This window comes from Ictidomys tridecemlineatus, chromosome 1 (assembly GCF_052094955.1).
Source record: "Ictidomys tridecemlineatus isolate mIctTri1 chromosome 1, mIctTri1.hap1, whole genome shotgun sequence".
Classification (NCBI taxonomy): domain Eukaryota; kingdom Metazoa; phylum Chordata; class Mammalia; order Rodentia; family Sciuridae; genus Ictidomys; species Ictidomys tridecemlineatus.
The window spans coordinates 16719698-16863876 of record NC_135477.1 but is presented as its reverse complement, the minus strand read 5'-3'; the positions used below and the strand labels follow the sequence as shown (position 1 = coordinate 16863876).

Sequence of the window (144179 nt, the reverse complement as noted above, 5' to 3'; positions counted from 1 at the left end):
GGGGGGAGGGGGTTCTTTTCTCCCCTTTGATCTACTTCATCCCTCTAACTCTACATCCTTCCACTCTCCCACTGTTCACCCCACCATGGCTGCATTGGTCTCTTTGCAGTTCCTTGAAAATGACAAGCACCTCTGGCCTCAGGACATTTGCATTCATGGTTTCCCTTCTGCAGAGTACCCTTTCCTCAGGAGTCCATATAGCTTAATCCCATAATTGTCTTAAGTGACTGATCAAATATGACCTCATTAGGGTGATGTGTTCCATCACCCTTTAGCCACTTGTGTGGTCTTTTTTTGTTTTTTTTCCATTGCAGTGCTTACTACTATTTAATCTATTATATATGCGTTGGTTTATTTGTCAATCATCTCTCCCACCAGCATACATGCCTCATGGGCAGGGATTCTATTGTACTCACTATTGGATCCTTATCAGCCACTGATGAGCATGAAGTATGAGCTCAATACATATGGGAGGGAGGAAGGGAGGGAGAGGGGGAGGTAAGGAGAGAAGGAGGAAGGAAGAAAGGGAGGGAGGGAGGAGATACATCTTTGAATGAGACACTACCACCTGAGTATCCCCATCAATCAATTCCATGTATTTCGACCGACTTGGTACAGAAATGTTGCAATTCCCCCCACGTCCCCCAACCTCTTTCATGGCAGGATTCTTCTGATACTTTTACAGATGTCCCCTTTGTTGTATTGCAAATTTGATTTCACTTAGACCCTAGGCTGGCTTGCAAGAACTGAATGTATTCTTAAAAGCTACTCTGTGCCAGTTTCACCAAATGCAGTGTTTCAAAAAGTACTTCTGGCCACTTCTGTCTTGTTTTCCCTTTTCTGTGATTAGTTATGGTCAAGATGAAAGCAATCTGCCAATAAATCTTTTCAAGGGCACTTTAATCGAGATGCTCATGTTCAGATTTTTTAGCCACAAAACAAAATGCTCAAGGGAAGTCATGGTAGATGAGCAGAAATAAGACCTAGGGCTTTGTTATTTGTTTTTAACAGACACACTGTTCAAGTTCAGGCAGTAGGAAAAAAGGAGACTTTCTGAACAAAGCAGGTGGTGAGTGAGGAGGCTCAGAGTACAGATTTGGGGTCTAGCAGAACTGGAACTCTGGCTCCAGTATTTATAAGGCCTGTACCCTCGGAAATGCCACTTATGCTCAATTTGCTCATACATGACATTGGGATCATCATGATTTATTGCATAGCATCGTTTTGAGAAATAAAATGAGTTGATGAATACAAAGTATATAACACAATGGCTGTTGGTTTTATGAGTCGTTAGTGTAACTGCTCATCACTATGAAGACAGGAACATCTGAAACCTCCAAGTGGTCACATTCCATGTGACGTGTTTAAGATAAAAGAGTTGGTTTCCAGCTGATGGATGAAAGCAAAATAAGTATGGGAACATCCTCGGGGCTGGCTGTAACCTGGGTGCTGCACGTGTGGGAATGAAATTCCTGTGAAAAGACCAGCTCCTCAGGCAGCTGAGCACCCAGCCGCTACCACCCGACAAAGTGTCAGTCCAGAGTCAAGCTTCGATGTAGGAGAAGGCTCCTGACAGAGGACACAGCAGAGGTCCCTAGAGGCTGAGAACTGCCAAAACCCAGGCCATTCCCAACCTCCCCAGGAACCGTGACACCGTCATCCCAGGCACTTTGAAGAGACGACAAGCAGGCAAAGCTAAATCAGGCAAGCACGGTCCTCTGTGACACAGGCCAAGTTATGACTTTCAAACAGAGTCTCGGCTCTAGGCTGATCCAAAATTGTAGGTCAGTGACTTGCTCTTCAGAAGCTGGCCAGAGATGAGAGGAGACACACAGTCCTCTCATTCTCAAAACCAAAACAACCCTCTTGAAACTTTAAAACAAGACCTTGATGGCCAAGTTGATGGCCAAGGAGGCAGGCATCAGTACACAAAGCCTCTTTTCCACTGGTAGCTCAGAGTCTAGTGAAGGGTACCATCTCTGCAAAAAAAAAAAAAAAAATTTATAAAAATGCATCACGGAAAGCTCCATTTTCTTTGAATTTGAGTATTAAGTAAAGCTGTGGAGTCAGAGTTTCCCTCCTCCTTTAAGCAATTGGATCACTTTAATGGTGAGCTCAGGCACCCTAGGGCAAACAGGAAATGCGTAAATATTGTCAGGGTTTTCAATTGCTCTGTTCTCTCTGAAGCAAAGTATATTCCCAGTGGAGGCAAGAACTTAGGAAAGCACTCCAAAGCCAGAGTCAAAAAATACCTTTCATTCTCTGCAACATACTAACAATTGTACCTTAGAAAGTACACAGCCCTGAATCTTTTAGTGCAATCCTCCTTCATATTTCATCCTTTTTAATAAGGACTCCAGCAAATAACTGCTAAATATAGTATTGTATGGCTTTCATATACATAGAAATATAAAAAGGGATCTTTTATCTAAAAACTCCATGACCAAATTTTTTTTGTTGTCATATTTAATTCAAATTCATTTAAGTTACCTCCCAGGGCCCTATTTTCTTCTCACTTTTCAGATTCCCCTTGAGGAATGTCACCCATTTCCTCCACCCCCGAACCCCCAGTCTATACAATAGACTCGAATCTTATGCAGGAGAACAAGGTCCCAACATCAAAGATCAAGGCAAACTATATATTACCAAAATCATTCTTGAACTTCTATACTGAGCTGGGTAAAAGGCTCCCTCCCCAAGAGGCACATAAGTAGTGAGGATGACCAAGAACCAGAGACCCTTCCTCCCATCACCTGGGAGCAGACACTCAATGTATAGAATAATATTTGAATGTATAGAATAATAGACTCCACCCATGCTCTTCCAGTTTTGTTTTTTTTTCTTTCTTAAGGTGAGTGGATCAATGAGGGTTCAGCCAGGCCCTGTGGTTCAAGATAAATAAAGAGAAGTGCTAATCTATTCCTTCTGCATTCCAGTGGATGACTTTGTGGGGAGCAGAGGAAGAATCAGAGGTCCTTCTGTTTCCTCTCTCCTAGAGAACATTAGGAAAGAGACAACTTTCCAAATAGATAATGGGAGTCCTTCTAATATGTATATTTATACCTTAATGTGGAAGATCAAATGTCCCTCTTGGGAATGAGAGAGGCTATGGACAAAGACAAAATGGAGGTGGGCTTTTATTAGGGAGGGTTAAGGGAAAGCCCACACTAGACTGCTCACAGTGGGAACTGTAGAGCTCCTTGTCTCCCAGACCATTTTTAAAATTCATTCTAGGTACTGTCCATCATAATGTAAGCTCTCATCTTCAGGGACTTTATTTTGAAACAGAGTAAATGAACATGCCTAGGTGTAGCAAAAGATGTGGATCATTAAAATGCACGAAACACTGAAGGGATAGAGGCTAGCAACAGCTCACTTCCCCTGGTAAGAGGAGGAGAGAGGATCAGAAAGAGTTTCCAGAGGAAATGATGGAGCTAGGCCTGGAACCCTGGTGCAGGTGACTATCCAGGCTGAAAACCAGGGGCTGCATCCAGGGAGTGGTGTATAGCCCAGTATGGTTGCAGCCCCAATAGATGAGACTGGAAAGCAGAGCTCAGGCTAGATCACAAATGGTGGAAGATCTGGAGTCTCGGGCCAAGGAGACTGGGCTGGTGAGCAGTGGGCGTCTGTGAAGGACTTGAGGAAGAGGGTTGGTAGCAAGAGCATTGTTGATTGCCATGCTGATTGCTAACATCTGTGAGCCTTTACCATTTACCAGAACCTGGGCCGGTTCCTCCACCTACATCATGACACAGAACTCTTAGGGCAACCCTGTGAGTTGGATACTCTCATTGGCCTTATGGAAAAAGAAAAATGGTGAGGTAAATTATTTAGGTAACTTACCCGTGGTCACCACAAGCAATCAGAAGCCAGGCTGCAGTTTGAACCCACATCTTTCTAACTTGAAGCTCAGTACTTAACCACAGGCCCATCAGAGGGTGCCGGAGCAAGTCTATCAGGAGGAAGTGTAGAGTGGGCTGGGGTGGAGACACTGAGGGTGGAGGACATCCTATTCCACTCCAGGAGTGCTCTGGATGGCTTAAATTGGGGTGGGAAACAACAGAATCAGGAGCCAGGTTGCAGTTGGAACTGATAGAATCCAGGATCAATAACCCCTGGATTAGGATGGGGAGCAGAGGACGAATCGGAGCTGCTTCAGTAGCATGTGGGAAGAAGAGGAGGCCACTGAGGAAGGAGAGTAGGTAGGAGTCCATAGATTCGGCCTCTGTGGCCAGTTTCTCTGTTTACAGGCAAGAAGAGTAATGAGAGACACAGAGCATCCAGAATCCAAGAATTGGACTTGGGCTCACAGTGTGCCATTCCTCAGTTTATGTGATCGTGAGCATCTCTGCACTCCTGATGCTATTTGTCCCCATCACTATACCAGGATGATGACCCCCACTCCACAGGACTTTCTCAGAGTAAAATAAGTTGATGCATAAAAATCACTAGCCCATGATCTGGTTTTCATAAGTCCTCAAAAACCATCCAATCCTTCTCTGCCTCCTCCTTAAATTAAGAAATCAGCCTTGAATAGTGACTTCTAGAACTGAGTTACTTAGAAATTAAATTGGATAGATCTCTACATGGAGAAGTAATTTGCATGTATAATATAGAAGGTATTCTTTCAGTTTATTACAGGCTCACTTTAAATCATTTGCTTATGCTCCACAGTAACCATAATTTAATGTGATAATATAGCATGTTATGATGAACAGCTTTAACTGAATATTTTAAAGTCATCATATGTTCACATGTTTAAAACAATATCAAAAATTTAAACAATTTCTGAAATGTAGAGATATCTCCTCAATACACTGATTACAAAGAAAAAAAAAGAAATTGAAATGTTTTCATGAAGTAAAATAGCTATTAGTCTGTTTTGTTCTACTGCAACAAAATACCTGGGGCAGGTCAACTTTTAAAGAAAAGAGATTTTATTTGCACTCACAGTGAGACAGAAGAAAAGGTTAAAATGGAAAGGCAGGAAACTTGGGCTCCTTCAAGGTCAGGTTTAGGTCAGGCTGACTTCTAGAAGCTGAAAATACTGATTGTGAGGCATCTGCTGTCTGATACCTGGAATACCATCATAAAGGGGGCCCTATACCCTGATTGGACCAAAGAACCCATGAAGACTTCATGGACACTGAGAGCCTGGCCCAAGAGCACACAGAGCCTGTGCCTGGTCTCTGTCTCTGTTGCTCTTCTTACAAAGCCACCAGGATTCAAGCACGGAGGCTCCACCCTAATGACATTATCTAGTGCTCATTGCTTCCCAGAGTGCCCACCAAGTCACCTAAAGTTCCACCCTTTCAATATCTCATAGTGGGAATTAAATTTCAGCATCAGTTCAGCAGGAGATACACCATATGCAAACCATAGCAGGGTAAGGGTGTGTTATCTTAAAATCTGGTGGCAAAATTCCTCTCTGGGAAAAATACTGTTTTCCATAGAACCATCTTGAAAGGCTACTCTGGTTATGAAAGGATGGGGTCTAGGCAGGATATGAAAGATGGAGGAGACAAAAGGGAGGTAGATGATCAGCAGAGTAAAATGAATTCATTTAACATTCCAGGAGAAGGAAGATGGGGAAGGGCGTCCAGAAACAGAAATGGAAAGACATGAATTGGTCCGCAAGAAAAGGAAGAAAGCCCAGTCAAGTGGAGCAGAACTAGAGCCTGGGAAGAGAAAAGCCAGATAGAAGGTCCTGAGTATGGGGAAAGGCCAGGGGGGCCGTGTAGACAGGAAAGCCTCGGGATCCCAGGTGCCCGTGAGGGCTGTGGGCAATTCCTGCTCTGCTGTGTCCGTGGCCTTGAGCAGGAGATGCTTCTGGGAAAGTTTTAAAAAGGGTTTGAGGCACATTTGAGGGAAAAGGGGATAAAATAGAAGGAACAGCAAAAGAACAGCAAAAGAAGGTGAACCTAGGTCAAGAGCCAGAATTGTTCCAGGACAAGGGTAAATGGGAGACAGGTGAGAATGAGGTGGTACACCTCCAGGTGCTCATGAAGATATGAACTGATCATCTGCCATGTGGGAGACCAGGAATTCAAGCTGTCTTTTGTTTCTAAGCAGTAAGAGAGAAGATGACCCCATAACCCCTCAAGACAGATTCCTAGACAGCTAGTAGTGGAATTATTTATGTAATACAGATATCAAGCACAGCTCCTTGGTCCTTAATGACCAAAGTGAACTTGGCTTGAACCCCACCGTCTCAGCGTGAGTCCTAATAGCAGTATCACCAATGTCCTCCCTATCTATTCCCATAAAAATGTCCCTTGGAGCTAAGCACCTCTGGATATGACAATTTCACTGCATAGTCCTCTGCCATAGGCTGCAGGGATGCTCCAAGGCTTCCCCGCCCTGCTGTGTGCAGCTGCCCACTGCCCCTCCCTGGAAGCAGAATACAGAGGCAGATTTCACCCTTTTGCAACCTCAATGATATGGATCTCAGGGTTTCAATCATTTTACTTTAAAAGTGTCTCCAAAGTCACTGCAGTTTTAAGAAAGCATTTAGATTTTTGGAGTCATCTGTATAAATTTATTTTAAGAGTACAGTTTTAGCCGGATATGGTGGTGCATGCCTATAATCCCAGTGGCTCAGGAAGCTAAGGCAGGAGGATCACAAGATCAAAGCCAGCCTCAGCAAAAGTGAGGCACTAAGCAACTCATGAGACCCTGTCTCTAAATAAAATACAAAATAGGGTTGAGGATGTGGGTCAGTGGTCAAGTGCCCAAGTTCAATTCCTGGTACCAAAAAAAAAGTACAGTTCTCTTTAGATGTTGTTCTTGGTTTGGAGATTACTTAGGGTTTTGGTTTTTTTCTTCTGGCAGGGGTGGGGGTGGGGTGGTGGTAGTCAACTTGACCCAGAGATTGGATCAGTCTAGTAAAAAGTGCTAATAACAAGCAGAGTGATGAGAACAATTCCTGTGGTTCCAAGAATACCTTTCCAAGCTGACCCGAGACTCTCCATGATTGACAGAGGTGCTCTGAGCTGATTTGATCTCCTTGTCTCCTGTTTTGCCTGTTGAATGTGGTATTTTTCTGGTAAAGGGAGGTGGGCAGGGTGGGGGAAGGTAGGGCTCTGCATTCTGACAGCCAGCTGCTTCCCGCACTGCCCCTTGATGGCCTTTGCCTCCAAGTGGCCTCAGGCAGCCCAGTCCTCTTTCCTTCTAAATGCACAAGTACCTTCCCCCAAATCCATTTGTCCTCTGGGTACATATGATTCAGTTGCAAGGGTTGAGAGCAGGGCTCAGGTGACCGCAAACAGAAAGCTGAATCTCTTGGGCCCTTCTAGCAAAAAACCCACAGAGTTCACTGCTGAGATCAGATGCAGAGGTTGGGAGAAACGAAAGTAATAAAACTGCCATTTAAAATCTCCACTTACTTCCCAAACAATGGCTCTTTCCATTCCTTTTCTTTATAAGGTTATTAAATATTTTATCTGTTTCCACTGCCTTGGATTCTTTTCATCTCGCCTGTTCCATCCCCCAAACTTTCCACAAGAAAGAAGTGTACCCTCCTTGTTTTTCTTAGAATGAATAAATCCTTCCCATCTAGGTGACTCATTGCATACTGCTAGAAGTATTTTTTAAGTGCCTGGTTATTCGCAGCCAGGGTTAAGAATTCTAGGACCCAGACTGCTGTCAGAGAGAGAGAGGGAGAGGGAGAGAGAGAGAGAGAGAGAGAGAGAGAGAGAGAGAGAGAGAGAGAGAGAGAGAGAGAGAGAGAGAGAGAGAGAAAAAGAGGGAGAGATTCCTATCACTTTGTAAGGATGGCGATCATGTTTATTCCATAAAACAAAGAAAACGAAAGAACACATAAAACATCCTCTCTAGGATGCTTTCTTCAAATTTCCCTCTCATTTTCCCAGGAACTGCTTTTCTCTGCTGTCCATAACCCACTAGACCAATTATTTCATATCATGCATTTGTTAGCATCTCCCCTCTAGCCAGAGTTTTCAGGAGCAGGGTTTATTTCCAAGATACATCTTTAATTTCCAAAGCTCTACCACAGTTCTTGGCACCTAGAAGGTACTCAGTGAAAGCTTCTGAGGGATGAATGAGCCAATTAATGTCTCTTCTTTGCATAATCCGGGAAAGACATCTTCTTGCTACAATCTACAAACAGATTCTGCTGTTCCAGCTGACATGTGTGTCTAGTCCCATCTCCTGGGTTCATGGAGCTTTATTTTTCTTATCAAATCATGTTTTAGGAACAATGTCTTTATTTTCTTTCATGATTGTCAATGGCTTTTTTTTTTTTTTGAGACAGTTCTTGCATTGCTGGTAAGTGATGTCGTCACTGCCTTCCTAGTATAGTTTTAGAAATGGCAAAGCTATGCTGTCGCCAAAGCAGCCCCGCTTCCCAACTTGAGCTTGCCAAACACCAAAACACCTCTCTAATCAGCCTGTAACTGACATGGGAAAAATTTCCACCATAAGCATTCCAGAAGGCCACTCTAATATTTGCATGGTTAAGGCCAGAGGTTATTTGCATGAAAGAACATTTGCTGCTTAGCATGGATTAAACGGGTCTGGAGACCCTTGGACAAATGGCGAGTCCACAGAGCCTTGTGTAGAGAGGGAAAATAACCTGACAGGATACCTGTCCTGAAGGTGACCCTGACCCAGGAGCGTTCGGTCAGATCATGGGTCCCATATTACGCTTTGCCAAATAGTTCTCTCTGTCTGAGGCTCCCTCCCTTCCTGTAGAAATCGAGTTTTGTCACGTCCTTGTTCCTCATTGTGTATAACACCCACGTGGAACAATCTCTGCTGAATTGATTTTAAAGACATCAAAGTCTGCTATTCCTTCTACCATTTATAATGAACAAGATTTCTTTATTCTGTGTGTGATCCAGGCTTTGTGTCCCCAAGGTGAAGCAAATCTCACCGAAATAATATTCAGCCAAGGTCCCATCCAAGCTCATGAGAGGCAGAAAGCAAGGAAACTAAAAGCAAGCCCTCCCGCTTGCTCTCTGCCCCATCTTCTATCCCTTCCCATCCCCACTTTCTGCATTTCCACATTTTCTCATAGTTTCTCTGTGTGTCTCCCAGGGTTTCTTCATTTGCCTCCAGAGTTTGCAGTCACATCTGCCTGCCACACAAGAAGCATACAGCTACCTCACCCTCTGCTGTATGCAGCAAATCACATCACAATCTCTTCCAAATGGAGATGCCAGCCTTCTCGGAATACAGCACAGCACAGAATCTTCCTGTTGTAAAAAAAGCAACTCAATTGGAAGCAGATGCTGAGCCTAAAGATCAGAATGATTTCACATGGTGAAAAGCAGCCTTCCTCTCACCAAATACAAGTTCAATGCCCAGCTCAGGGGCCTTTCTCTGCTTGCAAGGGCAGCCTCCTGTGGGCCAAGCTCCTCAACATTATGGGTCACGTGTCCTCCCATGCAGATGCCCTTCACATCACACAAGGGCCCTTTCCCAACAGATAGACACGTTGCATTCACCAGGTGAGGTACACAAGGAACACCCTGTATTTTTAATTATTCATACACTTAATTCTCAAAGTGCCTAATAAGGTAAATACTGTGTTCAGTTGAAGAAACTAAGGCTTTCTTATCCTCCCTGCACTTCCACAAGTCCTGCAGGTAGCTGAGGGCGGAACCTAGTCACTCACAACCCAGCACCAGAGGCTTGATACCTCAGCCTTCCTGCAGAGCATGGCTGGGTCCTGGTATTGATATTCTCTGTCCTCAACAGACAATACAACAGAAACTAGGATATCAGGTCACTTCCAATACATGTTATGTCTCTTAAGAACATCAAACTTCCAGGACCCAGGATCCACCAAGTGTTTACAAGTGCCAGCCATTGTTCTAGGATCTGGGCATCCAACAAAAAGATAAATTTTCCTTCTGAATTGAGCTTACATTCTAGGGAACAAGTAAGAAAACAACCCCGCTTTTGGATAAACCTAGTAGAGGGAAAGCTTCATAATGTCAGCATACCAGTTTTATTTATTTAATATAAACTGACATATAGCAATTTCTCTGTGCTCCATGATGGAATAAGCATTTTATAAATAATAGTTTAATTGTCCTAACAAACCTATTAAATAGATGCTGTTGCTATATTCATTTATACTCATTTTAGAAACAAGAAAACTGGAGTACAGAGAGGTGAAGTTCCTTGCCTCAAATAGCACAGCGCTCAGGTTCTAACGTGGGCAGTGTGGCTCTAGAAGCCATGCTCTACCCACTCTGCAGTGTTGCCTGAAGACTTGGGGCCTGACCAGAAAGCATTCTGCACAGCATGGCTTCACAGTGCCATCCTGCCAGTCATCACTCTGACTACCATCATTTGAATACCTAGAACACTTCACATCATTTGACAAGTGGGAGTCACAGCCATGGGTGACATTGCACTGTATCTCCCAGCTCTTCTTAGCACATGCTAAACCTCAGGGGCAATGCCATGAACTCTCTGTAAAAACCCCAGCTTAATATACAGAACTACTGCCCCGTGAGGGCATTATCCATATTTGAAATATGAGGAATCTAAGATTTAAGGAAATGGGGCAGAGAAAGCCAGCTGCCTTTCTATCATCCCTCCCCGCAATACAGACACACAGATGTCTTTCTTTTCCTCTTCTCTGGGAATATCTGTTCTCTAGGCCTCCCTTTGTAATAATTCATGAACATGTGAGTAGACTGTAGTTGATGAGGTGACTTTCAGCTCATGAAATAAAGGAGGTATGAGCTGGAGATGTAGCTCAGTGGTAAAGCGCTTGCCTGCCATGTGTGAGGCTCTGAGTTCGATCCTGCCATATCTGTGCCTGAATTTGCAAATAGGTTGACTGGCCCCTCTGGCCAGGCATGTGAAGTCAGGGTTGGCCAAGGACCAAGATGGAAAGGGCCTGGTGTCCAATGCTGTCAAGTCCTCGTACCAACCCTGCCCTCCCCATCAAAATTGTTATTCAATTATAGCATCCACCTTGTCAAAGTCACTGTATGTGGGACCTCTGGGCTCAGCAGCCTAGCCCATGTTTCCTAAGCTGCATCTGAGGCCATTTAGCTGAGCAATAAAGCCAGGGTTTCAACTCAGGCCATCTCATATGTACTCTGATCTAGGAAATGTTTCTGTCTCTTAGAGTCACACCACATTGGACAGGTAGTTGCAATGGCAGAGTCAAAGTCAGAGTTGTGCATAGCTCCTATCTTGGAGGGCAGGGCCACACAGGTAACATGATGCACTATCTTACTTCCTAGCTCAACTGCATCCTCTTCTTCTGCCGCTTCCAGTGCCATTGGGCTGTTCCAGAATAGGAGCAGTCCTCTAAGCCAAGCTGTTCCTAGCTAAAGACACCAGTATCAAAGGAGAATTGAAAGTCTCCAGGAGGCTTAATTTAAAACACTATAATAAAATCTTCTGCAAAAACCTGAAACATTGCAAACTTTTGTTGAGACCTTTCAGACTTATCTTCATGGAAATTGCAGGTCTTGATTTTGAGTTTAAAAAGTCCTTCTTGGTCATATGAAAGGATTACAAATTGCAAATAATAGGATGCCCATGACCACCCTTAAAATATGATTCAAATGTTAACTTAAAAATTGAGCAAGAATAAAGATTGATAAACAAATGATAACAATGTTTGTGATACAAAAGGACACTGTAGCAATGGCAAGGAGAACCCAATAGAACTAAATTCACGTGGAGGGCCATGATTTATGTTCAGCCAAAACTTTTTCAATATCTGAAATATACAGAAATCTACAAAAAAAAAAAAGTTTCAAATAAAGAGCAATGCTTTCACGTGTAAATGTGATGAGGTTTGGTAGCTGCCTAGGAGCTATCGAAGCATTCGATTTGCACATATTTCAGTAACTTTGCTATGAAAATTAATCAGCACTGGAGCTCAGGCAGTTTAAGACACTTAGTATTTCAAGTAAACCAGAAAATGCAGCAACTGAGAATAATTTCCAGGAAAGGTTTAAGCTTATACTCAATGTTGCCTAGGAATCGTCTATATCATATGTCCTTACCTTGGCCTTGAAGTATCAATAGCCTACTTTCTGGGAAACTAAGCTGATAATTATATTTGCTTTATTGTTAAATGACATTATTACAGTCATAGTGGCTGGACCCCTTTTTCAGATTTTCCCATATCCATGTAATTGGCCCTGAAAATTCCCATATGGTTTTGTTCTTTTCAGTTGGGTAAAAAATTGTTTCCTCTGATCATGAACATCTGGGACATAAAGGAAATTAAAATGACTCTAAAACATCAATTCACCTCATTAAATCAATCTCCTCTGCACAAAGCAAGCCACCGACATTATTTTGGGACTCATTTTTGCCAATCCTCGACTACTACCGTTGAATGGATTCAAGGTCCACTCTTCTATCATGCCCAAAGATGGATAGAATTGGAACCACAGATTGGTTTTCTTGGTCTGGTACAAACAGGAAAGAAGGTGAAGCGAACACTAAAAATTATACCAAAGTGTCAAGAACCACAGATGAATCTGAAAGAGAATTTCTCAGAGAATTTTTGTCTCCTACACACCCAGAATGCACTTCCTCAAACAACAACGACTTCTATTTCCAGGTTTTCTTCTACCGACACTGCCTCCGATTCCCTTGCGCTTCCATTCCTCAGAATCCTTCTCCCTTTCCTGGGAGCCTCCCTGGGGTTAGTATTGCCAATGAAGGCTGATGCCAGCACAGGACCCCGGTTCTGCCCTCTTCCCTCTGATGCCAGACTCCTCGGCCCACCTGCGCAGCCCCACGAGGATCTTGTAGGGTTCACTTTTACCATCTCTCCAATACTCCTGTTGCCCTCATCCTCCAGGGAACTGCACGTTCACATGGGACCAGTCTCCACGTGGTTGGCCACCATCTAGTGCACAACAGTGGGCACTAAATGGTGGCTGAGTCAATGTTCTATCTTTGCACCTTGGAACCTGCTGCTGAAAGCGACACCTGCAGGCAGCAGGAAGAACTGCCTCCGCACTTGCCCGCCTGGAGTGTGCAAGGCACAGCTGCCCTGCTAGCTGGCAGCCAGCGCTCTCCCGGAGAAGACTGCTTTAAATGAAGCTTAAGTGTATAGTGCTGTGTTTCAACTAGATTAGCCACTAAATATTTCTGAAGGCTATATCTGCAATCTAATTGCTCTTTATACTATTCATTCTAGGGGGAAATAAATTCCAAAAGGTGATCAGGTACATACATTTGTTTCTAAGGGCTGCCATAACCAAGTACCACAAACTGGGCGGCTAGACAAACAGGAATTTATGCTCTCGCATTCTGGAGGCTAAAATTCTGAAATTGAGGAATTGAGGTGTCAGCATGGCCATACTCCTTGTGAATTTCCTTGGCTTGTGACATCCAGCATAATGTCAATTTCCATCTTTTTTTTTTTTTTTTTTTTGGTAACAGGGATTAAATTAACCACTGGGCCACATTCTCCAGCCTTTTTTTTTTTTTTTTTAACTTTTTGAGGCAGTGAGACTATAAGCAACCTAGTGAGTGAGACCCTAAGTTGCTGAGACTCTCTTTGAACCCATGATCCTCCTATCTCAGCCTCCAAGACGCTGAGATTACAGGTGGGCACCACTGCTCCTGGTTTCTAACTTATCTTAACACAGCCTTTTTCCCTGTCTCCAAATCTCATATGAAAGCAACAGTCACTGATTACATCTGCAAAGACATTTTTTTCAAAAAAGGGTCATGCTCATGTGCACTGGGGTTTAGGACTTGAACATATTGGGGGGGGGGTGTTGTAGGGAACATGGTTGAACCCACTGCAATACAATAGTACCAAAATCCTAGTTTAACTGCATTATGCATGAAATTAACTGTTGTGAGCTAATCTGAGAACTTAAGCACCCTTCACAATACTGAAACTTAGGATACATTTTACCTTTAACAGGCACTTACTACCTGACTGGTTTTTTTTCAATATTTTTCAGTTGTCAATGAACCTTTATTTTATTTATTTATATGTGGTTCTAAGAATAGAACCCAGTTCCTCATTCATGGTAGGCAAGCACTCTACCACTGAGCCACAACCTCAGCCGCTACTACTTGGCTTTTAAGATACATATCAAATAATTAAGGGTAAATAAAAGAATACCAATAGAATATCATTTCTAGTAGTAAAATCATGAGAAAAACCCAAATAAATACCTGACAATGTAGAGATCATAATAATATAGATTACTGTGCAACCAATAAAAATAATGTGGCAAAATATACTTGATATGAAGATGTATTCATGATAAATTGCTACAAAATATATATATATATATATATATATACATGTTCATTCATATATATTATAGAGATTTTAAAACGTACATATATACAAATGTATATCTGAATATATGATATGTGTGCCCATGATGATTATATTTCTAGTATAGATGGGACACAATTTACAAGTAGATCTTAATTCCTTTTTATATATTCTTCCTTAAAAAAGAAATACACATTTATTACAAATGAACAAAACTGAAATTTTTAAGCATTCATGGTTTTAACTACCAGAGTAAGAAACTATTATCACTGTGGCACAGAAACAAGAGAAAGACCTGGAAAAATACACCCTAAACCAAGATATACTTTTTTGTTTTTAATCTCCTGGTTCAGAAAACCATAGAATTATCCATAGAGTTGCCCCAGTTATACTCAAGGATCTGGAAGAGGGGAATATTAATCATTTAAATTAAAGCATGATGTTTATATTGGGAAAAAATCATAGGTTTATAATAAGAACTAGAACTAATTTCTAAGGAAATAAAATCATTCGGTAAGAACGGAAAGTTTGAAAAATCACACACTGTCTTAATGTGGGTGGGAAAAATATGAGTATTTTTATTTTCTTCTTTTGGCTTCTTTGTGTTTGCTGGTTTCTTTTTCTAAATATGAGTCAGTACTGCATTTATACAGAAAAATGATAAAATGACAATTCTGTCAAAAAAGTAAAATGGACTCCCTTCCCCTGCCTCTCTTACCCATTCACAGATTGGGGCTGGCTCATAATGAGGACAGTCATCTGCTCAGGGTTGCTCCCTCCAGCTCCCAGGTAGGATTTCTGGTACCTGTGACCTCCCTGTACAGGGAACCTGGTAGGGATGGGATATCCTTTGAGGTTCATTCATTCATCTGCCAAAAGGTCATCAGAATTGGCCCACAGAATCTCATCAAATGTGGCAGGAAATACTATCCATATTAGGCTATGGGCCGCATATGCCACAGTTGTGCCTATATCTTGGCTCAGAGCCCCAGGGAAGGGAAAGACATTGTATTGAACATGTGCTATGTATATGTTCTATTGCTTTCTCACTTAATTCTCCCACAACCTAAGTGCCCTTGTCCCATTGTTCAGATGGGGGAATAGAAATAGAGAGGCAAAGAGCTTATATCATATAGTCAAGGTGTAGCAAGGACAAGATGCATACCCAGGTATGTCTAAGTCCAGAGCTGGGGTCCCCAAGCTGTACCCCTAGGAACCCTGTTCTAGACAGGAACATTTCCTCACCTGTCTTCTTTCCCATTTTCCTTCTTGCTCACTCTTGATTGTCTATTCCAAATGGGAGCTTGCCCCTGCCTTTCTTCCCAAGACGTTCTTGGTTAACATCTTTAGGCAGCTGTGGTTATCAGCAAAGACTCTCTACATGAGTAAAATGATAACCCTTGACTTTCTGATGTCTAGGAAATGCTTCCTATCTATGTCAGATGGAACAGAAATAACAGTCACTCATCCCCAGGCCAGCAGTGCCACTCAGGCGATCATCTCACCTGTCTGTGGGGGCTTTTCTGCTCAACAGTGACAAATTAACATGCTTTTTAATTCTCAAAACCCATTCTATTTCAGTTCCTTATATTTTTTTTGCTTCCTTCTACCCACCTAATTGTTTTTAAAGAACATTCATTTTTTTTAATCTGCCCTGTAACTGTCCACTGAAGGTAGCAACCAATAATTGCACTCTTTAGTCACATGGAATTTTCTATTTAAAATAAGCTTCTGATCAGACAGGATCCGCAGAACATGATGACAAATCTACAGGCAAGGTAATAGCCAAGCCAGCTCTGCTCTGCTTCCTCAATGCTGGCTCATTAATAGGATTCAGATCTGGAGCCTGTAATATTCTCAGTTCTACTTTACAGCCTGAACAAACACAATTCTAAATCGTATTGCGAAAAGGAGTCGCTTTAAAAATCAGAGTCTATTGGAAAGAGAAGACCCTCTTCAGGCAGCCCTGAGAACCAGGTGCATGACATTTCACTTCTTAATGTACTTGAGAAGGAATGGATTTGAGTGTGAGGAAAAGCCCACAAGGTTTTGTTTTTCTTTGTGGGGGGGGGGAGTCAACTTCTTCTTTCTAACTTGATGCATTATGGGAATAACAGAGAAATCAATAACAAGCCAGGAAAAAAATCTGGTGTTTAAACAAAAGACAAGATTTTGTTCAAGCTCTTAATTTTTTTTTTTTAATTAGAGGTAAAAGGGGGGAAAATCTGCCAAGGAGGAGAGTAGGAAAAGAGGAGATGACTAAAAATAAATCTCTTTTTCAAAGGTAGAGAAGGGAAACAGGAGGGCCAAGGGAAGCATCCAGTTCACGCTGTCCCCACCCCCAGAACCACCCAAGGCCCTCACACTCTCCCTTCCGGATGTTAGGGAGCTGAGGACCTATGGTGGCCCAGTGTGTTGGAGCCAAGGTATACCACAGTCACCTCTTACCAGCTCCCAAGAGCCCACTGTTAAATTTTAACAATTATGGAAATTGATTGGCATCACACTGTTAGCCTGAAGTCCGTCATGCTGAGAGCATACACACCACAGAAACTAGGAAAGGCAACAAACCAAGAATTCCGCCTCACTCCCCGGAAGGCAGCGGGTTGTTACGGGTTCACAAAAGCACACTGTTTTCCTTCTGGGTCTTCCCGTGGGTTTCCCTTAGGAAATGTTATGGTCTGGACGTGAGGTGTCCCTCAAAAGCTCTTGAGGGACAATGCAAGAAGGTTAAGAGGAAAACTGGGTTGTGAGAGCCTTAACCCAATCAGTGAATTAATTCCCCAGTGGGATTAACTGAGTGGTAACTAAAGGTGGTCATGGTGTGGCTGGAGGAGGTGGGTCATTGGGAGGGTGCCTTTGGGTATATATTTTGTATCAGGCGAGTGGACCCTATTTCCTGATTATCATTCTTCTGCCATAATGTTCTGCCTCACCTCGAGCCCTGAGGAATGGAGCCTGCGGTGTATGAACTGAGACTTCTGAAACAGTGAGCCCCTAAATAAAACTTTCCCCCTCTAAAATTGTTCTTTGTCAAGTCTTGTAATTACAGCAGTGAAAAAGCAACTGAAACAGATGTCTGAGCCTATTAAATTTTGCCACAGGACATTTACAATGAAGGAAGAAAAACAGTGGCCTTTTCCCAAAATTTCCCATGAATTGAGACACAGAGTAATCTAAACACTAGGGCCACATCCAGAGGGGTCAAGATAAAATGGACTAATTCAATAGACTCCTCAAGTTTGACTGTTTTAACTTTGGCAGCCCTTGTCCTTCCCCAATGTGCCTCCAAACAAAACACTGGGTCTCTACAGAGGCATCATGTCCTGAGATCCTAAGAATTACCTTCACACATTGGGGAATGACCCCCAGGCCCCAGGGATCAGAGGCCTGGTTTTTCTACCACGTCCTTCCCTTCTCTGCAACCCTAAGAAGTATATTCTGACCTCCTGTAACCTTTTCATCATCTGGCTTAGTCCCAACCATGACACCCCAGAAGACTAGCCCCAACCAAGTGAGCAACTGGGACCACCACTTTTGCTTATTACTGAAATACCCAATGTCTCACATCACACTGGTTATATAATAGGTGCATAATAATCCTTAATGAATGAATGGGCAAACTTAACATGAGCTACTCTGTTTATCTATTCATGGCTGGCATCAGAGAATCTTGGCTCTAGCTTAGGCAATTGAAGAAATTCAAGACAAGGCATTTAAAAACCTGGATCCTAGATCCATCTTGGTATTCAATTTGCTTGTATAACTCCCTGAACTTTCTTGAACTTTCTTCTCTTAAACTAGAAAATAGAAATTGGATTCTAGCATGTTTTATACTGGATCTACCACTTAACAACAGAAGAGTTTGGCCAACTGTTTAACTTTTCTGAGACCCCATTTCCTCATCTTCACATGCAGTTAACACAACCTTATATCCTTTTAAACCCCTATCAGAAGGACTGAAATACAGGAGAGCACGCTGGCATAGATTGGGTGCTCCATCAACTATCCATAGCTTCCCCTTTTATAGTTGAACAGCACACGATTCCTCCAGACCCAGACAGACACCTCTCTATTTATAGGAGCAAGACAGGTACTAATTTCTAAAAAGTTTCCCCAGAGGGTAGCTTAGGACAGGCTGACATGGGAACCTTTTTTTTTTTATTCCACTTCAGATAAAGCTGCACCAGTAAAAAGCAATATAAAGATCATCCCCTAAACTTAAAGAAAAATTAAACTCAGAATAAAACTCTAGATCTCTCCCCGATAGTCTCTTGTGTGAATTAGGATGCCTTCAAGCTACAAATAGAAAACCCAAATCGCATTGCTAAAACAATAAATTGATGTGCACACTCCCATAATAAATATTTAATGGTGGGCCACCAGAGTCAGCAAATTTAGCAGGTAACACCAACATTAAATCCCAGATTCTAAATCCCATGCTTATTTTACTTGTGGCCCCAAGATGGCAGCTGCAATTCCACATAGCCCATGTAGACACGTTAACATCAGCACTAAAAACCTGGATCACTTCTGTATGCATCTCCTTTGAAGGGCAAAGGAACTTCTCCAAAAGTCTCCCAATAAATTTTTTCTTTTGTCAGATTGACCTGTGGAAAGTCATAATGCCCACTCTTAAACAGGTCATTGCCAAGAAGATGGGACCATTATGGACTTAAACCAACCCAGATCTGTCCAAGTCACTCAGGGGAAGATGGCATAAAATAGGAATTAGAACTCTGCATCTTGAGAGAAAGGAACAACAGATGTTAGAGACAGCAATCTGTACCACCTGGTGAACTTCCCCCCTACACACACACACACACACACACACACACACACACACACACACACTACAACCGGAAAGATCTAAACCATAGGATCAGCTAACCTGACACCTTTTGTTACCAACAAAAGTAGAGACGAAAGTGCCATTTGCCTAGCACGTACTGTGTGCTGAGCAGTTCAAAGCAATTTGCAAACCTAATTCTCATGATAACTCTGTGAGATGGGTTTTGTATCATTTCACAGATAAATAAACAGAGTCACACAATAGACAAAGTGGACAGCCAGTGAATGGCACAACTGGATTTTAACTCAGATTTGGTTGACTCGTAATATCACAATCTTTCCATCTACCCCACTCTCTTATGACTAAGCAACTAGAGATGATGAACACAGTTTCCATGGGCTACATGCTCTAGAAAGGGCAAACGCTCAGCCCCTCGGCTCACTCACCCTAGGCTCAGCTCACGTGGAATCCCACCATCAAGTAGAGCTATTTTCACAGTAAAAGATTAAAAGCTTCAAGGGCCACATCCTACTTCTGCATTCTCTTCTCTGGTTGCTATTTGAGGGTTTTCTTTAATCCATACCATTTTTAATATATTCTTCTGTCTTGCTAATGAGAGGAAACTTGCTGCTTCATGGTTCCATAAAGCATTATCTCATTATCTCCATTTGCCTCTCACTGTAAAGTGCTTTGCAGCATAGAAAGTAGTGTATGGAAAAAAAATTAATTTCATTAAATTAATGGAGAGTGTCGTGAATGCTCAGTTCAGACTCGGGTGCATTTGTAGGAGGGACTGTGTATGCATCAAAGCTTGTCCTTTATTTTTCCATTTTTCCTCCCACATGCACCCACCAGTTTCCTTAGGAAGGAAGAAATAATTCTAAATAACATGCTCTCCAGAAGTATTGTTGCCACCAGCAACCTGGAATATACCAAATTCAAAACATGACTTTATATGGCCAAAGAACAAAGTGCAGGAACAATCCAGTTATCTCCACCATCTTCTTAGGAGATGTCAAAGCCATTGCTGAATACATCCAAAGCAATTCATAAAATTCATCAGTTCTTTAATTGGTACAACAAAATGTTTCTGAAGCTTTGTAAACCATTCCAAGTACTTTTTCCCCCTCACCTTTAAAGTCCACTTATTCTTTAAGGACTTTCTCAAGTGCCACCTTTTACAAGTCTTCTTCATTGACTTCAGCTCCCACATCCTCCTGAGAGTTCCCTTAGTCACTTGTTTCCCTACTGTTTCTTGAGCAGTGAGAAATGCTCAGCTCTGGTCTAAACACTAGAAATAACATGGAGATAAAAACCACCTGGTCACTCTCTTCTTGGAACACATCGTGTCTATATCACACAGTTCCCCACTCAAATAATGGTCTCCTAATAAAACCAGAGTCTCTCCTGAGAAAGAAGCTTCTGTTCAGTGAGTCTAACACAATCTAAGACTTTTAACATTCGTCTCAATTTAGCTTCTATGAATGAAGGCAGCACTCCCACCCAATCATGCCAGTGTCCCCATGAGACTTAGACTGCCCCAGATATCGATACTCCATTTTGGAATTCCTCCACACAACCTTCCATTGACTCAGCCAGTTACTCCATGGTCTCAACTTGGATGGATTCTTGATTTTCTAGTTTGGCTTCATATATCAATTTCAAATCCAGTCAAATGGTCATTGAATGGCTCCCGGGCACAAGACATTGTGCTTAATGTTCTCTGTATACAATGTCTAGAGCTAAGTGGATATCAGATAATATTCAGCAAAGCCATCATTGATAACAAGGATTTATTAATAGAGTCATTATACAAATGTTGCTTGTACCCAAGGCCAGAATGTGACCTTCTTACCAATGTCCCTTCCAAAATCTAAATGTTGTCTGCCTTTGGTAAACTCTGCATCCATACTCTTGAGTACATGCTGAAACCAAATCATATTGCCTCTCTATAGAATGAGAACCCAGGAGAGTTAGAGATGGGCCTTTGTCCCCTCCTCAATGCAGCGACTGCACACATTGCAGGGGAAATGAGGCCCACTGCAAATCAAGCTCTACACGATTGATGGAATTCTTACTTCCTCTTCCTGAAAGTAAGTAGGATGGGGAGAAAATGTATCCCTCTCCCAACATGTTCCAAATATTTGGAGCAAAGTAGAAATCTCTGAGGTGGGGGAATATCTCAATTGCTCACATAAATATTTTACAATAAAAGGTACAGAGTATGTTCCCAATCTAAGTTGTCCCTTTCTGATAATTTTTTTCCATTGCCTTCCTAGAGCATTCTGCACTCTTACATTATTTTGCTAGACATTTAGTTATTTTTTATCTCACTCTCCTATCCGACAATCTTTCAGAGAAAGAACTCAGTTTTTTCAATTCTTAAATACTCATGTCTAATATTTCCACCTGGTAGAAATGAAACAAATATTTGCCCAATCGATAAATACATGGATTCTATTCAGGTATAAACCCCAAGACTCCATGAAACAGCTCATCTTCCCATGGTAGAGCTTTTTCCTCTTTCTGCATTATTTTGCATTCTTTATCTCCTGCCTACCTAACTGCTAACAGATTGAGCCAGATCCATAATTGTTTCTTTAAATTATTTTGCAATTCCCTATTGGTGCGATGAGTTTCTGTTTCCACAAAATCAGGTTCATAAATTTACTACTCATTTACTTTTGCCCTCATTAAAAAGAGACAAAGACAGCATACAATATAGTAAAATAAAAATCTATTAAAAAATAAGTAAGAAAAATGAGACTTAAGTCACCAATAAATTTTTGTTTTCTTACAAATCTCCCTTTGGGCATGCTCATCTATCTACCTTAGTATCACAAGACGGTGTGGTGAACAACTCTTCAAGAATAATATTTCACAGTTTGCTCATAAACAACTCAATAACTTTCCCCAAATAAATTCGGAGGATAGAGAGAGAGGCTGGTAGGTAGTAAGGTAACAGGATTCAGCCTTGGCAGCTATAAGCCAGAGGAGGCTTTTGGCTCCAAGGCCTGGGTGAGCAAGGGGCGGGTGTTGGCTGCAGGAACAGGGGCAAAAAGAATCCAACCCAATGAAATATTTTTAACTTTTCTTTTTGAAATTCCCAAGGGTTGACTAAGATATTATTAGGGCATTAGAACAAAGTGAGGAAAATGTTTGGCTCGGTAGTAGCAGTATGGTTTTGGAAAACAAGAAAGGGCAATGAACTTCAGTCAAGACAGTGACATCAGCGTTGTGAATTGTCTTGTGAATCGTGGTGTGGCATCTTCCTGTGCAAGTGAGCAAGGGGGAGAATATTGCACAAGACCCTGCCCACCAGACATGCTGCCTACCCAGCTATAATGCTTGCTTGACAACCAGGCTTCCTCTAAAGCAGAGGTCCAATCAACCCAAAACAAAGAAATTTTGCAATGGAAAGTTCTCTGAACCCAGAGCCAAAGTCCTGAGTTCCCATCCCAGTTCCCTCACTCGCTAACATCGCAACACCAACCATGTCACTTCATGTTTTCAAGTGTCAGTTTCCTCCTCTTTTAAATCAAACACGTCTACCTACCTCCAAAAGCATGAAGCAGATCAAATGAGACTATATGGCAATGGCTTTAAGTAGAGCAATTTGTCCCCCAGGGGACATTTAGCAGTGTGTGAAGACATTTTTTTTGTTGTCACAACTGGTGGGAAGACAGACAAGAGATGCCATTGAAATTCCTACAAGGCACAAAACCGCCCAACCAGAAAGAATCATTCAGCCCAAAGTGTCAATGTCACAATAGAAAGACCCTGTGTACGTCAGGTGTCATAAAGGCCTTACTGATTAAGATTTTTTTTAAGATGCAAGAAATCAATGTGATTAAATAGTAAATGACTTATTTTATCATATAAAAATAAGTTAGGATGTAGGTGAGCCAAGTTCCACGGTCATCAAAGGCTTGAGTTAGTTCGGTGTTCTTTCTCCACTTTGTTAGCATCCAACTTTTGCCCACATGGTTGCAAAATGGCTATTATCCCTCAAGTCATTTTATCCAAGTTCAAGACAGAAATAGGAGTGAGGAATTTGCTGGAAGGATCCGAGTCCGTACTAGGAAATCAGTGAGAACCATTAGCTTATGCCTCATTGACCAGAATTACATCACATGGCCATCCTGTGGCTCAAGGGGGTCCGAGTAAGGATTCTGGCTGGGTACGTTGCCTTCCCAGATGAAAGTTATCTGTAGTAAGTGACTAAAAGTGTTTGCCACAGAAATCCCAGTCTCCATCTTCATCATCAGAATAGAGAATCAAGATAGAGAGACGATAAACAAATAGAACCTGGTCAGCAAGATACAGATTCACATCCCGAGTCCCAACATTTCCTAGCTTGGTGTTAGTGGCCTATACCTACCTATAGAGGTGACAGAAGTGCGTACATCAATGCATTGGTTTTTAGGATTCGGTGAGATAAGGAATATAAATTGTTTTCATTCACTGAATGCTTAGCATTTGATAAAGGGCCTATTTCATCATTGTTACGATTTACACACAGTGACTGATAATTGCGAAACACCAAATTCCACTTAATTTCCACCCCCTATCTAGACTTTGATCTGAAGGACTCAGCCTTTTCTTCCTTCTAAATTGTGGAGATCCAGCCTGTAGGTCATAAAATAAATTTGGAGAGAAAACCTCCATGGCCGAGTCACAGAAATCAATATGTAAGTGACATCACCACGACAGAGGTAAGCCTTGGTATTTGCCTAATATGACAGCTGGATCTATTGAATTTGCTTCCTGTGTTTGCAAAACATCAATGCAACGTTGTTGAAGGAACCTACGTTATCTAATAGTTATCTCAATGAGGCATCTCCGTGCGTCATTGTTACCACATTATTAATTCTACCGGTTTACCAAATTACTGTTCATAAGAGCATTTGGGTTAACATTTACAATTTTTTTTGAAGTTGCTCTTAAATAAAAAGAATTTTATAAAAACAACTCCACATTAGATCATCATCATGAGCTTGTGCTATGGTCTGACACCTGTCCCCCGAATTTACACAGGTGGTTAATCCCCAAAGTTCTATATCAATGGTATTACAATCAGGGCAACAATCCAAGGCCTTTGGGAAGTGATTAGGATTAGATAAGGTCATTAGGGCAGAGCCCCCATAATTAGATCCTGGTGGCTTTATAAGAAGTTGCAAGAGACCCCACACAGACATTAGAACTGTCTCTTATCATGTGATGCACAGCACTGCACTGCCTCAGGTCTCTCTGCCAGATGGGACCCCTAGCCCTTGCACCTACAAAACCATGAGCCAAAATAAATCTCTTTTCTTTATAAAGTAGCCTGCTTCTGCTATTTCATTATAGTAATGAAAATCTGACTAACAGCTAGCAAGCGTCAGAAGGCTCAACTTTGGGACATTTGCAAAGGGGAAATAACATCCCTTCAATCTCTCAAAAGCATGCTGAAGAGTAATCTTTCCAAAATATGACTCCTTCCCCTAGGACCCTATAATGGCTCCCTATTACCCATAATATCAAGCAGTAGCTCCTCTGTCTGGCTTCTACCGCATTTACTCTGAAATTCACAGGACCTGGGCAAATCACTAGAGCCATGATTCCTTTTGCTCTTTTGCATGCGTGTCATTGGGTCCTGCACTGAGGGGTGTATCCTACTGGCTAATCGCCCACTGATCCCTCAGTGTCATCTCATTGCCCCACTCCCAACATGTTCTCCTGTACTCAATTCCCCTCCTTCTTCCCCTCTGCAGAACCATGTTGATACCTGCCTCATGTCTTCCCTTCTCCAACTGTCTTGGCCTTGAACCCTTTCTCTCAGACTCTAATTCCTACCAATTTATCGAGATTCAGCAAGAGGGGCCACTTGGCTTCACAGTTAACCCCCATGATTCCATTTCCCTCCCGTTAATCTTTCTTCTCTGACCTCTGAAAGCACCAGTGGTTACAGTACACGGTTTAGCCCTTGATTACTTTCCATCTTAGAGGATTGCCTAATTGTTTCAGCACACATGTTCTGCCTTCAATTGGATTGTAACGTCTTCAGGGGCAGAGCCCAGACTGACCACATCTCTGCTATGTCCCAGAGGGAGAAGCATGGTCTGTATTATAGGCACTCAAATATTTCCTCCCCTGAGGCCAACCTAGGAAATCAAATCAACAAATACTTAGTGCGCACCTGCTGGGAGCCAGGTGTACCTCCCTGACCATTTCAGCCTCCTTGTTTACAGAGGAGCGTCACGGGTGAAAACTCCAAATGAGCCTGAGATTAAGATTTGGCCAGTATGAACGCTCATGAATATTTAGCAGGGGTTGCTCATTAACTGGGTTTAGAGAGGTCTCCCTTACAGTCACAGAGCTATAATAACTGCTGGCATTTAATTGTGCTCATCCAGTGGGAACTAAGCTGCAGGGGTTTGTGAGCTGAGAAGTACAATGTGGTGTGGAGTCCTGAATTGAAAACCAAGCTGCGCACAATTCTCATGTCCTTCCAAGGTAATTTAGAGGCTCCCTGAGGGCCAAGAGGGGGACAAGCCGTTGGAGGACCGATCCTCCATCCCAGCTCAATCTGGGCAGCTCTCTTTTGACAGCTTTATATATTGGGATAATTGCAAGGAAAAAAAAGTTGTTACTAAAAATATTGAAAAAGAAAGAAAAATCATTGTAGATAGAAGACTGCTTGAATCAGGGGACATTTTCCCAACTCGGCCAATTATTACCCGTGGGAAACTAGGCACACAGTAATTTTTATGAAGTTCGATTTTCTTACTTTAAATGTAGGTTTGGCTTACACCAAACATACTGGGTTGCAGCGAGAACTGAATGAAGCAACATGTATGCAGTAGGTGCCTAAAACATGCTCATGAGAATACAGCCAACCTTAACTATCAGGAAATCAAACCTTGCCTTGAACACTGGTCTTCCGGATATAGAGACTGGTTAGGTAGCAAGAGCCCCTGTAGATACAGTTCAGTGTGGTCAGGCCTCCAAAAATCACCTGAGCCCAAATATTCTGCCATTATTAGGTCCTAATTTTACATTTCATGCCACTCTTTTTCCTTCTGTGTCAATCAATACTAATTAAGTCTTGGTGCAATTTCTTGTTGAACTTGTGCCTTATTCAGGGCTGCATCCCAGCACCTGGCCCATACCTGGTATTGACTCTCCATGAAAATTCAAACCAATCTCTCTGTGCTGAGCATTGGGAACATTAAAAAAGTCTCAAACAGGATTGCTTGGCATTGAGGGCCTCTCCTGGTCCTGAGAATGACACAGATGAATGCAAATATTGCTGTCATCTATCTCAACCAGAGGAATAACATTAAGTTTCTACCAAGATCTGTTACTGCACAGAACAAAAAAAATAAATAAATAAAAAACCTGTGGAGACAGAGTTTTCTACAAAATTGAAAGATGTGTTTGGAATTGTCTGTCTTAAAACGCAGACTAGACCTGTATATGACAGTCCCTTTGAATTTCCACAGCAAAACTGAGGTGTAATAAAAGAACTGTCCATCGAGAAATAAAAGCCATAGGTATTAAATTGCTCTGGGAAGAGAAAGACCCTAAACAGAGGTTGCATAGGTAGATACCCCAAATTACAGAGGACGTAATTTGATATAATCGAGCTGCTTCTCACCAGAGCAACTCTCTATGTTCATCAGGTTGAGTTCTATCCGAACAGGGCAGTTAATGATGGTTGATGATTCTTGAGCAAGGCCAGCTCCGAGTCAGTTGTTAGCATTCTTACCACAGTGACGATTGCGTGCCTCCATCTCTAATTCTCACAGCACCCTTCCGGGCTTAGAATTGTTGTGCTTCGTGTACAAATGAGTTAAATCAGGATCCAAGAATTACAAGCCCAAAATGACAACTTGAGAAGTAGCCCAACTGGAAATTCAGCCCCAGACTCTCTGACTCCAAAGCTCTTGGTCTTGGCCTACTGACAGCCTTGCTTCTGGGAGAAGGGACTAGAACCTGAGGCTGCACAACGATGCTCCACAGCAGCCCCAGGAGTATAGCTGTGAGCTCCAGGGTTGGAGACCCGAGATTCCAGACCCGACTCTAGAGCTTTCCTGACTGTATCGAGGCTAGATGGACAAAGCCCGAGCACCTGTCGTGAGCAAGCACATCAGGGGTCCATCCACAGAAACCTTAGGGAACTCAAGTCACTTTCTCCAGAAGACGACAACACATCTCCTCCCGAAATGGAGAGTTGCCAAAGAGGTGTGGAAGCATCTCTCTGAAGCTCAACTCTCTGCCCCATACACACTCCCCCCTGCCAGAAGGAACCACCATTGTGAATCAAGTGTTAGTCATTACTTGTGTTTGCCAGGAAACCTCCACGTCACCCTGAATGTGGGCCTGATCTAAGCCTCGGCAAAGTCTATAAAAGGAAAAATAGTCGCTCGGGAAGAAGATTCAGAAGAGCAGCCACCGACGCCACAGTCACCACAGTTAAGCTACTTAAAGAATCAACCAGCCCCATCAAGGAGGTGGGGACAGGGATGGGGACAGGTGAGGCCTCACTTTATCCTCTTCTAGCAAGTTCCTTCTGATCCTTTACTGACTCATTTATTTCTCCATCTAGGGAAATTCAGGGAGAAGGCACCTATCTCTTCCAGGGTAATTTGTTTACATTTTATATTTCAAAGATATTTCCGTGTTTACATATTCATAATTCTTTCCCTAACCAGAAACATCTCTACAAATTTAAAATTCTTTATGTCTCCATGTCTTGCAGACAAAACAGAGCCCAGAAGTACATTCTTTTCCCTCTCCTCTGTCCGGTCCCTCCTTTTGCAGGATGCCCGTGATTTCATTCTTCTGATGCCCTGATTTCACTCTGCTTCTCCCCCAAGATCCTGACTTCTCCTCTTGGCCTTTCCTGTGATGCACGACCACGGCTGGCTCACTCTCTCAAGGTCTTACTTGAGAGCCTCAGTTTTGTTTCCCTTGTGGTAGACTCAGAAATCAGCTCCTTTCCTTCTGCTAATTGATATACCTTCTCCCCTCCTGCCTCCAAACAGTTCAGATACTTTACCCAGAAGCTTGAACAAGGGAAAACATTGCACCCAACATCTCCATGCACCGCCTTTCCTTTTCCTGAAGTCTCCATTTTTCTTCTAACAGCCACATTGCTCAAACCCATAAAATTTCATTATGTGGTTCTACACCTCTTTTGACATTGCACAATTTCTCACGATCAGAGACACTGCTCCATTCCCAAATTCAAATAGAAACCAATAAGTTCTCTGATAAATCACAATTCAGATAACCATGAAATCAAGTATAGTTGCTGTCTGTTGGAAAATTTTATGCTGGGGTCCTTTTTAAACATTTGACTGTGTGCTCTCAGTAAATGGTAGGTTCATAAGCACAGTGGGTGAGGCCCAGACTAGGGCAGTCTGTCTGCATTCACACACATTCTCCACACACACACACAGGTACCCCTTATAATCTCTCATAACTCTATTCATTTACCTTTCACAGCTGGTAATAATGAAAAAAATAGCTCTGTAACCAAAAACTTTGGCGTGGGTCATTTACTGTGCTAAGCCCTTTCCGTGCACCATCTCATTTATCCCTACACGTTATTAATAGTGTTTCACAGATGATGAACTCAAGCTTGGAGAGGTTAAATCACGTGCATGTGGCCACTTAGCTTGCAGATGAAATTTCACTGTGATCATTTGATAGACATCTGTCTTTCCCACTAGAGGGCAAATCCCGTGAGGTGTTCAAAAAAGGCTGGTTAAGTGGATGAAATCAAGAAATATTTGGGGGGGAGCTGCAGGTGTAGCTCAATGGTACAGCATCTGCTTAGTATGTATGAGGCCCTGGGTTCAATCCTCGACATCCAAAAAATAAAATTAAATTTAAATTAAAAATAAATATTTTATTGATAATGATGGGAGTAAGGACTCCTATAGTTACAGTACGACTTAAGCTAAACTTACCAGGAACATAGGAGGTAAACTAAAATAGTCCTGGATAATGCTGAGAGATATGCGGTGAGAATCCTTCCTCTGAATGTACACAAGACCTTGAGCAAACTCTTTGCTCTCTCTCAGGTGTTTTCTTAGTAATAAAGAGAATGAGAATGAGGAGAGCCTATTAAACCTGGAAGACCGAACACACTGACGTACCTGTGTTTATCAAATGAAAGAAAAAAAAATCCTTAAAGTTTCAATAAATGAATTTGAAAGACAGTTTGTACATCCAACAAGACAAAGAGAAGGAGGATAATGACAGAATTTAGAAATAGAAAAGGAGAATCATGAATCTCTCTCTACCCCAGACCATGCTGCAAGCGAATACCTCTATTCCACTAGAACAGATAACTGGAGTTTTAGGTGTTTTTAACCAAAGAAATCCTGGACACAGGGATGTCAGGTGCCCTCTATGGGTGCCCCAAGGAACACAGAGGGCCCATGAGGTAGTCACTATGGTCAATGGAGTCTCTCAGCCCCATTTCCACTTTCCTACTTTTCTTCATAAATGCTCAGTCAAGTTTATACCCACCTGACTGAAATTTAGAAATTTTTTTCTGGGGAAAATCAAAACTTAAAAAAAAAAAAAAATGACCTCCAGATATTGAAACAGTTGCAACAGCTTCCCACAGTCCCCCAACGTGAAACCCACATTAGATGCATCAGTTAAAAAGAAAACGGAGCAGAAAGCCAAGGATCCTCAAACATTTGAGAAAAGTGTCTAATATGAAAGACAGAACTCAAAATAACAAAGAGGAAAAAGAAACCGGAGTACATAGGGAGCAGAGGAAACACATCCAAAGGAAGCTATAATTAATATCCTCAGTGTGGTGAGCCACGACATGACAACAGGGTACAAGAACATCATGCTATTTTTTAAAAGGAACATGCAAATGTGAAAAAAATATCAGGAATTTTTTTTTTAAAGATCGCAGAAGTGAAAACTTCAACAAGAGTCTGGAAAACAAAATTGAGGAAATCTCCCATAAAGTAAAAAACAAACAAAAGAAGTAGGAAAATTAAAGGGGGAAAAAAAAAAGACAAGAAAATCAACTGATAGAAGCAGGAGGAGCTAGAAACAGGATCATGGGAAGGGAGGAAATGACCAAAACCATTACTTTAAGAAAATGTCCTGGAACCAGAGATTCTTGAGGTCCAACTACAGCCTAAAGAAAGAGGGAAGACATACCACGGTGATGCTTCAGGACGTTGGGAATGAAGCATGGGCCCTAACGGCTTCCAGAGAAGACAAGGATCAGGAATCGGAATCGCATCACATTTCTCAGCAGTGATAAGGGAAGGGGTGACAGGGAGAGAGGAAGCGCCTTCGACATCCTGAGGGAAAATCAACTGCTACGTGGAGTTCTACACCCAATCAAACTACTGATCAAATGGGAAGGGCAAAATAACACTTCAGCCACAACTTTTCAAAGGTATATTTATGTACCTTGTATTAGTTTTTCTTCACTGTGACCAAAATACCCAGTAACAACAACTGAGAGGAGGAAAAGTTTATTTTGGCTCATGGCTTCTGAGGTTTCAGTCCGTGGTCATCGACTCCATTGCTCTGAGCCCAAGACAGGGGAAAAGGTCACGGCAGAAGGGCCTGGGAAAGGAAAGCTGCTTAGCTCGTGGCAGCTGGGAGGCAGAGAGAGGAGCCAGGGACAAGATGCGTAACTCCCAGAGGCAGGTACCCAGTGACCCATTTCCTCCTGTTTGTGCCTCACCTGCCTACAGACACCACCCGGTAAACCAGTCAAATTATGAATCCACCAAATGGAGTAATCCACTGAGTAGGTTTTGACTCCCATAATTTGATTATTTACCTCTGAATATTCCTACATTATCTATCACATGAGTTTATTGGAGGACACCTTATATCCAAACCATAACACACCTTTTCTCAGGATAATATTCAGAAAAAAAAGAAAAGAAAAGAAACCACAAATGGGCAAACATGGGGACAAAGAAAAGAAGATCCAACACAGCAACAGGCAAAGGGAACAGTTCAAATGATGATGAAGGAGGTTCCAGGACAGAATCCCCACACACTCACACCATGTGCACAAACAGATGTGTATGCATATATTTATGCATGCACAGATGTAAGCTATCAGCTGTAACTCTGCATATCCACAATAAAGTCAACACCAGATGTTGGAGTTTTTAAATTCGACTACTGAGATGAAGTGGAAGGTAAACGGCTGAATGGAATCATCTTCTACAGTAGGAAGTCAACAGATTATACCTGGCACTGAAAAATCAAAATAGAGAGATATACTTGTAGACATGTGATGGGAAATGGGGGAGAAAAACCCAAGATAACTGATCACCTCTGAGAAGGAGCATTGGAAGTGGAATGAAAGGCAAGAAGAGATAGTCCCTTTTGTTATAAATTTCATAGAGAAGATTAGATTAGCCAATCTGTAGTTCCCTGCATTTCTGATTGGACTTTGGGAAATCTATTTTGTAAAATGCATTCAATTTGAATTCTGAAAACTTTACATGAATCCCCCTGCTAGGATGCCTCATCCTTAATGAAAAAAAAAGTCCCTCTTCCCCACTCAGGCCAATGCCAGGATTACACTTCCCCGTGTTTGCTGGAGGCCGACCAGGCTCCTGTACAATTAAGCACTTCACCTAGTTTTTAGGACTCCTATTTGAACAGAGGTTTGGAGCAAGTTTGTGTCATGAAAGCAAGATTGTGTCAAGCAAGATGGTGAGGTGAATTAGTGCGGCAGAGCTGGCCTAGAACAAATAAGAGAGTTAACCTACCCACTGAAGAGGAGAAATCAGGCTTCCTTTGCCATTTCGCTCAGTCCTCCATGCCCAAAGTGACCTTATGCAAGTGACCTTGTGCAAGTGACTCTACCATCACTAACCAGGGAGCATTTGCAGGACCAAAATAGGTCATATCCTGGCTGATCTTATTCCAAATGGAAATTTTTCTGCGGTGCATTGTTTAATGATGGAAAACAGAAACAAGCATCTCTTGAAGCTCTTGGCCTTTGGCTACTCCAAGTTATATTTTTAACATTCTCATCAGAAAAGAATGATAAATTTAATGAAGTGACGGCTATGCTAATTAGCTTGACTGAATCTCTTTATAATAGATACATAGATCAAAACATCATTTTATACCCATTAAATTAGTATCTGTCAATTAAAAATTTTGGAAGCAGGAAGATCTGACTTTCCATTTTAGCCCACGGCCCCGGCCCCTGACACTGCCTAGTTCTTCCTCTTCCTCGTTCCCTCCCTGCAAGTTTGCAGACCCCAGATGAAGTCATGCATCTAGCAGCACACCTCTCTTAGCTGCCTTTCACTTGCCAGCTCAGGCCACCCTCCGGAGCCTCAACATGGAGCTCAGACACAGATTCTCCCCTCCCCTGAAAATCCCCACCCTTAGGGAGAAGGTGGCTTGATGAGGATATGGAGCTGGCTTTGTAAGGAAGACAAAGTGACAGGTGTGACGAGCAGGCATGTGCACACAGCTTTCATCCTTGTAATGAAGATATACAGGGAAATGTCTGCCTCACTCATGTTCCCTTTTGCTGTGACAAGGTGTGTTCCAGATGCCAATCTCAAAGGACAAGGGTCTAGAATAACAGAGCGTGGGCTGCCCCAGACAGGGAGTGCTCAGCGCAGCCTTGATGACTGAGACATGCTGTCCACGCTGACCCTCTTGCAAAACCAAGGAATACTTACTATGCCACAATCTTTAAGAAAGACTGACCTTTCGTTTCAAGCAATCTCAGGGCCAAATTTCAAAGCAAAATACTTTTTGGCACAATCCTGGCTAACATGGAAGAAAATACACAGTAAACCAACACCTTGAGGGCTGTCACTGTTCACTAGTGTTTATAATATGACCTTGTGGCATACAGAGGTTTCTGATACTTCATCCCTCACCCCACTCCAACTGCTATCCAGTCACCTCCCCCGAAGATAAACTGGGTCCTCAGAATACATTTTGTGAGTCTTTAAAGTCTAATTAAATCACCTAATTTCAACACATTGAACTTTCCAAGGTTTGATAGATTTCACAAATGTCACTGACCTGCACCAAATGAGACAAAATATTAGCATTCTTAGGAGGCTTCAAAGAAGACTCCTGGGGCAGATGAGCTCAGTGTGAGGACTGGGGTGTCCTGACAGGGCCCTGCTTGGAACACCCCCACCACATCCTGGGGATTCCACCCAGCGACTGTTTGAGTGGGTCACTGTGCTGACCTCAGAAGGTTTACAGATGGCGAAACCAGCTTCTCTCTCAAGAGAGCTCCCTGTGCTACCAAAAGATAATAATAATAAAATAAAACCTATTCCTTTTCCTTTCTTTTTGCTTCCTGGCAACTCTGAAGAGAAGAGTTCTGTTCTACCATGTGCTCCCTGCCATGGTGTTCTGTCTTGCCATAGGCCCAAAGTGATGGGGCCAAATGACTGTGGACTAAACCTCTGAAACTGAGACAGGATAAACCTTTTCTTCTTTTAAGTTCATTCTTTCAGGTATTTTGCCATAAGTGATGGAAAGCTGAACCTATAACCCAAAGAAAAATGCTATAAAGACTCCTGGAATGGCACAGAGCACTCTGGGAGTAACAAGAAGACAGCAGTTTATCCTGATGGAGGGAGCCTGTGACATGGATCCCTACCCTGACTCAACAGCTGTATTTAAAAAAATAGAATGTGACAGCTATGACACCAAGTCTACATCCCATTCCCTAAACCCAGCTTGCCCATCGCATTGGTGAAGGCTGAAAGGACAGGAAATACCTGTGGCCAAATGATAACATTATAGGTACGTTATAGTTTCCCACTAAGCTTACAAGATAAACTAACATGACTCCAATGAATGGAGTCTCGGTAGAAAAATATGCAGCCATCTTGTTACGCCCCCCACCATAAGCAATGAAGGAGTGTTGAACCATTTGTGATGTCCATGAAATCGCTTCTGGGGGCGATCCAAGGAGAATAGGCTATAATCTATCTTCAGAGTTCATTCAGGTACTGAATGAAACTGAAAGCACTGAACTCCTGATGAGGTGGACTCATAAGCCCACACTCATCTGACAGCCCGTGTCCTAAGAGCTGAGAACAGTGTGGCTTCTGGAATAGTGGCGGCAGCAGCAGCTCCTAGGAACTTGTTAGGACTCCATATTCCCAGGCACTACCTACCCTGAAGATGGTGGATCAGAAACTCGGAGTAGGGCCCCTCTCTCTCTTCTTCCAACAGATGGGACACTAATGCTCATTTTGGTGACTGTACTAAGAGTGTTAGGGAAAAAAAATGGAATTGTGGGCTGTGGCTTAGTGGTAGAGCACTTGCCTAGCATGTGTGTGAGGCACTGGATTCAATCCTCAGCACCACATGATAAACAAACAAGCAATTGCACCCATTGACAACTAAAACAAAAAATTAAATTGGAATATTGAGCTGGAGATATAATTCAGTTGGTAGAGTGCCTGCCTCATATGCATAAGGCCCCGGGTTCAATCTCCAACGCCACAAACATACAAAAAGATTGGAATGCTCATGCCAGACTCCTAAGGTATTCTTTTGTCTTCTTTTTTATTGGTGCATTATAAGTGTGGATAACAGTGGGGTACATTATTCTGTATTCTACACACAACATAATTTGATCAATGACATTCCCCAGTGCCTTTCCTTTTCTTCTTCTCCCTCCCCTTGATCTTTCCACCCTGCTGTAGCTACTATCGAGATTTTGATTGGGTCTCCTCGAGGAGGGGTCTAGGTATGGTATTTAAGAAATCCCCACGTGATCCTAATAGTCAGCACTATGGAGAAGCCCTGCTTGAGAAGTGCAGAATCCTGCAGGCTTGCTCCAACTCAAAGCTAGATTCACCTTCTCCTCCCCGACTCTCTTGCTTCCCTAAAAACAGGTGGCTCCATCTGCTCTTAATCTGCATATTCGGCCCCTGCGGAATGGACTGGGCAGCCTTGGCACAGACACCGTCTCATTTTCAAAGGCCTCATAAATGTCAAGCTTCTTGTTATTCACATTATTTTCATGTTAGTTATGGTTGTTGGTACCATCGTCAAATCAAATCAGAAGATTTCACGGGCTTGCTGTGAAGTTGTAGCTGAATGTCTGCAGCTCTGAACTCCTAGTTAGGTGAAGTCACACACGCTGTCAAGAAGGACTGCAGTCTGCAGGCAGAGGAAATGCCAGACCTGACCAAGATAATGAGAGGCAGGAGGAATCAAAGGAGCATGACATTGAACCTCATTAAAGCCACCCACCATGTTCCTGTTCTTCATAGAAGTCCACTTGAAACCACTCATTTTGGTTGGATCCAAAGCCATGCCCAGGTGATTCGTCAGGGCCAGGTGACATCATATGGGCCTGAGACTCTGTGGTAGCATGTTTCCCTGCTAAATAATGCTTCTCGATTTTTAAGTATCGAGGATATTTTTATGAGAAAATACTTTTCAGTGCCCCTATCTGATGGTACTGATTTTAATGTTATTGAGAAAATCCAAGGCAAACAACTCTGCATTCATTACACTTAGAAATGATGACTTATCACATGCATTTGAAAATTCCTACCTTCTCACTGAACATTTGTTTACTTGGCCTACAGGCAGTGCTTGGGGCACAAATGGATTCCAGGGCCCATGGCAGTCATCCAACATCCCTAGATGAAACCCTTCCTGACAGGCTGTGGCCCCAACCCCAGAGCAGGAGCAACGGGAACACAGGAGCTGTCTTAGGCCGATTTTTCTGTAAGTAAATGTCATAACTCTCCTGCATCTACCTCCATCCCAGGCCTTGGGGCTGTTCCACCATCACCAGGGGTCCTGTGGCATCTAGAGAAGGTGCTTTGGTTCCTGTCCATATCTCTCTGAGTCACTCACTCTTAAAAAATTAATCCAGTCTATTTCAATTCATTGCACTTCCTTAGGAAAAAAAAAAGAGCAGATACATGAACTTTGGCTTTTTTAAAATGACTTGAACCTCCATCTCCAAGGATTGGCCACATCATTACTCTCCCAATCTGTCCCCAGCCTTCCTGCCTGCCGCCTGCAGTCTCTTCTCCTCCTGCGACAGAATGAGATTCTGAAATATAAGTCTGATTGTGCCCTTTCCAGATCCCCAACAGCCTTGGGAGAATACAAACTCCTGAATGTAACATAAGAGGAGCTTTCGGAGTCAGCCCCTCTTTGCCTTCTCTGCTTCTGCTCAATACACCCCAACTCATGGCACACGCTATGCCCTACCCAACCCCTCTCCATTCCTTCCACAGCCTTTCCCCATCCCCCTGTACCTGGCTAAGTGTCAGTCACCCTTCATGCCTCATTGTAGCCAACTGCTTCCCAGAAAGTTGACGTAGGTTAGCTTTTCCTCCTTGAACTCCTGTGCCACCTTATAATCCCACCGACTACCATCCTTAAACCATGCCATACTGTAGTTGCTCATATTTGAAGTATCCTAGAGCTTATCAGGATACAGAAAAGTTTAATTCAAATGAGTTGTGCTCATGAGATAAAGAAACAGTAGTCCCCAAATAACATTCTCCTTCCTGGCCAGTTCTTTCGGATGAGTCCATAGCGACAATCATGATTTGAGGACATATAAAGGCACCTTCTCCCAGTTTCCTTGGCTCACCCTATTTCCCACCCTCACCTTCATGTTGGTACGATAGGACCAGCCTTGCCTGTCTTTAGCAATGGAAGAACCGGAGCTCTTCCTGCCATCAGAAAGAAGTTAAAGAGACATTGGATAACTTTTCTCCCTTCAGGGCTTGGGACTGAAAAGCCTCCATGAATTCCTAGACCTGGTCTTCCCCCATGATCTTTGCAGAACAGTGTTTTCCTGAAAGGATCAAGGGCAGAATGGATCTATGCAGTTGGTCCCTCCTCATGGCCTTTAAAATAACACTCATCGCAGAGAACTACCTTCCTTTGGTGACCTAAAACCTGGGGTGATTTCCTAATTTCTCAATGTATTTGGTTCATAGTGCATCCGTGATATTTACCTGACATTTTTGGAACTCAGCTCCAAACCCCCTAACCAAGTGTTTCAGGCAGCAAAACCTGTCCTTCTTTGTTTTTTAGAACAAATATAAATACACAGTATTTTCCCCTATGCAGTATTTCCACTTGAAATATGTATATATTACTGATATACATAAATTTAAAAAGCAAATAAAACTCAAAATTTCAGTACGTACACATACTAGTGTTCCTTTTTCAAGAGACCACAAGACAGACTGAGCTTTGTTCAGATACTGAAGTCACAGCCTCTCTTCAGATCTCCCATAAGCAGATCCTTTTATCTAAGAGTTTTCTTCTCCTTCCATCTACCTTCCTTGGTTCTGGCTTGGACATTATTACACTTATGATGGAATTGTGTATATTTATAAACATAATATTTGCATGTTATATTATGAATATTATGTAGTTAATGATATCACATGATTTGATATGAAGATGTGATGTGTTTACAACACAGAAAATTACACTGTGGTGCAATTCGATATCATAGAATGAATGTCCTCCATGGTTAACCCCTCATTGACTGCTTAGGGCTGGATACCTGCTCCTCCCAAGTGCTCCCATCAGTCAATCACAGTACTGGCCCCCTGTGAGGCAGCTGCTATTGGTTCTTCTTTCTTCCACACGACGGCAAGTTCCACGGAGGCAGGAGCGAGTTCTAATTCACCACTGAAATAAACACTCAGCACGCATCTCCCCGCCCCCCCTCCCCTGCCCCTCCTCCTCGTCTCCTAGGGACAACACTCCATACAGATCTCTAAACGGCCTTTTCTTCCGCAGAGCTAGATCGTTCATTTTAAATGACTGCTTCCACTTTGTGGAAATCACCCTTCTATTCTGACAGCTGTGATGACATGTCATGAGACCAGGTGATCATTTCTTTTGGAACCCTTGGTGCCATAAGAGTCCCTGGGCTGTGCGTGAGAACCGAGGGCATTCTGACAGGAGAAGATGGAATGCAAGTGTTTGCTTTGGCCCTCTACCCACTACAGAAAATGGTCTTTGGTTGTTTCCTTCCCGAGTTTCAGCAGCATCATGTGTGATGCTAGGGATGGAACCCGGGGCTGTGTGCACGCTAGACATGGCGCTCTACCGCTGAGCCGCATCCTCAGCCCTCCCAGCACATTCTGCCCACTTTCATGGCCTTCAGTAAAGGAATGCAACATTGCTCTAAAACCAGTTAATAGTTTCTGGAAACCTGTACTTAGGGATGCTAGCCATCCTAAGATAATTACCGTCTGAAAAGACCATGAAACAGGTAACCTACACGTTGACACAGTGGAGTTGACTTTATTTCTACATTAACAAATGTGCCCTAGGACTGAGCACCTTTCCTGCCCTGGAGTGGACACAGTCCCCATATTTCCCATAGCACTGAATTTACAGAGCTCTGATGATTGTCAATCCAGGACCACGTTGGGTACCACGGAGAGGATAAGTCATACTTTTTGCCCTGGGAGAATTTATAGTTTTTTAATGTAGGATGCTTATACCAAAACCTCTGGACCCCAAAATTCCATTAACAGCCCCCCTGATGGACGACACACTTGCACTCATCAACAAACCTGACCTGTCTTCCTCCGGAAAAGACAAGTGAGTCAGTATGAAGGCTTCTGAAAAGGACGTGGAGGAAGTGACTAATTGGGTTGAAAGAGCATCCCTAGGGCCACTGATCCAGGCCAAGAGGGGGCCAGGAAAGGCTGTCATGCGTCATTTTTCTCTCCAAATAAAGGTATCATCACTTCAGGACCCAACCGCACAGCTGAGCAATGCCTGGAATGTGGGGGCCAAACAGCACAACAATGACCCCAAATATTTACATATTCTCTGCCCCTGGGATATGCAGAGGATCTTTAAATGGTGTTTTTTTTTTTTTTAATCTGTAAACAAAAATCTTTCTAATGCATCAGTGAGAAGCCACCAACATTCCTATCTCTGGAATGTGTCACTTCTGACTTGAGGCAGTAAAACTAAATGTCTCCACGGTTGCTAGGGCACCTTAGTGGGCCACATAGTGAAGTGGGGAACCTCACAAGATTCAGGAACATGGGCACATGAGTCCAAGTCACCAGGTGCTTGACAGACTCCAACTTACCTGCATCAGACTTTATGAGCATGAGGCCAACCTGTGTCGCACTAAGCCACAGAAAGGCCAGGGCTTACTTGTCACCACAGCATAGCCTAACCTATCCTGCTAGATACAATTCATCAGCCATTCCCACCCTATCAGTCCTTGCTGGCAAAATCCCAATATTGTTCATGGTTCACTCTCTGCTTGGCCACTTGATGAGTCAGTGACCGTTTCTCCCACCCCAGGAATTAAGTCACAAATTGATCTTGGCCAATCACAATCCTTGCCATAGATTGGTTTAAGCTTCGGAAAGTGATACCATTTCTGGACAAGGGGTGATAAATCTGGAGCACTTTAGAAAAGGCTTTATTTACTCCTAAAAGGAAATAAAGAGAGAGAAATCATCCCTCTTCTGTCTCCTGATGCCACTGATGAGGAATTGATGCCTGGTACTACACTGTAGCTATCTTGTGACTATGAAGCTAAGGTTAAAAAACCAACATGGAGAAAATGGCAATGAATAGAAAAAAATATGGTCATAAATTAACCAAATCTGGAACACCACCCTGCCTTTTTAATTATTTGATATGGAAAAGTATTTACCATTCAAGTCATCAATCCTCAACCCCAGCTGCACATTAGAAACTTCTGGGGAACATTTCAAATACATCAATACTACAGTCTCTACCCACCCTCGGAGATACTGATTTAATCAAATCGCTATGGATGATAAACATCACTTTTTCTAAAGTACCAGGTGACCGTAATAATACATTCAGGGGACAGAACCCTGCAGAAAAATAAGCTTCCCTAGTACAGCAAGGATGTTTTCTGGTATTGATGCTCCTGTAAGTCCCAACCATGGTCCTCCTGTGCGAGCAGCTGTCCCATGCTTGGCAAACAATAGCTCTGTAGAGCAGATACATGGGCCCATCTCTAGATGTGTCTGGGAAATTCTGAGGGTCTGAGCAGATGTTTTTCTGTGCCTGGATTTGCTGAATCCTGATAGAGTGAGATTTTCCATTATTGCCATCATCTCTTGCAGAGTAAACACCAATCTGATGTTCCTCTACTTTGATGTATCCAATTCCATAAAATAAATTATTGCTTTACTTTATACTGAGAGCTCAGATTCTACAGAGGCAGGAGAAAGCCGAGCCTGAGCTGCAGACAGATGGAGCACCTCCCTGCCCATGACTCAAGGGTCCTCCCCATCTGGGAACTGGGTGCAGACACCCCCCCAGAAAAGTAATAGCTGCCTCTCTACCTCTTCCTATTTCCCTAGAACTGGAAGGAAAAACCCCGACTTTCAGACTTCCCCTCCTTCCTTTCCCTTGGGAAGCATCAGTCAGAGGCTAATGCTCTAGTTCTCCGCCCCTCCCCAGCCCCCTCTACCCTCAGCCCCAGCTGCATCTTCCTGTGAATCTTTCCCGAAGTCTCACGGATGTTTGTTAATCACCTTCTCCGCACAAAGTGCTAGATCAGAGCTTTGAAAGCTCAGCTCTGATGACCCCCACTGCACAGTGCAGGAAGTGTCACAGCTGTATGGGAGCACATCACTGAGGGCGTGGCCCGCTGCCACCAGGCTAAAAGTACCTGCAACCACTTGAAAACTGAGCTAAGCTCAACTGCACACTTTTTCAGGTCCTGTGTGGTTCCTTCTGCTTTTGCCACCAACTACAGATTGGCAAGGCCTCTCTGCTTCTGGACATTGGCTCCTGGTAGCTGAGGGGCCTCACTAACATCGGCATGGTCTTTCCAAAGGGCAAGCTCTGGCCTGTTCACAGGACAGAAGCAATATTCCAAGAAAAAGCCAAAGTACACGAGACCTCTTGAGGTCTAGCCCTGGAATTGACATAGATTCTTCTCTAGCCCTTTTTTATTTATTTTGAGACAGAGTCTCAGTAAGTAGTTACCCAGGCTGACCTCAAACCTACAATCCTCCCGCCTCCACCTCCTGAGTACAGACATGCACAAATGTGCCCAGAGGACATACCACTTTCTTTGCATTCTCTTGAGTAGAGCATGTTAAAAGGTTAGCTCAGATTCATATTCACTAGGTGGCAAATAGACTATCCCTTGTCAGAGGAGCAAAGATGCAGTTCAAAAGGCCAAAGATTTAGGAATGCTGTTCATCTAACAGAGCTGGTAACTGGTGGAACTACTTTGGAAGCCAGGCTGAGTGTATTCTGGCCCTAACTCCAACCACGGCACACTTCTGTGGCTTCTCACACTCCCAGCTACCCAGATGCTATGACTCTAGCTTGATCAGGCTCTTTTCTCACAATTGAAATATCCTAGGTACTACGTAAACACGTTCAATGCCACATCAACAGATAAAAATTGACACCTGAGTCAACTATCCCCAGAACTGGAGCTATCAGAAGAAGCTAATATCTAAATGTTTTTAAAAACGAATTTCAGCCTTTTAATATCACCCAGCTAAATATTATCATTGCTGAAACCCTAAGCACCAAAAAGATCCTAAACAAACTCTACAGGATTGTGTGTTGTGTAAAGTGTTAGGAAATAAAGCATCCTTTACAATAAACTGAGAAGAAATGCTTGAATGGTGAAGGGCTTTTAGAATAGCTGCTCTCCCCTTGAGGAACGGAGTTCACCCAGAATGAAAAACCCAGACTTCGACTGACAGTTCAAAACTCAGACTGTCATTTCCAAGAGCGTTTTCTCCCCCAACTCCATCTCAGTAAAGACTGTTTGATGTCCTTGAACTCCCAGCACACGCGCACTTCATTTTTCTTCAAATTACCTGCAAACAATTACATTTGTATTGCACTCATGTCCAGTAATCCAAATCCCATTCCTTCAAATTGTCTGCAATATGAAACATGACTAACCCCTTTCCTGCGAGAATATTTTTTTTTCCCCAACGTGTGTGGTGACATCTTTTAAACAGATTCTTGCAAATTGAACTTGTTCCACAGCGTGTAAGTGCTACTTGGGATGTGTGAAGAAGCTTTGCTGCATCCGCCCGACAGTTCACCTCTAAGATCAATTCTTACTCCACCCTGTGTCCACCCTCTTTGGTCCACATTGACCTTCGTGGACAAAGCAGGACTCCCCGGAACCCCTGTGTATGCCCCTGCCCCCAACACCAGCCCCGAGGAGTCCAAATGCCAGTGGGATGCTATGGGTGAGTGTTTTCTTGATTTCTCACTTTTTTCAAAGCAGAGAGAGAAATTCTGCCTGTAGGAAAACAGCTCACTCACCTTTTTCACATCAGCTTTCTCTTTCCCCAAAATAAAAATATGAAGAAAATATTGGATTTATTATTTCCTTTGGACAGAGCAAGAGAAGGAGAGAGAGACGGAGAGTGAGGACTCCACTCAGCAGCCAAAATAATTCAAGGGGATTTGGGTGACAAGGGACTGGAGTCCTCTGATGCGGCAGGCATGGTCCTCATCCTAAATACTCTGCATTTCTTCCCTGCATCGGGCAGGTCCACACACCTGCCACTCATTTCTCCCCCATGCTGCTTCTTCTCATCTCCACCATCAATCACTTTCTCCCTGAGTGCAGCAACCCCCACACACACCCCCAAACCTGCCTCTTTATCATAGAGCCTGATGCCCAAGTTCTTTTTTTTCAGTTGACAAATAATATGTGTATTTATTTATAGGATCCAAAGTGATGTTTTGATAAGTTTGCAACGTGTATTGATTAAATCAAGCTAATTAGCAAATCTATCTCCTCAGATATGTGCTCTTCTGTGAAGATGACACTTAAAATCTACAAGAATTTTGAAATATAGAGTGCGATGTTTTTTTTTTTTTTTATTGTCGTCAGCTTTCTGTACAATGGTCACTGAAGCTCTTTCCTCCTATCCAGCTGCAACTTTGCATTTTTGGTCCACATTGCTTTTTCTCCATGTACCGTCCTTTCCTGCTGCCACTTGGGGTCAAGGGTGGCTTGCATTTCTGTGGCTCAGGTGAACCTAGCATCAGCTCCACTGAGGGAGGCCCTTCAAGTTTGGATTCCTGTCCTGACCACCACCCCACGGCCAGAATCTCCGTAGGAGAGGTGCTGGGCATCTAGCTCCTCTTTTTAAAGGCTCTCCTTGTCATCTTGATGATGGGTCAAGTTTAATAGTAAATTAAGCAGAAAATCTTCAAAGAGCAAGATACTACCAAAAAGACACGGAGAGAGCCTCTGGCGTGGGAGGCTCTGCAGCTCACAGGAAGCCACTCTCCTCGGGTACCACCCACTGCCGGTAGCTTACATTCTGAGGACTGTGCTCACCCAGGACACCAAGTCATTTTCAACTGCCACCAACCGTACTTTTATTTAATCTTAAATCTGGAATCGTCAGGTACTAGAAGAAAGCCCTCCAGATAGAACTCATTTTCAAAAAATATATATATTTTTTGTGAATATTAGTCTATGATGAGCAATGACCAAGCTCCTTGATGTCCTTCAGTTTAGACGTAAAGAAACAGATGACTGCTATGAAATCCCACTACCAAAGTACAAGCCCCTGCAGGTGGTCATAGTAATACATCAGGTAGTCATAGTAACACCTCCTGGACTATTCCTTAAGTCGCCTACAACAGCCAATGTTGGTTATGACCCCTCTCCCACAACAGAACATCAGCAGCGCCAAGGATGAGAAGCTCTGGCTTAGAACAATGTTCTGCACAGTATTTAATTAGTAATTAACAAATTCAATTGAGCTCTGACTCAGCAGAAATCCCACTCAGAGTAGCCAACATGACACAGAAACCTTTTATTCACTCATTCAATGACTGTCTTAAGTACTGACTGGATTTGAGCATCATGCTGGCAAGAGGGGTTTTTTGGTGGGGGGAGGTACTAGGGATTGAACTCCGGGGCACTCGGCCACTGAGCCACATCCCCAGCCCTATTTTGTGTTTTATTTAGAGACAGGGTCTCACTTGAGGCTGGTTTTGAACTTGCAATCCTCCTGTCTCAGCCTCCTGAGCCACTGGGATTACAGGCATGTGCCACCACACCTGGCACAGCAAGAGGGTTTTGAAGCAAAGGAATATGGTCTTCGCCCTCATGGAGCTTACAGGGTTGCTGGGGAGACGGGCAGTAGAAAAAGAATCACTTAGATCAGGGTGACACAAGGTGAGATCTCTAAGGAAGGGTAAGGGTGAGTAGTAGTGGAATTTCACCTAGTCAGGGCTTAAGGGAGCCTTTCCTGAGGAAACCTTGGTTGGGAGGAGTTCTGAGGCATTGCACAGGAGTTCACTAGATGAAGAAGAGGTTACAAAGAACTTTCCAGGCAATGAAAACAGCACATCTGAGGGTCGTGGAAGGAAGGAGCGAAGTATATACAAAAGACTGAGATATAGGCAAAGAAAATTTAAGTGGCACCAGAAGAAGCTTTGGTTTAGGAAACATTAAATGATTGGTTGTTATCTTGGTAACAATGGTAAATCACTCAAGGTCTTTAAGTTGAGGGTTTGTGAAGGATGTAAGAATGTCCTTGACCATTGACCCACCACCACCACCACCACCACCACCATCACCAACCCTGGTAGCACATGAAAATTGCCTGGGCAGGGTTCAAAAATACACATGTTCAGGCCCCACCCCAGAACAAATGCATCAGAATCTCTAGGAGTGTCATCCAAGTATCAGTAATTTTTTTTTAAAGGTAGAAAAACGGCACCCAAACTCATCACAAACCCCAACTTCACATACAGCTCTGTAATGTTATCATTTTGTCCATAAAATGTGCTTGCAAATGAGCAAAGATTGAGAAAGGTGCCTCTAGGACCAATGGTTCAAGGGTTGGGTGCCTATGTTAGCCAAAGTCCCCTCTCTCCAGCATATCAGCTAGACGTGGACAAGAAGTAAGATTCTAATCCTTGTCTTTGCAAGACTACAAATAACTTCAGGGCCTCTAGAAAATAGTATATCCCATGAATCTGGAAATCTGCAAAAACCAAAGATCTACTGTGTTAAGAAGATGGCAATGAGGAGGCAGAAATCAGAATTGCATGATGCAGCCTAACAATGATAAAAGTGAGAAAGAAAAATTGAACCAAACTCATCTGGGCATATAGAAAGATGTCAGGTTGTTAAATAGTTTGGGGAGAATAGGGATGGAATTGTTTCTGAAGTTGGTAGTTTCAGTATTGTCTGGAATTACGGATAATTTATAAAAAGTGTGCAAGATACCTGGATATAGTCCTCTTCGGCAAGAGGACATTGTCTTCTGCTAACTTGGCCCATTATGATACGGAATAGGCGATTAAGCCAAAGTGAACATGACAGAGAGATAATTGCATATCGCATTAAAACCTTTTCTAAGCACCTACAGCAATAAAAAAGACCCAAATTTCAAACTAATAAAGGCAGGCACAGAAGTGGGACATATTTCAACACAACTTATTATGCCAAACAGCACGGATAACTCAATAAAACAAAACTAGCTCCATGTCATCAGCTTTATATCAGGAGAGAATTCATTTGCTCCAGTTCACCACACACAACAGAGCACTGCTTATTACAGACACCTGGGAAATGCAGCCTGTATCCGCAGGATTCATGAGCGTGGCTCCCGGTCAAGGCTCACTGGCAAAATGCAGTGGGAGATGAGCAATAATTCCTGTGGTCCTGCTCTCATAAGGGAAGTGGGGAGAGACCAGGAAGGAAAGAAGCAAGCATTTGCCTTCTTGGACACAAGGCAGTCAGCTAGGCCCAAGTGCCTCCAACTCTGAACATAAAGACCAGAGTTGGCTGTGAATCTTTCCAGAAGATTCCATTTGACAAGACTCTCAAAGTTCTAGGCTGAGCTAACATTTTATGATTCTGAAGATATCAGATATAGAAGATAAAGGGAAAGAGGGCAAAACCCCAGAAACTGGAAACATTTTGACCAAAAGAGACCGATCCTTATTTTTCTAATTTCTATTCACAATAAAATCAAAACAGTAGAAACTCTTGATTAATCAAGTATTCTATGTTCTTTCATAAGCCAAACTGCACCAGTGAAATAAATGCCATTCAAATGGCACACACCTAAGAGCTAAAAAGGGGACGGATCCTGTAAGAGTGATAGCTTACCATAAAAAAAAAAAAAAATTCCAGACAAAACAAAACAATCAATATTTCATAAAGATTGCTTGTTTTTTTTTTAACCAATCATTTGATCAATAGTGAATGCTATACCACCATTTTGGATTTTTACAACAAATTGTGACTTAGAGCATTAGTCAGGGAAATCTCATTTAATTATGGCCACATACAGGGTGGCATTCACATTCCTCCAAACTCAAAGGCAGATGCCAAGGCATTTACAGAAGGTGTGCACTACAATTTCCAGATGATAACATAGATTTTTTCTGATTTAATGTGCGGCTCTATTTGAAAATAAATAGATGGTGGGGTCATTCTCTTTACATTTTATTCACAACTAGTAAAGCAGACAACTGGTAATGTTCCTGGCAGGGGATTCTTCCCCACACAAGAGGTCGATCTCTACTACATTTAGAAAAGTTTATGTCATGAAGCAAATGATCACCCTGATCGAAGGTGAACTGAACGATGACCTTTTAATAAAACAATGGTCTGCATACTTTGTATTGCGTATGTTTCTTTTTCTTTTCTTTTTTTTTAAGTTGTAAATGGACATAATACCTTTATTTTGTTCGTTTAGATTTTTTTGGGTTTTTTTGTTTTTGTTTGTTTGTTTGTTTGTTTGTTTGTTTGTTTTTATGTGGTGCTGGGGATCGAACCTAATACCTCATGCATGCTAGGCAAGTGCTCTACTACTGAGCCACAACCCTAGCCCTGCATAGATTCCTGCATATGTTTCTTGAATAATCAATTCTTAAAACGTTTGGCTTTTTAAAATTCCATGTCATTATTTGAGATATTTTCCTGTAAGTCAGGAAAATCAAGGTTGCTTCCGGCCTGCAGGATGCCTTCATTTTCCTTTGACAGAGGCCCAGGGCAGCTCCTGGAAGATCATCCCTCGTTTGTGCCACTAATGGACGCAATTTAACTGGTTTCCTGAGATGGATTCACGCAGACACCACAGGAAGCTGTGTCTACTCTATTAAGAATCTACTATTTTTCCAGCTCTGTTCTGGAAACTGAAGTTTAGAAAGATCACGCCGTCTTCAGCAGGCATCATCTATTGCACCAACAGGAGGAAGGATACACTGGGGTATCACCTGTCTAGGGTGGAACCTTGTTCAGAACATCTTGGGGGTTCAATAAGCATTTACGAGGGCTTCCTATCTACCAGGAGCTTTTCATGAGCTATCTCATTTAATCCCAAGAAGAATCCTGCAAACAAGGTGCTATCACCTTTCAAAGCAAGTGAGAGACTGGGGCCTGCCGAGGTCAGTGACTGCCCTGCATCTCACAGAGGATAAACAGTGATTCCAAGGTGTGGACTGGGGTTTTCCATCTCCAAGCCCTTTGCTCTTCACCATACTGCAATAGAATCCCCCAGAGAGGAAGGGGCCAGTTTCATCTTGGATGGGGACTGGACAAAAGAAGCAAGAAGGGCCTCATAGAGGAGGTGACCCTTGAGCCAAGTCTAAGGAAGAGCAGAGTACACAGGTGGGCAGGCAGGAGAGGTAGGACTAGCCTGTGAGGGGGCTTAAGAGCAAGGGCTGGAGGGGTGTCGAGTAGCATGGGGAGGGTCCACAGGGCCAGGCACTTACAGTGCCATAAATTCATGTTGGATCTATGAGCCAGAGGAAGCCGCCAAAGGGTTTTTTTTTTTTTTTTTGGTTGGGGCGGGGTTACCAGGGATTGAACTCCTGGGCACTCGACCACTGAGCCACATCCACAGGCCTACTGTGCATTTTATTTAGAGACAGGGTCTCACCGAGTTGCTTAGCACCTCGATTTTTGCTGAGGCTGGCTTTGAATTTGTGATCCTTGAGGCTCAGCCTCCCAAGTCACTGGGATTACAGATGTGTGCCCCAACACCTGGCCACCAAAGGGTTTTGTGGGTGCATTAACATGGTTATGTAGACATTTTAGAATGGTCTGGTGATGAGATGGAAGAGAAGGAGCATGTGAGGGGAAAAAGACCAAGTAGGAAATAAATGAATTAATACAGATAAAATCACTGTCTTAGCATTGGAGATAGAAAAAGAGGATAAAGTCAGTAAAATCTACTCTGCAATGGTGACTGTGATTGAGTAGCCCTGGGAAGGGAGGGGACACAGAAGACAACCAAAATTCCAATCTAGGGGATCAAACGATGCCAAGTTCTAGGTCAAAAAGCACAGAGGGAGACACAGCTGGGGAAATCTCAGGGTCCCACGGAGTATCTAAGTGGAGACACGCAGAGTAGGCTGACACACAGCAGAGCATCTTACAACAAGCATGTATGAAAAGCAATAGAAAGAAAAGCAGTGGAAAGGACCCCCTAGGCTCCACCAGGTGGACACATGGATGTCCTTTCCCTGAGGAACATTTTGAAGGCCCAGTCAAGAGAAGGTGCATGCTCCCGTTTCACCACATGGAGGCAGCACAGAGTCCCCTCCTCCCTGCTGTCCAGCTTCCCCAGGACATTCAGTCTCTAATTGGGGCCACGTAACAGTGTTCTACCTGTAAGATGGTCCCAGAGGAGGTCTGTCCAGCTGCCCTGACCTCCTTCAATTAGGAGGCAGCCTGGAATAAGCACTTTTCCCTTCGGTGTATTTATTAGTCCTGGACATCTGAGCCTGGGCAAGAGCTAGGGTGACCCAATTCTCCATCTAAATAGATCTACAGGTGCCAGAGGTAAGGATTACAGGGGTTTCATGTCAATAATTCCACATGCCCCTCCATATTTTTTCTTAAGGTATTTTGTATTTTAACTACATTTGTATGCAGCTATTTGAATAACATTTCCCTTGCTATTATGTAACGGTCTGGGCCTGTCTGTGCAACTCACTGCCTCCTAATTGACATTTAGCATTCACAAAAATGATATTCAGTGTCCACCAGGTGTCAAACGTGGTGTTGGGGCCTGATCCCAAACATCAAATTATTTGATGGCTCAGACATTAACTTTCTGGTTAGCTAAGGGCACGGATTCTGATTCTGTTTAAAAGAAGCTCCCTCTGGTCTCCCTGTACCAAAATCTGAAGGGCCCCACAGTAAAGCTAAAGACAGCTCCAGGAGTGCAGAGTACCCGTAAGCCATCCCACCAGGAAAGAATAACGAAGAATAACGAAGCACTTTGAATTGCGCTTATAAACGATAACATTTTAGTTCTTAAACAGGGGAGAATTTGTCCTTCCTTTATAGCCTCATTTGTTCCCACCTCCATTTTGAGCTGTGAGATGCTTCCCCAGAACCTCAGCATCAAAAAGCCCTGCCCGTTTTCCACAGCAAGCAGGGTCTCATGGAACAGCACTGCCAAAGTCAAGGTTTCCGTATTTGTCCTTGAAATTGAGAATGTTATATCTTTCAGCTCAATAGCAGAACTTCTCATGAATTAGTACAGAATTAGAGACCTAAGTTATGATCAAAAGTGATTAGCTCAGGGAGATAAAAGGAATGTTTTACCATTATTATTTGTTAAGTAACTTTAGTACTGATTTCCTTTCCCATTTTGGTTATATTCTACAATCATGAGAGTATTCTCCACATTGAGCACTCTCATCCCAAGATTCAACTAGCCATCTCTCTCCCTCCACACACACAAATACACACCAATTCTAATAAGATTCTATTTAGGTACTGTACAATTCACCCATTTGAAGTACACAATTTGATGTTCTTAGTCTATTCTCTAACCATTATCACCAACTTCAGAACATTTGCATCACCTCAAAAAGGAGCCCTACACCCAAAGCAGTCACTGTCCTTTATCCTTTCTCCCCAGACACAGGAAATGGCTAATCCATTTCCTGTTTCTATGGATTTTCCTGTGCTGGATATTTCATGGAAGTGGAATATTCTAATATGTGGTCTTTTGTGACCAGCTTCTTTGACTTAGTATCTTTAAAAGTTCATTCATGTTGTAGCACATATTAGTACTTCATTCCTTTTTATTGATAAATAGTATTCTATTGTACCAATGGACCATAGTTTGTTTGTCATCTCACCTTGATGGATGTGTGAGCCATTTCCACTTTTTCACTATTATGAATAATGTTGCTATAAACACTCATCTACATGTTTGGGTGCACATCTATTTCTCTTGGATATATACCAAGAAGTGGAATTGCTGGGTCACATGGAAACTCTACGCTCAATCTTGTTTTGCTTAGATATTAACCCCATAATCAGACATATGGTTTGCAAATTTTCTCCCATACTCAGGCTGCCTTGCCACTCCATTGTTTCCTTTATGTGCAGACTTTTTAGGTTAATGTAACTTCATGCATCTAATTTTACTTTTGATCTCTGTTTTTGGTATCATACTCCCCTTCCCCAAAATTGCCCAGAATAATGTCAAGATTTTTCCTACGTTTTTTTAAAAAAACGTTTTTATTACTTATTGATGGACCTTTTTTTATTTGTTTATATGAGGTGCTGAGAATCGAACCCAGTGCCTCAAACATACTAGGCAAGTGATCTACCACTGGGCCACAACCCCAACACCATGTGTCTTCTTTTAAGGAAAACCTGAAACCATAAAACTCTTGAGTCTAGTCCATTTGACATGGATTTTTGTAAGTGGGGTAAAGATCTAATTCTATTCTGCTGCAGATGAATATGCAGTGCTGAATTTTCTCAGCATCATCTACTGAAGAGACTGTCTTTTCCCCAAGCATGTTCTGGGTAGCCTAAAGATCAATTGATCATAAATGCATGAATTTATTGCAGGTCTCTATTGGCCTACATGCTTGTTCTTAATGCCAGTATCATGCTGTTTTTTGATTATTGTTGTTTAACCTTTTGAGGAACTGCACCAATTATTTTCCAAAGCACTGAACTTTTTAATTCCTCCCAGAAATGTATGAGGTTTCCATTTCCCCAGACTGTCATCAACACTTGTGACCATTCATCTCTTTTATTATAAGCACAAAGTAGTATCTCACTGTGGTTTAGATTTTGATTTCCTTGATAGCTAACGATGTTCATGACTTTTTGAAGACTAAAGTTGTCCAATATGGGTCACATCTTTGGTTTTTTCCCCCCTCCATTGAAATGAAAATCTGTCTTCTGAAAAATTGAACCACCATATAAAGACATCTAATGCCTCTTTAATATCAAAAGAACTTGGATGTGTCACCAATCATTTTAGGGGAAACACTGAATGATGCAATAATAAGTTGTGGATAGAAAATGTTTATGTTCTTGGGCTTCTAGAAAGAGGAGTTCCGTGAAAGTTCTACCAAGCAGGGAGGGTCAGTCCAAGACTTCACTAAGTAGCTAACACTTTCAATTGCCCAAATTCCTCTTGGGAATGACTTTTTGAATAAAAAATATCACAACCCAATTAGAAAAGGGGGAATTTAGGAAGAGCAAAATGTGGTCTTATTGAATCGCCTTAGGGGGAAACCCGAGTTAGAGTTCAGGAGGAGCTTGTGACCTAGACCCAAGATAAGAAAACATCTAAGGTTGTAAAACGGAAAGCAAGTGGGTTTGTGGAGTCTATTCAACCTGTAGCTTTCAGGATTGCAAGTCCCTGGTCCCCAGATGTGATCCTAGCCTCTGTTAAGTAAATGTGACATTTGCATGCCTACCTCCCATCATCTTTTCTAGCTGGTGGCCTCACCCCAGGAAGGAAGCACAGCAGGAGGTGATGGAGAAGCACTTGTCCCTGGGTTTGTGTGTATAACTACTTCGGGTTACAAGAAATGGTGGGAGTCACCTGTTGGGTGGTGGAAAACTTAGACACTGAAACCTGGCTTTCCATTAAGAAATTTACATTTTAAAAAAATACTGCTTTATGTTCCTCTCTATAACATACACTGTATTTATCAGTATTCCCAACTTATTAAAAAAAAATCCAAAAATCACCAGTTAGAATGAGACTGCCAGGGAACTGAATGGCCAATCCAAGCTTATTACAGAGCAGAGGGGAAATGTGACATCCAGAAGACTGTGGGTGACCACAGTGTGATCCATAAGCTCTTGATCAACAGAACAGAAAGTTGCCCATCTGAAGCCATCGTGATCCCATGAAATTGCCCCCACTCTGAGTGGACCCTCCCTTATTCTCAGGCTATGGACTTGGGTGGGCCTGACCTGAACCCCAGTTTGGGGGAAGCACAGAACCCAGGACTGCCAGTAAAGTCTAATTCAAGATTCCAACTTGGACCATTGAAAAAGCAAAGGCCTTTCTCCCTACAGGATGGAATCTGAGCACACTTGGGAACCATTATGTGGGGAAAACCTGCCCCTGGGAGCAACCAGCACAAGAAAGTGCTGTCCAAAGACTAAGAAAAAAAGTCCTTTTGACCTCATATAATTTTTCATAACATTAATAAATGACCCCTTTCACGCACTCGCACTCATTTTTATTTTGTTGTTTTGTTTTGTTTTTTATTTTCCTTAAATCAATTTAAGCTGCAAGCACCAGTCCCAACTGACACACACGTGGAACTGTTTCTTTCCACAATCCCCTCCCCCGATGGGCGCCTTCATCCAGGCCCGCTGCTGGACCACACTCTCCAAGGCACATCACTCCCGTGCACCATGGAGCGTGCAGGCCCTCTTTGCCACCAGCTTGCCCTGGATGCCACCCTCCCCTCCTGCCCCACAGCACTACCAGCACCTGCTCAGCTCACTGCTTTCTCTAGTGCTACCTGCAAAAGAACATCTTCAGCCACAGAAAAATAAAAGTGGCACATGGGTCCTTGTGCTGGTGCTCAGGCCTTCCTGCCGTTTCCTGCCTCCAGTCGATTGTCATGTGCTCAGTAACAGAAGCAAAAGCCACTCCACAAGGGCTCGGGTTTCCCCTATAAACTCGGGGCACTCGACCACTGAGCCACATCCCCAGCCCTATTTTGTATTTTATTTAGAGACAGAGTCTCACTGAGTTGCTTAGCACCTCCCCTTTTGCTGAGGCTAGCTTTGAACTCAGCAATCCTCCTGTCTCAGCCTTACGGATCACTACAGATGTGGGCTACCATGCCCAGCACGATGCGAATCTTCACAGCACCAATCCAACCCAAAGTTCCTATTATCCCATAGGGGGTTCCAAAGGCATTAGCGAAAATTTACAGAAAAGCTTCTAAAACCTCCCAGTAGGACTAGCAGTTTATGCAGAGGTCCTGAGCCCTACTCCACCTCTTTGACCCTGACACACCAAACTTTTCAAACAGGGTGGAACATGGTCAAAATGCAGCCCCTTGTCCTTGCACTGGGTTGGACTTTATTCCTATGCCATCCAGGCTGATGGGTCCTGGGTCCTGGGTCCTAGTCAAGAAGTTGCAGTTCAAAGAGCATGCTTTTGGGCTGGGGTTGTGGCTCAGGGGTAGAGGCACTTGCCTGGCAAGTATGAGGCACTGGGTTTGATCCTCAGCACCACATAAAAATAAATCAAATAAAGGTATTGTGTCCATCTACAACTAAAAATATATTTTTTAAAAAAGGATGATTTATTTTTATCCCATCGTTTCACCTGAAATCATTTTTCCCTATGTTTGGGCAAGACTAAGGTGGCATTTTCGGGAACCGGGAAGAGACACACACCTGTACAGCACCATGGTTTACAGGGTGGCCTTTGGAGCCAGGTTGTCAGAGTTTAAATCCCAGGTCAATGATTTGGAAACTTTATGTAACTGTTTCTCACTTGTTTAATAGGAATGGTAATAGAAGCCACGTCACAAGTTTTCTGGAACAATAATGACCCTCAGCACCAACCTTGCCATGAAGCGAGTACTCTGTGAGCACTCACTAATGGGATGACCACTTGCCCATGTGACCAAGGAGTGCATGGTCCAAATGGCCTCTTAGAGTAGGAGGAAGATGGCGGACCTCCCTGCCCCACAGGTGTGACAATTTACTAGTGCTGTGATGGGTCCCACCAGAGAGCCTCCAAAGGGCAACCCCTCCCCCTGCAGTCAGACACACACACAGGCTGTCCCCAGGACCCACCTTCTGGGGTGGCCATGTCCAGCAGAGCTGCTTAAGGTCACAGAGGGCCTTTCCCTCACCTTTCGTGAGCTCACACAGTCCAACCCTCATGCCTGGTGAAGTTCCTGTCAATCACTTTTGTCTCTTCATTACCTCTTTTCCATCTTATTTGAAAGCAAATAAAAAGGAGAGTCCAGGAGGGAACGCCATGTGGAAGAAGGTGGAAAGGAGAGGGGTCCTCCGGCAGGACAGGGGAGACTGATGCATGTCTTTTGATCACTGGGGAGGAAATAGCAGGAAAGGTTTCCAACACGAGCTTCCAGCCTAGAGCCCCTTCCTTGCTCATCTCTGAGCAGCTGTGGCTCCAGGTCACAGGCCTGAGGTGGATACAGCTGGCAGGCGGCCAGCTATGAACAACCAGGACAAGTCCATTGACCATATTCGTATCTTCCTCTCCTCCTTTTTAACAAGGAAAGCAAAAGTGGGATGAGCTTGGATTATCACGTGGAAGGGCAGGTATCTCTCACATACCTTTAGTTCCTAAAGACCACCATCCAGACCAGAAAATCAGCATGCTCCCACACTTACACACAGAAAGACATACATACGCACAGACACACAGACAGATACACACTCATATACACACACTACATAGACACAAAAATACATAGAGAACACAAACACATACACATACAACGTGCAGTCCTGGTGGAGCTGGCCACGGAGAGGCCCCAGAGCATCCCAACCTGAACCATGGGAGGGAGGGGCTGGTGCAACCTCAGGACATCAGGAAGGGTCCCTGCATCCGGGGTCTTCCTCCCACCAATGGCTGTAATTAAGGGGATTCCTTCCCTGCAAGTTATGGCTGGAGCCAGGGTTAGACAGTGCCATCCTTGGAAAAGGAACCTTTGGCCTGAAATTTGCTCTTCTTAAAAGGAAAAGGGCACATTTCACTCCAATGAGCACTCTGCAAAAGGAGACCAGGCCGATGGGATGTGGGGGACTGTCCTTGTCACTGGATGGACTTCAGTTCCAGTAGACTGACCACAGGCCCGGGACGACATGTGGCAGAGTGTTCACACATTGCCAGAGCAGCAACCAAAGAACTGCTCTGGGTTTTGGAGTCAAACAGAATCTGGTTCCAATTCTGTCCCTGCCACTTAATGGCTATAAAAACTCTGCAAATTATTTAAACTTACTGAAGTGGCTGCCTGCGGTCTTGGTTTCTTTGCTTATGCAACATCTAATTTGTCCTCTTTGGGTAACAAAGCCATGATTTTCCTTCAAGCTAAATGAACCTAACTAACCTATCTCCAATTCTAGAGGTGAGCATGTCGCCCATGAGGTCAGTCAGCCCATTACAACCCCTCCATCTGAGCAGATGATTCAGCATGGCCCAGAACTCACAATTAGAAACAACAGATTCAACCCTAGGATTTGAATTGAGAGCCCTGATCAGGAAAATATCTTTCTACTTTACAAAGTATAAACCTAAAACTGCTGGGGCTGCCACATCAAAAGAGTGAAAAGTAGAACCAAGGAATAAAATTGAGTCTTGATGACATCATTAAGGCTCTAGATCCAGCTGCACCTGAAACCCTAGAATTACTACTTATACAAATAAATCCTTTGTCTTAGCCAATTAGACCTGAAGCTTTAACACTTGCAATCACAAGTCCAGAATAAAACATTTTCTCTCCACTTCTTTAGAGTAAATGGAGAGAACACTATGACTTGCCTCAGAGAATTAAGATGAAGTGTAACCAGGATATAGTGACAAGCTCAGGTGCTGACTTTGGATGCCAATTTCTCTTAAGAGACTGAACTAGATCTCAGGACTAATTAATAGCAGGTGTTGAGACACAAATGCTCACACATATCAAATGGACCATGAACAACACTTAAAAGTGACATTTCATCCTCCATCTCTCTTAGCTCTTGCCACAGGGACCCAGGAGCCTCGGGAAGTCATGGTGACACCACAAAAATCAAAGCAGCCAGATTTGCTGAGTTACTACATGAATGACAGCTGCCAGACCCACATCAGCTAGAGGAAACCCCTGAAATTTGGAGTCCCTAAGAACGGCTTCTGCAGCCAGGTGGACAGAGTGGGCATTTGAGCCTTCCATGAAGGAGGTGGAAACTCCACCCTCAAGCTGAGCTTCACCCAGGTCCTAGTTTTTCAGAGCAGCTGCTCATCCCATCCCAAAGCACCACCTGAAATTCCAGAAGTACAGGGCAGGTCCCAGTTAGATGTCCACCCCAGAGAATCTTCAGCTGGGAGGAGGCTGGCGTGGGAGAGGCTTATCCAGGACCAAAAGCTCTTAGTTCCAAAACCCCCAATGCTTCTTCCTTACCAGGGCCCAGAGCACCCACTGTGACTTGGTTTCCGCAGGCTCGTGCTGCGGCCCTGCCCAGTCCCCTCAGCCACCACGTCCCTTCTCCACCGACTTTGGGACGATCTCCATAATACACCAACCCCATCACTGCCTCTGGGATTCCTCCATGCGGTTTCCCCTCAGCCGGCTCCACCTGGCTGGCTTCTTCCCAGTTTCACATCTCGACTTTTATGGTACACCTTAGAGGGGCCTTTCTGACCACTCGATTGAATACAAATCCCCTGAACCTTGTCCAGCTCAGCTTCCTTGCTCTCTCTACCCTCCCTACCATACACTCCTCCTCTTCCTCCTATCATTTCTCTCTACCTCCACTTCCTTTTTCTCCTCCCTCTCTTCTTCTTCATGGTCATGAACACAGCTCACATGGATGGATTGTTTCCTGTGTGGGGTGTGGAACTCTAGGCTTTCTACATGAGTTCTTTCATGTAATGACAGCCCGTGTGCCTGTCAAATTCTTGACTTCACACAGCACAAATCAAGGCTGTAAGCACAAAGTACTTCCATTGGAAGGGTATCGAGTAGCCCACAAAAATCACTGAAACACCTGAAACCAATCATGCCCTGATGTCCAGAATCCCAGCCCAGTCAAACCAAAACAGAGACTCCTAATAGTGATTTCCACCACTGCTGGACACAGGTCACCACTGGTGTCACCACCATTACTGGGCCTAGACATACTCACTGCTGCCTGAATCATCTCTAACTGTCCACGCACCTTTGGACGATTGATGATTCAAGTCAAAATGTTAGGCAAAAGCATCCCATTGACCCAGCTAAAGTCAAAAATCCTTCCTTCGTCAGACATAGGGGCAAAGATACTATCTGGCCACCTTTAGGCTCCAAGAATGACAGTGGCCTGGAGAAAATGGTCAGAGTGGGTAATTCCCAGAGCATAATGAAGAGCTCCAGATGCTGTCCAACTAAGAAATGTCCCCTCCCCCCTGAGATAGAACATTCAAGTCAGGATTTTTAAAAATCCTTTCCATAACCAACGCTCTCTCCACCAATGAGCTGTTGGAACAAGCACGTAAGGGTTACTCCTTCCCTAGCCAAGGCACCCACACTTCCCAGGCCCATTCTGCTGGTGAGGGTTGGTGGAGACGTTTCCCAGATGGCTCTCTGCAGCCTCAGGGTCCTATGGTCTTGTAGGTTCTGACAGCGACGCCAGGTGGCTGAGCCCCCGATCCGAGCCTCTGCAGTGTGGTCTGGGATGCTTCCCATAGAAGAACCCATAGCCATGCCCCACTACAGCCCGAGTCAAAATCTTTACTCTCACCAGGTCCCCCAGTGACTCCTGTGCCCACGGAAGTCTGAGATGGGCTGGTCTAGAGCTCTGCTTCTCCACCTCACCCACGCATTGGCATCACGAGGGCAATTTTTACGAAGTACGGATGTCTCACACCCCTCCCAGAAATTCCTTCATCATGATTCTGAGGTGTGATCCGGGCATCAAAATTTTTCAAAAGCTCCCCAGAAACTCTAATGAGAAGCCCAGGCTGAGGGCCATTTAGAAAGACGCCAGGACAACCAATCCAGAACATCTCTGGAATGAAGATGAATTATGAGAAAAGAGTCACTTCTCAGCCCTCTCCTTCCTAGAGGCCCACAGAGCCACGTCTCTTGCTAATGGTTCTTTCCCAGGGAAGTCATTTCAAAAACCAACCAGCTCTGATGGGTCACCACCACCCGGAGTTGCGTACTCTCCATCTTGATGATTCCATTTTTTTCTCCTACCAGCATTCAAGTTGAGTAAAGTAGTAGCACAGTAATCCCAGAGGTCCCAGGTTCTAACTCCCTTATTTCACAGATAAGAAACAGGCACAGAGTGTTGGCTTTTCAGGCATAATGGAGGACTCCTACCTTCATGCCACATGCTGCCTTCCAGGGAGTGACAAGCCTCCTGGGAGAGGGTGCTGGGCGAGAGTGTGGTGAAAAGCTCATCCCCAAAATGTTCACTGTGAGCAACAAGGTTCACACCTTCCAAGCCCTGAGACCCAGCAGTCTCAGCGGCCCCCCTTCTTTCCATTTGCCCTCACTTAAGTACCGGTAGGTACAGTAATTGGTAACAGGCTGGCTCTGATGGGCAGGGCTTCAGGAAATGTGGAATCCTCTAATGGGATTCTGCCTGGGAAGAGTCACTTCCACCACCACCTACCTCTGGGACTCTCACAAGGCCAGCCCTGGGAGGAGGAAAGAGCACAAACCCAGGGGGTGAAAAGCAGGGAAAGATGACATCACCCAGGACTCACAGAGCTTCGACCCCACCGGGAAGAGAAGCATGGGCCCCTGTGTCCCCCCGTGCTGGGCCGTTATTTGACAAGGGTTGTGCAAGACCCACGTGGTGTTGAAGTTGGCCTTGCTGAGTAGCACTGGGTACCAGGTGTACCCTGTTCACATGATATCACCTGTGTGATCCTCGAAGGCCGTCTGAGATGGAAACTCCCACTTTGCAGTGTAGGAAACCGAGATGTAAACCATGGTTCAAATGACTTGCTCACAGTCACACAGAGAAAAGTGGAGCCGGAGCTCAAGTCCACATCCATCTGAACCCAGAATCTTACACCCGCTATGCCATGCCTCTCACCTCCTTCCATGGCACCAGCCTCAGTTCCTTGTGGACCAGCCTCGTGCTGGCCAGCGGGAGTGGGTGGGCAGAATAGACGCAGGTTCCATCAGAATAGACTCAGGTTAGAGCAAGGTGGACACTGGAAGGAAGGAGGTGGCACAGCGTGAACAGAGGCCCCTGTTGACATCTCGGGCATCCCAGCAGCATGTGTTCTACCATCCCAGGAGCTGCAGACCCAGGCATCTGCCGCAACATGTGTTCACTGTGAAGGGACCCTGGGTCCACCACCACTATTGGCCCCATCTGGCCTTCCATTTGCTGATTGAACCACCAGTGCAGCTGAGCCCGAGCTGAGCAGGCCTCCAGCAGACATCATTTAGCAAGTTCATGGCTCAGTGGTTCCCGAGATAGATTACTCGAAGCCTCATGCTCTGGTGCCAGATTTTCCGCAAAGCCAGCTGCAGGTGGCTTCTCCTAGTTGCCATCAGCCTTGTTAACAGGACCTGATCTGTAGATCATCGCTTTCCCATCTGCTGCCCATCAGCTGGGCTGCTGAGGGCTGGGGAGTTGGTCCCTTAATCTCTATTTCTCTCTTATTCACTCTTTCCCTTTCTCACTCCTTTTCTACTTCTGCATTTTTATTCCAAACCCACTTTCTCATCTGTTCAAAACCCCATGCCCTTTGACCCAACCTCAGGCCCAACCTCAAGTTTGCTCTGCCGCCATCAAACAAAATCAGCATCGTCCAAGAGGAAAGACTCCGTTTCGTCTGATCAGGGTGGTGGGATTGCATCAGCTGGTTCAAGTCCACCCTCCTTTTCCCCTGAGGTCTTCCAGGGGGTTCAGGAAGTCCAGTATAATGCTGAGCTCTGGGGGGGGGGCAAGGAGAAGAAAGGGTCTCCCAATGTGAATGCCCCTGTACCCATACAGGTCACGCTGAGGAAGCCCCACTCCTCCCTCTGGGCCCCTTTTGACCTCATGGACCCCTGGAATCAGCTGCTGCACTTTTCATCTGGGGTTGAGGGTAAACCAAGGCTGTCCGGGGCTTTCCTTATAGAGACCCACGAAGAAGCCATTTCTTCTCAGAGGCCCTGGTGTCTCCCTGGAAAACAGAATAAGTCTCCTCCCACCTCACAGATCTCAGCCTGGGGAGCAGGAAACCAGCCCCTCCCTGGGTCTCTGTGTACACAGCCTCCCTGTCTGCAGCCCTGAGAACCTTTTTCTAGTAGGAATAGAAGGACAGTCTTGCTCTCAGAAGTCTTGTGTTTTACAAAATAATTCTCATCTTATAGGAGTCCTTTGTGTCCCCCAAGGGCCCAGGCTATTGAAATTCAAAAGCCATCTGCAGAGCTCCTTCTCTGTCTCTTTCCTGCTAGCACAGAAATGGAGACGAAAGGACAGGAGAGAAAAAGAAATGACAATAACAAAAATCAGTGAGCATTTTAAAAATATGATCCTATAACAGGAACTTAGAGGCTGCTTTTGCTGAAAGCAATATCTTCCCCTGGGCCAGGGACTAGCTCCTTTGCTACCTTAAGCTTTGGGTCAGATACTTGCTCAACTCTACACATAGTCATAGATCATTTCAGGAGTATTTGTCGAAAAACAGGTTGTAATAAAAGGTTGATTAGTACTAAATTTCGCTTCTCCTAGCTTACGCATCCTCAAGGCTGAAAACAGCAAGATAAGAATAACTAAGGTATTTTCAAGATTGTGGAAATATTGAACCTTGCAGGCAGATCTCCCCACAGTGGGAACCAAGGCTGCCCCTGTTAAGCAGGAATAATCATCCCAAGATGGGGACCAAATTGCAACCATAGCAAGAGCAATCTGCCCTGGAGCCAGTAGGACCTCAGAGGATGGGACCTGAGGTGATGATCCTCAAGACTGTGGTTTGGGCCATTCTGCTTGGCTGTGCCCACTGTCCTGCCTTCTGTCCTACCCTGTATAATCCAGAAGCTCTGGGCAGCACTCTGAAGACAGGACTTAGGATGCGGGTTCCCCTGCTCCTTCCCGGCAGGACCACACTGCACACAGGAATCTGTTCCAGCTCAGCAAGAGGCTGAGCCACTCTCAAGGTGGCAGGTGACAGACCCTGGCCCGTCTGGACCTCACCAGAGTCAGGCTCCCCACCAGAGTCAGGCTCCCGACAGAAGTTGGAGACAGGGCCTCAGAGATGTGACACATCCTGCCAAAGACACTAAGCAAATGTTTGTGGAAGAACTTGAATCAGAACTGAGGACCAGGAGTTGGAGACACAGGAGAGAATGTTCTTCAGCAGGTCCTGCTGGGATGCAGAATCAGCTGGTCTCACGCAGGAAATCTGACTTGAGCCAGAGCCCCAGGAATGGCATGGTGCAGCACTCCTTCTGTCCTCGAAACCATTTCCAGACCAAGAAGCTAAATCCCAGAGAACACACCATAAATCCCTGTTAGCTAACTAGAGCCCATAACCTACCTACCTCTAAGACTAGTGGGTGGCATCTGGACTAGACGGTGATGCCCGGTGCAGGGATCATCTCTCCTCCACTTGTTCACCATCAAGGGAAAAGTTTATGCGTTTCTTCTCAGGTGTAACCGATTCATTCATGCTCCAAAACTTACCCGGGAGGCCCGTATGATGGGAGAGAGACAGAAGATGAGCCTGGGCCCAGCTGGGCCTTCCTTAAGGAAGATGTGACATAAACAAATACACAGTAACCTCTACCCTTCGGGTCCAGGGCTGGGGTCCATCTATGTGTTTGGAACAAACAGACCAAACAGAGAGGATCCAAAGACCTGATCTGACCCGCAATTCCTCTACCAGTCCTAAGGAGAGTATGGGAAATAATCGTGCATTTATTTATTTTTTTCTCTTTTTGGTCAACAAATAATAACCGAGTGCCTCCTATGTGCGCCCCCCCCCCAGGCATGGACCGAGAGACAGATGGGAATGCGGCCTATGGAGGCCCTCGGGGAATTTACATTTTTATAGAAAGAGAGACAAAAAAGTAAATATGGAAATAAATAAATTTATTAAATGCGAAAAAAAAAATTCCATGAAGAGAGCAAGCAGGAGGCTGAGCTGGGAGCAGCCGCAGACGTTTTTCAAAAAGGGACCAAAAATGGAAGACGTTAGGCCGGTCGGCTCACACGGCGCATGCGCCGCAGTCAGCTCCGCCTGAACCCCGTTCCAAGGGTGATCAAGGAGGACAACCCGGAGGAGTTGTCCCTGAGGCCCAGAGACAGCCTCCCGGTGGGGCAAGCAGGAGGGCAGGGACTGCGGGCAGGGCCGAGCAGCTGGCAGCAGAACACGGGGCAGAGGCTGGTGAGGGAACGGGGCAGGCTCTGAAGGACCCTGCGAGTTGTCAGGGACCCACACGTGTGGGCTCTATCTATGGCCCTGAGAGGCATCGGAACCCTACTCAAGTGCAAGGCAAACAAGTGTCGAGACAAGAACAGGCGACATTTGGGTGATTTTCAGCTGAAAAGTTGCTTGGCAAACCCTGGTCCATGGCATGGGGGACAAGGAGGACAGCACCATGTGGTCAGGCCTCACCGGGGTGGAGGACAGGGCCATTGGAGATGCAGAGAGAGATGAAGCCCGAGCTCCTGTCCAAGGACAGTGACCAGGGAGGAAAGGAGAGACTCGAGGGTGCTACAGCTGGGCAGGTGGGTGGGACAGGCACTCCCAGTCCTCCTGACCCTGGTACAGCAGATGCAGCGAGTCACAAAAAGGACCAGCTGACCCGTGCCCTAAGCCACCCCTGGCTTCAGTCAGCCTTGATGAAGCCCCAACTGCATGCCCAACTCAGGTCGGGTTTCAAGGCCCATCATGGATGGCTTAGACAGTCTAAATAGGCATCGGTACAGGTAACTGAGGTCACACGGCTCCTCCCTGCCTGAATGTCCTTTCCCCCTGCACCCCCTAGTCTGTCTCAAGCTCCCAGACATCAAAGATCCCAAAGGGCAGCAGAGACTGCAGAGGGACAGCAGTGACCTATTCAGCATTGCCTAAGTTGCTGAAAAAGCTAGAAAGCTTTAAAACGGATAACTTTTATATAAAATGGACCTGTCACCTTTATGATCTTTAAGCACAAGCTGGAACAGATCAGCTTCCTTAAATGCCAGGCTGCTGGCTGTGGGTCTCTGCTTGGGCACCAGAGGGACCATTCAAGGAGAGCTGGGTTCTGTCCTGCACTGCCACCGAGAGGAGGCCAACAGTGGGTACCGGGCAAGTCGCCTCACATCAGCCTGGGTGGACCCTCTGTGCACTGGCAGCTGGAGCAGATGCTTCCCCAGTTCCTTCTCGGCTGACACCTGGTGTCCCGCCGGTGGTGAAATTTCTGCTGTTAGGTGATGTCCTTTACCGCAGTCCCTGGCCCAAAGGGGCTGAGGCTCTTGTCAAACACAATCCTGTGCCTCTGTTGGAGAAATGTCCATCACAGCCCAGAGAGCTGAGCACCTTTCCTGCTCAGACTCAGGACCCTCCTCATTGCCAAGCAGAGCCAGCCTCTGTCACCTGGCACACGGTGCTAAGCAGTCAGCACCTCCAAATTAACAAGGAAACACAGGCCTGGGGTGCTCTCGCTCATCAGCCCGTCCTACCCTATCCACTCACTGTTGATCTCCCCCAGCACCATGCCCCTTCTCCTGCCCCCACCCTACTGACCCTGTGTTTGACCCTCTGCACAGCCTCCTCCCACGGAATGTGTTCCCTTGTATGGATGTGGAGTTCATGTACTCAGGGTTTATTAAGCACCTACTCTGTGCCAGACATTGGTATTAAGAGCCTGATGTGTGTGTCCATAAAGAGCTCATGATTGGGTAAGAGAACAGGCCCTGTGATTTATTCAAAATTGTAACTTGCAATAAATGCTACGAAATAAGATAAACATAGAACAGCAGAAGAGAGAATACCAGGGGGGCCCTATTTCTGATCCAAGCAGGATGGGGAAGGGGGCTGTCTAGGGAAACTGATGTCTAAAGTGAGGACCATGGATGATTGTGGGGCAGAGAAGCACAAGGCCTGACACAGCATGACCCAGGAGCCACAGGACAGAGGGCATGGACCATGCTCAGCCTGGAGGGCCACACAAATGGCTTTAGGGTTCATCCTAGGTCCAAGGTTGAATGTCATTTATTAAGGGTTTGTGTTCAAGTCCTGCGGCTGCCGCGTACAAAGCCAAGCTACACCAACTGGAGGCTTAGAGCCACAGGGACTCCTCCTCTCCCAGTTCTAGAGGCCAAAAGTTTGAAAACAAGGCCTGCAGCGGGTCTGCTCCCTCTGAAGTCTCCAGGCAGAATTCCATCCCACAACCAGAGACAGGAAAAACTGTGCTCCACGTGTGTGATACGAATCGAATTGCATTCTGCTGTCCTATATAACTAGTTAGAATAAATAAAATTAAATGAATTAAAAACAAATATCTGAGCGAATGTAGAATAAACAAATAAATGAGTGGGGAAAACAATAAGAATTCATCCCAGCTGAAGGCTTCTTCCAACAGCATCTGGGAGGAGGTCCTTCCACAAGGGGGACACTTTCTATTTGCTCCTTGCCTGCTCTTTGACAAGAAGCCTGGAAGAGGAGCCTGTGGCCACTGGGGAGCACAGGCTTTAGGAAGCGCTCAGAGGAGAGGGGGTAGCCAGCCGGTGGGCACAGGCAGGTGGCTGCACACCCAGACACTAGCACACAGGACGCTCCGCAAGCTGCTTTTGGATTCGGCTTTCAAAATGCTGCACCACAGAAACTCCAATCTGAATCTGTTTAAACCTTCAGTCACACTCCAGGTTACAGAAAATACAGGGTACAGAGGAACGTGTTAGACAGGACCCCAGGGACCACATGTTTTGAACAAAAACATGGCCAGGGATGAAAAGGAGGGGGAGAGAAATGACAGCTACAGAGAAACTTAGAAGACCGAACCCCATGCAATGTGTGGCTCTAATTTGGAACCCAACTTGGAAAAACCAACTTAAACAAAACAAAAAAATGAAGGCAATTGAACTTGGAACACTGGCTGGAATTGCAGTTGATGTTTTTAGGTGTGATAATAGGACTGTGATAATTATGTTTTTTTTTTTAAGAGTCATTATCCTTTAGGGCTGCCTGCTGAAATATTTATGAATGAAATGATATTCTGTGGGAGATCTGCTGAGAAACAATCCAGGGTGGGAAGGGAGGGGATAGCTGGAACGAAATTGGCCCTAAGGTGACGATTGCGGGAGCTGAAGGAGAGCGGGGTGGCTCCTCTCCACTTTTATACGTGTTTGGAATTTTCCATGATAAACAGGAATTTTTTAAAGGAAAAACAAAAGGCCTCTGCCCAGGAGACGCCCAGCTCCTCCAGTGACCACCTGGGGGCTTCAGAACCCTCCTGGCTCTCTCTTGCTCAGTCTTCTCAGAAGTAAGGGATCTTGTTTTGCAGGGACTAGGGTCTAGTAAGGGCTCCATCCCTGTTACGTCTTTAATGTATTTGCTTCTTAATATGTGCTTACTTGATCTCCCACCTGATAGAAGTAGGCCTCTCCTCTGAGTCACCCTGACACTCTGCCTCCACTTCCCACATTGCCTGGACATGCCCTAGGACCCTCCAAGCTGTTCCCAGCACCTAGCATGCACTAAGCTCTCAGTAAATATTATTTAGCTGAATGAATGAACTCTGGACCTCCAGATCTTTGGTGTCCTATTTACAGAAGAAAAAAAAATCAAAGATATGCTGCAAAAATCCGGCTTCTGAGCCTCATTCCGTCTCTGCTTTGCTGTGTGGTTCTGCCAAGAATATCAGCCTCTCTGAGCCTCCCCTCCTCTATAAATCACACTTATTCATGACACACCCTGATACAGATTGAATGGAAATCCAACCCTTGGCTGCTGCCCACTGGTTTCAAACTCCTTGTTGGGACACCAGTCCTCTGTCTATCCTCATCACATGGGGCTGTGGCCTGCCCCAAGGGAAATGCCCCAAATCCTAGCCTGAAGCAGCTTCTGCAGCACACACCACTGCCCTCAGCTTTGAGGCACCACCCTGTCAACTCTGCTGGTCTCCCCTCTCCATCAGGCGCCCTGCGGTTCCACCCCACTCTGCACAGGGACCTCAGTTTCTGGACAAAGCAATATGTCAACATTCAGACAAGCCAACTCACTCCATGGGGAGCCAGCAAGGAAGCTGCCTCCTCTGGCTGCAGGAGGAGAGGCGGACCCTACCTGCTGGAGAAGGAGATTCAGCCTGGCAATGAGGTTCCACAACCGCCCGGCAGGCCACAGCCCACGTTAGTAAGGCTGAACCCCTGGAGAGAACTTGGTGCAGCCCGTGCCCGGGTCAGCCCTGTGCAGAGGTTGCCCCCGTCCCTGCAGAACGCCTGCCACTGTCAACACCTCCCTGGACCCACGGGCACACAGGCTCTGCAGGACCCAGGGAGAGGCCAGGAAGGCTTGTGGCTGAACAGGGTCTGGACAGAGGCTCGCAGCAGCTATTGGGGGCTCCTCCAGGGAGCTTCTTGGGGGACCACAGCCCAGGGCCAGGGTGGGACAGAAACCTTCACCTGTCCTGGGCCAGAACAGCCTGGGGGAAGGGCACAGGAAGCTGGGAGCACGGCCAGCTACCTGGGTTGGTTTCCTGGTTCTGGAAAACAGGCCCAGTGGATTCAGTGAGTTCCAACTGACTGGATCGCTCCAGACCCGGAGGGGACAGAAAGGAACAAATGTGCCCATGACAACCACACTTTCTTCCCCCAGGAAACCTGACCTTCAGGGAGGAGGCCATAGAGACACACAGGCTCCTGCAGGCAGACGGGGCTACAGAACCAAAGTCCCCAGGCCCTGCCTAGCCAGAGGTCCCCCCTCCTGGCTCCCCCAGAGGTCAGGCTGGCAGTGGGGGGGGGGGGAGTGTCAGAGCAGAGCTGGTTTTTGAGATGCCCAAGGAAACAGCAGCCACATTTGAGTTGCACAGGGAAGGAGCTTCTGGGGCTGCAGTGCGATAGATTCCAGGTAATGATGGCACTTGGGAGGTCCCTGAGACCCGCAAACCTCTCACACTATGAAGCCCCTCCAGCAACTCCGGCCGCATTGCAGGGCGCTGGCGCCCTCTAGTGGATGGAACGCCGTTTATCCTAGGCGCCTCCCGAGCTCCCGCGGCAGGGTCTCTCCCTTTGCTGTGAGCCAAGAGTCCCAGGCAGGTCCCAGGCAGGCTCAGGACTACACCACAACTGGAACACAGGACTCTTGCCACCAGCCCCAGGGTCCCTCCCCTACCCCTCCTCAGCGTCCCCAGTCTTCTCACAGATCCCAGACACGAAGTTACACATTCTCCCTGTGGTCCTCCCCAGTTCACTGTTGATCTCTCTGTGTGTGCAATTTACACTGTACGTGCTAATTTTAAGTCTGATCATTCTGTAGCCTCGTCAGAAGGAAGTCGGTTTACAGCTGGGCAAGTCTTTGTTGGGAGTGAAGCTCCCATAAGGTGACAAGGGGCAGCAAGGAGGCATTTCTAGATGACGGGAGAGGCACTTACTTACAAGAAAGTAGGACTGTGCACTATTTGACTCCTGACGTCATTAGCATCCCACTTTTCAAAAGTGAACAGGGATCCAGGTGGACCATATAAAGGGCAGTAAAAGAGACCCTGCGCCCAGTGAAGACCAAGTGGGCTTGGAGTGCCCAGGGCACCACTGAATGGCGAGCAAAGCAGAAAAGCGATGCCCTCACGCCTCACTCTGCAGCCCCTGCAAGCATTTCTAATTGCTCCTAAGACAGCAGATGCCAGGCAGCTAGGGGACTGCACCTGTCCCATTGAACCTTGGGCTGCCTGAGCCACGCCCACTGCGGCCCCTTATGCCCAACCCGCCTCTGTCCCGTTTCTCTTTCCTTCCCTTTCCTTCACTGAAGAAACCATCCCGAGTTCTCATTCCAGCGCTCGGTGATGAGCCGCCTTGCTAAGGAGCATCCCTGGAGCCGCTCCCCCTAGTCCCGAGGTCCGGGATCAGCGGCCACGCTCGCCTCCCACCACCCCAGTCCTGGGTCCAGAACCACTTCATGAAGTCCCAGCGTCACCTAGTGGACAGAGCCGGAAAGCGCAGCGTGCCCCACCCTGCTTCCTGGTACTGATGGGGCCTGATTGAAGCCCGTTTGCATCTGGAAATTCACGACCTTCAAAAAGACGGGGCAGTGTGGAAAGCCCCGCAGCCTACTCCTGTCTTCGGGTGGCCCTGCTGACCCAGCGGCTTGGATAGCGCTGGTCGAGGAAGGAGTGAGCAGGCAGAGGTAGAAAACGCAGAGGCTCCTGCACTAAGTGCTCTGGGACATCTGGAGGCAGAACTCTGAGCGCAGAAAGCATTTACGGTGTGCCCGGCCGGGTGCCACATCCCCCGTAAGGTGGAGGTAGTGAACCAAGGACCTACGCAAGTGCACAGGACTCTTCAGAGCACCAGAAACTGAACCCTCAGCCTTAACCCGAGTCTGATGTTGAATAGCAAAGCGATCACACTGGGGCAGCAGTCATGAGAACAAAGTTCTGCCTGGAGCCACTGTAGAAAGGTCACTGTCCCACACCCCAGCACTAGACCTCGTCACTCAAAACTTAGTGTGCTGGTGGACCCCAGCCTGCCCCCTGCCCCTTTGTCCTGGGTTGGGTGCATTTAGCTCCCAAGGCAGACCACAGGTACTGGGAAGGGACTTTCCTTATTGATTGATTGATTGATTGATTGATTGATTGATTGATTGATAATAAAGTAATAAAGTCCTACTTCTCAGCACATCACTGTCCTTTCCTCTCTCTCTGCCCCTCCCAAACGGGACTCAGCACACACCAACATCATGGAATCCAAACATCCAGCAGAAGTTCAAGGAAACCCTGGGTTTGATAGGAGAAGAGTGGGTTGGGGCACCAGCTCCCAGCTTCACTGGAGACCCTGAGGAGTTTCCCGAGACCTTCCTGCCTCAGTTTCTTCATCTATAAAATGGAAAGTGGCTGAACCTGCCTATATAGCTGTTACCTTAATGACTAGCAATTAATTTGTGCTTACTGTTGTTACTTCTCTCCTGAGGAAACTAGACTGCCCTGCCCCTCTGCAGACTCAAATGACTTCCTTTCTCCTAAGTTAAGCCAAGACAAGCATTTAGAGGCATTCCTCTCTATTTTGAAAAACAAGACACAACCCTACAAGACCAGTGATTAGATGATCCTTGACCTTGGCCTTCATGCCAAGGACACCAGGGCAGGTGCAAATGGGCAAAGGGAAAAGGCACTGCCCCACCCTTAATCCAGGCAGGATGCAGACCAGCTGCTGCCAGGTCTTCTAGTAGCTTTAACAAGAGCTAGAATTTTATAGAAAATTCTTCTGACAGCTTAAACATGGAATCCATTTCTTTGAAAATTCACATTACCAAGCTAGGCAGGTCTGCCCGGAGCCTCCAGGTCACTGGTTTGTGTGGCCACCAGCTGGTCTTGCTTATTCACCTGTAATGGTTTTATTGAAGTGTCAGGTAAGAATTTGAAAGGATTCCTGTCCTACTCTCTGTTCTAGCCCTTCCTTTAAGACTCAAAGATTCTTTGCCATGAGACCCTCCATCAAACCCGAGCTCCCACAGCCTCAACCAACTACACTGTTGTTGGAGACCTCTGCTGGGCTGTGGTCCTGTGTGGTGGCCCGGGAGTGCTGCCCCACGGTGAGGGCCAGGCATCCCCTCTGTGCTGTCTCCCTTGCTCAGTTCTGACTGTCAGTGTTGGTTGTGGATAGCAGTAACACTCCCTGGACATTAAACACCCGATTTTAACATCACTATCCATGAAGGTGGGTCTCACTGGGGCCAGCAAAGAAACCAGGTCAATGCCTACAGATATTCTTCTAACAGAGATCTCAAGATGCAGTGAGGGGATTGAGGGCGCTCTCTCTCTCTCTCTCTCTCTCTCTCTCTCTCTCTCTCTCTCTCTCTCTCTCTCTCTTGCTCACTTGCTTGCTCTCATTGCTCTGCAACCTGGTGTGACAGCATGTCCAGACGTTAAGTCCAACTGAACAGCTTTAACAGCTGTGGAAACGATAGCTCTTGACGTGGCTTTGTAGATCAGCATCTAGTCTAATGAATAATCATGAGGACTGTCTTTGAGTTCCCCTAAAAGCAGCTCCAGAGACCAGAGTTTGCCTGCAAGTCATCTATGTGCATTTGATATCAGAAGGCCCAGCAGGGCACCGGAAAGGGAGACACAGTACAGGGAACCAAGAAAGGGGTGGTAATGAGTGGGCCTTTGATAGGAAACAAGAGCTTAGTCCCAACTAACCCTCCAAATTGCTCCACTGAGGGGCAAAGGAGCTGGGCCGTTCATCCCTGGTCCCCACCCCCTCACTAGTGGAGGGTCACCATGGATTATGGGTCCTCAACCCTTTGGGCAGAATCTAAAAACATCCATATCAGCAGGCAGACACAGGAAGAGGGGTGCCCACAGGTGACAGGTATCGGGTACTCTGGCCCAGGGTAGCCAAGCGCAAACAGGTAGAACACTTCAGAATCTACTACAAAAGCCCAATACAATGTCAGAAGCCCACCTTTTCACTTAGAGAATAAATTACACTTTCAAAGCACCTTCTCTGGCTCAGTTGGTTTTCCTGGCATTCCCAAAGTCGCATAACCAATTGTCTACTTTCATTTACAGACTCGAAGAGTTTCATATCACCAAAGAACTTGCCAGGGAGTTATATTAAATAGCACAACATTTAGTCCTTTAAAATTATTTGGTAATTTTTAAGGTAGAATACAGATCTTCAGGAATGCATCTGATGTGTGGTGACTCCTGTCTCTGGGTGCTCAGCCTCACTCCAGTAACCCCATATTCAGTGTCCACCATGTGCTGGCTCCTCACAGTGCCATGGGACCCAAACGCCCTTTCTGACAGTTGCTCTCCCAACCTTTGTGGGCGCTAACAAGATTTTATTGTCAACAAAACTGAATTAAAACAGTAACCATGGGCACATGATATAAGCTGACTCTCCTGGGCCAATGGTAGAGAAGCACAATGAATTCTTACAGGAAAACATTCAAATGCAATGGTATTGGCAGGAAAGATCGTTTCATCCTGACCAAAAACAGTGATTGGTTCCATTGTCCATTTTAGACATACTTTCCAAATTAATTCACCTCTTTTGTGGCTGCCATAAAAGGGAACCTCCAGAGGGGAAAATTAATGAGGCTGGAGCCTCCTGCAAGACAGTCTGAAGAAATTTCTGATCCAGAGAGGAAAGCCATTCTCTGTGAATGATGGCCCGAAGCGTGTAGACGGGAAGCATTATGCAGTTGTGACCCTGTTGATACCACGGCCATCCCATGCTGCAGGCCTAGGGCTTTTTCATTTGGTGCCTTGGAGGAGAAGGCTATCTCCTGACTGCAGACACAGGGGACACCAAGGCGGCTGCCCAGTGTGGGAGGGCAGGGTGGCGCTGCTACCTCTGTCACTGGCCACCGGAGACAACTGCATTTTCCAATCCAGCGCACACGGTGGGAGTCTTCAAAACCCAGAGAAACCTGCTTTGGGCTCCACACCTCCCAAATATGTGCCACATCCAGACTGGGTTTCAATGTCACATGGTTTTTCTCTCAGATGTGGACCCAGCAGGGACGCTATTTCCCTCCACTGAGGCTTTGCAAAAACCCAGGGTTGAAGGTTTTGTTTGCAAACAGTCACAGTGCTTGCCAACAACATGACCTTGAGTCACTGCTAGCACAGAGTTTCCTTTGGGGGTTGTTGAGGACCACCAAGTAAGCCACATGGTACCTGGCATATGCTAAGGATTGCCGAGTTGGGTTCTATGCTACAACAACAGGAACGGCAGCACATCCTAGCGCTTTCCAACCTCAAAGGCTGTCTCCTGCTCACCAGTCTCAGAGGGACTTGGCAAAGCTCCTTGCTTCCATTCTTCACTTTTCATTCCCATCTTGTGGCGATGCGGTACTTTCCACCCTCCTGTTAACCTCCTATGCCTCTGCCTCTGGTTCTAGGACAAAGGCAGAGTTTGCAAACCTCAGGAGGGAATGTGCCACAATGATCAAGAACAAAGTTGAGCTCTGCCTTTGCAGAAATCTTCTCTGAACTACTTCACCAGAGTCTCCCTTTCGCCATTTGTAACATGGGGCGCATGGTACCAATCCCAGAGCGCGAGATTGATGGGTGCAGAGTGCATAGTACCAACCTACAGGGCACAGGGAAGTCCTAGACAGATTGCATCTAGCACTTGTTTTGGGACTCTGCCAGCTCCACGTAAACTCATGGTGGATCTTTCCTTCACTAGATGGAGCTGATCGTTTTGCTCGCTTCAGTGACGTTCACTGAAGTGGGGGTCTCAATTCTACCTACCTATGGTGTGAGCGTGGGCAGTTCTCTCTGTAAAATTTGGGGGCAGAATACTGGTGGTGCCTTCTGTCCTTTCCAGAGCTATATTTTCTGTTCTGTGATTTTTTTTTTTTTTGTCATCATAAAATCATTTCTGTCTGGATGAGAAACCATTCCTCTCAAGTTAGCCAATTCTTAGAGACAGCAAAAGACCCAGCCCGGAGCATTCCTCTGAAACATTATCCCAGAGCCAGAGCTCCTCCATGTACACCTGGAATCGCCAACTCAACCGAAATTTGGAACCATCAAAATGCTTCAAACTGAAATCCTGACCTGTTTACCCTGTCTTGCCCATAGAAACCCCAATAAAGGCCCAGGTCTAAAGCTACTTCTTGCTCTTGTCTTCTGTCCCCAAGCCACCCTGGTGCCTTTCCATGTGACCCCACATGGTATGTCTGTGCCCCTGTCTCTAGCATGTGTGAGTGAAATGAACTTTATTTTTCTGAGCCTTTCTTGTGTCTTCTCCTGAGTTGGAGATTCAGTTGGTTCTAATCATTTCATCACATCATAGGTAGCTCTTACACTGGCACCAAGCCCACTGATAGTGGCCAACTCTGACTTGTATCAACCTTAACTTTAACGTGGCAATGAGTCAGACATCAAAGGTTGACTGCTGCCATGGCCTGGCTGAACATCGCCCAATGGCCCTCATCAAAGACTTACCTGTCTCTAATCATACTTAAGCCAGATGAGGAGGTCAACCTTTTCTCCCCTGTGGATCGCCTTCAATCTCCTGGTATCTTGGACTTGCTCCTTCTTGCCTCTATTTTCTAGGCCAAAAGGCATGAGCTGACAGCTGGCAAGAAAGAAATGACCTGGAAACTTATGGCAATAGACTTGATCCACACAGATAGTTACACCAATAAGCAAAAGGTGGGTATTTTCAGATAAAACTGAAATTCAAAAAAAATATGTCAGCAGGCTGGCAATAACACTAAGACTGTCTGGCAAGGGAAGGGAGGCAAGAAGAATCTGGAGGAGAGGAGTCACAGTCCAAAGGGTAGACAGAGGGAGGATAACAGGGAACACGATAACACGAAAACTAAAGAAGCCGTATCCACATTAGAAATGTTGTGGACAGAAACTGCAAAGACACATCTGATTTGTCCAAAAGGTATGTTAGCAATTTATTAATGAGGCATGTAGAAGATGACAAAGGTTTAAAAAAGAGACTAAGTGAGGACTAAAATAAGCTAAGCATCCAGAGATTCAGCTTCAAAATTAATATCCATGAGGCTATAAAAGTTAAAGAATTTATTTATGAAAAGGTAACTTAAGGTAGCAGCCAAGAGTTGCTAATACCAAGGAGAGAATGGCCACCAAAGGGTGAGGGCAGTCACAGCAGCAGCATCACACAGGAAATGAGAAGGGGTAAAGACAAAGTCAGAGCCAAGGGCTGGCTGGAGAGGTGGCCTCGGGCATTAGTCCATTCCACAGCTGGGCACACACCAAAGGGCAGGAACACCACCATCAGGCACATATTCACCAGCATTTTCAGAGAATACACTTACAGGGCAAGCTGTGTTTTCAAAGGATCTACAATAGATCTGTGCTATGATCAAAGAAATACTTTTCTTATTTGTCAAAAAAAATATTTTCACCAACTAATTATGAAGTGAGAAAAACACTTCAATGTGATTTTTATGAACTTATGATAAGAAGCACCAAGCTTAATAGAATCTTTGTAGAAACCCCAAAAATATATGACGTGAAATTTACCAAATAAAAAGTAAGCCACAGTTAAGAAGAGGTAGATATCTCTATTTCCAAGTGTCAATGAGATGTAAAGAGATCTTGGTTAATAAAATCATGAATTGTGGGCTCATAAATTTATGTCAGATTAGATCTGTAAACATTAATAAAGTTTTATGTAAAGTCAAACAAGAAGAACGTGGATAATGAATTGCATGGGGAACGTTTAACTACAAAGCCAAGACATCAGAAATAAGGTTCATTTTTTTTTTTGGTTTATTAAAACAAAACTACATTTCTGTGCTTCTCACAATACATTATCAGGCATAACAATCAATCAACATGTCCAAGTTTCACTCACAAAATCACTCAGCATTACTTTACAATACTTTATAGCAATTCTTTTTACAACAATCTAGCATTTCTTTGTACAACAGGCAATACTTTAACCCCTTCCATCAAGACATTTAGCCCTTTAACTGTTTAGAAATAAAGTGAAGAGTCTCTTTCAAAGCAATCATTAGTTCGTATTAAATTAAAATACCAGGTGGCAACTCCAGGTTCCTAAAAACAGTATTTTAAAAAAGATTTACATCCCATAATAAGTCTTATAAACCTCAATAGGTTCTACATTTCTAAATACTGGAACTATCTACGGATAAAAATCTGCATTCAGTTGTGCGATGTTTTCTTCTAGGATCTGAATTAAAACCCTGATCATTTCCCACAATTAATCCTTGTATTAATTCTGCTACTTTCAGTAAAAAAGCCAGTCATTGACAATTCTTCCCATCAAAGGAAGGAGCTCTGGCCACCTATGTTACAATTTTTCTGTGCTTATTCTTTCCAGGGGAGGAAATACCCATCATTCATCTCAACATTTGGTGGTACAAAATGCATGCGAATTCAGCCTCGGTGCCATCTGTTCGTCAGTATTTTGTCTCCTTATAGAACTGCCTAATGTAGTGTTTTCCCAAATGTTTTCCATAGGATACTAGTGAGAGGTTCAGAGGTGTCCCAGAGGGGGAAAAGGTCCTGAGGTCAAAAGAGTTTGGGAAATGCCAGATTCAACAGACTGCTGGGGGCCAAGCCCTTACCGTGCTCAGGTGCAGCACAAGTTTCCACGATCGAACAGTTTGCCAGCAACACTTGCTAAAAAACACCGAGGCACATCTCCCAGGGTCCTCAGAAGACAAGGAACTCTACGGGCACTGCCCTCGCCCCTCCAGGTTGCAGGAAACTCCACAGTCGGAGCTTCCATTCGCTGCCATCCTAGGACATATTTTCTCTACTCACCCTTGTGACTCCATGAGACTTAGAGGTCTGAAGAAGAAGATGCAGTGCCTTCTCAGTTCCTAGTTTTTTACACTTAACACACATTTTTGTCATTTTGTTAGAATTTTAAGACAATGCAAATTCCTTCCTGTCTTCTGAATTTCTTAGGACATTGTTATTTTTTTAAAAACAGGGTGAAGTTTCATATTGCTTGTTACTGGGTTATTTGTTTTTAAACTTGACTCACAGTCTTCCCCTGAAGGGCATGCATTTCAGTTTCACAGAAATGCAATACAGTAAACTGTAATAAATTATTTACAAGCACCTAGTTGGTTTAACCTTACTTGGAAGCCATCCGTTGTTGGAAAACAATGAGAACATGTCTATTAGCAAAACAGAGCTATCTGGAAACCTTATTGTGATCTTTTTTCCCCAGTAATGAGGCACTAAAGAATGAGCTGTGCTAAAATTAACTTAAGGGTCAGCTTCTCTGGATGAGCATAACTTTGGTTGAGATTTTTCTTCCTTAAAAAAGGTTTTCAAAGCACCAGTTAATTACAAAAGCATGCATGTTTATCCTCACAGTGAGTTAAGTGGCAAAAGAGCTAGCAAATTGCATTCCCCAAAGCATCTGATCAAATTTCTTGAAAACAAACCAACTAAAAGGGAAAGTAAAGCAAGAGAAGCCATAGTTTCTCTGCTCAAGCTGGTAAAGCAGCAGCTCTTTGCAAAAGTGACAGGCAGAGCAGCAATATCCACTGGAAAGCCAGTCTCCACCTGGACTTTCCAGCCAACTAACAGAGAAGTTGAATGATCCTTGAATTACAATTTAGAGGATAGGAAAAGAAGAGACTTGTGAAGTGTTTGATTCCCCAGAGAAGGACCATCCAAGGGAATGAACAGATTCCCTGGGTAGTCCCCAAGTGCAGCCAGAAGTGTTCCTCTATTCTACTCAGTAAATTGAAGGTGAAAAAGTGGCATCTCATGCCACACCAGTTGCTATAGTGACTAACTTAATGGTACGTGAGTTCCTACAAGATAAAGGAGAGATATATTTATGTACAGAATTGGAGAACGGTGGAAGATCACACAGCATTAGTATTATTGCTGACTCTCAAACAAGATTATTTCACAGAATGTGAACTATCCACCAATACCCCTTCCTCTCCCAATGCACACATACTCATGAAATTCTATTAGTGTTTAAAATCCAAGCTCAGGAAAGTACAAACTTAATTTGCAGTACTTTTATACTAAATTCAAAGAATCTATGCAACACTCATCAGAAAAAAACTCATAGTTTCATAATATCATGGAAATAAGGGACAATAAATGGTTAGGAAAATTTTTAACATTACATGATGTTTAAGAAATCACCATAATTATCACAATTAATTATGCTCCCTGCTCACAAAAAGGCACCTACCCATTATAAACAGACAATTTTTCATAATTAATTATTTGCCTCTATGAGGCATGAGAGGGTTTAGGCATATAAACCATGTTTTTTTCTCAAAGGTAAAAATCCATAAATGCTATTCACCTAGAAGTAAGGACATGCAGATACTGCACAGTTCAAACACTGCAAACTCGAGTAAGAACCAGCCACCCACACTGGCAGCAGTATCCGACCTGTGTGCATACATGAAAGCCCTGGGTCGGGAGTCTGCAGCCAGAGCACCGTGCACTAACAGAGCCCATCAGGCTGAGCTAATCAACTCAGTGCAGGTGCTATTTGGCTGGAGATTTTAGAAGAAACAGCTGTACCTGTGAGAGGTGGGAAGGGGTGCAGACATAAAACAGGAGAAGTTTTTAAATACTTGCTGGTCATTTGAAACTCAATGGCACTTTTTATGTGAGCACAAGTTTTCAGTGCCAGTTTTCTGGCCAAGTTTACCTTGTATTTTGCCAGCGAAATTTAATTCCTGATGTTGGCTATTTGATCGCATTATCTCAGTTCCTGACCTAAACTAATATTGTCTGTTTTCATGTAGCTCTTAACACGTTTTCTAAATCTGACCTCAAAAGACAGCACAGTGATACCTGGGTATGATGTACCTCATCCCACTCATCTGTAAAGCACTTGGGATGAAAGGGCTCCCATTTCAAATTTAGTTACTACTGACAAAGGTAAAACCGAAAAGAGTGAATGGATGACAATTATTTTTAAGGGAAGCATTAACGATTAATCAGAAAATATACGAATGAATTACTCCACTATTTATGTATACTATACAACATTCAGTTCTAGAATACAACTACATTTCTGTTTCCATCACAGTAAATTAGTCCTTAAAAGTCGTACTTAAAATGTAAATCTTTAATAAACTCCAAAATAATTTATTGAGATTTCATCTAGTAATCTACTGATTATGAGTTGCAACAGAGGCTGAGGGCCCCCAGAGTGTTATCCATAGGCCGCTGTGTCTCAGAGTTGGGAAGATCACAGGTCCACAAAGGGGAGAAGGCACTTGTCTTCCAGGTCACCTCAGGGCAGGGCAGGCCCGGCCACTCGATGGCACCTGCAACTCTCAGGACAAATGCTGGAGCCTGCAAGGGACTCATCTCCAGCCCTTCACTTGCCAGAGGTGCCATAAGTTACCTACAGCACCACAAAACTCAGGATATATTCTAGGAGTTTTTGCCGGTTGCATTGAGGTAGAAAAGTGCTGCTCAGTTCTAAAATAGATACTCTCTTCTGCTTGGTCTCTTTGAAAACCTGAAGAGAAAGTGTAGATTCAATTAAAGGCAAAGGAGGGCATATCTGTCACCAACCCTGACCTGTGTTCTAGACCCCAAAGGGCAGCAAAGGCACCTAAAACCACGTCCCGATTTAAATAAATGAGGATGTGCAGGTGCACATGAGGCAGGAGGCTGGGGACACAGTTCAACCAGTGCATCATACACCATGACTGAAGCCAGAACAAAGTCACACACCGTGCCTTACAAAGAGACACTTGATGCCCCCTGGAGTTCATGTTCCACATGAGACCAAGGGAAAAGACGCCTGAGAAGACTTGTAGCAAGACCAGCAAAAACACAAGGAAAAAACTGAGAGCCAAATGGAATTAAATGAATGGCTGAGCTCACAGGAGCATCTTGAAACGCTCTGATATCTTTATATGTAAACAGTTTGGGAATGAATATGAAACCAGCACAATTCTGGGACATGCAAATAAATCTGTACTGATGGGTCTCACTGTTGCCATGTCCCTCCCCAGCATTCATCCCCAGAAATGCCTCCCCAATCAACCCAGCAGAAGCAGCTGTTCTTGGGGCCACGCTCCCAATACAAATAGTGCAAACAGACTAGATCTTGAGAGCCAATGTCAACACAGCTTTTATAAACATGGATACCTACCCCAATATCCTTAAACATTTTCACAGCATTCTTCACAAGACAGTAGGTGGCACTCTCAGCTGTAGAGAAACAATAAGACCCTGTCAGGGTTTAGATCTAGTGGACACAAAGCCCCAAGGCCAGCAGTAAGAAAGCAGTGGGGGCAGAGGGAGGGCCACAGCAAGCCGCAGACCGGCCAGCTCCCCTTCTGCCACTAGCAACAGTGAGGTCTCCCAGATGATCTGTGGTCTCTTTAAACCCATTTTTTCATCTATTAGGGAAAAAGGGGTCAGGGAGGGAGAAAAGAGAAGGAAGAACAGACAATACCTAAAGTATCCATTTTGCAGGGTCTCTGTGAGACTCAAACAAGATAATGTGTGGGAACTCCTGTAAACTACACAGGGCTGCATAGATGGTTCCTACACACCTGTGCAGCCAGAGGGAGCACAGGCTACAGATCAGAAAGCAAGAATTCTAAACCCAAGACTGTCCATTAACTGACTAGCTGTATGATCCTGGGTAGTTTCCTCATTCATAAAGTGAGGTGATTGAATGAGATTATCTCTGGTTACCTTTTGGCTCTAAAACTTGATTCTAAGTAGTTTCAGTTCCAAACTGTAACCATATGAAGTGCTACCCCCACCCCATCCACACCTCTCATAGATATAAGAGATGAGGGCGGAGGTTGTGGCTCAGTGGCAGAGCACTTGCCTAGCATGTGTGAGGCACTGGGTTCGATCCTTAGCACCACATAAAAAATAAAATAAAATAAAGGCATTCTGTCCATCTATAACTACAAAAAATAAATATTAGAAAATAAAAAAAAAAGAGAGAGAGATGATGTGACAACCCCAAGGGCTGCAGGACATGGAACAACTGAAACACACACTACTGGTAAGAAGGCAAGTTGGTACAACACTTAGAAACTGTCTGGCAGTATCTACTAAAGTGAACATACCCATGGCCTGTGACCAAGCAATTCTATTCCTGCGTGTATGTCATATATATGATCATAGATGCTCCCCCTAATGACAGACATTCAAACATGTTCATAGCAACACTATGCAAAGTAGCTCTAAACTGCAAATGATGTAAATATCTTTCAACAATAGAATGAATAAAATATGGTAAATAATGGAAAATTTCATGACAATAAGTCAAACTACATATAACATGTATGACTCTCACAAATGTTAAGTGAAAAAAAGCCAGATTTAAGAGTATATAACTGCATCATCTAACTTACATGACATACCAAAGAAAATAATTGTAATAATCTATTGAGTTACAGGTCAGGATAATTTTATATTTTTCCAATTTCCTACAATAAGCAGATTTCTATAAAAGTTTTAAAAGTTTTACAAATAGACAAAGAATATATGAAAATTGTTCAACATCGATCAGGGAAATGCAAATCAAAACTACACCAAGATTTCATTTCACTCTCATTTTATCAATGGCTGCAGTATGGCAGCCGTCAAGAATGCCAAGGAGCTACAGTTGTGGCTCTCAGGTAGAGCGCTTGCCCAGCACGTGTCAGGCACTGGGTTCGATCCTCGGCACCGCATAAAAATAAATAAAATAAATGTATTGTGTCCATCTACAAATAAAAAATATTTTAAAAAGAATAAAACAATAATAAAAATTGGGCAATAATAAATGCTGGAGAAAATGTGGGGGAAAAGAAACACTATTAGTGAGATTATAAATTCATACAACCACTGTGAAAATCAATATGGCATTTTCTCAAAAGGAATGGCACCACATGATCCAGCTATCCCACTCCTCAGTGTTATCCTAAAAAATTAAAATATCATTTCATAGGGATGCATGCATATCCATGCTTACAGCTGCACAACTCACAATAGCCTAACTATGGAACCAGCCCAGGCATCTGTCAAGACATGAGTGGAAAAAGAAAATGTGCTATATATCCATAAAGAAATTTTATTCAACCACAAAGAATGAAATTATATCATTTGCAGGAAAATAAATGGTACTTGAAAGCATTATTTTAAACGAAATACGCCAAACTGATAAAGTCTAGGGTCATATGTTTTCTCTCTTATGTGAAAGGTAGAGAGAAAAAAAGAAGTGTGTTGGGTAGAAGGGCGGTTTTCATGAAATTACAAGGGAGACCAGTAGAGAAAAGGGATGGGGGGGGGGGCGGCGAAGGAGAGGTATGGGAGAATGAAATTGAACAAATCACGTGTGCATATAATGAATATAGAACAGTGAATTGCACTATTATGCATAACTATAATGCACCAATGAATTTTTTTTAATTTTTAAAAGAAGTTGAAATAGGGATTTAACATACCATATACTGCAACATTTCTTTCCGTTCGGTTGATTAGGTATTTGTGCAGCTTTTGCAGATATTCAGGCTCCGGAACAGGACCACTGAAGTTTTGGACAAAGATGGCGGCAGAGCTGTAGGCCTCCAGTAAAGGCCCAAGCAGTCTCTGTAGGAAGGTGATGAACTGCTGGTGCTCCTTGGACTGGCTCACCTGAGAGTACAAAAGCAGAAAATGAAGGCTCCAACAAGGGACAGAAGAAGTGAAGCAAGCTGACAAGGACTTTATTTGGAAAAAAAGAGTAACTTGAAAAGATGGGCCCCTTTGGGGCTGGGGTTGTGGCTTAGTGGTAGAGCACTTGCCTAGTATGTGCAAGGCCCTGGGTTCAATCCCCAGCACCAAATAAAAATAGATAAAATAAAAGTATTCAGATGCTAATCCATAAATAAATGTTTAAAAAAATTCTCTCTCTCTCTGTCCCTCTCTCTCTCACTCTCTCTTTAAAAAAAAAAAAAAAAAGAAAAGATGGCCCCTCCCACAAACACTATATAAAAGGAGAATCCTCGTCATGCAGATAATCTCTGTTAAAAACAACTGATTCTGAAATGTGTTCTTTACTGCAATCTTTCACCTTTATAATATTTGAGGCTGTGTTCACTAACCAGTTCCTAGAAGCAATTTTTATAACTGAACAACAATTATGACATTCTGTCATCAAAGCAAACAACTGGTTCTGAGGCTGGACCCTCTGGGGTTTAAAGCCTGGACTCAGCAGTCACTCGAGTGTGACAAAAGGCCATCAGGTCAGACTACCAAGATCTCTCAGTCCTTCCCAGGTCCCACTTTCTGTCTCCCCCATAGGACTTCACCATACACTAGCACTTTGGGGAAGGATGAGCACAGTAATGGGGAGCTTTGTGGCCAGGGAGGTTCTCACTGCACCCACCCAAAATTGAAGGTTGATTTGAGCCCCTCTGGAATGTGCAAGCAAGATCACTGCCTTATCTTCAAACTAGTAATATCTAAATGGAAAGAGAGAGAAATTCTAAATGTCACTTGGAAAAAAAATACTGCCTCATGGGGAGTAGCTATGAGGATGGGTGAACAAGAATGTGCCTGTAGATTTCACAAGATAGCAGTGACAGGGAGCTCCCTGGTCTTCCTCTTTCTGAATTCTCAACTCTTATTTACTTTTCTACTTACCAATCCCCAAACTGAGCAATTTAGGTGTCTTTACTAGATGGAGCTGGCTAGTGAGTATTTAGAATATAAACAAGTTATCAGAGTTTAGTTTTTCCTAGCTACAATATGAACTTCAACTCATCATTGTAATATTCCCTTCAATTCTTCACCAAAGTACCTTTAGGTAGCAATCTCGCTGCTCCTCACCAAAATCACTGTCTTCATCTTCTTCATCACTTCTCCAAGACAACGGTTCAGGAAGCTTCTTGTCCCACTGCTGCTCTGCAAGACCAGGACTGATTTCTTCCTGGTCATCTTGCTATGCCAAGGAGACCACCAACAGTGAAAAAATACACCCAGGTACCCAAGTAACTGCCCAGCTGGACCAGAGAAGGCAGTCCTCTTCTCAGTCCCTTCCTGCCCCTTCTCTGTTTAGCCTTTCCTAACACCAGTCTACCTCCCTCTCCAATCAAAAATCACTCAGGAGATAGCAGGGGAAGGAGAAGGGTAGGGTCTTGGGAAAGAGCTACCAGACAGAGCAAATGAAGATACTCTTCCATCTTCTGAATTGACTTCCATTTTCCCAGGCCCTCCCCTCTACACCAAATCCACCAAAACTAAAATCTCAAGAGAAGATTGCACATATGCAAGCTACAAGCACACTGATATGTACAGTGTCGCATCTTAGAATGCAACTTCTGGATGTCACAGAATCAAGTCAAGGTATGCCTTAAACAATAGCACTTATATAAAAGAAAGCAAAATATTAAATAATTCAAAAAGACATTTATTCTCCCCATCTTTATTTTTCTCTTCTTTCACCTAGACATGACTACATGGCAAATGTAATTATTGGTTAAAATTACTGATAGAAATACTGGCATAAATAATTGCTGGAAAAGGTAAGGAAATAGAGCAAGAAACTCAAGAGACAAATAAAGGAAGGCTCTTCCTCTTACCTCTGCCACTGTAAGAATACCATACTGGATAAATCTTCCTACTGTTTCATGGCAAACTTGGTAAAAAGTCTGGCAGGGCTGTGGGAAAAACAGCAACAAAAAAAAACTTATTTATACACATAAATTTCACTGTTCCATATTTTTTAAAGACACTGAACAAAGTAGCTGCCAAATCCTTCCATGTTATCACCTACTTCACTCCTCTGGCAAGTTCTGTGATTTCTGATGTCCACCCTGTTGATAAATGCCTGGTCATGGACAAAGCCAGAGAGACCTAGTTTCCTGGCTGGTGGGCACTCCTGATGTGAAACCACCTGCAGAGGGTGCTCCTGAACTCAGTCCTCTCCCAGAGTAGAGCAAGCCCTATGAAGGGTCTTTGTCCCCACCACCTGTTTCTTGGTCTTTTATGAGACAATCTCTCTGCATAGGCCATCTTACAACAAAGAATATTCACAAAAGTAGTGAATGAGGAAACAAAGTATTATGACAAGACCCCTGGGAAAGGATGAGGCTAATCTTAAGATTCTCATCTGTCCCTACCTTTCCTGTCACATCATCCAAAGTTCATGCAAAACAAGTTCCCCCTCAGAACCACCAATCAATGATACACAATGAAAACATATAGAAGAGCTGTACTCAAAATATTTTTAATTGCAAATGTCCCAAGACTTATTCATATAAGGGGAAGAGATATTAAAATACAAATAAAATATGAATTGTACTTGATTGAGAAGGAAATATTTATGGCTTAGTATATATGTCTCATTTTAAATATCTAGAAGTGCCAGGTTATAATATAAATGCTAACTTTTACTTCTGGGCTTCAGTTTCCTCATTTGTAAATTGAGGGGGGGTCAAACAGATGATTTTTAAGGCTGTTTCTCTCACTCTTTATCACCTGTGATCCATCATCTATATGTGGGTGTGTTAATTACTGACAAACTATGACTCAGACTCTTTCACACATCACTCAGTCACTTTGGGTCTAACTACAAACATTGAGAAATCTGTCCTCCCATGCCTTGTAGTTGCACAAAGGATTCACTGGGGAGGTGAGCCACACTCAAACCAAGATGGTCAATGACATTGATTTGGTGGTCACTGACGGCAGGAGTGAACAGAAGGCTGCAACAGTGGGCCAAAAGTTTTCTATGAGAAAAACAAAGGTGGTTTGTTTTCGTGCAAATGCTCAAAAGAAAACAGGTAACATGAAGAGCCTTCACTCACAAGAGAAATGGTGCCTTCGTTGGAGAGTAGGTAGCACAGGCTGGCGGCCTTCCGCACCAGCTGCTCCTGGCTGATCAGGTTGCTGGGGGCACCTGTGGGTCCTCCCGAGCCCCTCTTATTTAGAACTGCGTAGAGGCTGCAAGCTAGGGACATAAAAGTAAGAATGAAGTCACCAGCACGGGGTCTCCAAGACAAACTTCACCTGGCTCTAATAACTCAGATCTCCTTAAGTGTTAATATATCAAAAACAGTGGCCTGCTCTTACTGGAGAAAATCCCACAGGATTTGATTCTTATGATTCCACATGATCTTAACACTATGAAAGACATTCCCAAGGGCTCAGTTGCCTCTGCTCTTTCTCCTCTGCACTCTCTCCATCACATAAGCCCTCCACTCACTTCACTGCTCTGTGGGTGCCATCTCAATTAGATTTTTAGCTCCTAGACAGCAAGGCACTTGACCCCCTTCACAGTGATAAGCAAACAGCACACACAGTGGTTCAGTAAATACCTGCTGTGGCCATAACCAGGGACATGGCAGCAGATTTGGAAATTAAAAATATAACAATGCATTTTCTCCAACAAGAGGCTATCATCTAACCAAAGTAGATGCCACTATGTGTTTTAGGCCCTGTACTTTCCAAGAAAATATCTGAAAGCATTCAGGGCCTGACATACCTATGATGGCCTCCATGATGAAGACATGGAGCACCCCGTTGCTGTAGAAGTTCAGTTCAAAGACTGATGGCACAGTTGTGCTGGGAGTGATAAAGAATTCATCATTCCTGCTAGTGTGCGTGATTGTAACACAATTTCCCAGCAGCTGTATAGCATGCATGACTACATCTTCTGAATTTCCTGAGAACCCCAGGTCAAAATCACGAGCCAGGACTTCCTCCTTCATCACAAAGAAGTCTTCCACCAATGTGGAGAGATTGATTCCCTACAGACAGAGAAATGATCTCAGGACAGGGAAAATATCCTTTCCAAAAGGCCAAGAGGCCAATATTCCTAGGATTTTCTTCTTGCTTTGGCTTCCCACAGCTTGCTGTTGGGACCTACAGAAAACACCCAGATCACTAATATAGAGCCAGTCAGGAAACTGCTTAAAAAGCTGGTCCCATAGGAATGACATGGTACTCCACATGCCAGAAACCATTCTAGTATGAGTGAGTATGTAAGATCACAAAGGGAAGGAAAAGTTGTCTGAAGGTAAGTTTTCAGTCTTGAGAAAGAATTTCCTTCATTTTAAATACTTGTCTAACAAACATTTATTTGGAGGCTACATACCAGCACCATGCCTTGTGCTGAGAACATGACTGAATGGGCCAGTCACGGTCTATCCTATCAAAGAGTTAAGACAGGTCTACCGTGGGAAGACAGAGGGTGGGCCCTAACATACAAATCAGATTACTTGGAAATCATTCACTATCAGAATACATATCACAAGTCAATGAAATATACTTTATTTACATTAACCATATTAATCAAAGAATATCTACCACTGACCCATATCGCAAACCTTTTTACTTTTTGTTATGAGACAAGAACTCACCCAGCCTGACCTCAAATTAGCAATCCTCCTGCCTTAGCCTCCCAAGGAATAGGGACTATAGGCAAGTGCCACTGAGCCTGGTCTCAAAAAATATCTTATTACTGCATATATTAAGTAGTCTGACTTTTCTTTTATGTATATTCTTCCTTTACCAAGTTTAGAAACTCCCTTGGACTGGGTCCCTAAGTTATTTTACTGTTTATCTCATAGTACTAGCCAGGAGTGGGCCAAATCTATTCTGAAGATGCCTCTGAACAGCTGATAAAAGCTTCATAGGTTTTCTGCTGAACTGTGGGTGATATCATGGACATACCTGCCTGTGTCTGTAGAGCAGCAGGCAGGCCACAATGTGGGTGGACATGATGGCACAGGATTTGCTAGCAGCTGGAAGGCAAACACAAAAGCTTTAGTTGCACTTTTTTTTTTTAATACAGCTAAAACTTTTTAAAAGCACCTTAATTTAAACAAAGGTATAAAACTATAAAAGTTCTCTGCCACATTTCTTATAACTGTGATTTACCAAAAGGAAACAGCATTACATCACGCTCTGGTAAAATGGAACCTCTTTAGAGATCATTATTCGTAATGCCACCATCTAAGACCGGTCCATCTTCAACCTCAGCCAAAAGATTTGGGATACTTATGACCAAGAGATACCCTTATTGAAATATCAAAACCCAAAGTATGAGCCTGTTCTCGAGTTCTATGGGATACCCCCGTGTGTCTCCTGACTTGTCCCTGGCCGAAGTCTTTTAGAATTGCATCTCTATTTCACTCTTCTTGCACATACTCACCAAGTTAGAGTGAAGGTATAGAAAAAGGAAAAATTTGGATTTGAAGTCAGAAAAATCTGGGCTCAAATCCTAATTTCTACACTAATTAATTTCATGACTTAGAGAAAATGAAACAAAATTCCTGAGCCTCAGTTGCAAAATACTATCTAGTTCATAGGGCTGTGAAAGAATGAAATGATGGTCTGGCAAGGACCCATGGTAACAGGAGCTCAATGTGTCTTCATTTCCTCTTTTCAAACTGGCCCAGAGGAGTCTATTCCTTTTTTTTTCTTTTTTTTTTTTTTGGCAGGGAATGGGGGTTTGGGGGGGTAGGCTAAGCATAGGCGGGGGCAGTGCTGGGGATTGAACCCAGGGTCTTGTACATGCTGAGCCAAATTCTCTACTGCTGAGCTATACCCTTGGCCCCTCAACCTGGCCCAGAGATGGGCAGCAAGGGCACAGAAATATATTTGAAAATACCTATAGTATATAACCCAACATTTTGATTTATAGAAAATTATATGAACATCCATGGAATATTTTGAAATAAAAATATAGTCTGTAAGGAAAAGAATAATGAAGGAATGAGGGGGAATCTCATAAAAATAAAAGGGAGGTCAGTAGACTATAAAAAAAGGAACTAGGGGGATGTAGGAAGGGAGAGAAAGAGGAAATAGTGGGAAATGACACTGGCCAAATTATATTGCTATACTGTGTACATGTATATGTAACAACAAATCCCACTATTATGTAGAACTTTAATGCACCAATAAAAAATGTGGAAAAAAAAGAAAATATAAGTTGTATGACAAAGAACAATGAATTCATGAACATGTCACTCACAATTGGTCTCTAGTGTTGACTTTAAAAAGTGTCCAGTACCATATTTACAGTCATTAAAAAGAGTATTTATAAAGAATTCTTTAAAACATGGGGCCGGGTTGTGGATCAGTGGTAGAGCGCTTGCCTAGCATGCGTGAGGCACTGGGTTCCATCCCCAGCACCAAATAAAAATAAAACAAATGAAATAAAGGTATCTACAACTAAAAAAAAAAATATTTAAAAAAGAATTCTTTAAAACATTAATAAATGTTATAAATGAAAACCAGTATGGTAAAAAATTGTAAATATCTTTAAGGAGATTAGATAATAATGCCACTAGTTACTTGAATAGTGGATTTTGCTATCTATTTCACCTTTACTTTTCAAAAATTAGGATGTATTATTTTTTGCATCCAAATCTTAGGCAAAAGAGACACATAATCAGCTATGCTTAAGCAAGGATCTTGTGGGCTGGGGATACAGCTCTGTGGTAGAGTGCATGCCTAGCATGTGTGAAGTCCTTTGGTTCCATTCCCCAGCACCAAAGGAAGGTTGGAGGGAAAGAAGAAGGAAGGAAACTCCTCTGGCCCAGAGTCAAGTAGGAAAATGAGCAGCCAGAGCAGAAGGAGCAAGGAGATCCTGCTGGTCTGAGTACCAAGACACCATGGTGCTGACTGAGGACTTTTTTTTTTCCAGTACTAGAAATTGAACCCAGGGACAGAACTGTATTCTCAGAACCTTTTTATTTGGAGACAGGGTCTTGCTAAGTTGCTTAGGGCTTGCTAAGTTGCTAAGGCTGGCCTACAACTTGTGATCCTCCTACCTCGGCCTTCCGAGTCACTGGGATTACAGGCATGTGCCACTACACTCAGCAGCTGTCTCCGGTTTTTAAAGCAGCCTCTAAAAGAGTACACAATGCTGCAACTTAGAATGTAAGGGAGGCTCATAATACCCACAGCTCTAATGCTACTCAGTGTCACTATGACTTCAAGTATTTGTATACAACTATTCCACTGAGACAGCAGAAGCTCTTTGAGCACAGAACCATTAATGATTCAATTTGTATTCCATGCAGCTATAGCAAACCTTTATGTGAAATAGCCACTCAATACTTACTGAATAAAAATACCCATGGGATCAGAGAAGAAAAGAATATGCAACTATAAACCTAGATGTTGCATCATAAACTAGTTCAAAAATACATTTATGAGCAAAACAGGCCACAAATCATTTTGACAAAACCTTTTTTAAAAAGCACAAGAAATAAAACATGAGCATCACTACTTATCAGACACCAAGTCAAATAATTTGTTCATATTCCCTCAAATCCCCCCTGCAATATCACTTTCTTTTTAATAACTTGCCTATCACCACCTGTGAATTAGGCAATTGACCTGGAAGAGGAAACTACAACCTCAGCAGATCCCAAAACCTGTAAGGTTTGCACCGAACTGTGCCAAATCTGAATCACAGATTTAGAGTATGGAATTCTACTCACTAAATAGAATGTGCTCAGCCAGATTTGCAATCAACCTTCTTCGGAATTCTTCTGCTGCATTCCTGGATTCATTACTGGGTATTTCTCCACCTTCATTAGCAGCATCACTAGGTCTGAAAAGATTTTTTAAAATCAGCATTCCACTGCCCCACTCTTTTACAAGGCAAAGTACATGGGACTAATGTATAAATTAAACCTAATTTACATCTAATTTAAATACTTCAAATTACTACACATTTTATATTTAAACCACAAAAAAGAGTATTTTATGAGTTGTTTTCCTCCATAATATACTTAATTATGTTTAGTATCGTGTCTTGGACAAAACATGCTATTTAGTTATGACTATAAACAGTTTTTTGGTATAACACTTCTAAAACCCACTGGCAGACAAAGCACAAAAAGCAAAACTTCATGTTTTAAAACATATCTGAAAACTCAAAATTTTAGCATATTAAAAGAAGGGCTTAATATTCGATTTCTTAAAGCTATAATTAAATTTGAATTCTGTAAAACTCAAATAGCAAAACTCTTTCACATAGTTCATTTATGTACAATATGCACAACCTAAACTACTACCAAGAAGAATTCAGTTCAAATATTCAAAAGCATAAATCAAATAAGAACTTGTACATGATTCACAAAATCAAAAAGATTTCACATGCAAATAAAAGCCTCCAAACTAATGTGAAAACACAATTCAATATTCTTTATCAGATCATGAGAAAAGTTACAATAATCAAGTAAAGAAGCAGCAGTATGTTCTTAATAAAGTTAACATTTTTCTATGTAATGTTAAAAATAATAGTTATTTGGTAGTTAATATACAAACATTTCCACAAATCTTACCGTGAAGGAAGTATAGCTGGTAACAAGGCTTGTTCCAAAGAAAGTGGAGCGGATACAGGCTTCTGACTTTGGCTTTCTAAATATTCCTTAAAAAAAAAAAAAGAAAGAAAGAAAGAAAAGAAACCTATCATCAAAACTCTCATTGTCTCACTTTTTTATCAACATATAAAACATTTTGATCCTCAAAGGTAAAAAAAATGTGCCATACTACGGAGCATGGGAATACTTCCTGTACTGAAACTATCTTCGAAAGTCCAAAATGATTCATAAAGTTATTAAACATATAATCTGAGAACTAAAAATACAAAGGACAGAATTATGCTTAAATAAAATCACTTAAGAACTCATCTGCCGGCTGATGGGAAAGAGAAAATGTTAACTTTTTCCAGATCGTCATGGAAATCATTCCACATTTCCAATGAGAAATAGTAATAATAGACTACCATACTTTTTGAAGGAAATCTGGCAACCTGAAGGTCACATAAAATACAAAAGAACCTCAACCAAAAACAAATCATAAGAATAAGTTGTGCTATCATTTAAAAATATATATAAAAAAAAAAAAGTGGCAAGAAATGACAAGGCCCCTCTGAGCTGAAAGCACTTAAGACCAGAAAGTATGTGGCACAGCATTTAGAATCTTCTAAAGTTGAGCCAAGTAGTACAAAAGAAGGAGATATATAACACCCCTGCTCCTTGTCCCCAGATTCCTCCCCCATCTCTTTCTTCCTCTATACCAATCTGAAAATCTAAGGAATTTTAAACAGCAAGACCTCAGGGAACTGGCAGTCCCAGACTATTAATGAAGACAACAGTCCCCTTGAGATGGCTAGGTACTGAATTCCACTCAGCAGCATACAGACTGTCAATTTTTACCCACTGGGAAAGTTTTTTGTTTTTGTTTTTGTTTTTGAAAATTTTGAAAAATTTTCCCTAAATGCAATTTTAAACTATAGAATACTGACATATAGGATTCTCATGAACTTATTTTTTTAAAAAATAGCAACATTGAACCTGTTACCTCCCAAAGACAGACATTCTCCTTCTCCTGTGTCAATAGGCACATTTTGGTGGGAAAATTTAGGAAATGCTACTTTTGTCATACCCTTCCTGCAGGAGAGGAATCAGAGGCCGTGAGCATACAGAGGTGGTATTAATGCCAGATGAGAGCCCAGACTATCTACCTCCAGGCCAATGCTTTCACACTCCACAGACTCTCACCTTTAAGGAAAATGGTTGTGCAAAGTCCACTCTCACATATCCGTAGTTTTTTCGTAACATTCTAATAACACCTCTTGCTACGCTCCAAAGGCTCTCGTTTTTCTTAGGTTTGCCCTAAATCCCAGTGGTGAAAAGATAACATGGTGAGAAGTAAAGCTAACAAACACAAATATTGTTTTCCAAAGAATAATTCTATATAGATACTAGAGACTCATCTTGAAAGAGAAAACAATAATAAAGAAAAATAAGTTATTAACTGAGACCTGTTAGAAAGTGTTTAGTATTCAAAGATACCAAGAGCAGTAGGCGCATCCCTTGGAGAGGAAAACATTTAATACTAGTTCATTTATTACAACGTTCACATCCTTCACAAAAAATACAGCTGTAAATTGGTGAGGGATAAAATTATATAATACCCTGAAAACTATTCAAGTTCACAGGTAAAGATAAGAGGTCAAAGAGGCCACTTAAGAGTAGTCTGCCAAATCCCAGAGTCTGAATACCTAACTTCAGGTAACTAAATGCCAGTCAGCCTCACAGTGGCCTTTGAGCTGATTATTCGCCTAGACAGCACCTCCCGAGCATTTATTTGACATCAGGCAAGAGTGAGACTGACACATAAGAAGAAAGCTGTCAGATCACAATCCAGGTCTATTGCTTAATTTTTAAAGTCTGAACTGTCAAGTGTCCTTAAACTTGTGACATACTTGAAGCAGTGAATGCAGTAAGTATTTTACCCAAGGCTTCCACACTAAATAAGACCAAGACTATTCTCTTCCAGCACTCTCACACTGCCAACGGGAGGGTATGATGGTAAAACCATCAAGGCAAACTATTTGGCAGCATAAATTAAAAATGAACACACACGTACTTTATAGCCTACCAGTTCTGCCTCTAACATATACTCCACAAAATAAATACCTACGGTTGCCAAGAGAATTGTGTAAGAATGATGGCATGAATAGATAAATTATGGTTTATTCATACACTGGGATACTACAGAGCTAGAGATATGAGAACAAATCAACTATGTGCAGCAACTTGGATGAATCACTTGAGTAAGAAAACCAGGTGTAAAAAGAACACATACTGTATTATCCCATTTATACGAAACTCATTAATGGAAAAAAAACTATCTATTCTGTAAGAAATCAGGTAAATAGCTATTCTTGAGGGGCTAATGATAAGAAAGGCACAGGGTGACTTCTGGGGTCCCGATAATGTTATTCCTTCGTCTGGGTGCTGTTACTAGTTGTATTCACTTTGTGATAATTCAATCTACATGGTTATGTTTTGTGCACTCTTTGGTAACTACTATACTTCAATAAAAAGTTTATAGAAAAAGCCTGTTGCCATTTCACAAACTAACTTGCAGTTGTCTTGCCAATATGATCCCACCAATTCTTCAGGCATAACTAAAATTTGCAAATAAACTGCAGGCCCTTGGGGAGAGCAAACCACAGATAAGCCACCAATTGAGATGACAACCCAATGGCAAGTGCTCTTCTATTTTCCAGCCCCATGACCAAAGCCAGCACTGAAAAACCTGGTCATTGGGCTGGGGTTGTGGCTCAGTGGTAGAGCACTTGCCTAGCAAGTCCGAGGCCCTGGGTTCCATCCTCAGCACCACATAAAAATAAATAAAGGTATCTTGTCCAACTATAACTAAAAAATTAAAAATTAAAAAACAAAACAAAACACCCTGGTCATGCCATTTCCTTCAAGTGCAGAATGACACAATGTGAGCACTACCCCACAGTGACACAGTGGATGAGGGCTACTCAGCATGCCTCCAACCATGTTCCACTGTGTTCTAAAGTCACGGAATACCTAACAGCAAATCTAAATGCTGATGTTTAAATCTAAAAGCAAGCCTTGAAAAGTGATGGTAACTTTTGTGTAGGCAGACCCCTTACCAGCTGTTCGCCATTGTAGTGACCTTCAATGATCCGATCATAGGAGATTCCCACAGGTATGATCAAGATGTCCGGGATGGTATTGGTAGACAGGGTATCAACCACCACTGACAAGAGTCCTGCCCGAGCACAGGAGGTCTTCCCGCTCCTTGAGCGTGTGCCCTCTAAGAAAATCTCCAAGAACTGCTGTTGCCGAAGTAGTTCCACTACATGCTGAAATATAAAGAGAAAGCAAAGCATGAGTTCAAAACCACTCAACTGAGACTCAGATAAGAAAAACTAATCTTAAGAACATAGAAAAAACTATCTTTTCACTACTAACAAAATATTTTACCCACACTAAGAATAGCAAAGCACCATTGCCAACATTGTATTTTGATGATTAGACTCATCAGACTCATACCTAGGTAATAATCAAATTATTCAGAGAACAGTTTTTTAAAATCTCAGCTCCATCAATCTCTTCTCCCTTTCACTGTGAAAGCGGGCATGATGGCTTAAGGATAATTACAGATCATACTCACCCCGTGCAACAAAGCTCTGTAGAGAATATCTTTCCGTCCATCTGATGTTTCATCCAGCCTCCGTCGTATGAAAAAGCCCCCAAGTTTGTGGATCAAGGTACTATAAATTCAAGAGTGCATGAATTATTTATAAGGAAAACTATAAAAAGAATACTCAAATTCCAAGTTTCTTCAAAACATTTGCAATCTGATGTCAGCCACATATGCAGTGAGTGCTGACCAGGCAGATAAAGGCAGTCTTTCACCTTCCACATCACTGACACACTTCATCATTCACAAGATTCCCCAGCCTGCAGACAACCACTGCATGTGATGAAGGTCTATTACATTGGTTACAAACCAAAAGGAACTTCATGATATACTGCTTTGCAAAGGGGATGGCACAGATTATAAAAGGATTATAGGATACTTCTAAATTTTAAAACTCTGTCCAGGGTCTCAAGACATACTGAAATTTGTCCATGGCAAATTTATAAAAATTCACAAAATGAACATAGTCCCTCAGGGAAAATGTTCTCAAGTAATTGTTGCTTAAACAGGTTCCCTTGATACAAGGATAATTTTATTAAACTGAACTGAGTATAATCACCTTTATAAAACATGAAACAAAAATTGACTTTATTTACACATACACAGGAATAAAATAATTCTGTTTAAAGCCCCATGTCTCTTTTTACAAATAGATGAATGAAGTTGAAATTTTCTAAGTCATCTTTCCCAAACTCAAAGCCTCTTCCTATTCTTTTCAAATACTACAATGCTACTATAAAAGAACCATTAATGTCTATGTTAATCTAAACAGAGTGACACTATATTAAGTGCTATTTGTATTTGTGTTATCCTCCACAGTTAGTATGAGAAGGCCAAGGTAAGATGTTGCCAAAGCTTAGTATCACTCTTTTTTTATTTTTTAAACATTTGTTTAGTTGTTGATGGACTTTATTTTTATTTATTTATATGCCAAGGATAGAACTCAGTGCCCCACACATGCTAGGTAAACACTCTACCCCTGAGCTATAACTCTAGCCCTAGTATCACTTGTTGAAATTAAAACTTTGCAAAATAAATTCATAATGAATGAGATGAGCCAGTCACAAAAATACTGCACCCTGAGAAGTGTAGACAAGAATGCAACAAAAGCAAGCTGCACATAAACAGACAGGGCTATGTGTGAAGGAAGCATGGGCAAGGCAATGACTGGCATCAAATCTGTGAACAGGAAGGTTCATTTATGAGAAATTATAAGTATTTATTAAGTACTTTCCAAGATCCTAGTTGAGAAACAGACACAATGGGAATCAGTATGTGAGCTATTCTGATTACAAGAGGCAAGTCCCCTTTCTAAGTCCCCTTCCCAAAGTCTCTGATACTGGGACTCAAGTGCTCTGGAGAGTCAACACAGGTATTCTAATCCTTAGAAACCATATCTGCCCTTTAGGGTCCTCTCCCACTGTATTGTAGCTAGCTATTATACATTAGCTAGCTAATATAATATTACCATGCTATTGCATGGTAATGATGTGTGACTTACTCACTTTTTGCCCAAAGTACAGCTGGTAAATACCATTAGTGAATGGTTCCTCTTCTGCTGATCACATAGCGACTGCCATGACTTAGATATTAAATTCCCCCAAATGCTCAAGTTAAAGCCTCACTCCCCGTGTGACAGCACTCTAGGGATATGGGGTTTGGTTGTAGAAAGTGGGTCCTGGGGACAATGCCCTCAAAGGCTTTATTATGTCCCCAGATTCTTCCTCCCTCTCTCTTGCTTTCTGGCTACCATGAGGTAAGCAGCTCTCCTCCATCACACCTTCACTCCCTCACCACAAGCCCAGACACAATGGAACCAAGTATTTCAGATATTTCGTCACATCAATGGAAACTGACAAGCTACAGAACTCAAAACCTATAGAACACTGAGCCATGGGATTAGAAAGGAGCTCCTTGACATGGGGCTGAGGTCCAGAATTCACAGCATACAAAGGTAACGAATGCCACCCAGGAGGCTCTACCTGCAAAACCTGCTAGCCAACTTCTCGTCCAGTCTCTCTATAAATTTATACTCCTCTTACCCACCCTCTTCTCACAGAGGTGACCTTGGACCTTACTTTGTTCAAAGTTTAAAAGTTTAGTTTCTCAAACTAGCTCAATCTACTCCTCACCAATTCCTCATGAGTATTCAGACCCAATATCTTTCCAGTTTCCTAGGTGGAAAACACCCAGAAATCTTCCCTACCAGCTTCTTCCCCTCTGCTGAGCCCCAAATCTGAACCATCATTGAGTCTTGTAAACAAAACTTACTAAGTACTCTGTAAATCTATGCCCTCCATTTCAAGAGCACTGCTACACTTTCAAGCCCTCATTACATTCTGCCCAAATTGTTATAACAGAATCAGAATTGATCTAACTTCTTCTGCTTCAGAATGATCTTTCAAAATTAAATCTGAACATGTTATTTCCAAGGATCATAGTGGACACTTGACTCTTGTCTTGGAACTCGTGTGGATCTAGCTCTCACTACCTATGCAGCTACAAGCTCCAGCCTGACCCTTCCACAGGCATCTTATATTCACACCTCCCCTAATGGTCCATCACCTCTCCACCACACCAGGCTCTTGACTCTCTCTGTCTTTGCACAGCAGTTTCCTCTGAATGGATACACTTCATTTTCCTGAAAACCTCTAAAAAAACACCTTTCATGTTGTATTGTTCCTTCTACATGTTTTTTGCTCTGTGAGGTCAAAGTCTCAGGTATGCTTATTCTCATTTACCTTTATACCACCACTTCACCTCCCTACTGCCAAGCCTGGGATAGTTGTCTACTATCTTACCTTTCTAACTGCCTTTTATTTACTTGATAAATATTGCCTATCAAATTGAAGTATTCACAGTTCATCCATAAAAAATACATAAACAATGGTGATGGTCATAATGCTTTTTTGCACTACCCAAATTCTACACAATAAGCAAGTACTACTTTTTATAATAATAAAAGGAAAAAGGCTAATATCATTTTAAGAGGCATCAAAAGGTACACACATATACACACACTAAAAAAAAAAAAAACCAAAAATTCAAAACACAATCTTTTGAATAACTTAAATTTCAAATTAAGCTGAACTTACCTGAAGATTGGGATGTTAAGATTATTGCCTGAAGCAATGTATGGCGCTTTGATGTTATGGCAGAAGAGAATGAAAGTGAGCAGCAGATAGTCAATATGGGATCTATGGACTGGTAGAAATATAAGCGGCAAATTCGTCTAATAGAAAAAAAAATGTCAAATTTAAAATTGAAATGTAAATTCAATTACAATTTGCAACTGCATATTTGGTGAGAGGCACTGGCTAATCAGTGACTCATTCTTTAAAAATATTTTCCAAGAATGTGAACTTCTTTCAAGTTAATACTGACATACTAAATAGAAGAACAACTATGGGAAGGAGAGGCGTAATCAAGAATTCAAGTTGAACCTCTGAGAGGCAGGCCTAAGCATGTAAAAAGAACATAAGTTTTTGGAGTTAGGCTTGGTTTGAAATCCTAAAGTAAATCCCTTACTATCTGTGATTTCTTTCTATGTCTCTATTTCCTTATTATAAAATAGGGATTGTTCCCCTTGACTCTTAGGTTTTACAAGGTAATTTACAAAAGGAAACCTACGTAGGCTGGTAGGTCTTCCTTTACCCCACATCCACCGAGATACACAGCCACTGCAGTTATCACAAAAGGGAAACTTCCAACTGGGTTGAATTGCATGATACTATACCAGAGAGTATTTCCCAAAGAACTCTAAAGTCACAACCTATAAACAAGAGGAAAACAGAATAAAAGATTCACAGAAATTCTTGCCTCAGCTGCAGCTTTAACCATCTCAAGTTGACCCTTGTGAATTTGAATGTTCCAAAAGAAACTATTGAACAGCTTTAGCAGCACCCACCCAGTAAGTCTGAAAGAAAGAACAAAAAGGCAAATCTATAAGCATACATTTACCTACACATATAAATACGATTTATAAGTCAGCTATAATTATAGGTGACATTTTTCAACTTTGGTTTCTGAACTACAACCTTTTATATGAGTACTTGCAAATGGCTTTGTGTGTACATGTGCACATCTATGTATCTGTATTGTAGAAATAGTGAGCTAACTTTAAATACATATTACTGAAAGAAGTAATTTATTTATTATGAACTAAAAATCATATTTTACTCTAATAACACTGCATACTTTAAAGGCAAATAAACAAGCTAATATATAGTGAGCAGAATGGTCCCTCTAACACACACAAACCACTCCCTTGAGATATGCATGTGAGACTTGACTCATAACTAGTCGAGGACAACAGGTGTCAGTGGTACTGCAATGGTTGCTCTCAATTAGCAGAGTTTAAGGCACCCTGGAGCCAACCATAGTGCTACTTTCCACAGAAGCTGAATAAGAATATAAAAAAGAATTGGACTTAACATTAAAATACATTAAAATATCTTCTCAGGCTGGGGTTGTAGCTTAGCAGTAGAGCACTTGCCTAGCACATGTGAGGCCCTGGGTTTGATCCTCAGCACCACATAAAAATAAAAAAATAAAATAAAGGTATTGTGTCCAACCACAACTAAAAAATAAATATTGAAAAAATACATTAAAATATCTTGTGCTCAATCAGCACTATACTAGGATAGGAGAATCCAATGGTTCAGTTCTATTCGCTCAAACAGGCTGGCTCCGGGTAAAAGTTTGTGCCTCCACCGTTAATACCTGATCATCCCAGGTGAGACAGTGGCAACCATTTCTTGAAGGATCTTCTTGGCTTTCTTTTTCACTTTATGGATGGCTTTGGTCTGCTGCTGAGCAGAACCATCAGGGTTTAATTCAGCAGCCACTTCAGCAATGGCCTCTTGTACTCTGATTTGAAAATGGAAAGACAGACAATATAACTGGTATCATATTACATTTCACTGCATATTCCATACTGCCTAAACTACAGCAATGAATCACAAAACCCGAGGTAACAAGAAAGAATAAGCTCGAGTTAGAATATACTCAAGTTAAAAATAAAGGATATTATATTCCTAAATCAATGAGACTTAAGAATTCACTGGGTAACAACTGTACATTTTCATGTTCCAGTTTTGGTATGAGGGACAAAAGTTACACTCTAGCAAAAAAAAAAAAAGAAAAAAGGAATATTTTCCTTTTAGGTATATAATTCAGACGTACACACACACACACACACACACACACACAAATTGCCAAAGTAATGTGTAATTTTTCTTTCAAAAATCCTAATTTACTATTGACTTATATTAGTACCTCTTTAATAGAACCATATGTAAAACTCTCTAGGAAGTACAAAGAAAAAGATAAATATTTATAAATTTTTTTCAAATCAATCTGATAATTTTTAAAAGGAGTAGGTCAAGATCAACATAGCACTAAGCAATAAAAAAAATGAGGTAAGAGGAAAGTTTAATACAATTTCATAAATCCTTCACATGATTAGGAAAGAAACATGAGGTTAACCCTTCTTAAACCATTACATTAATATCCCAGTTACTAATTAAAACAAATGGAATAAAACAAACTTGAAGTTTTTAACTAGAAAATATACAATAATCCAACAGAGATTCAAATACTTGTGTTTTCTCTTACCGTTGCTATTGAGTTAAGACTAATGGAGTAAGGAAAAATTCCAAATGGTCTCATAGTTCATTAATATGAAAAGATTCTAAGGACCCAACACATCCAGTCTATTCCTTAAATAGCATCTTTTACATCTGGCCAGGAATGTCTTCACAAATATTTAATGTGTTTATTATATTACCGTTATCAACCACTTGCTCATACAACCAATAAATATTTCTTGAGTACTTACTATATGCCAACACGGCTGAGGTTTTAATAACCACACCACAGGGCCCATGAATGGCTCTTGGGAATTCTAAGCAGCCTTTCAACCAACCCCATTTCCTGCTCCCCAAATCCAACTGAATCTCTACAACGGGACACCCCAATGAGATGGAACAGCCTAACCCTCTCCCAAACTCCCATATTCTAGAACATGTACTTCCCCTGATGGGGCTCAGAAAATCATACGCCGAAGTATGGTTTTGGTATGCTGAGCAATTAAAATCAATCAGAAGCCCCTGAAAGATGCTTTAGGACAAGTACTTCCTAATTTTTGTTTCTTTCTTGATCCAATTATAGGGACGGGTTCTCTAGAATTCCCTTATTTGACTGAAGAAACTTCTAGATTTGATCTTAGCCAAAAGGCCAAGAAGCACTAAGAAATTTTTTTCCAAAAGAAATGCAATGGTCTTTAAACCTCCCCAACAATCTCACTGAATAATCAGGAAAGATAAGCCACAAGAGGAGACTGGGAGTCCTCACCATGTCCAGGCAGACTTTTGATCCATTCTGAGGGTAGCTCCCACAGGTTATCTGTGTGTCTTGCTATATGCATAAGACACTCTGTTTCCAGTGAAGTTCTGCCCTGCACCTAACTTCCTGGAGACCAGAGGCAGTTTGTCCCAAGCTACTGACTATTCTCTAGACTCACTAACAATCCCCTAAATGTCATTTACTATACTCAAAATTTCCACATTCCCCTTTCTCTCCCCATGAAGATCTCAGTCTCTCTGGGTCATTGGGTAATTACCCTCCTCTGATGCCCAATATACATTAATAAACCCACATGCCTTTTTCTCCTTTGTCAGTCTATTGTCAGTCTGTTCCAGGAAGCCTTTGGAATAGAGGGAAAATCTGCCCTGCCCCTCCGCCCCATTCACTCTGGGTCTAAGGCAGCCTCCCCTATTTACAAGTTCCTCTGTGAGCAAAAACTCCTCTTAAGTTTTTTTTTTCTTTTAGTTGTTGATGGATCTTTATTTAATTTAGTTGGTTATTTACATGTGGTGCTGAGAATCAAAATCCTTTCCTCACATGTGTAGGCAAAGCACTCTACCACTGAGCTCCAGCTCCAGCCCCTTTCTTAAGATTCCTGACAATGACTTTCCATTTCAATAATTCACACCTATGTATTCAATAACTGTTTGACAAAAATATCAAACTCACTTCTCTTTAGACTATAAAACAAGGTCCCTGGCATTCATATTACAGAAAATGAGTCCTGGAAACATTGGCACCTCTGAACCCCATAAGTCAACCACATCAGTGACTCATGACCTGCCTTGCATGTAATAGAAGCTCATTAAGTATTAATCCCTAAAACTGGATTGCTCTTCTTCCATGGCACCGTTCACCGAAGCCATCTATTCTCCCATCTGTCCTCAGTTTCCTTAACATTTAAAGTTTGAAAACACAAACATTTCTCAAGACAAAGTCTCAGAGAAATCAAGGGTTACTGAAGGGACCTATCTCCCCACTCTCAGTCCAACAAACATCCCTGCCTCTCCCCACCTTGACAACAATGTCCCCACCCTCACCTGCTGCTATTCAGTACGTTTTCAGCCACATTGGTGGCAAACATGCCCTTATGGACATCCCGTTCTTGAATAAAAAGGACGTAAGAAAGACGTCTGGCAAGCCATCCTCGGTGCCTGCAATGCAAAAACCATTTAGAAGAAACATACTCCAGAATACCAGAACTATTAAGTTTTTTCTCCATTTAAAAACAAAGCCTAATGTCCCCTATTAAAAAAAATTTGGAAGTTTTTTCTTTTTAATTATTATAATACTTCTTCTAAGAAAATCACTGACTCTCAAACTGAATTAACAAAGCAGATAGGATGAGAGACGTCAAGTATAACTAACATAGACATTAATATTTGTACTCATATTCTACATGCCCAAGAAACAGGGAACATTTTGGTCAGTGACAGTAACTACGAGGTATTTAGATGAGATGAATAGAGATGAGGGGATGGGCCCACGATTTTCAGAATAAGCATGCTGCATGTCTTTACCATGTAACGATTTGAAACCATTTTTTTCTGATCATACAATGCTGCATTATCATTTTCTCCATAGTGATATATACAAAAGAATTCAAATAAGAATTCATTTACACTATAAAGAACCAAAAGCCCCCACTTGAGGAAAAATAATTAGGAAGAAAAGTGTTTATCAATCACTGTTTCTTCTCTCCTTCACCCCTCATTTTCTTTTCTTTTTTTTTTAACTTTGTCTCAATCTTGTGAAAACGTAGCCCAGTACTTTTAGCGTTCATTCTGAAGTCTTCTTTCAGTAAGCATTTTCAAAATTATTACTAGAATATAGAGTCTCAATGAAATTCCTTTTCAACTGACTAGAAATACTATAAGTGTGTAAGCAAGTACATATATGTAGGTGTGCATAAATGCATATGTATGTGTAAAGACAGTTACATTTTGCTTCATATAACACTAACTAAAAATCTATATAGGTAGCTTATTACACTGTATTGCCAAATCAATATAGCCAATACTATTTTCCTAACTTGCTTCCAACTGAGGGCAATAAACAAACCTTTTAAATTTATATGTACAAAGTCTATTTACATCAAGAAGAAAATAATATGCTCCTTATCTCAGGATCTTAACCAAGAAAAAAAATGCTTCGATGGTCCAGAGTCCACCCTCTTTCCTATAAATATAAATTAAACAGAGAGAAAACAGTAGCTCTGAATGGGAAAAATACATGTGTGAACTATGACTTTAGTTCTATTTTAAAAAAAAAAGCTTTAATATATATGTAGGTATTACCATTCTCATATATGAGCTTATCAGCTAATTATGAATAGTAATATCAGAAAGGCTTCAAAAGTAAATATTTGACTTCTTGCATTAATTTTTTTATAGAATTTCAACATTTTTCATCAGCTGAGTCTATTTATCTATTTCAGTGGCTACTCTTAGAATTGCAAGGAGCGCTAGTTTTGTTTGGTTATTCCATCTCTTGCCTTATAGACATTTACTAACCTTCCAGCTCTCCTTCCTTATCCTATAACCTGGATTCATAGAAAACAAATATCTTTTTCTCTCTCTCTGGCACTTAGTAGCCTGTGCTCATGTACCTAGAATTTGAAAGTAAGAATTCTCAGAAATGTCCTAGGTAAATAAATAAAAGAAGATTTACTCAATAGAGAATAGTATCTTCTAATGCTCTACAGATTGACATGTTTTAATAATTTATACTTTTTTGAAGTATTACATGGTGACAATAGCTAAGACAGTCAACCCATACCTCTTCCCAAATATTTCTCACATTTTGGCACACTTCATATGCAAAAATTAGTATACTAATAAGTTAAAGAACACTAGAAGAGATAACCACACACCCAGCAACTCAGGAAGCTGAGGAAGGAGATTACAAGTTCAAATCCCGCCTCAGCAATTTAGCAAGACCTTCTACAACTTAATGAGACCCTGCCTCAAAATACAAAGGGCTGGAGATAAATCTCCATGGTAAAGCACAAATGAGTTCAATCTCCAGTATCAAAAAACAAACAAATAAATAAACAATAACAAAAAAAAATCTCATGTTCAATTCACTCTTGAAAATATAAATTCACCTAAAAGTATGTTAATGTATATTATGGAGTTTTTCTTTTGAGATTCATTAGCAGTATAAGAGATTTCTTTTTACCTTGTGTGAGTTTCATTGATATAAATAACATTCCGTAAACCCAAAGATGGAATACTGGGGTTGAAAAATTTTTCCTGTATAAAACAAAATAAATGTGGTCATAAATACACAACTGTATTGACAGTAAAAAGCTCACAGTACCAGTTCTTAATGAACTTTAAAATTCAAGCATAAAATTAGGTATTGCTTCAAAGGAGAAAATGTGCTTTATTGAAAAGTACTCTAGCCTTCAAAGAAAGTCAAGTTAAATATTTATTTTTAACACTTTAAACCAAAGGAAATAGTGCCTTTTTCCTACCTATACCATTCCTAACCTCCATCAAAAAAAAAGAGCTAGTTACAGATAGTATAAGTCACTCATAGGGAAGTCAGGGATTTCACTGTTCCCAAAATACAAAAGAACCATGCTAAGTACCAGGCAGGTATCGTTAGATTACTAAATCTCCCAAAACATAACAATTATTACCCCCCCCTTCTATAAGTTAGAAAATTAAGACTGGTGGGAGGTTAGGATTTCATCTTAGATCTTGTTCTGAAAAATACGGTCCCCTAAAATGATAGTCACTTATGAGAAAATGCACATCTACAGGTCACCCTCTGTACAGGTGCTCCTGAAAAATAATCCAAAAGACAGCTCTGTTGAAAAGATAAAGTCTGTATCTTTACCAATGTGAGCAAAAAGGTAAATATGCCACAAATAAATGCTAAAACAACATGGCATACCCTCAACCAAATATGTAAAAAATGTTTAAGTGAAATCTCTTTAAAGAAAAGGAAAACAAGGGCCCGGTGAGGTGATGCACATCTGTAATCCCAATGGCTCAGGAGGCTGAGACAGAAGGATCACTAGCCAGCCTCAGCAACAGCAAGACACTAAGCAACTCAGTGAGACCCTGTCTCTAAATAAAATACAAAATAGGGATGGGGATGTATCTCAGTGATCAAGTGCCCCTGAGTTCAATCCCCAGGACCACAAAAAAAAAAAAAAAGAAAAGAAAAAGAAAAAGAAAACCAGAATTTCCTTTTATAGCAAATATTTAAAAAGTTAACAAAAATATAAACTAGAATATAAAAGTTTTAAAACAAATTTTTATTTTAAATAAACATGGTAATGAATCCAAGATCAAGTTCAGCTTCATCAGTTCAGCAAAAATTGATTACCTGTACATTCTTTCCATCTACCCACTCTACACCATCATTAACCACCAAATAGTTTATTATACTCTATTCTGACTTAAGAACACACTGCAAATTGTAGTTAAGGTATTGTTTTGGTCCAATATTGTAGTTAAAGTATTATTTTGAATAAGCATTCAAAATTAGATTTAGATGAGATTCCAGCTCTCAAAAGAAAATACACATGACCTTCTCTTTAAATCTTTATTTCTACTATCCTATGAATCTGAACTGGTCTGTCTTCTAGACTGGAAATTTCCATGAGCCTTTAATTCTACCAAATTCTTGCAACAAGGCACCTGGTTGAGAAGCAGCAATATTTATAAGGAGATATTCTTGAGCAGACCTGAACATTTAATGTGAACTGCTTGAACCCACACAAATCACTCCAGTGTTAGTAAATCCCTTTATACCAGACTCAGGATTCTAATTTGTGCCAAGCCAACCCTGAGAAGAAAATTCACACAGCACAGTTAGCTATTCACACAGGTTATAAGCAACCTCTGTAAATGGCAGGAATTTAAGTGGCAGGGAGAGCTTACCATCCAGATACACCTTCTAAAAGGTGACTCTACTGTCTTAGTGCACAGTAACATGAGACCTACATTCCCAGGCTAGCTCACCTTTCTACCTTTCACCCAGTCCCCACTTCTCAAATACTATACTAGAACGTGAAAGGTATTGCCTGGCTTACATTTTTTTTTCCACTAAAATACAAAAAAAAACAAAGCCAAGCACTCTCTTTCTTGAATCTTCATCCTAACATTTTAGTGACTGCATGTATCATAAATCCATCATACAGATCTCAGAAACAGAAATTTAGCCAAGGCCAGGAGCAAAGCCACAGCTTCAACTTCTGATTCTGTCTCATTATGTCACTCCCATCTTGCTAGAATTTTAATGTTGTCATAAAGTTCAATAATTGGAAGATAGTATATCAATGCTCCTACCAACAACCTGGAAGAGTCCAAGTAAGATCTAGATTTCCCCCTAAAATTAAATTAAAATGTCAAAAGAACAAGAATAGTGACTAGATTAACTATAGGACCAATATTTATTAAAAAGTGAAAGAAAAATTAAGTCAACTTCTTTAGATATAATATTTTGTTAATAATAAATTAATGGATCTCAATTCTCAAAATGAGTTAAGCCCATTTAAACCAAACAATAAAAATTCACACAAAGTTGGACATCTGTCACAAATTTCACTCTATTTATTAAAGACCAACAAGCAGGAATGTACTTACCCAGCTCTGGGGAGTACAAGAATAACAACATCTTCCAACAAAGGGCCTTTTCCGGCTCATTAAGCTTTCTTTCCATTTTAAGGTTGCGGATCTGAAGACGGTAGGTCTAAAGCCACACTCTCCCTAATAAATATTAAGGAAAAATAGAGTCTAAATGGCAAGAGAACTATACTTGTCTACTTGATCTCTAAAACAAAGATATTTCCGTGAGAATAGAAAATTATGACATATTCTCTCTTGGTAATATAATTATGTGTCTTATGTGGTGATTTTCATTTATGGTTTTCCCTTTAAGGATTAACACTTGGAAGAAAGTTTGCCACATAAACAAAAGTTGATTACTTAAGAACAGTAACAGCTGCTAACAATCATTGCATATTCAATGCAGCATCTAAAATTTTAAAACTATAGGGGTCCATCAATGGATGAATTGATAAAGAAAATATGAAATACACACTTTCTCTCTCTCTCTCTCTCTCTCTCTCTATATATATATATATATAGATAGATAGATAGATAGATAGATAGATAGATAGATAATATATGAATATTATGCAGCCATTACAAAGAATGAAATTCTGTCACTTTCAGCAACCTGGATAAGCCTAGAGGACATTGTGTTAAGTGAAATGAGCCAGGCATAAAAAGACAAATACTGCATGTTCTCACTTATATGTGCAAGCTAAAAGAGCTAATCTCAAAGAAACAGAGAGTACAGAGTGGTTACCAGGATGGAAAGGCTGGGGCAGGGGACAGTAAAGAAAAGCTGATTAATAGTTACCTGTGTGTTGAAATAGTACACTGCATCCCATGAACATGCATAATTACTGTCACTTAAAAATTAAAAATTATAACTAACATCACTAATAAAAAATTTAAATAATGTAGATCAAAAAAACCAAAGTTGTAGAAGGTCAAAGGGACTCTGGCCAGGCTTCGCAGTGGACATCTGCAATCCCAACATCTCATGAGGCTAAGATACAGGATTGCAAGTTTGTGGTCAGCCTGGGGCAACTTTGCAAGATCCCAAAACAAAAACTAAAAAGGACCGGGGATATAGCTCCGTGGCAGAATATCCCTGGGTTCAAACCCCAGTACAAAAAAAAAAAAAAAAAAAAAAAAAGGGCAGGGGGAGGGGGGAGGCTTTTGACAACAGGATAAACAAATCAAACTCCTGGATCCCTATGCTGGCAATCCACATTTCTCCCACAATAAAACCTCAGGCCTGACATAGCAAACAAGTTATTTTATGGTTTAGAATGTTTTATTTTAAATGGAAAACTTAAAAACACTTAATTATCTATCAAGAGAGTTTAATGCCAGAAATTTAAATGATAGCTACATTGTTCAATTAGGGTCAAACCCTACTCTACTATTAAACTTTTTCTCTTTGAGTTCATTATTTACCCAAATCTCACTGTATAAATTTTTTTATTTTTTATTTTTATTTTTTGCTACTGGTGATTGAACCCAACCTACCTCCCCAGCCCCCATTTTTTTTTTATTTTGAGACAGTGTCCTGATAAATAGCTGAGGTAGACCTCAAACTTGGAATCCTCCTGCCTCAGTCTCCCAAATACCTGGGATTATAGGTATCCACCACCATGCACATTTTCACTGTATAACATTCTTAAAAATAACTCAAAGAAAAACATCTTTTTATAAGGCAGATACCATTTGAAATTATATTTAAAATATGCCATGTTATGTTAAAATAGAGAAAATAATAAAAGAATATGTAGGCTTTTTAGACTGGATTTATACTCCAATCTCCTATCTTTAATTTTTTAAATGTACTTTTATTATAATATTTGTGCTTATTACATACAACTTATGGAAAGTAGATACCAAGAGAAGGAAAACAAAATCCTTTTAATTACACTACCCAAAATAACTACTAGGATCTTCCCTAGGCAAATGTTTTGTTTTTTAATATAATCAACGTATTTCAACTATTAAATTTTTTCTTTCATAATACCATAAAAAATTTAAGTATTACTACACTTCATAAACATAACTTCTAATAATTAGTTTCTGTAGTCATTAGTCTCTATTTTTATATTTTATTACTGCCAATGTTCCTTTATTCATAAACAATACTGAAATGAGAATTCTTAGATTGAATGCATTTATCTCTTTTCTTAAACTTACCAATTCCTCACTTGTGTGTTTGCATCGACCAAGGCTGTATTCTGATGAATTTGGCAGATAAGAAACATCTATTGTGCCAAGGCTCAATGCAGATTCATCCATGTCATAAAGTGTAGCTCCGAAATCATGTGCTAGAAAAACATACACCTTTTTAAAGAGGAATCTAGAAAATAAATACAAGAACTCAAAACTGACTTCTACATTATTTTGTTCCATAAAAGGGTATCCAATGAACTGGTGGGCTTCTTTGCTGAGTCAGGGTAAAAATTGCCCTTGATGTGTTTATATTTTCAGGCTGTCCTGACTGTTGCAGTGGGGAAGATGGGGCATGGATCAACAATTGTATCCTAAGACTTCCTGAATACTGAATACACAGACTTTCTGAAAGTTATTAACAGTTATAAACAGTTACTTGCAAGGGTAAATAAGAACTTACTACAAGTATGCAACAAATAATTATTTCATTTTATTCAATAATTGAATGGTTTCTGGGAGAACAAAGGCATGAGTTAGTTTTAATTAAACATGTTACATGTATGCACACAAGATTTTTTAAAACTATAAGCTGGGAATTTTTACTCACACCTACCATGCAATGTAAAATGGATAAAGGCAACTAAAGCACTTTTAAAGTTTCCCACTTAAACTAAAGTGAGCTTCTTAATTAAGAAGTGAGTGTCTTAATTTCTTACGATGCTTTAAAATAAATGTTTGCACTTTTAATACATTTACAAAGCTGTAAAGGAATTTAGAAATATCCAAATTATAAGTTTTCATCCTTTTCAACAAGGCTTTTCCTATCCTAAGGGAAAACATTCAATGATATTAACGTAAAATACAAAATTTTTCTAACTTAATATCTATTCCCTATTTTAGCTTTTAGCTACTCTCATCTGGCCTTAGATGATTCCCCCAAAATCCTGAAAGAGCACCTCCAGATAACAATATTCTTTAGAAGGCATATTCTGATTTCTTTACAACCCACATATATATTTGCTGCAATTAGTATGATCCTCAAAATAACTACACATGTCCTTAACAATATAATGTATGGAACTATCTAACAGGCCAGGGGAGAGAATAGTAAAGCAATGCACCTGGGATGAAAAATTCTTCTGTGATACAAAAGAAAAATACAGCACTCAGCTATCAGTTTCCTCTGCAGAATGTCCACACAACAGGAGAGCAAGCAGCTGCCTGAGAAAAGAAGTGATCAGGAGATGAGGAGAGGAAAAAGACTAGTCCTAATATGAAGTCCATGCTATGCTCCTCCTCCCTCCCCACTGGGTTTACCCGAGGTCAAGGAGTTAAAAAAAAGGATCCTAAAGGTGTCTGGTGGCTAGGCTGAGACGAGTCAACCGGAGAATCTGTAATGGACAGGGGCAGGATGGCCCGCTTTGACGTTTAAATCCCCCACTGCGTACTATATGTGTGGATTTGGTTACGTTAGTTAACTTCTATGCCCTCGTCTCTCCATCTGGAAAATGGGAATAATACCATACCATCTAATCTGGGTTGCTAGAAGGACTGAATCACACACACAAAGCTCCAGCACGGTGTGCGACACACAGTGACCATTCAATCACTGGTGGCTGCTGTTATCGGATTACCTCCAGTGCCAGCAGCTCTCTGAGCATCCCGGCTGCCTCAATGTCCGCACTTGACGGGATGGCAGGCGGCCCCGGCCTCTTCAGCAGGTGCTTAGGGCACTGAGTGCATAAGGACTTCCTCCCCCGCAGGGACCCTGTGCCGCAGCCTGGTCTCCCAGGAAGAACTGTGCTGACCCCTCCCCGGCACGAGCCCGGCCCATTTCCCAGGGAGAACGCAGGAGCTGGGAGGAGGACGGGGTCTCAGACCTCCCGGAGACTGGCAGGCGTTGTGCTAGGTCCGGGGAGAGGGGCGACCACTCACCTGTCCCGAGGCTGGCGGCCGAGCAGCCTCCCGTAGCCCTCCCGCCCCAGCCGCTCCACCCCGCAGCTTGGCTCCAGCTGCTGCAGCTGCCTGCACTTCAAGTCTCGGCCAGAGCCTGCTGCAGCGTCGCGCCCTGATGACGCGCCCGACGCGCAGCAGTGACGTGATGGTGGGGGCTGCCTGCGACCAGTGCCAGGGGGCGGGGCCGAGCGCTGCGGGCTGGCCCGAGGGCCTTTCGCGCGTGCTGTGACTACGCGTGGCTCCAGAGTGAGATCTGGACACGCGAGAGTGGAGCGTGCCTAAACAAATGGTTACGGTACCGGGGCTGTAAGTGTGTGTGTGTGTGTGTGTGTGTGTGCACGTGCACGCAAGGGCGCTCATCCAAATCAGGGAACTCAGGTAATCAGGGGACACCCCCAGCTGTTGGGAAGCGGGTGGGTTGTAAGGTTTCATGTATGTGTGTGTGTGAACTGCCCTTTCTTGCAATTTGTAAGACTATGCAGAATTTAATTTGGGAGAGGCAGGGATTTGCAAAAGGCTACATTGTACAATTTCTGTGAGAATAGCTGAGCCACTAAGAAGCAAAATGAAGAATGAAAAAAGAAAATAAACCTTGAAAGATACAAAGGCTCCATTCGGCAGAAGGATACATTTTTCCTTTTAAATATATTGCACAGAGTGGTGAACATAGTATTACACTCCGAAGGATTTTCAAATGTATGTTTCAAATGTTCTCACCACACACACACACACACACACACAAATGGTAAGTATTTGAGATGATAGTATGTTAATTAGCTTTGTGCCTCAAATATGTATAACTATGATTCGTCAATTTACTATTAATTTTTTTTAAAATCAGCTTGAAGAAATCTGAAGCAAAATTTGGCTCACTTGAGCTGTTTAAACAAAATAACACTGAACAGGAAAAGGCTCTTTCCCAATATTTGTCATGCCATTGGTAAAGCCAATGGTTATCAAGAGCATAGCAATTTAGAAAGAAAAACATAACCTTTTACTTGCACTCAAGCAACAAACAACTAGAATCTGGAAGTGCAAAGATAATTAAGACATAGTTTCTGTCCTCAAGCCACTTGTCCCTCTTGCACACACAAGCTCTAATACTCAAATCTCTGTGCACATCAACCCCAATCAAAAAACATCCACAGCTCCCTAGAGTCCAAATGCCTGAACCTGGCACATTATGACCTGCCCAGAGGGGGCCTCTACTTTTCCCACTGCTCTCCATCAGGACCCCTCTACCTCTCTGATGTTTCCTAAATAAGCCATGGGCACTGATGCTCCTCATTCTAATCACACCATTCTACCCCAAATTCTATAATTCTTTCCTGAACTAATTCTTCAATCCTTCCCTAATCACTCCAACCTTCAATGATTAAACTTCCTGTGAAAGAAATCTCACAAATTTACTGTGGCATATCTTGGGGTCTTTATCAATCTGTGCCAGATTTCCATAAGATTACAAATTAATCATGTCAATGATTTGCCTCAAGTCTCCTAGTTAATATTACAATACTTTAGTATAATAAAGTGCTCGGTAAACACTTGTTGAAACTGAGCAACAAGAAAAACAAGAATTCCTCCTCTTGCATACTCTGCTTCTATTTCTAAATTTATCTGAAAATGCAAATATTATTCTCTTTTGAAACAACCCTTGAGGCTGGGGTTGTAGCTCAGCAGTAGAGCACTTGCCTTGCACATGTGGGGCACTGGGTTCGATCCTCAGCACCACATAAAAATAAACAAATAAAATAAAGACATGTTGTTCATCTTCAACTACAAATTTTTTAAAAAGAAACAACCCAAAGCAGCAGGAATGTATATTCATATTTTTAAAATATTTCAGTCTTGAGGTAAAAGACTGTTGTTGTTCAACCCCAATTGTACCTTAGCAACAAACTCAAGGCTAAAAACTATCTGCTAACTAGAATAAGATGAATTCTAATCCCATAACTACATGGAATTTTATATGCCAATTATTGGTCCCTGAAAAAAGAAAAAAAAGTGGGGGAGGACAAAGAAAAGCCTTAGGGTTTGAATCACTGCTAAAAAGAAAGTAACACGAAATGAAGTAAAGAAAGCACCAGAGGAATTTCAAAATGTAAGCCAGAAGGGAAGATTGTCTTACCTAAAATTCCTTTGTAGGCCACTCTTCTGTAATAACCATTGCACAAGGGTGACTCTACTTGTAAATGTGGATTGTCATGCTAGGTATTGCAGGTTACTTAATGAGAATTGTTTTGGAAACAGGTGACACCCTCAGCAATCTATTTTATCAACAGAACAATAATTTTATTGTAATCTAGTCTAGCCGACCAATATGGAGCAGCAGGACTAAATTTACTGTCCTGCCTAAAACAACAAAAAGCCCAAACCAAACAGGTAAATATAAAACAATGGCTTTCAAACATTAGACATCATGGATCTGTTTGAGACCACAGTCCCTAAGGGAAGGGAAACAAGTAAGCTGAATCCTATGATTGCCTTGGTTTATCACCTAGACAGTTTCCAGGCTGCAGGGAGGAGAATCCAGGAAAACCTCCTCAATTAAGGAGATGGAACTGGGAGACCAGGCAGGCTATAGCAGCTGAAACTGGAAGTAGAGTATCAGAGAAGAAAAAGAGAGAAGGAACCATGGAGATGTGCAGACTTTGCTCCAGCCTTTAGCTGACTAGCATATAGGCCAGGGAAGAACATATAAAGAGAAGAGAGAACAATTGCCAAAGCTTACACTGAATATAGTATCAGTGAACTCAGTATACAAGAAATTGGTGTCCCTAGATGAAAGGGAAAATATGAGGTGAGAAAGATGAGGGAGAATAGAAAGAAATAATTGTCTAATGGAGGAAAACTTCTAAATATGATGAAAACTATAAATTCACAATGCAAGAAACTCAACAATGTAAATAAAAATGAAGAAAAAACTCTGCCAAGGAATATCACCATCAGATTACCTAAAGTCAGCAATAAAACCTTAAAAGCAGTCATGGATTTAAAAAGCCATTGTTGTATAGAAGAACAACAGATAAGAGTGACAGCAGACTTCTCATCAGAAATAGGCAAACCAGAAAATAGTGGAGCAGTTTTTTATAGTACTGAATGAAAATAAATTAATATAAAATTCAGACACACACACATACATACGTATATATGTATGGATATATATGTATATAATTCAAAATAAGGCAAAGACATGTTTTGACACACAAACACTAAAATAAGTCATCACTGGAAGACTCCCCCTAAAAGAAATGTTAAAGTTCTTCAGGCAAAAAGAAAATGCTATTATATGAAAATCTGAATCTATACAAAGAATTTGAGATCTTAATAGATAAATATGAAAATAAATAATTTTCTTATTTTAAAAACACTTTATAAAAGACAAGTACAACAAAATTAAAAACAATATCTTGTGAGGTTTTGTAACATTTTTAGAAATAAAATATATGACAATAGCACAAAGTCTAAGAAAGATAGACAGTAGTAGAGAAGGGATTTGAGCTACACTGTTCTCATTCTAAACCCATTCAACTCATTCTTGCCAATAACTGCCACTGTCTTCAACAGATTTCCTTCTAAACTGATCCAGACTCATGGATCAAAACTTATCCTGGCACATCTGTTCAAGTTGCTACAGATCCACATTTGTGTAGTAGCATTTTTCTGTAATAATCTTAATTAATTTGACTTGTCAAAAATCCAATGGTAAAGTCAGTATGATGGTTCTTAACTTAAAACATAACAATTAGTCTATCAAAATCTTTTAAAGGCAATAGTCTGATTTATCCTTTTTGGACCCATGTTCTTATCATCATCTTTTCTCTAAGCCGCTTTATGTATATAGTCAATAAAAATGAAACAGCTACTTCATGTCCGTCACTCTGTAGATAGCACATTGAACAATTGAACAAGACAGCATAGTCCCTTCCTCCACAGATTTTGCAGTCTCACATACTTACTTTACTCTTGCTTCATAATTATTTCCAAAAAGGTACAAAAACTAGCAGCAAGTTCTTCAGCCTATGGATTCTAGAATCCACTAGTTGATCTGGAGCAGGCTCTGAGAATTTACTGCCCCATACCTATTCCTTGTCTCTGATTTTGTTCTGGGTGATCTCCTATCTATCTCTGAGGAAAGAATGTGTGACGGTATCTAAGCCAATGGTGATCCTCTTTTTCCCTAATTTTGCAGCTGTTTCTGTAGCCAGAACAGTCATATGACCCAGTTCTGGGCAAAGAGAAAGGCCAACTTGAAGACTTCCGAGTAAAAGGGAACAGACAGGGCAGTCACTGACTGCTGCTTTCTCACTTTCTTCCCCCCTTGCTGTGTGACAATGTCCATACCCATCATCATCGATCATGCACCTCTGAATTTTATCCACTCCATACCTATTTAAGCCACTAGAATCTTGTCTTCTGTGATTCTCATGCAAAAGCATTTCTAAATCATATTTAATTTTGAGCACAGATCTTACTGCCAGAATGACTCAAAAATATGAAAAAAAAAGAGAAAGCTTAGAATTAGTCCGTGCCAACGCCATGCTGAGAGATGGCAAGGGAAAGAAACCTTATCTTTTAGAAAGGACCTTAGATCAGAAGGGATTGGAACTTCTCTGACTCTCTTTTACCATGTTTGTGGCAAAACAAAGGCTTCATTTTTACTGAAAACTGCTTCATCAGGAAATTGATTAGTATATTAAGCTTTAAAATAGAGATATCAAAGAATGATTAGAATATTAGGTGTGATACTGAGTGAAAATGTCTATAACTGCACCCCACACTTGGACTGCAAATTGGACAACCCATGTTACTTACACACACACACACACACACACACACACACGTATCAATCAGTATATATACCAATATGTGTATTGAGGTGTGTGTGTGTATAATCCTAAATCAAATTTGAACAATTCTAATTCAAATTTGGATAATTCAGAACAGTAAATAATGACTATTCTGCCTACTATAGAAAGCAGAACCATTCAAAATTCTGCACCATGAAAAGTGTGCCCAACTTATAAGCCCAAACAACTACTCACTCAGCCTTGAGTTATTGCTCTCATGCTACAATATGTGATATTTTCTCTTACATATCTATTTGCTCCCAAGTCCTAAAGTACATAGAACTGTGGCTTATAATAGTATACACTTCCTGGGCAAACAGAATGAAAGATGAGGAAATTTCCCTCATACCAGAGCCAGTTGTGGTAAGACATAATGTCCAAAGAATGAACCCAACCACATCTAACTCATGTGCACACTGGGACAGGAGGCCCCTGTGAAGAGGCAGGTTGGAGCAACAGTCCCTCAAGGTGCTCATCAAATATCCCCAAGCCAAGCAGGAAGGGCTCCTCAGACTTTGGGGCGATCTGTGCTGGCACCACCTGCCAGATGGGGTATATAATGAGGCTCACCTCCCAAGAAGGAAGCACAGCAGAAACTGGGCAGAACTCAGGGCTCCTAGCTACCAGTGGTGCCTCGGGCAGGGTATGGATTTAGGCAATTAAGAAACTAGCTAATATAACTTTTTTCTTAATTAGCTCATTCTTAAGGAATGAAAGCCATTTTCCATTGTCTCAGGAGTGTAGCTAGGATCCTTTGCTTTAAATCCAAAAATCTGTTAAGCCCTTGAGAGAGCTTGAGTACTTGCAAATAACAACTTTTTTGTGATAGAAAACCAAAAAATGAGAAATTGTTTGCCTGGGGTCACTAGCCTTTGTTTTGCCCCTGAAGTCAAAAGAGATTGCTGTCTGAGAAGCAGGTAGGAACCTGCATGGCCTAGACCTGAAGAAGGGGACAGGGCTGAGGAGTAGTTGTGGTTTGGATGTGAGATCCCTCACATGTGAGGCAGGGTCTTCCCTGGATCTACGTAGCTCACAGAAGCTGGGCATACCATCGAGAGACTGGAGCTTCATGTGTCTGGCAGGACCCTGGCAAGGAGCAGTGATGAAGACCAGCCAAGCCTGGGGCAAGGGGCAGGGGGCAGACTCCCAAATTATCACTACTGGATAGCTAGGGAAACTTGACAAGAGCAATTTAAAGACAGATTGATTCAACAGCATTCACTCATTCCCAACACACTGACCAAGAGCCTGATCCATACTAGGCACCTTGCTAATTTCTGAAGGTACAAGGATGAAGATTATGCATGGACCCTGCCCTTGTGGAATTGATAGTCTGATGGCCTATGGCGTGTAGAAAAGGACAGCCGGAAGAAAGATGGGAACAAGTAAGAAAAAGAAGAAAAGTGCAAAACAAGGACTTCAAACAGCCTCTGTCACAGAGAATAGCAGAGGTCACTGACCTTAAAGTGGTGAGGAAGGGCCTCTCCAAGAAGCCAACAGACATGCCAAAACCCAGAGGATGAACAGAGCTTGGCAGAGAGTGAGAATTGAGCAAAGACCAGGATAACTGGAGTTGAGTAAAAGGAAAAGTAGCAGAGGGAGGAAGGGGAAAGCCAAAGTAGATAAAGCAGGACTTGTAAAGCCACAGTAAGAAGTTCATAAAAATAAAACTGTAGCATGTGACATAAAGGTCATGGAGGGATATGCACTGCCTTTACTTTGTAAGATTAGATAAGGAGGAATCAGGAAACAGAAGCCCAGGTGCTTCTTCATCAATCTGGAAGGAGAAGTGGATAGTGATTCAGGGGCCTACCTAGGGTCAGCCCTGGGGCAACTGGTAACAGAGAATATAGGTAGAAAGAAGTACATTTGGTGAGCAACCCTTTATCCAGCACTTAGCATGTGCCAAGCACTATTATAAGTACTTTATAGGCATCATCTCAAGCAAGCCTGTGTCACCCAGGAGCAGACAAAAAAAAAAAAAAAAAAAACAGAGCCCATGCCAAACAGCTCAGCTGAGGGATTCTAATCAGAGAACCATTGAAAAAGGTCATGGAGGAGATGAAAGGACACAAGGGGACCATGAGGCAACCCAGAGATAGCAACAACCTGAGATCACTCTCCCCCCTCGGGTTACAATGACAAAGCCAAGTGGGACAGAGGACAGGGAGCTGTCCAGGAGGAACTTAAACCACAAGGTCATGTCCTGAAAAGAGGGGTCTACCCTCTTTCTGCCCTCCTACTACTGATCCACCCTTCCTATTGATCAAAACAAGCATCAAGGGAGCCTGAGGCATGAGTTTATAGGGTCACCCCCGCCCCTAGACATACAGAAGAGCAAGGAAGATTGGAGAGTGGGTCAGGAGGCAAAGAGGCAAATGCAGAACAATCCTTCCAACAGCCCTATGGATTACCAACTATTGGTACCCAGTTTTCAGATTGGGAAACTGAGGAACCTGGAAAGTTCCCGTGAATCTAGCAAGTGGCAGAATGCCAGTCTGAATTCAGATCAATGTGATTGTGGAGCACAAGCTCATAGTGATATGTCATTTGGCCAGCCTACGAGGGAGCCTGCTAGTTTGGGCTGAGCTGGAAGATCCTAAACCTAAAGAAACAGACCATACTGCGAAGACTCATTCTCCTGAGGAGCCGAGGGCAGTAAATACAGAGGACAGTGGCTCAAGAACTGAGCTACTAGCAGCCAGTCCTCCAAGCAGAATGCCTGCGAACTCTGTGAAGGCTATGCCTCCAGCTCACCTGTTTCCAATCCCAGGTCTGCTTCTGGCTAGCCATTTGGAGAAGATATTTGAGTCCCAGAGTTCTCATTCTAAAAATAGATTTGCTAATATCAATTTACTTATTGGGTTATTTTGAGATAAAAGAGAATAACCTACATCAAATAATTAGCACAGTACCTGCACATGGTAAGATTTGCTAAATGATAGCTATTACTGTCACTGCTGCTAGAATTTGCTATGGATGTTGTCATAGTGTTTTTGGCAGCCCTCAGGGCTAGGCTACCAAGACCCTATGCTTGGAAAACTCACTTCTTGTATAAACTCTGGGTGGGGGGGGAAATGAAAATCCTATTCTTTTGAGTTTGAATCCTGGCAAACATTTTATCCTTAAACCATTGAAACTCTTGAAACTGACACAAACCCTTAAGGGAGTTTCTGGGAAGCACATCTGTAAATCAGTTAGGATGGGCTAGATTATGATTCAGTGACAAACATCTCTGAGTTTTAAGAAAACAAAGTTTATTTCTTGCAGATGCTATGGATTAATGACAGATTATTATTTTTTAAAATATTTATTTCTTTTAGTTTTACCTTTGTTTTTATTTATTTAATTTTATGTGGTGCTGAGGATCAAACCCAGGACCTTGCACACGCTAGGCGACCTCTACCGCTGAGCTACAACCCCAGAGCCGACATTATAGCGGTTCTGTTTATGAAGGTCATTGAGGGACCCAGACTGAAAGAAGCAACATGTTGACATGTCCTCTGTGGTTGCCAAGGCTGTGAAAAGGGAATATAGTGAACTCTGCACTTGCTCTTAATCTACATATCACTTCCACTCACATTTCACCAGCTAAAGTAATCATGTAAAGCAAGTAGGTAAGGAATTGTGATCCTACCATTCTGTATCCTGTCTACAATTCAAAATAAAATAAGTGAACATTTATGAACAGCACTTATGACTACCAGAACAACCTCGGAGACACTTTCAGGAAGGCTGAGGGAAAGCAAAGGCCCTAATCTGAAAGGAAAAGATTTAGGAATTTCTAACAAGCCAGGCTACTGTGTATGATATCATGAGAGTTTTCTTCATGTGCTCAGGAGGATTGCATCACTGAAGACAGCATGTTACTTAGCAAGACCTTTTGTTCCTAATATTGCTTTTGTTCCTAAATATTGCTTAGGACCACATCCCTGAAAATCACCATGGGTTCTTGGAAGATATTGTCTAGGATGGTTGGTGGAGCTGAGATGCTGACACAAATGGTACAGAAAACTAAGTATCTTGTCTTCTGGAAGAGGAACCCTAACATAACCCTAACCCTGACTTCTAATTCTAGAAGTCAGTGGCCAGAACTTTCCTACTGTTGTGTAAGCCGATGTGAAATTATTGGGTATTGACATCTTACTGAGCGAGTCCAAGCTCTGAGTATCAGGGGCAAGGCCTTTCCTTGACTTTCATGATCCATGCCCTCCTGCATTTCTTTCTACCCACCTAGATGTTTTGTTTTCTTGGCATCTTTTACTGGCTCCAGGTCCACCTTCATTCTCACCCTATTCTCTCTCCCTAGCACACGGGAAACTCAGGAAATTTTCCCATATCCCTTCTGGATCTTTTCCCACATTCAATCCAGAATAACTCAGCAATTTTACCTTATAAATCGCTCTAAGCCCCACATCCACTCATTTCCCTCTCCACCTGCACTCTTATCGAAACTGCCATCTTTCCCAGGAGGCAAAATGCTTCCTGTGTGTGTACCTCCTGTCTAGTTCTGACACCCACCACCCTTCCACACATGCCCTACCGCTTGTCAGCGGGCACAGTTGAAAATGCAGCATGGACCATGCCAAACACCCCCACCTCTCTTCCTCCTCCCCACTCCAACTGATTAAAATCCTTACAATTACTCCTTACAGATTTTAGGACAAACTCTGAAGTCTTAAACATGGTCTCTAATGCCTAGCACAGTCTGCTCTTACCGTCTCCAGCCTCATCTCCTTCTACACACCCTTTGTCTAACTTTCGCCACCCTACCTTGCTTTCAGTTCCTCAGGAATCAGAGATCTGTCCTTCCCTTGCACAGGCTGCTTCCTTTGCTTACAAGGGTCTCTCCGACTATTTCCCTTCTTGTCTCTAATCCATGCTTTCAAACACCGCTCAAATCTCACTTCTTCCTGAAAACCTCTGTTGACTCTTCAGACGAAGTTGGGCCCCAAGTCATAAGCTTCTCTCTCATAGAATTTATCACAGTTACCATTAGAGCTCTTGGTTGTAGAATTAATCATTCTGTAGCAGTGTCCACTTTATGCTTTGAATATAGCCCTTGCTGCTTTGCCACTGCAGCTTATTTTTTAAATGGACATGTTTCTTTCTCTTCCTCTCTCCCTGATTCTCCCTAATCTTCCTTCCCCATCCTAGGCAAAGTTATCTGTCCCTAAGTACACACTCATCATAGGAATGAAGTGATTCAGACTTTGGGGATGGTACTAAAAATCTCAGAAATGACTATCTCCCAAATTAACAAGTGAATTATAACCCTAACAGAAACATGTGGAATGTAGCCTTTGAGTCACCTCTTTAAAAGCCCCCTGTTCCGGTTGATGGGCAGAATCACAGCCTTTTGGACAGGAGTCCCCTGTGTTCTCCTTCACTAGAAAAGCAATTACCTTTTTCACTTTTCTCAAAACCGTGTCCTTGGTATTGAATTGGCATCAGGGAAAAGAACCAAGGTTTTGGCAACAATTCTACAACCCTCCCTCTTAAATGTCGTTCTTGACTTCTCCCATTCCCTTCCCCTGCATTCCTAGCATGGAATCGTGCCTTGATCAATAACAAAACAGATGTTCAATATCTGTTTGTCAAATGTCTAAAATACAACTACATAATGAAGAAGAATATGGAAGGCATTTGCAACTGCCAACTTGCCTGAGCAAGGGTAGCTCTGGGAAGTATTCAAGGAAGGATATGTAAATCATAGAATTGGGGGACTCAGGACCTTGTGAATCTTGGGGTGGTCATATACCCAAGCCTGACAAAGGAAGACATCAGGTTTCCCAGGTGTCCTCTATTCCCATCCACTCCCTGGGTCAGAATCAAGGGGACAGCATTAACTGTGAAGGAGAATAGCAGCCCAGATCTCTGATGATGGCCAGCAACACATGGTGGGGACGCACTCTGTGTGACTACCACCATGGAGAAGAATGCCACAGTGTCAACTGGGCAGCACAGAAGCTGGGGGAAGCACACATGTGCCCACATACTTGAAGGAAGGAATTTGAAAACACTTGAAAGAAAGAGCTGGATATGCCTGGGGACCGGATTTTTTTTTCCTCCCTCAGGATCAGTCTCTTTTTAAAAGGAAAAAAAATAATCTAAGACAGTCTCAGCAATGCCAAGGTGCTAAGTAACTCAGTGAGACCCTGTCTCTAAATAAAATACAAAATAGGGATGGGATATGGCTCAGTGGCTAAGTGCCCCTGAGTTCAATCCCTGGAAGAAAGAAAGAAAGAGAGAGGGGGGGGAGGGAATATTCTAAATGCAAAGTAAACTAAAACCTCAGTCATTCATCATTCAATCTAATTAGGGGAAAAATTGATCTAAATTCAACTAAGGCTCACTTCTAGAATACTTTTAACAAAATTTAATTCTATTACTTTCAAGGGCATATAGAGGCTCAAAGATTTTCCTTTAGAAAATGTATTCTCTTGAGTGTTCTAAACACATTCTGTGTAACTGCCTTTGGCTTTTAACATACCAATTTCCCCAAAGCAAAGCTCTCCAAAGTAAAAATTTTTATCAACCCAGTTTCCAATTATCTAAATTGTCTGATAAAAAACAAAACCTGAATATAAAGTCAAAACTCAGTTGACTGAGGTTTAACCATGCCTATTCTAGCAGGCATTCATCATCATCCTACAGAGATAATCTCCACCTAAAAGTAAGTATGAGAGAACAGGCTCTCCATAACCCAGACCCTGGGGTGCAATTTCTTCTCTAGCTTCCTCCTGCACACCACTTCTTGGATGTATTGTGGAGCTTGATCCCTCGCTGTGTTAGGATGAATGACACATGCATCGCATTCCCAGTGCACGTCTAGGTGCACTGTGAGATGGTAAAACATTGTAGTTAATTTTTTCCAGAGGTTCTCAATTTGGGCCAATGTTCCTACTTCATCTCTAAAACCTCTGGATACACATAAATTACACACACAAATTAGAGAATTCCTAATAACCACTATAGGCAATGGAGGTGTTAAGTAAACATTAATATCAGTAATGTTGATTTTTCTCTAGGTGAGTTATAGGTGACATCCTTAGAAAATAGTCCATCTAAATTTCTAGGTTGCCTGCTCATTAGCTGTTGAATAAACACAATCTAGACAAAGAGTAAATTATATCTAAAGCCCCATCAAGGGAGTAAATCCTGCAATGCATGAAACTTTAACCTCCCAGAGATAAGGTTTAGTTGAATTTCAGCTTTACAGAGTTGTGACATGCCTAATGTACCCAGAGTAAATTTCTTTTCATAGTGATAAAGGCTAGAAAAATAAAGTTACTTTGTTGATTAGTAGCCTCATTTTTTTAACTACAGTAACTCTTAGCCAAATTCTAATTAAGCAGAGCTGGGATCTGGCTCCCCTCTGCATATGACCTGGTAAATTCTCTTATTCACAAAACCAGAGGTAGCATGTCTAGGAATCCAGTTAATAATTAGGCATGTGCTTCAAGTTTACAACATGGGCACTGTTCAGACACGTCCAAATGATAATTATTCTGAACCACTAATTACAGCTCGACAAACTGCATCATCCACAAATGTGAAGGGTCTTGTAATGCTGTATGTAAACTCGATTCATGGTTTTCATCTCTCTGTGCGCCATTTTTCTCATCTATAAAACAAAGTTAATAACAGTACCTATTTTATAGTGTTATAAGGATTGAAAGTTAAGATATGAAAGGCACTGAGAGGGTGCCTGTCACATGGTAGATATTCTGTGATGCTTGCGATTAGCATAAGAGTTCTTGGAATAATGTCTAGGAGGAAGGTTTTATTTGATCCAGATATTAGTAACCATTTCACAGATAATTGATAATGGGGATATTTTTAAATCATAGTATTCCCTAGTTTTAACCCCAATATTTTTCTTTTCAATTATAAACTTGCATAGAATTTTTCTTTGATAACTACACTATTGACTAAGTCAGTAAAGCCAACAAAGCAGTAGTCCCTAACTTTCTGGCCTCAAAGAATGTGATCTGATGAAATCCAGAATTTTTCCTAGGAAAATCACAGTTTAGGGCCGGTGTTCACACTTTAGATCTGGTGTCCTTTACTCACAGTGAGATGATCTGTGGCTACCTGGGGCCAGGCTGAGAAATAGTTCTGGGAGTCCCAGCACTGGTTTTAAAAGATTGAAAAATTTTTTAACCCTTTCTCCTGGTGTCTTGATATCTTTGCACACCAGAGGCAGTGCCTCTTGACATCTTCATCTTAGCTCCTGACAGTTCAGACCCCTTATCATGCAACTGCATAAATGCTTGAACATATAGAATCTCTTTGATATACTTGACCCCTGACAGACCAACTTCAATGTCAAGATTGTATAATAATCCAGGCTGCATGGAAGGAGGGGCAGCAGATGACCACGACCCTGGCCCACCGTATGGTAGGAGCAGAGTGACCCTCATGCGTGGTAGGAGCTCTGCCCCATCTACCAATATGTAGGGTGGCTTCCCCTGCAGCTTTCCAGCTAGTGACAACAGCCAGAACCTACAAGACCATCATCCAGGTTCCTGTAGGCAAAGTACCAGTACCTGCAGGGACATTACAAGATTATAAGGTAGAAACTGTAATACCTCGAATCCACACTGCTAGAGAGGAAGACACATGGACAATATGAAGAAACAAGGGGAGAAAGTGCCCAAAACAACCCAAGTTGATACAATAATTCCATTGGCAGCACAGTAGATGAAATGTCGGAGAAGAAGTTCAGAATGTACATAATTAAAATGTTACGTGAGGGGCTGGGGTTGTGGCTCAGCAGTACAGTAATTGCCTTTCACGTGTGAGGCATTGGGTTCAATCCTCAGCATTACATAAAAATAAACAAAATAAAGGTATTGTGTCCATCTATAACACACACACACACACACACACACACACACACACACACACACATATATATATATATATATATGATATGCAAAGCAAAGAATGAATTAAGAGAGCAAATACTGGCAAAAATCAACTGCTCCAACAAAGAGATAAGAGAGGATATACAGTTAGCAAAAGAATATGTCAAGAAAGAGATAGACTTTGAAAAATAAAACAGAAATCCTTGAAATGAAGGAAACAATAAACCAAATAAAAAATTCAATAGAAAATATCAACCACAGACTAGATCACTTGGAACACAGAACCAAGTGTTCATTAAAATGAAAATGCCTAGCATACAGAATAAGGATAGAATTTTAAAGGCCACAAGAGAAAAATTTCAGATTACGTATAGGGGGAAACCAATTCAGATTGCAGCAGATTTCTCAACCCAGACCATCAAAGCCAGGAGATCCTAGAACAACATATACCAAGCTCTGAAAGTAAAAGGATGCCAACCCAGAATCTTATATCCAACAAAATTTAGCTTCAGATTTGATGATAAAATAAAAACCTTCCATGACAAACAAAAATTAAAAGAATTTACAATGAGAAAGCCTGCACTAAAGAATAGTCTCCGTAAAATGTTCCATGAGGAGGAAATGAAAAACAACAATGAAAATCAGCAAAAGGAGGAACTGCACTAAAGGAAAATTCTCTCAAAGAGAAACCAACTCAAGTTAAAAACCAAAAATAAACCAAAATGACCAGGAATACCAACTGTGTCTCGATTATAATCCTGAATGTCAATGGCCTAGACTCATCAATTAAACGACATAGACTGGCATATTGATTTTTTTTTTTTAAATCCAACAATATGCTGCCTTCAAAAGACTCATGTCATAGGAAGACATCCACAGACTGAAGGTGAAAGGATGGGGAAAAAACATACCACTCATATGGGCCATGAAAACAAGGAGGCATTTCCATTCTAATATCAGATAAAGTGGACTTCAAATCAAAGTGAGTCAGAAAAGATAAAGAAGGACATTTCATACTGCTTAAGGGAATCATACATCAACAAGACATAACAATCATAAATATCTATACCTCAAACAATGGAGAATCTACATATATCAAACAAAACCTCAATTTCAAGAAGCAAATAGATCACAACACAATAATACTGGTTGACTTTAACACACCTCTCTCACCACTGGATAGATCTTTCAAACAAAAACTAAACAAAGAAACTAAAGAACTCAATAATACAATCAATGATTTAGACTTAACAGACTTAACAGTATTTCATCCATCATCAAGCAAATACACCTTCTTCTCAGCAGCACATGGATCCTTCTCTAAATTAGACCATGTATTATGTCACAAAGCAACTCTCAGCAAATACAAAAAAATAGAGATACTACCCTGTATTCTATCAGATAAGAATGGAATGAAACTAGAAATCAATGATAAAATAAAAAAGAAGCTACTTCAACACCTGGAGTCTAAATAATATGATATTAAATGAGCAGTGGATATCAGAAGACATCAGGAAGGAGATAAAAAAATGCTTAGAGGTAAATGAGAACACAGATGCAACATATCAAAATTTCTGGGACACTATGAAGGCAGTACTAAGAGGAAAATTCATTGCATGGAGTTCATTCCTTAAAAGAAGAAAAAGTCAACAAATAAATGATCTAACATTACATCTCTAAGTCCTAAAAAAGGATAAATCAACACCAAAAGTAGTAGAAGACAGAAATAATTAAAATCAGAGCCAAAATTACTGAAATTGGAACAAAAAAATTCAAAAAATTGACAAAACAAAAAGTTGGTTCTTTGAAAAAATAAATAAAATTATTTATATGACAAACTCATAGCCACGCTAATGAAGAGAAGGAGAGAAAATGCAAATTACTAAAATTCGTGAAGAAAAAGGAAATATCACAACAGACACTTAGAAACTATTTGAAAAATTTATACTCCTGTAAAAAATTGAAAATCTTGATGACACCCACAAATTTCTAGAAACATACGATCTACCCAATCTGAATCAGGAGAACATATACAATTTAAACAGATCAATTTTAAGCAAGGAACTAGAAGATGCCATCAAAAGCCCACCAACCAAGAAAAGCCCAGGACTGGACAGATTCTCAGCCGTGTTATACAGGAGCTTTAAAAAAGAACTAATACCAATACTCCTCAAATTATTTCATGAAGTATAAAAGGAGGGAACCCTTCCAAATTCATTCTATGAGGCTAGCATCACCCTGATACCAAAACCAGACAAAGATACATGAAGGAAAGAAAACTTCAGATGAATTTCTCTAATGGAAATAGATGCAAAAGTTCTCAATAAAATCCTGGCCAATTGCATATAAAAACATATTAAAAAGATAGTGCACCATGATCAAGTGGGGTTTATGCCAGGATGCAAGGTTGGTTCAACAAACAGAAATCAATAAATGTAATACACATCACATTGATAGACTTAAAGACAAGAATCATTATCTCAATAGATGCTGAAAAAGCATTCAATAAAATATAGCACCTCTTCATGTTCAAAACACTAGAAAAACTAGGAATAGTAGGATCATAGTTCAACATTTTGAGATCTATGCTAAGCCCAAGGCCAATATCATTCTAAATGGAGAAAAATTGAAAGAATTCCCTCTAGAAACTGGAACAAGACAGGGATGCCCTCTTTCACCACTTCTATTCAACATAGTCCTTGAAATTCTAGCCAGAGCAATCAAGACAGACAAAAGAAATTAAAGGGATATGCATAGAAAAAGAAGAATTCAAACTATTATCATTTGCCAATTACATTATTCTATATTTAGAAGATCCAAAGAATTCCACCAGAAAACTTCTAGAACTAATAAATGAATCCAGCAATGAAGCAGGATATAAAATCAATACCTATAAATCAAATGCATTTCTATAGATGTGATGAGTCCACTGAAAGAGAAATTAAAAAAACTATCCCATTCAAAATAGCCTCAAAAAATATAAAATACTTACAAAAGAGGTGAAATACCTCTACAATGAAAACTACAGAACACTAAAGAAGGAAATTGAAGAAGACCTTAGAATATGGAAAGGTCTCCCATGCTCTTGGATAGGCAGAGTTAATATTGTCAAAATGGCCATACTTCTAAAACTGTTATACAGATTTAATGCAATTCCTATTTAAATCCCAATGACATTCTTCATAGAACTAGAAAAATCAATCATGAAATTCATCTGGAAAAATAAGAGACCAAAGTAATCCTTAGCAAGAAGATAAAGCAGAAGGCATCACAATGCCAGACCTTAAATTATACTATAGAGCAATAGTAACAAAAACAGCATGGTATTGGCACCAAAATAGACATGTAGACTAGTGGTACAGAATAGATGACAAGAGACCAACTCCTATGAATACAGTTATCTCATACTAGACAAAGGCACCAAAAACTTACATTGGATGAATGATAGCCTCTTCAATAAATGGTGCTGGGAGAACTGGAAATCCATATGTAGCAAAATGAAATTAAACCTCTATCTCTCACCATGCATAAAACTCAAAGTAGATCAAGGACGTAGGAATTAGACCAGAGACCCTGCACCTAATAGAAGAAAAAGTAGGCCCAAATCTTCATCATGTCGAATTAGGCCCCAACTTCCTTAACAAGACTCCTAAAGCACAAGAAATAAAATCAAGAATCAATAAATGGGGTAGATTCAAAATTAAAAAGCTTCTTCTCAGCAAATGAAACAACCATTGAGGTGAAGAGAGAGCCTACAGTATGGGAGCAGATTTTTACCACACACACATTAGATAGAGCAGTAATCTCCAGGATATTTAAAGAACTCAAAAGACTTAATACCAAACAAACAAACAACTCAATCAATAAATGGGCCAAGGAACTGAATAGACACTTCTCAGAAGATACACAAGCAATCAACAAATATATATAAAAAAAGTGTTCAACATTTTTAGTTATTAGAGAAATGCAAATAAAACTACTCTAAGATTTCATCTCATGCTAGTCAGAATGCCAGTTATCAAGACACAAGCACAGTAATAAGTGTTGGAGAGGATGTGAGAAAATGTACACTCATAGATTGCTGGTGGGATTACAAATTGGTGCAACCATTTCGGAAAGCAGTGTGGAGATTCCTTAGAAAACTTGGAATGGAACCACCATTTGACCCAGCTATCCCACTCCTCAGTCTATACCGAGAAAGAACTTAAAATAAACATACTACAGTGACATAGCCACATTGATATTTATAGCAGTTGAATTCACAAAAGCTAAACTGTGAAACCAACCTAGATGCCCATCAATAGATGAATGGATAAAGAAACTGTGGTATATATTCACAATGGAATATTACTCAGCATTAAAAGAGAATAAAATTATTGCATTTTCAGGTAAACGGATGGAATTAGAGAATACTATATTTATAAAAGTAAGTCAATCCCGAAACACTAAAGCTGAATGCTTTCTCTGATTAGTGGATGCTGATCTATGATGGGAGGAGGGCATGGGAAGAATGGAGGAACTTTGGATTGGGCAAAGGGGAGGATAGGGAGGGGTTATGGGGGGAGGAAAAATGGTGGAGTGAGATGGACATCATTCCCCCAGGTACATGTATGATTGCCAGAATGGTGCGTCTCTACACGGTGTACAAGAGAATTAAAATTCTGCACTGTATTTGTGTACGATGAATTGAAATGCATTCTGCTATCATGTACAACTAAGTAGAACAAATAACAATAATAATATTAATAATATTGTATAATAATCCAGGAAAAAACACTTAAAGGCCAGATTGTGTTACAACAAACCCTCTCTTTCTCTTAAACAGGTTTATCCCTATAGGTGGCCCATGCAGTTAAGATCTCTCTGCTCAATAGACTACCAATGATATCAACGCAGCACAGCCCATGTCTTAAAAAGCCAGTAACATAAGAAAACAGATGAGACAGGATCACCAAAACCAGGGCTGACAGATGGGAACCTTTAAAACAGACAGAACTGCATGTACAAATTTCTCTTACTTTCTTTACCTATGACAGACGAATTCCAACTGCAAATTGTATAATAATCTAGAAAGCTATGTAAAAGTCCGATCATTACAGTAAAACATTATCTTAGACACTTAGAGTTGGCCCCTTCTTCAGCCCCCTTTACCTGTGACAGGCCAACTCCAATTGCAAGATTGTATATAAAAGAAACAGAGAAAAACCACCAGAGAGGAGCCCCCAAACCATGGCCAACAGATAGGAACCCTTAAATGGACCAGCCAAGATCTTTCCTAAAAGACTACTCGGAGAATCAATGCAGTACTGGCCATGTCTTAAAAGGGGCAGTAGCAGATAAAAAGGGGCAGTACCAGGCAACCAGAGGGAATTCCCAAGCCCAAGGTCAACAAACAGATGAGAACCTAGAACAGGTCAGAAGGGAGCACATATCCCCACTTAACCATGACTCCTACACCACTGGCCCCAGAGATGCCCCAGAAAGAGGAACTAGGTGTATCAAATCAAGGGTCTCGGCATGCACACCGAGGGACGTACCAAATGGCCAAGGATGTCTTGACTTTCCTGAGTTCAGTTTCCTCTTTCTCAAATAGAGCAACTGATGGAGCAACTTGTGTAGTTCAGGGAGAGAAGGCGGGAGTTCCCCAAAGCAAAAAGAGCTTTGGCGTGTGCTGGGGTGGTCCCTCAGCCCCTCCCTTGACTCGAAAGATCAGCTCTTCTTGTTTCATCCCAGGCAAACTCACACCGTCTCCCAGTGTCTCCAGCGGTTGGCTCTCACCAACTCACCAGACACCGTGTGTCCTCAGCCTGGAAGTGGAGGTCACTGGAGTGCCAGATCTGCCCAAGAAAGTTGAGCAGGGGCTGCTCTTGGGTCCCATCTGGGTCACCAAATTTTGTTGCTGAAAGCTCTGTCCTAGTCCCTGAAGCCAATCCAATAATGGGGACACAATTTTGAGAAAAGGGAAAAAGATGGTTTGTCGCTTTGCTAGCAAAGGAGAAACACAGGGAACTCCTGTCCCCAAGGCTGTGATTCTTCCCATCAGCAGAAACAGGAGGCGTTCAAAGAGGTGACTCAGAGAAAATGAAATCAGGAAGGAGAAGATCAAGGAAAAGATCAGGGAAGAGAAAATCAGGGAGAGGAAGGTTGGGGGGAAATGTAAGTTTCCAAAGCCACAAGGGAGAGACTCAAAGCATCAGGAGAACCCCTGGGATAGCTTCAGTGTTTGAGTACATGGCTTGGGAGAGAGTCACATTTGGACCTCATTCTTCTTCTTCTTCCTTTTTTTTTTTTTTTTTTTTGGTACCAGGATTTAACTCAGGGGCACTTGACTACTGAGCCACATCCCCAGCCCTATTTTGTATTTTATCCTTTCAGGATCTCACTGAGTTGCTTAGTGCCTCACTTTTTTGAACTCGAGATCCTCCTGCCTTAGCTTCCCAAGCTGCTGGGATTACAGGCATGCTCTGCGGCTGGATCTTGTTCTTTAACAATGCAAGATGAGGCAGAAACACACATTTACACATTGTAAGGGAAGAATTAATTATGACTGAGCTAAGTACTTCTGCTTTGGTTGTGGGAGCGGGGCGCATGAGGCAGTGGGGATAAAACTCATGCCTTGTGTGTGCTACGCAAGTGACCTGCCACTAAGCTACATTCCCCCACTCTGCTTCTGCTGTGGTTTGAATGGAAGTCCCCCTGGGCTTATGCAGGAGTTTAGTCTTCCAAGTCATATGTTCATTGAATTAAAAGGGTGAAAACTTGATCCAACCATGGTATTTAAAGGTGGAGCCTTTGGGAGTGATCAGAATTGGACAAAATCAGCATCACAGCCCCTGGACTGAACTGTAGATAATTAGGCCCCTTTTCTTTATAACATAATCCTGCCTTAGGTATTTTGTTATAGTGATAGAAAACTGACTACTATGTACTTCCAACAAAGGGGTTTGAGGATGATGAAGATAATGGAGGAGGAAGATGAAGAGGATACAAAGAAAAGGACAAAGGTTGGTAAAACAAAGATACAGTCTTACCTCATGTGAACCAAGTATGCAGTAGTGCTTTGCCACTGTGGAGACTCTGAGGCTATTATTAGCAACCAAGAGGCAGTTAGAGTAACTGATGGTATCTGAGGCCTTCTTTTAAACCTCAAACAGGTAAAATATTATCACTAAGGCTCTTCACGCCTGTTCAATGATTTGGACATAAAAGAAATGCTAATTATGGAAATGAGCCATGAATTCAGAGTGACCACAGGAACAAAATGTTGATCTGATTGGTTTTATGTGGCTGGAAATTTGTTGGAGGTTTTAAGATCATGTGAACTGATTTCCACCTTAAGTGCTCTACCTGAAGGAGCATTAAAGGCTCCTGATAAGGAATAATTTCAAAGAGCTAATAGCACAGGCCAAAAGATCAGTCAAGTGAATTTGAGGGATTGTGAAGAAAAAGGCCTGGTGAGGTGGCTGAGGGCAGCAGGGCCACGTGACGGGCTTGCTACTGCCGAGAGCGGCCACCTTGATTGGGCTCTCAGGCACCTCTGCTCATTCCTGTTTCCAGGGGTGACCAAGGAGGAAGAGTAATCCTACCACCAAGGAAGGTGGCAGAGTGAGGCCCAGGACCTAGTTTCATGCCCCTGATTCTGAGGAGCACGCCCTCCCAGGGCCACAAACTCTGACCTGCTCTCAGACCCACCTCCTCCTCTCCCCCAATCCCCTACCATTGCCTCCTCCCTCTCTGCCCTAGGCCCCAAGGCCGACCGACTGTTCCTGGGCCATCCCAAGCTCATCCCTGGCCCAGTGCCTCTGTTTGATGGTTCCCTCCTGCCAGGAACATTCCTTCTCTTAGATATTTGTGTGACCGATTCATTCTTATTTTTAGCTCTTAGATCCAGTGGACTCTCTCTCCCCTGCCTTGTCCCTTTCTCCTAAACCACTCTATTTTATTTATAGCATTTAACACTATCTGAAAATAACCTGTTGATTTCTCTTCCGGTCCTTGCCTGTTGGAAGGTGAGCTCCGTGAGAACAGAAGCTTTCTGACGTCATTCCCTGCTAGAGACCCAAGCAGAGGAAGCACTAGATACCTGTTTGTGCTTTTGTTAGCTGGAGGGATGAATGGTCACCATCACAGCTGCCATTTTTTTGTGAGCAGGTAATCTGTGCCAGGCACAGGGCTGTAGGTTTGTCATGAATGCTGTCTCACTGAGATCTTGGCAACCCTCCAAGGGAGGTATTTATTCATTATTCCTGTGTTGCTGATTAGGTTTCACAGAAAAGTTATGTCACTTTCCCAATGTCACAGTTAACAAGAAACCAAGACCTGATTTGAACCCAGGAGTGTCCGAGTCCAACACTCATGCTCTAAATCAGGAGTCGGCATATTTTTAGTAAAAATTTGGGCTTTGCAGGCCCTCTGGTCTCTGCCACAAACACTTGATCCTGTGGCAGTGTGAAGGAGGCCAGAGGCTGTACATGAGAAAATTGCTGGGACTGTGTGCTAATAAAACTTTATTTTCCAAACAGGTGAGGGCAGGAGTTGGCCCTGGAGACAGAGCCGGCCGATTCCTCCTTTCAGTTCTCATTCTATACATACATCCCAGGAAGGAGTTAAAAACGGGGAGGATAGAGTTTTGTTTTTTTTTTTTTTTAAAAAAAAAAGCATTAAATGTACTCTGCACATGGTGAACTGCCTTTGAATAGTTTACTATTAAGCTAAAGAGACAAAATAGAAGAGGGGGTTCTGATAGGAATTATGACTCCACTGATTCAATAACCTTTTTGACCAAATTATAACCATCAGTTTGGACTTCAGTAGAGTTTAATTCGAATTACTTATTCCATTTTAACCAAAGTTCCATTTATATTTAAAATTTAAAATTTATATTTAAAATTACCCATGATTTCACCAGCCAACATCCTAATAAACCTGCATAAACTCCATCCCAAGAAGGTCCCAAGTAGCATTGAAGGAGAAAGTACTCGAAGTCACCGTGGGAAGCCTGGTGCTTCAGGCTCTCCCTCTTCAGAAAACTCTTGGCCAGAGGTGAGAGGCAGATCATGAACCAGGTCTGGGTCAGCCCAGAGAAATGGCCTGCAATGGAACTGGGAAGGTGAATGTTGATTGTGCTGGGTGTTGATTGAGAGTGACTGGGTATCAGCAGGAAAGCAGAAGACCACCTCCCCAGTCTCTTGGGTGTGGGCTGGGAGGCAAGAGCTGAACAGGGAGAAGGTGGGAGGCCAAGGGACAGAGATGGATTTTAGAGTGCTTGGCTGTGTGTAAACAATGGGCTAGTGTGGACGGCCCCCCTCTGGGTACTATGCTTGGAGAGAGACACTGAATTTACTGCGTGTGTGTATGGGGGGGGGTCACACATGTGGTATGTAGCAGGATGTGCAGCAGGGGTTGGGGTCCTGGGTGGGTGTGGGAGGGGATCTGGATTGTGTAGTGTGTGTAACAATCAGTCTCTTCTTCCTACTCCATCTAGCTAAGAAGGAAAATTAGAAACTTCCTTTCTCTAGGTAGCCCTAGTAACTAGACACATATTATAGAATAGAGAATATTCTGGTTGCTCTCTTACCCTGAAAGAAGGGTCCCACTGGAAGGAGCCACCAACCAAGATTATCTCTGCAAACTGCACGTGGTTCTTAAGTCTCATTTTTTTCAACTTCTGTCAATTTGCTAAATATGACCTTTAAAGGTTTGAGCAGGAAGGCAGCCTGAGCATGGAAGAAATAGTATCTGTTGGTAACTCTAGAGATCCAGTACCTGTCCCAGCTCTAACATTAACTAGCATTGAGAACCTGGGTCGCTTCTCCATCTCTTCCTCTTTCTGATCCTATTTCTTTTTTCTTTCTTTCTCTCTCCACCCTGTGCCCCTTTCAGAGTATGGGAATTGAATCTAGGGCCTTACATATGCCAGGAAAATTCTGTACCACTGAGGTACATCCTCAGCTTTTTTTTTTTTTTTTTTTGGAGACAACATCTCACTAAGTGAGGTTGGCCTCAAACCTGAGATCCTCCAGCCTCAGCCTCCCAAGTTCTAGATAGTCCAAGCATATGCCATGGTCCTGGCCTCAGCCGGTTTCTTTTTGAAAAAAGAAACTTTTTGTAGTCTGTTAGATATCTGTTATGTGTGTTAGGGTTAATAGATAATATTTAAGATGATGTACCTTATTAATCATGGATTTCTGTTAAACTCTTGGGTATCTAGCAGGACTGTGGTAGATCCTGTGTGCTCTCTGTGAGTTCTATTACTGGATTTTCACAACTTCCCAGCCAGTTGAAAGGAGGTCATAAGATAGGCCCTGATGACCTCAGACTTCTCAGATAGGGTAGACAGCTGAAATTCAGAAGGGAGACACAAGCTTCCCCATGGAGTTGGCAGAGCTGGGATTGAAAACACAGCCTAATTTTTCAAGAGTATAGTCTTCACATTCCTTGCAACCCTAGTCAAGTCTTGGCCTGAAAGGAAAGAGCAGTTTCAAACTCCACACCTTGGACTTCCCAGTTGGCTACAACATCCCCCACCTTTCCAGTTAATCAAATGCCTCCTCTTCTAGGGAGGCCCTGGCTGGCACAGCAGCTGCCGTGCACATCCAAGGCATAGTCTTTGCCGGAGAGACACTTTGAGCCCAGGGGACATGATAAAACTCCTGGCCCAATCCGTGCCTTACAAGGAACAGTGCTGATAATGCACATAGTAGGCGTTTCCTTGTCCTTGGCTTCTTTTTGTCTTTGTGGTACACAGCAAACAGACCCAAGGATGGGATTTGCAAGGCTCTGGTTGCTGGAGAATGCCCTTCAGGGGTGGCCCACATCAACCATCTGACACAAAAGATTTGGGATCTCTCTCTAAAACAAACAGTAGGGGGGTTTTAAGAGGAGGTATCAGTGCTGACCTAGCCAGGAAGAGGGCAGGGGGCAGGTGGAATAAGGTGGGTAGATGGATAGAGATGGCAGAGCAAAGTTGGCCAGTTAACCGTTTTCATAGGTTTTATTCCCTCAGCTGTGGGAGAAAAGAAGAAGGGGAAAAAATGAGCGTATTTAACATTAGTTAATCTCTAGTAGGATCCAGTTGCTTTCCTATACACTGAGCACTAAGTCTTGTCAATAATGTGTAAAGGTGAATTTTTTTTTTTTTTTGGCAGCACTGGGGATAGAACCCAGGGCTTCACTCACCTAGGCAAATGCTGTACCACTGAGCTACCCCCCCCCACACACACACACTGATGTCTCACAGATGAGGAAACCAAAGTTACATGGTTAGTAAAAATCCAGAGATTCCACTTGTTTTCAGTTCTACTCCTGGCCTGTGCCCTAATGTAGATTTTCATGGAAAAGATGGCATTTTCTCAATAAGATAAATGTAAACAGATATTTAAGCTGCAAAATTTAATACAGTGTCTAATACATAGTAGAAAGTTAATAAAATAGGAGGCATTAACATCTCTTAATGTGTTTTCTTAAACCGAAGTAGGTATCATCTGATTCCATAGTTCTTGACTAGAGGGTGATCTTGCCATTTGGAACTGTCTGGATATATTTTTGGTTATCACAAGGGAGGGGACAGGTCCTATTGGCATCCAGTGGATATAGGCCAGGATACTGCTCAACATCCTACCATGCACAATATAGTCTCACAATAAAGAATGACCTGCGTCAGAGGTTGAGAGATTCTGACCCGAATGCAACACATTCTACAAATGAAGAAACCCAGATCCAGACAAAGTGACTTGCCTGGGGCCTCACATCTGGATGATGGCACAGTCATGATGAGAAACATACCAAAGCCTTCTACAATGTGCTTGCCATGACTCAAGCTGCTAACAAGCCAGAGAGTTGCCTGCTAGAAGAGGGGTGAGCTCAGCAGGAAAGATCAGGCTACCATAAGCGCCCAGGCAAACCATGCACGATTATGTAAGTCTGAATGGACCAAGTCTGTGGCTCTCCAGTCCTGGACCAGCTCTGCATAAGCAACTGTAGTAGATTCCAGGGGATTAGGACACCCAGACTAAGGACATGGAGCTCTCACCTGGAGGCCTTTGCTGCCTACAAGCTTCATCCTCCCCCCTTTCTTCTTCTTAGGGTTGCAAACCAAACAAATGTAGTCAATAAGTTTTAATAACTAAATTGGGAAGCTAAAATATGAACAATTATACATCATATTATGTCACAGTAAAAACTGCCAGAAATTCTCTGGCAGTTCTCTGGTTCTCTCTAAATGTATTAGTCATTTGCATTATCAGCATCACCAACAACCATTTTTGGCCTCATTTGTGCAAAGGAATGGACCAGGTCCCAGGAAAGAGAGGGGCAGAGAGAGAAGACAATATTTGCCAATACCATGCAGGAGGCGTGTCTGGCTTCACGAAGCTCTCAGTCTAAACATGAGATATTTTCTTTGCAGTTACCATCACAGAGCAAAGCCAACATTGCAAATGTGGGCAAAAAAAACCTTCCTTGCAGATACATATCTAAGCTTAGCAAGACTTGCTTATTTTAAACAACATCTAACATAGAAACCTCCAACTATAGCTCAAGAACTTGGACTTCACCACTTAGATGATTGGATTGGCCTTGTCTGGTAAATATTTTCTTATCCACCAAGCATTGTGGGGGAATTCCAATGTCCTAGACCCTAACCTTTTTTTTTTTTAAGACAAAGTTTCTCTACATTGCCCAGGCTCGTCTCCAACTCTGGGCTCAATGGATCCTCCCACTTGAGCCTCCTGCATAGCTGGGACTACAAGCATGAGCCACCACCCAACTCTTCCTGACAATATTGGAAGTACCAGAATAGCCAGATGTGTTCTGAGATGTCCTGTAACACAGCAGTTCCCATGACCCATGACCCTAAGATTCCCTAACCTAGGCAGATAGAAAGAGGACCCTACATCTGGGCTGCCCCAAGCCAGGGTATGGCATCTTTTACAGCAGTCTCTAAGCATCTAAGTGGAAGCTGGTGACCTGAGTTAACGCTACTCTGAAGATCAACTTTAATCTTGAAATAGCAATGAAAAATTAAACACCCTGATAACCCTGAGTACGAATGGCTTTTATTTCCATTGCAACTGCTTTCTGAGATGGATAATTCCCTTTTAGATTTTCATTACTCTGGCCCAGAAAGCAGATACTTGAGGCATTAAACATACAGAAGCCTGTGACACCAAGAGAACAATAGATTCTATTTAAGGACTTGGCTGCTACAGTTAGCTACGTGTCTTAGGGAAATGAGTAGAATTTGAATCTATCAGCCTTACGACTACACATCAGAAACTATGAAAGACATTGCAAAGGCAAGTTGGGTTTGGACATGGGGGTTAGCCTCAGTGATAAGCTGATTGTTAGCCAAGACTGTTCAGACTCTGAGCTATCTCAATGCAATAAAGAAGGGAGACCAACTTTGAAATTCTGCCCATTGTATTAAACTAAACCTAAATTGTCAATTGGCAAACACCATCACTTGATAAAAGAAAGAAGTGCTTTAACATCCCAACAAGCAGAAAAGATAGAACCTTGAAACAAAGGGAGTTCCTCAAATTGATTATGTATAGCTGTCTTAAAAACTTGCAACTTGCTAGAGGTAGAGGTGCATGCTTATAATCCCTGCAGCTAGGGAGGCTGAGGTAGGAGGATCACAGGTTCAAAGCCAATTTCAGCAACTTAGAGAAACCCTGTGTCAAAATTTAAAAATTTAAAAGGGCTGAAGATGTGGCTCAGTGGTTAAGCATTCCTGGGTTCAATCCCTGGTACCAAAAGAAAAAAAAAGACTGGCAACTTTATCCTTAGATCTTATGTCACCCTAAACTGGAAAAACACTCGACAGACTAGCAGCCATGCCATCTAAAATGTTGTACCAGGAGTGTTGAGGAACCACTGGGGCTGGCTGGAGAATAATTAGGTTTGAGACCCAGTGGGAATGAGAAGGTATTCCAGGACAAGGGCAAGGACAGGGAGGGGCGAGGGGATAGGACTGGGTAATTAAACAGGCCATTGAGTGTAACATTACAGAGAGGGGAGTGTGGCCAGGGAGAGGTGCAGGGCACTCACAGGGCAACCCTGTCACCCCATCCCTTCGACTGGGCTGTGAGTTTCTCGAGAGTAGCAATTGTGCCTTATTGTAGACTCACAGAGCTAATTAGAGGTAGAGATGATGGTGTAGCAAGGGGACACTGAAGGAGCCATGCCAAAGCACCAGGGACACACAGTACTGCTTCACAGACCCAGGGGATCTGAGCATCAGAGGGCACATTATCACCTAGCAGTGCGTGCTGTTCTGCCTGGTGTGGGCCGTGTTCCCACCCTACCTACCAGGCTCCCGGGAGCATCACCCTGCAAGATAATTAAATGCACCCCAGGAGAGCTTGATGGGGTCCAGGCTGCTGCAAAAAAACCCAGCTCCTCTTCTGTGTTCCCTGCAGAGGTCTGGGTGGGAGCAGTTCAGGGAGAGGAGCCAGCCTGCCGCTGCATCCTGGTCCCTGAGTTTTTCATTGCCAAGTCTTAGCAGAGCTCTTGCTCCCAGGGCTTCCCATTTTCCCAGGCCCTTGTTCTCACAGTCACTTAATTGTAATTGACTCAAGAAACAAACAGACAGTGTTGCCAGCAGCTTTGAGGGTTAAGTTCCACAGCAACCACCCCTCCCCCACAGAGAAAGTCCAGCCCCATCGGGAAATGGATGTCCCAGTCTTTCAAGATCCAATAGGGTACTTTTTGTGTGTTTGTTGTTTTGTTTTGTTTGCCAACCTGGTTTCTGGCAGGAGGTTGAATCCCAATACACAGCTGTACTTGCCACTTGCCACTAGCTGTGCAGGGCCCTGGTGAAGGCCAAGGGCAAAGCTCCCTAGGCGAGTCCACTGGGGGAAAGGGTGCCTGCCTGCTGCTGGAGAGCCCAGGAATGATGATGGGGTGTTCTCATTAGTGTGGCTCAGCATGACACCCGGAGCCCCATTCCATATCTGAAACGCTACTGGCAGTTGGAGAGCTTGACCCCACCAATGTGGGATTAGCAAAGCTACAGTTCCAGGATCAGAATGGAAGTGATGCACTTTCCATTGCAATTCTACTATCATTTTCCTCTTCTGACCTGGGGTGGGAGTTTCCTTGGGATATAATTTCCTATTCAAAACTGTCTCTTTGGAAATGTTCTTGGTCTGGTGGGGTATGTGTGTGTAGCACACACCCCAACAGATCAAGAGCATTTCCAAGTGAAACTGAACCCAGGGGTGGTCTTCCGCAGAGCCCCATCCCCATCTCTTTTTATTTTGAAATGGTCTCATTAAGTTGCTGAGGCTGACCCTTGAACTTGTGATCCTCCTGCCTCAGCCTCCAGAATTACTGGGATTACAGGCATAAGCCATGGCACCTGGCTCACCTAGTGTTCTACTGTGGCACATCCCATTCTCTTCTCAATGTCCAATCCTGGGTGTCCCCCCTTCAACAGAGAGTCTTCCAATCCAGATTATAAGTGGAGAAGAGTTGTGTGCCAGGAAATCTCAACCCACTACCTGTCTTCCCAAATTATTTTTCCACTGGGGCATCACTGACTGACACTAGAGTCCCTGGGAGGTCCCCCTAAACCCTGTGCTCTGCAAGTAATTGGCAGGAAATTCCAAGAGAGAGCTGAGGCAAGACTGAGGCCCAAGGTGGAGAAGAGGAGCTGGAGAAAGAGCTGATATGCTCTGGAGGTCAAGGGAACAGGGTCCCCCCACAGGCAAGGTGGAAGACCGCTCACATTGCTGTCCTTTCAGGAGCCTGAGGCTAATCATCTCCTTTCATCACTGATTCCCATCTAAGCCTTCCCACCACCTTCCAGGGCCTGTGGCTTTGTCTGGAAAAAATGCTAACCAGTTCTTTACAAGAGCTGTCATTACCGCCCTGGCCTGAGAGCTCACAAAAGACACTGTGGGCAGCGGCAAAGGGAACGCGGTGCTCCTGGGGGAGGCTGAGTGGGCAGCCAAGGAACCACGGGCGCATCCCCAAACCCTCAGTTCCCTGCTCACCTCCCAGCCTTCCTGTACTGAGAATTAGGCCAGCAGAGAACAATGCCCCAGGTGGGTTATTCACCCAAGCTGCACACGTAGGACTCGGGGAGGAAGGACACAGTTCCTGCCAAGGCACAAAGGGTTTTTTCATGAGAGTAGAGATCCCAGAGAAATGGATGTCTCTTCCCAGTAGGAGAAGGAGGAAGGAGGTGCTGGACAAAAGGAGAAGAGGCCAGTTCTTCCCCCTGGGCCCAGGCTTGCTCCATCAGCAAAACAGTGAGAGAAGCCCTAAACAGGGAGTCACGTGGCTCTCTCCCGCCTGTGCTGGGGATCACGAGATGCCCTGGATGGGCAACTCAGGCTTAGCGATCATTCAGGACAACCCCTTCATCTTGTTCTCAGACTCCGAGCCCCAGAGAAAGCAGGTCACTGGCCAGGCTGGCACACGCTGTGCCCCTGCTGCGTTCTGCTAGAGGTGGGGCCGTAGGTGCTCAGCTGCTGTTGTTCACCATGAAGCCTTGTCTTGACTGGCTCCTGCCCCCATCTGAATCAAGCTCTTTGTGCTTTTTCTCCTGACAGAGGGAATGACCTACTTATTTGTGTGATACTCTTAATACCGGTCGCCAATTCAGCTGTAACTTCCACAGGGCAAATGCTTTCTCTGCCTCATATGCAGTAGGTACAACCACAGAATCTCTGTTCTCAAAGTCACTCCGGGAGAGAAATATCACACCCATTTCACAGAGGAAGAAAGTTGAGCATTTAGAAAACAAGTCAGGACTCAGCTGTGGGTCCAAGTGGCCCTTTTCTCCATGCTCTGACACTTCTAAAAGAGATTGACAGCCTGATGAGCGCCCCTTAAGCTGGGAATTTTCACCAAAGCTTTTATAAATGTAACCATTCCCTGAGAGAGGAAGAGGAGGAAGGTGTCCCTTTAGGATTGAGGGCCACTCAGACCAGGGTCACCATGAAGGCAGGCACCTGGCCAGGCTGAGGCAGGCACAAGTGTGAACCCTCAAGCACCAGCAGCCAGCACAGGTGCTATCTCTGGGGTCTGGGCAGGAACACCACAGGAAAGCAGTCCCCACTCAGTGACTAAGGACACAAACACAGGGGCAGGAATATCTGTATGACAGGAACACAGAAGGGACCAGTCACCAGGATGCACTGGGTCCAAGGTTAAGGGTCTCCTGTAAGCCCTGCTACATGGAAAGGGCAAGGGCTTCCAGCTAGACCAGTCTGATCCTGGGTCTCAGCTCTAGCGCTTACCAGCTTGGGCCAGTCACTTCCGCTCTCTTTGTCTAGGTTCGTGATGTAATGCAGACAGTGGTGCTAACCTGGCCTCTACATCTTAGGGAGGATAAGTGAGATCCACCAGAGCACAGCATGTGCCTGAGGCACAGTGAGCTCCCAGGCAATGCTAGTTGCCTTAAGCCTTTCCTTCAAGAGCAGATTTGAAGCCTCCAGGGGTCTTAGGAGACATCCTGGGCCCTTACAGCTGGCTACAAAGGTAGGAGAGAGGCCCATGGGGAAGAAGATGGAGCTCAGCACCGAATGCATCTCAGGTGAGGATCCCACTCACCAGCACAGCCTCCCACAGGAGTTCCCAGTCTGGCACGTGGTTGGCGCTCATAGGCTCAGCTGAGGTCTCATCCAGCATGTGAGGGAGTCACCATGTTCCCATCATTAGCCTGTGATCATTCATTTGTTTTTCATTGGCTCATTCAGCCCCAGTGGCACCATGAAAGCATAGGCTCTGAGGTCTGCCATTTACTGTGCTAACTTACAGTTTGATAATCTATTAAATGGGTTGATACCAATTTGCAGTGGGAATTGAGTCAAGAAGAGTGCTGAGAAAGGAGAAGGCACTCTATCAATGTTAGCTGTTATAACCAATAAAAGTCTACTGCTGTCAGACACTGCTGGGCTGCCAGGGCCTGGCTAGCAAGTGAGACATGATCTCTGCCTTCACAGAGCTGCCATTCTAGTGCGGGTAATGGGTCAGAAACTCAGGATCACAAGGCAACATGGTAGTGGCCCAGTAAGGGGAGTTCAGGGGATCCTAACCTCACAGCAGAGAATTAGATGCACTCAGAGAGAGAGCTGATTAGTCTCTTGACCTGGCCAGATCTGAATACAGAGGAGTAGGGAGAACAATCCAAGCAGAAAGGATAAAATGAGATGCAGCATCCAGGCAATGCGAGTTTCCAGCATCTGACTGTGGTGGGTGAAAAGAACTGAAGGAATGCCCATACAGCCAGATGGAGAGGGAGAAGGGTGAGGGAGATGGCAGAGGCAGGCAGGACCCAGACCACCCAGATGGTGACAGAGGGAGGAAATGCTCCAAAGGGCAGAGAAGATTAAGGTCCAGGAGGTGGGACCCACTGCAGTGACTTGCCCCCCTCCACCTCCCAGCATGTTTCTTAAAATCATGAAGGGGAGCAGGATCCACTCTGATGAACTTCTTGGACCTATTACTCTGATAATCTTAGCAAGTCCAATGGGACCTCATGGAGAAAATTCCCTGGGAATCTGCAGAATGGTGAGAAAAATTCCTCCATCCAAGGAGCTCCACATGGGACAGAGCCATGGTTTCTTCCCACCATAGCTAACAAACTAGGGATAACCTGGATACAAACGCTTGAGAATTAAGACAATACAGTGGAAATCCCTGGGAATGAAGACAGTCAATAGAACTAAGAGAAGGAAATGCTTTTGGTATGGTAATCTCTTAACCTACAAAGATGGGAGAAATCCATTTTAAGAACACCAACATACCATAAAAGCGTTCTTTCCCACCAGAGTTTTAAACACTAAAATAAAATTGTTTTCTGTGTTTTTACATCATATCCTCTCCTCCCCAGTCACCTCCAGCCAAAACTAGTAGAAAGACAAAGTCCATCTTTAAACTTCATTCCAGATAGTTAAATTCCTTCCATTCCTGGACGCCCAACATGGAACCTGGCTTTTACCTGTAGCAGGAAGTTCTTTGGCACAAAGCTGTCTGCCCAATCCTAGCTCAGAAACCCCCACTGAGTTGGGGATATGGTGGAGATAGAAGTGAAATCCACACATCAAAAGCAAATCTTAAGCAAAGTGGTTAAAAAAAAACAACAAACTCAGAAGTGAGGTGCTGGACTCTCCTCCCATATCTAAAGAATGGATAGAAGAATTTGTTTCACCCTGCAGAGCCTTTGAAGGTCATGTCCCAATTGCAAATCAGATTCAATGGTGTTTCAAACTAAAGCAACTGGATTTTTTTTTTTCTTATAAGTATCCAAATTTCTCTCTAGGGCTTGGGTTTCTGAGACAAGAGTGGGGGATTACATGGAAGCCCTAAGAGTAGCTAGACTTCAGGAAGAATGTTATGGGGAGCAAACATATGTAGATGTGAGAACTACATCATGGACATCCTTCAACCTCTCACAAGCTACAAACAAGTCAAGACCAGGAGCCACCTTTGTCCTTCCATAGAATTCCAAGGCTCTGAATTCTCTTTCCTTCAACCTGCTTCCTCCACCTGTGTTCCCCTCTCCTGTGTTCCACTCCACTCCCAGCCCTCCATCCAACCCCCACCTCCAATGTCAGGACATCTTAGGAAATAGACTCTCCACTCCCAAATTCTTTAAATACCTGTATTCTCAACTTCTGGCGTTTGAGGAATTCTTTCCAACCAGTGGATTCACAAAGCTGACCCAGGCTCTCGAGAAGACAGCCCCCAGGCTGTGGATGAATTAAAAGCTCCTCCTTGGCATCCTGTTGTCCTGTTCTTGGGACTCTGGGTGCTCTGCAGTAACCTCAGATAAAGCCCCCTGGCCACAGTAAATACTCCCAGCTCAGTTTTGAAACACCATGGGAGGAGGAAGGCTGTTTCATCAAATAATAACCAGCTGAAGATAAGGCCTGCTAGGCTGAGCGTAGCCAGCCAATCACATGCTTCCAACTGACCACAAGGCCAGGCGGACGGAGGCTTCTGGAGTGAGTTTCAGGGCTTGTTATAATTTAATGATGCAGGGGGTGGTGTCTTCTTGGCATTGCCTGGTAGGGATTTTTCAAATGGGGAGTCAAGCTCCAGGCTCAGTAACCTCATTCTCACTGGCAGCGCCTGGCCCAGAGGCTGCAGCTAGCTTCCTGAGCTGCCCCTTGACGCTCTAGGCTCCCAGCCTGGCTCCTTCCAATTTTCCAAGGGTTCTCACTGCAGGCAGAAAGGGACGCTGACCCATGCTGAGATCATCTTATTTAACACCAAATGTGCTGCTCCATGACCATGACCCTGTTGTAGAAACCCCAGAGACTGGCTCTCACATGTTGGAAAGGCTTTATGTGCCATTTCTTGTTTGTAGCCACTTTCCTATGTGTAGTGTTACTTTAGGCTTCGGTAGTTCATCCTTTCCAATTGCTCTTCCTTTCCAAAGCTATCATTGTTCATCTAGGCTGGACGAGCTGTTATAAAGACAGTAGGTTCTGGGGACTTGGCAGGCCTGGAGGTGGCTCTGTGTCTTGCCAATTCTATTATCTACGGTTAATTCAGGAGAAAACCCCAGATCCCCAGTAGGCTTCTGCAGGCCCCAAGAACCTGTAAATAAACCCTAAGTGATATTGGTATATTAGAGCTCAATATTTAAAGGAACCAAAGAACACTTTTTTTATATAAATAATTACTCATTCAACGTTTGTTTCAGACTTCTTATAGTAGAGACTATGTTCATCACTAGAGGCACAAAGTGAGTCAAACCTGCCGTGGCTCCCTGCCCTCATGGAAAAGACCACAGCACAGGAAGGAGGAGATAAAGGGGTCTTTGGTGCAGTGGAACCAAGGCAGAGGCCAATGAAG

At 42.6% G+C, this 144179-nt stretch overlaps 1 protein-coding gene across 6 annotated transcripts; it reads right to left on the bottom strand.

Annotated features, from left to right (window-relative positions):
• Positions 1-77703: 77703 nt before the first annotated feature.
• Positions 77704-143305, bottom strand: Gpam (glycerol-3-phosphate acyltransferase, mitochondrial). Of its 6 annotated transcripts, none has more exons than XM_021723293.3 (22): positions 142979-143304; positions 108808-108907; positions 107711-107841; positions 105560-105682; positions 103137-103210; positions 100997-101110; positions 98313-98459; positions 97410-97506; positions 96686-96822; positions 93561-93660; positions 93037-93249; positions 91121-91234; positions 89900-89985; positions 89051-89163; positions 86271-86341; positions 85081-85345; positions 84404-84546; positions 83177-83254; positions 82396-82536; positions 81059-81248; positions 78760-78818; positions 77704-78117 (listed from the first exon to the last, which is right to left on the bottom strand). In XM_021723293.3, exons 3-22 carry the CDS (start codon positions 107810-107812, stop codon positions 78001-78003), a joined length of 2484 nt encoding a protein of 827 aa, XP_021578968.2. In that variant the 5' UTR covers positions 107813-107841; positions 108808-108907; positions 142979-143304; the 3' UTR covers positions 77704-78000. The 6 variants fall into 6 exon arrangements, with proteins under 6 accessions (XP_021578968.2, XP_013211998.2, XP_005320729.2 ...); XM_013356544.4 differs by lacking the exon at positions 142979-143304 and adding an exon at positions 109622-109772; XM_005320672.5 differs by lacking the exon at positions 142979-143304 and adding an exon at positions 109321-109590.
• Between the last annotated feature and the right edge of the window lie 874 nt (positions 143306-144179).

Excerpts from the sequence above, each read along its gene's own strand:
- Gpam (XM_021723293.3), bottom strand. The coding sequence starts at position 107,812 with ATGGATGAATCTGCATTGAGCCTTGGCACAATAGATGTTTCTTATCTG. Across the intron at positions 96,823-97,409 it reads TGGTTAAAGCTGCAGCTGAG|ACGAATTTGCCGCTTATATT; the intron begins GCAAGAATTTCT and ends TTTTTCTATTAG. Across the intron at positions 78,819-81,058 it reads AAGAAATGTTGCAGTATATG|CTGAGAGTGCCACCTACTGT; the intron begins GTATGTTAAATC and ends GTTTCTCTACAG.